This window comes from Dendrobates tinctorius, unplaced genomic scaffold, assembly GCF_039654945.1.
Source record: "Dendrobates tinctorius isolate UK_male_01 unplaced genomic scaffold, ASM3965494v1 ptg000103l, whole genome shotgun sequence".
In the NCBI taxonomy this organism is placed as follows: domain Eukaryota; kingdom Metazoa; phylum Chordata; class Amphibia; order Anura; family Dendrobatidae; genus Dendrobates; species Dendrobates tinctorius.
In genome coordinates, this window is record NW_027361771.1 from 44,093,998 (window position 1) to 44,220,943 (window position 126,946).

The 126,946-nt window shown below is 44.0% G+C and overlaps 2 protein-coding genes across 3 annotated transcripts; both read right to left on the reverse strand.

Moving 5' to 3' along the window:
* Window positions 1-3,051: 3,051 nt before the first annotated feature.
* Window positions 3,052-57,733, reverse strand: LOC141100107 (uncharacterized). The gene is made up of 5 exons (XM_073588342.1): window positions 57,605-57,733; window positions 31,486-31,666; window positions 24,090-24,236; window positions 23,879-24,002; window positions 3,052-4,961 (listed from the first exon to the last, which is right to left on the reverse strand). The coding sequence occupies exons 2-5, from the start codon at window positions 31,570-31,572 to the stop codon at window positions 3,493-3,495; spliced, it is 1,827 nt and encodes a 608-aa protein (XP_073444443.1). The 5' UTR covers window positions 31,573-31,666; window positions 57,605-57,733; the 3' UTR covers window positions 3,052-3,492.
* An 8,125-nt stretch (window positions 57,734-65,858) lies between these two features.
* LOC141100110 (uncharacterized) lies at window positions 65,859-95,318 on the reverse strand. 2 transcript variants are annotated; one of them, XM_073588350.1, is made up of 5 exons: window positions 95,158-95,318; window positions 88,547-88,642; window positions 74,139-74,294; window positions 73,927-74,050; window positions 65,859-69,250 (listed from the first exon to the last, which is right to left on the reverse strand). In XM_073588350.1, the coding sequence occupies exons 2-5, from the start codon at window positions 88,616-88,618 to the stop codon at window positions 68,049-68,051; spliced, it is 1,554 nt and encodes a 517-aa protein (XP_073444451.1). In that variant the 5' UTR covers window positions 88,619-88,642; window positions 95,158-95,318; the 3' UTR covers window positions 65,859-68,048. The 2 variants fall into 2 exon arrangements, with proteins under 2 accessions (XP_073444451.1, XP_073444452.1); XM_073588351.1 differs by having other exon boundaries at window positions 95,115-95,318.
* Window positions 95,319-126,946: the final 31,628 nt, after the last annotated feature.

The following is a 126,946-nucleotide window of genomic DNA, read 5'->3' on the forward strand; positions in this document are numbered from 1 at the left end:
ACTATTATGTCTGACGTCGGAAAGGGGTTAAAGTGAACCTGTCATGTCCTTTTTAGCATGTAAACTGTCCCAGTGCGTTGTTAGTTTCTGTGACCATCAGATAATTTGACTCTTCACCATCATGTACTGTTGGTACCAGAGTACAGGAGTTTAAACTGAAGATCGTGGGAATGGCAATGGGTAGGAGAAGTTCTCCATTTTTATCACACAAGAGAAAATTACTGCTGAAACACGGATGGTAAAAGTGACACACTGACCAAACACTGATGAAAATTGTACTATGGTATTTTTTTCATACAAAGAAAATCATGAGTAATAGGCTCTATGCCGAAACGCGTATGCGGCTAATTAATGTTAGCTCTGGCCGTCTGCACACTTGAATTTTTTAAAATGTGTTCAAAATAAAAAAAAATTCTGAAATTTTAAAATAAAGAAACACTTGCTTTTTCAAGTGTTGGATCCATCCATTTTTTATTCCACATTCCTGCCTGGGTAGCTCCATGCGCTGGGTGTGGACCCATAGGTTTTCCGCTGGAAAAAGTTGCATGGAGCATTTCCTTACATCTCTCAGGAATAAGGTAATCCCACTGGGTTACAGTCCAATCAGGAGACCTTCTCCACACTGAGGGGACAACTCCGGGCTCTGCAGTATAACTGGTTTCCCTACCGAGGATTGCACAGAAGAGAGTTTTACAAGGATTAAGCACGCTGTGATGCCCATGCCTACCATCTGGTTTTCCAGCCAACTTCTTTGAAATATACAAGTTGCCATAGAGGATCCTCTGAATGGGTGAGCTTAAAAAATTTTTTTTTTTCTTCTCTTTTGCTACAAAGAAAATCACTGACATCTGAATGAAGCCTTAGGCCGGGGTCACACTAACCAACGCAAAATACGGTCAGTATTTTACATGCGTAATACGGATGAATGGCCCCTAAACAGTGCTCCGTATGTCATCCGTAATCAAGGTGTGGTCGCGTATTTTGCGCATGTAAGCATCCGTATGTAATCCGTATGGCATTCGTATGCCGAGATTTTCTCGCAGGCTTGCAAAATGGACATATAATGGAGCCCTATGACAGGGTTTCTAACAGAAACCAAAGAATAGATATAGACATATAGAATGCATATATATATATATAATATATATGTATTCTATGTGTCTATATCCTTTCGTTTCTTTATTAAACCTGTCAGTGTGAGATTACTGTATCGCGCACTGAATTGCCGGCTTTGCTAAAAGACACCGGGTGCGTATTTCTCGCAAGTCACATGTGTGGTCCGTGTGTAATCCGTATTTTTTGCGCACCCATAGACTTGCATTGGCGTATTACGGGCGTAGTACGCTGACAATCGCAGCATGCTGCGATTGGCACGGAGCGTAGAATACGGATGAGAAATATACGGCTGGTGCGAGGGACCCCATAGAGAATCATTGGTCCGTGTCTAATGCGTGTCCGTGTCTTTTAGCGCCTCTCACTCGGCCGTATTCCTCGCCAGTGTGACCCCGGCCTTACTGTTCATATCATGTAGCTACTTACGTATTCAATATTCTGACGGTTTTGTTTGGAATCGCAGGATAATCATGAAATAAAAGTGATCATATTAACCAGCTACATAATAATGCTCATTTTAATCCAGGGTAGTAAGGGTTCCCCAGTAAGGACCCACATATACAAACAATTGCCTTGTGACATTGTGCAAAAAGTGTTTCCCATTAACCCGTTCCCTCCCAAAACCCCAGCTGCCATGGCAATTGATCCGCACCCCAAGCTCCTGTTTCGCTGATTCTGAGGAAAAAGAAGGGACCCCACTCAGTTTGCCTAAAAATGTAGATGCCAAGGTCACATTTGAGGGATAAAGTAAATAGCTCACCAATCTTCTGTATCACAACCATTGCAATGAGTTGTCAGCGAGGAGCGATTTGACAGGTGGTGGCATAAGGCTGCTTCTCCCCATCTCATGCTGAGACTCTGCACATGGGTTAGAAGCGGCAAGTTGCATTGTCTCAGACAGGGGCATGACAATCATGGGGTTTGGGCACAGGGGGCCCGCCTGTGACAGCACTTTAGGTAGATATATGTCCTTGGATGAACATCCAGTTGAAATCTACACAAAGCGGAAAGGCACTGGCTCCGTGCCCTGCAATACCACCTATACATGACACTTCAACGTCAAGCGTCCCACCCTGGGCAGCGCAATTATGTTACCGCATTGTGCCCCTGCACTGAGCAATAGAAGAAGGAACTGCTTATCATGGGACAGGTGAGTGAAAGGGATGTTTATTTAATTGCTATGTAAAATGCCACGTTGGAATTATTCCTATATTGGAGCCAAAATGGGGAACATTATTACGCTATATAGGGCCACAGATGGGGACATTAAACTCTATAAGAGGCAGAATGGGGACATTATTACTGTTGCAGGACCAGAATGGGGAACACTATTACTATATGGGGACTAGAGTGGGGGGGGGTAATACTGAATGGGATCAGAATGGGGAAATGATTACTATATGAGGGCTGGAATGTATGATATCATATTGTATGGTGACCAGAATAAGGGACCTTATTCTGAATGGGGGCCAAAATGGGGGACGTTATACTGAATGGAGGGCTTTATTGCTCTGAGGTCCCGAATGGGGAGATTATGATATTAGGGACAAAATAAAGGAAATTAATACTGTATGGGGGCCAGAATGGGAGACCTTAATACTGTATGGGGGACATTACTACTGTTTAGAGGCTACAATATGGAAAATTATTCCTGTGTAGGGGCCACATCATCATTATTTGGGCTTTAGGGGACTAATTACTAGACTGGGAGAAAATAATTTTCAAAATCTGTGTGATTTACTACAGTTTCACAGCATGTCTCGGGCGGTAAAGCATATAAAAAGGAAAAATTACTGTGTGTAACTGCATATGATTTTCTATGCCTCACGTGGACTTACTGTGAAACTGTGGCAAATCTCAGGTAGTTCTGAGATCCAATTCTCAGCACATCACAATGTAAAATCGGAGCCTTAATCATTTACACCTGTAACACCTGAGTCAAATGGATTGCTTAAGTTTAATGTCCGCCTTCTCAACATAATGACATTTATCAAATACAGTTCCAATAAAGTTGCCATCTGCTGTATGTTTGGAATTTGGTCCCTTGTTTTGTTAATGTATATGAATGAGGTTTCCATTTTATTGCCATTTAGTTGTTAACATTCTTAAAAAAAAAAACATATAAAGACGCAATAAAAAAACAATGTAAGAAAACAGTTAATAAGACAAGTCAGCTTTCAGCCAGATTAAAAAAAAAATAATCATCTACGCTATTTTTCGTTTTATAACTTCGTTAGAAATTGATTACAAATCTTTTTTTTTTTTGCTCAAATAATTTAATATAAACTAGCTAATGTACCAAATGTTAACATTAATGCGCCGCTCGAACTCGCCTCACATGATCTCGACACAAGAAAACTGGAGCTTTTTATGTAAGTCTTAAAAAAGGCTTGTTTCCTTCTTGTGAATTTTAATGTGTCTATTAAAATGACTCTTGCTTCCAAAGCTTTTCCCGCATCTGGTGCAGGCATAAGGCCTTTCTCCTGTGTGAATGCGGTTGTGAGTTGTTAAATTTGATTTTTTTGTAAAACATTTGCCACACTGGAAGCAACCGTATGGTCGTTCTCCTGTGTGTATCCGCTGATGAGTGATAAGAGTCGAGTTATGCGCAAAACGCTTCCCGCAGACAGAACACGCATATGGCCTCTCTCCTGTGTGGATTCTCTGGTGGGTCACAAGATGAGTGTAATACACAAAGCTTTTTCCACAGTACGAACATTCAAAAGGTAAGTCTGAATTACTAATCCGATGATGGGTAAACAGATTTGAAGGTTCTGAAAAACATTTTCCATATTTGTATAATGGGTACTGTTCTACTGGGATTTTTTCCGACTTAACTCGCTTAGAATTGAAAAATAACTGGTTGCTGTAATCACCATAGTCATGAGTCTGTCCGTTGTGTATACTTATATATTCGATAAATTCTGCATCATTCATATCCTGAGGAGAGGTATAATCAGATTGTGCATTGCTAGAGGGGATTGTAAGACTTTCTTCTTCCCAGAAGACTGGTTCCTCCTTAATATGAAGGGCTGAATATTGCTGTGTATGGTTTCTGGGTGTATAAAAGTTGGAATTTGTGAGGTTTCTGCCATCATATGAGACTGGTTCCTCCTTAATACGAGGTCCAGGATATTGTTGTCTAGGATCTGTGAGTGTATAAACAGTAGTACGGTTTCCTCCTTCACGTGTGTCTGCTTCTTCCTCAATAAGAATAGAAGGGTAACGATGACCATGATCCACAGGTAAATAACCGCCTGTATCTGTGATTTTTCCGTCGTATGAGACTGGTTCCTCCTCAATATGAATAGAAGCATAAAGTTGTGTACGAGCAGTAGGTGTAATGAACTCAAGGTCTGCGATACTACCACGAGAGACTATTGCTTCCCTAAAATGAGGTGATAGATACTGTTGTCTATGATCAGTCTGCATATAAATCTCAGCATCTGCGTTATCTCCTTCATCACAAGAGACTGGCTCCTCCTTAATATGGATCGATGGAAATTGTTGAGTACATTCTGTGGGGTTAAAGGTGTTGTGGTCTGGGATGTTTTCTCTACTACATGAGTTTGTTTCTTCCGCAATATCAATGGATGGACATTGTGGATAAGACGACTGACTGGTAGATGTACATTTTGCATTTCTATTTATGTCATATACAATATTTTCTTCACTCCTTGATTCTTCATGTTTAGTTTTCTCCAAAGTGCTTTTCTTGCTTTTTTCAATAAGGGATAAGTGTCCGGCTTCCGACTCCTTGCCAGTCTTACTGTCGTGACCGGTTTTATTAGTCGGTGAACTAGCAGCTATGTAAGGTATTCCGGCTGTTTGTTTGTGGACAGATCCACCTGATGGACAAAGAGAAATTTCATTAGATATCAGTTTTATCAATATAAATGGTCATTTCAGGCCATAAAAAAAATCAATTGCTAAGTATAAAAACACATGGACACTGCACAGCATGCATACCGCTAAGAGACTAATAAAAAAATGTTTAGCAACAAAATGGTAGCTCATAAGTTGGCTCACAATTCTATGCTGGAAGGTGATGGCTGTGTTATTCAGTCATCATCTGTCTCTAATAGCTGTGAGTGAAGCAGAACTCAACCTGCGACTGTTGACCTGTTATATGTCACTATCAATCAGTGGGCGTTTTGCTCTAAGGCTATGTGCACACGTTGCGGATTCCGCTGCGGTTTTTTCCGCGCGGAAACGCAGGTAAAACCGCAGGTAAAGTGACCTGCGGTTTTCCTGCGTTTTGGTCTGCGGTTTTGCCCTGCGGTTTCACACCTCTACTATGGTAGAGGTATGAAACCGCTGCGGAAACCGCACAAACAATTGACATGCTGCGGTTTGTAAACCGCAGCAAAACCGCGCGGAAAAAAACGCACCGTCAGCACAGCGTTTTTGAAACCCCATAGGGTTTCATTGTACTGTACTTGGTCAGCGGAACTGCTGCGTTTCCGCAGGGGCAAAACCGCTGCGGAAACGCAGCAGAAACCGCACCGTGTGCACACAGCCTTACTGCCCCTGTGACGTGATTGCAGGGTGATGGGTTTGTCATCATAGCCAGGGATCTCCTGAAGAAACCTGTACCTGTCATGATGGTACTCCTATAAAAGCCTGTAATGGGAGGTCATAGGAGGGAGTCATTTTTGCTATACAAAGCAATACTATAGTCAAGCGATCAGACAATCACAGGTTCAAGTCATCTAAAGAGACTAAAAACAGTTAACTGTATGTTTTCAAAAATATGAAAAAATAAAAACACAAAAAAAACCTTCTTTACCACCATATGAAAAACCAAAAAAATACACATGTGGTATTGCTATGTCCATAAAAGTCCGACCTATCAAAATAGAAAATTATTTAACCTGATAGGTAAACAGTAAACGAGAAAGAGCATCAAAATGCCAGAATTATAGATTGCAAAAAGATGCCAATCAATGGGGTTATACACAGTTCTGCATTCAGAGAACTGGTACATCTGTCACAGATAAAATACTGATTTTATCATAATTGCAGCAATTAGCCCAGTAAATGACAAATTTCTGAATTCAGGGACTCTGCCCTTACATTATGTTGCTTTTAGGCCATGTTACATAGTTACATAGGTTGAAAAAAGACCTAGGTCCATCAGGTTCAACTTTCCTCTACCAGTAGTACATTTGTCACTAACGTAACTATGGTATATTTTGCAATGTTATGTGGATCAAAGAAATCTTCCAGCCCTTTTTTAAAAGCTGTTATAATGTTTGCCATTACTACCTCATGTGGTTGGCATTCCACATTCTGACTGATATAACTGTAAAAACCCTTTCCTATTTAGCTGTCGGAATCACCTTTCTTCTATCCGTAATCAGCGTCCCTTAGTCCTTAGTATGGTCTTTAGAAGTAAGTCATGCTCCAGTCCTTTGTACTTACCACATATACAGCTCTGGCAAAAATATAGAGACCACTGCAAAATTTTCAGTTTGTCTGATTTTTCTCTTTATAGGTATATTTTTGAGTAAAATGTAAATTGCTCTTTTATTCGATAAACTGCTGACATGTCTCCCAATTTCCAAGCAATAAATTTTGTATTTATTTTCAGAAAATGAGAAATGGTCAAAAGAACAAAAAAAATGTAGTGCTTGCAGACCTCAAATAATGCTAAGAAAACAAGTTCATAATCATTTAGAAAGAACAATACTAACGTTTTAACTCAGGAAGAGTTCAGAAATCAATATTTTGTAGAATACCCATGATTTTTAATCACAGCTTTCATGTGTCTTGGCATGCTTTCCACCAGTCTTTCACACTGCTGTTGGGTGACCTTATGCCACTCCTGGTAGAAAAAAAGTAAGCAGTTCTTCTTTGTTTGATGGCTTGTGACTATCCATCTTCCTCTTGATTACATTCCAGAGATTTTCAATGGGGTTCAGGTCTGGAGATAGGGCTGGCCATGACAGAGATTTGATGTGGCGGTCCTTCAACCACAGATTGTTTGACCTAGCTGTGTGGCATGGCGCATTGTCCTGCTGGAAAAAACAGTCCTCAGAGTTGGGGAACATTGCCTGAGCAGAATGAATCAACTGTTTTTCCAGGATAACCTTGTATGCGACTTGATTCATACGTCCTTCGCTAAGATTTACCTGCCCAATTCCAGCCTTGCTGAAGCATCCCCAGATCATCACCGATCCTCCACCAAATTTCACAGTGGGTGCAAGACACTGTGGCTTGTATGCCTCTCCAGGTCTCCGTCTAACCATTAGACGACCAGGTGTGTGGCAAAGCTGAAAATTAGACTCATCAGAGAAGATTACCTTACTCCAGTCCTCTATGGTCCAATCCTCATGGTCTTTGGCAAACTTCAGCCTGGCTTTCCTTTGCTTCTCATTGATGAAAGGCTTTTTTATACCTTTACATGACTTGAACCCTGCCTCTAGGAGCCTGTTATGAACGGTTCTTGCCGTGCACTTCACTCCAGCCGCCATTTGCCATTCCTTTCGTAGGTCACTTGATGTCATCCTGCGGTTGCCGAGTGACATTCGAATAAGATGACAGTCATCCCGGTTAGTGGAGAGTCGTTTTCGCCCTCTGCCGGTCTGTAGCTTTGTTGTCCCCAATGTCTGCTGCTTGACTTTGTTGTAATGGACTTCCGTCTTAGGAATTTTAAGGATGGAGGCAACATGACGCTCACTGTATCCCTCTTCTAGTAAAGCCAGAATTGAGCCCTTCTTTTCCTCACTCAAGACTTTTCTTTTCAACTCCTTTGGCATGGTTAAAAGTTATTTTTTCATTCCTATTACTTTGGGATATTAGAAAACCCAAACACAATTGGAGCAGAAATCCATACACAAAAAAGCATAAGGTACAAATCTTGCTTTATTAATACAAAAAGGTCTAAAAGGACATCTTTACATAGTAGTACAAACTAAGACAGACATGTAAGACAAAGGTCAGAGTGCACCACAATTGGAAAAATAACGTGCTGCCAACATACTGATGTTGAACACAGGAAACAAGCCGAAGTCCCCCTCCGGGCTCCACATATAAATCCAAACATTATTTTGAGTATCTCCAACATGGCCGTCACATAATGGCCTAAAGTGTAGGTGTGCATGGGGTCCAAATTCTCACTCTAAACTATTAACCCTATGGCCACCGATCAAAAAAAGATTATAGACATGTCCCACAAATATGTAACCATGAAGGATCAGTTAGCAAAGTGAAGGGGTATAGAGAGAGAAGAGGGCAGTTTTGCCTCTAGCCATTACCCGTGCTGGTGTCCATTGGTCAGTGGGTACCCCTACGCGCGTTTCGCGATAGCTTCCTCGGGGGGGTCCTGGTGTAATGGGCGTCCCTCCAAACCTCCTTATGTACTCCTCCAGTCCACCATCATTGGCGCATGTCGTTGGTATACTTAAAATAATGTTTGGATTTATATGTGGGGCCCGGAGGGGGACTTCGGCTTGTTTCCTGTGCTGAACATCTGTATGTTGGCAGCACGTTATTTTTCCAATTGTGGTGCACTCTGACCTTTGTCTTACATGTCTGTCTTAGTTTGTACTACTATGTAAAGATGTCCTTTTAGACCTTTTTGTATTAAAAAAGCAAGATTTGTACCTTATGCTTGTTTTGTGTATGGATTTCTGCTCCAATTGTGTTTGGGTGTTCTAGTTAATTGGGAGCTCCATAGGGAACTATTCCCCACATATATCCTGGAATGATACCAGGGTCCATTGCCATTAGAATATGTATTCTGTACTTGGGATCAAGTTATTTACTTTGGGATATTACTAGCACTTGTTTTGCCATCCAGCTTGTCCTATTGCAAGAGGATTGTGAACACCACAGCAGGGTTTTTTTTATACTTTCCTTCGTTAAATAAGATTTGGTTCAGGTGATCACCTAATCAGAAGCACATTAAGTAGAATGAGGTGTACTCTGGTTGGAATTCAACTGACACTGGAATGGAATGGCTGTCAGACATGTAGAGAAGCTGATTTTTTTTTTTTACTTTTTTTATTGAATTTTCAAACTCAATCATAAAAAAGTACATGCCATCAATGCATATAGCCCTGACATTAAAGATAAATGAGATACAGATCTAGCAAAGGGTAAAAAGGAAAATACCACACTTTTTATAAACATATAACTTTCAGGATCCTGACTAAACTGCAAGTATAGTAAGACGTATACCATCCATTAAAAACTTGTACCATAAACCAGGGAACCTGCATTCCTGTTTTGAGACATGTCTAAGGCGAATGCAATAATAAAACATCTATCATCCTTAACACTTTAAAGAAAAAACAAAAACTAATATTAAAATTCCCAAAATACTCTCCCCCCCCCCCTCACTCTGTGTGCACCAGTTCTGAAATTATGTTAAGGAATTGGTGTATGTCCACTTATTTGCTGTAGTAGGTACTATTGGGTATTCTCAAATTGAGCACGTAACTTATTTTTTAATACCGAAGGAAGACATGGAATAAATAGAGACCATGTTTTCAAAAATTTCCCCGTCATTCTCTCCTTACTGGTTAATGCATCCAGCCAGTCCATTTTGAAAAGAAACATAACCTTAGTGTGAATAAGGGATTGTGGTGGCACCGTCGGACTCAACCAATGGTGCAATATGCTTTTCCTGGTGGCTGAGGCCCAAATCGTTAGAGTAGCTGTAATATGCTTGGGTAGTTTACCCTGAGCCTCCTCCAGTATATTAAAGACAGCCCACACATCTCCTGCAGTTTCTCATGTATTGTTCTCCAGAGCCCCTGTATTTTTGTACAACTCCACAGATGGTGGTATATGTCTGTGTTTCGTGCTTTGCATTTAGAGCATGAATAAGATGTTGAGGGAGACATTCTAGATTGGATATAAGGGGTGATGTATGCCCTGTGTAGGATCAATAGAGCCATATCAGTATAGCTACTGTACACTAGGATCTTCCTTTGTGCTATCGTGGCCTCCAGGAAGTCACCCACCTCTAAGCCCGGTATATCCTTTAACCATCTCGTTGGTCCCATGTTTCTCCCCTCCCATTACCAACTTTTGCGTAGTAGCGAATATATACTACTTGAGGATGCCCCTTGTAATCTCGCATTCCTGAGACACTTATCCATGCCATTCCCCCCATTACCCCCCCCCCCCTCCATCAGAGACACATTTTTGGACCAAACTTCATGCCTGGAGAAATAGAAAAGGGCTGTTATTAAACCGCGGAAAGCATTGTGATGCTGAGCATGGAGAATCTAAGGTCCATTAAGTCTATTGCCAGAATGCATCCCTGATCTGTGAGAACTCTATAAGATGAAGGTTGAGAGCCCTTTAAGAAACCAGGGTTACCTAAAAAAGGTTGAAATGGGGATAGTCTAGTATTTAATTTGCAAAGCTTCCTACATCGCCTCCACGTCACCACTGTCTGCCATAATGTTGGGTGTTCCGGAACGACAGCTGGAATTTCCTTATTGCTCAGATGCAATAAGGCGGTCAACGAGATATGCAAACTTAATTGTTGGTCTAAACCTACATTAGTAAAATGAGAGACTCCCCTATCCAGTCTATAGTGTACTGAAAATTAGCTGCCAAGTTATATTTGCCTATATCTGAAAAATTGATTCCCCTCACCACTCTCAATGCCTGTAGCTTTGATATTCCTATATGTGTCCTACCCAATTCCCCCTTATACATTTCCAGAAAGCCATATTTAACAGTTTGAGGTCTGCTTTAGATAATAGAATTGGAACCGTTTAAAAAGTGTACATTAGTTTAGGGAAAGCTACCATTTTGATAAGGTGGCAACGACCTGAGAAGGATAGTGTAATATGCTTCCAAGAGTTTAAGAGACTTGTTATTGATGAAATTAGTGGTCTGTAATTAATTCTATATAAAACTGATGGGTCCGCAGGGAGCTGAATACCCAAGTATCTAATAGACTCCTGGCTCCAGTGAAATGGAAACAAAGGGTCAGACAACCTACCAGATCTGAAAAGTGCCAAGGCCTCAGATTTATTGTAATTAACTTTGAAGCCCGAATATCTGCCAAAATCCCCCAGGACCTCCATAATAACTGGAACTGCTTGGGTTGGATTGGCGATGAACAAAAGTATGTCATCAGCAAAAGCTGAAATTTTGACTGAGGTATTTCCAACCCCTATGCCTTCAAACTCTAACAGATTCTGGAGGGCCTTCAGTAGTGGGTCTAGTGCCACATTAAACAACAGAGGAGACAGCAGGCAACCCTGGCGTGTACCCCGCTGAATCTCGAAGGGCTTCGACAGAGTTATTTATGGACAGCCTGGACACCGGATCTCTGTAAATCGCTTTAATGGCATCACAAAACCATGGGTCAAACCCCCTGAACGCCAGTATGTCATGCAGATAGTCCCAGGCCACCCTATTGAATGCCTTATCGGCATAGAGGCTGACCACAATGCTCCGCTAACATTTATGTGCTCTACTGAAAGATATGGCTCCCAATGCCGTTCTAATGTTATATGTAATGGATTTACCGTGAACAAATCCTGTTTGTTGGAGTGTAATCAATTTTGGAATTATTTTCTGGAGTCTGTGAGCCAAAATCTTAGTAAATATCTTGAAGTCAGAGTTAAGTAATGAAATTGGTCTATACCCCTCGACCTGCATGTGATTTTTGCCTGGTTTGGGAAAAACAATGATAACAGCCTCATTAAATCAGGGAGACGACCCTTCCCCACTATATTATTGTATACGTGACAAAGATGAGGTGCCACGGAAGCTCCCAAAATGTTATAATGTTCATTGCTGAACCCGTCTGGACCAGGGGCTTTAGCTATTTTTAGCGTATTGGTAACCTGAAGAACTTTGGCAGTAGTAATAGGAGAGTTAAGAATTTTTATTTGATCTTCAGTGAGTTTTGGTGCCACGTTATTTTGTAGAAATTTTGTGCACCTGCCCCCCACCCCCTGGTTCTGATTTATATAGGTCCCCAAAGAAAGATCTGAACTCATTTACTATCTTCTCATTTTTTATTACAATAGGGCCATTATGTTGTTGTATTTTGTGTATCCTCGTAACCGTTCTGTATGGCCTCATGAGGGAGGCGAGTACCTTCCTTGGTTTGTTACACCACTTAAAATATTTATGTTTTTGGTAATCTAGATTGTATAGGGCTATCTCGTGCGCCAAAGCATCTGCTTCCTCTTTGGTCTCTAGAAAATTCTGTTTTGTTAGTGATGTAGTGTTGGATTTAAATTCTTTGTATGCTGTGCTACCAACGTTCATTCTAATAATCTTTTCTTTTTGTGTCTGACATAGGATATAATTTGGCCCCTTAAAACAGCCTTAGAGGCTGCCCAAAATAAATCTGCCTCGTCACAATGATCCCGATTGTCATTCTTGTAGACGTCCCAGGAGAGCTGAAGGTATTTTTTTATGTCATCTGACTGATAGAGATACGAGGGAAACCACCACCTTCTCTTACAGTATATTGGGTTCATTAGACTAGATGTGAATGTTATAGGAACATGGTCTGATATGTGGATATTCAGTATATCCGACTGCAGAACTGATGATAATGATGAGTATAATAGCCATTAATCTATCCTAGTGTATGATTCATGTACATGGGAGTAGTGAGAAAAATCTCGCTCTAATGGGTGCTGTACTCTCCAAATGTTAATCAGGCCTAAATGTTCCACCAGTGACTGTATACAGCAACCCTGTGTTGTTTGTTGCTGTGTTTGAGCATTAGCCTGTCCATAGAAGCGTCGTGAGCCTCGTTGAAGTCACCACCCACAATAATCTGAGATGAGTCCCAGCCTGCCACACTCTCCAATATTTTTGCTTTAAATTGTGAGTCCGGGGTATTAGGGGCATATATGTTAACCAGACTAAAGATCGTTCCTTCTTTTGTAATTTTAGCACCTCTAAGATGTCATAGTTAATGCATTTATTGATCAGTATGGCTACTCCCCGCTGATTTTTTGAGTATGATGCCTCAGCACACAAAGCATATTTCCTACTATAAAGAGATGGGTGATTATCCTTTATCCAATGTGTTTCTTGTAGAAAAAATAATATGAAAATTTGCACTGTGTAGATAATTCAAAACTTTTTTCACTTAATCGGTGAATTTAACCCATTAACATTCCATGAGCACCAGTGGAGGGAGCGAATCGTGGACCCCTCCAAAATTGTTTGGTCAGTCATCAACCCATTCCCATGCGCAGCGATAGTTGCCCAGATTCTACCAGATGTAAATGAGGTTCCCGCCCATCCCAGCGAGTAGGTGCAAAACCCCCCCAAACTAATAGTATTATGTATGTACACGCGGAGACCCACCCCCATCACAACCCCCAATAACTTTAACAAATTCAATTTTTCATTTAAAGCTATATTGTTTAAAAGCAGAATGAGCAAAACTTGAAGGGCTAACATGCCCAGAAAAAAAGAAGAAACAAAAGAGTTATAAACAGCGACATCGCCAAAATAGGGTCAAACCGAGTTGGCTCCATTAGTTCAAGTATCTCCATGTTCCGACTGCATCACTTGAAACTCTCCCTGGAGGATCTTTAGGGCCTCTTTCGGGTCATTAAAGACCCAATTTTTTCCCGACAAGCCATAGCGCAGGACCGCAGGATATTGCAGCCCAAAGCGAATATTTTTGTCCACTAAAATTTTGCAAGCAGGATTGAAAGCTCTGCGCCTGGCTGCCAGGGCAGCAGAGTAGTCCTGGAAGAGGAGGATTTTGTTGCTGTTATATGACAAGGATTGTTTCTTTCTATATGCCGACAGTATGCGCACTTTGTCCTGGAAGTCCAGGAGTTTGAAGATGACTGGTCTCGGCCTGTCTTTTTCCCCTCCTCTGGGAGGTCCTAATCTATGGGCTCTTTCAATGGCAACCATTCCAGATGTTGGCTGTATGTTTAACATTTTTGGTAACCATTCCAAAGTTAATTTTATCAAATCAGAATGAGGAATTGACTCCAGAAGGCTCACCAGTATCAAGTTGTTGCGCTGAGACCTGTTTTCAAGATCATCCACCTTATCCATTAAACTAGAGATGTCTTTTTTCTTATTATCTAACTTTTCTTTAAGATCCTAAGTGACATCGTCTAAGACCGAGATTCTCTGCTCAGCCTCATCAAGACGTGATCCCTCAGCATTGACCTGTGAGACAATCATGTCCAAGGAAGATGGATAATAGACTTGCTGCTTTTCAATTTCGGTCATTAATCGGTCTAAGATGGCTTTTGCGATGGATTGCGAGTCCTCGCCATTAGTGTCAGTGGCTGTAATTGTTGGAGGAGTGCCAGACTGATTGCGTGTGGAACCCCTGCCACTTTTAGTATTTTTGCCCACAAATTTATCCATGGTATTCTGAGTGCCAATATTTGTAAGCAAAGAGGTTGGCAATATCACTATTCACCAAACGATTACATCGGTGCCTGGGTGGGTTAATGTTATCAAGTTCGGAACAAACTCAAACAATTAGAGTTAGTGGTATTTGTAACCAAAATCGGTGGGTTTGTAGTTAGGAAATATGAAGTGTGATAGGCACTGCCCCTGCAAAGAAGTGCCGGTGGTGCTGCTGCTCACAAACAAATGTCTTATGGGAAAAGAAATAGAAGGCACCTTATGTGGGACAGCTTTACGTCACTGTCCCCTGCAGGTATGTGCCAGCAGTGCTACTGTTCACAAACAAATGACTTGTGGCAAGAGGAACAGGAGGCACCTTTTGTGGGACAATTTTACAGTCTCTTTCACCTAGCACAGAAGTCGGTAATGTCGCTTATAGATGTTTGGTTACATCAGTGTCTAGGTTACCATGGATACCCACAGAACAGTCTCAAGTAATTAAAAAGTATCATGAAGCACATTAGAGGTCCAAGTGGTTATAAGAAAAGTGTCTGCTGCCACCTGCAGCGAAGAGCTGGTATTGCTGCCTTGCTGCTCCTTTATAACTGTCTCATAGGGAAGATGGCATGCATGGGGTTAGCTCCGCCCCCCAATCTCCTTCACCTCACTGTGCCTCTTTATATCCCGATACTGTCGGCCCACTTCTCTCTTGTTCTCCCGGTCTCTGCCCTGGACTATCTATAGCCTAGGGACACTAAAAGGTGGCCTGGCCCAAGCTGTATCCACTTCAGCTGTGCCTCTGTGTCTCCCAGTAAAGATGGCGCCATTTGATGTGTGCCTTCCTCCCAGCACTCACCGCTAGTGGCCGGGGTCTGCACCAAGGTCCGGTCTCCTGCAGCCTTGACTCGTCTCTCTCCAGCTGTCAGGTATGTGACCCCGGGGAACGCTTCTTTTGTGTGCCGCCACGAGGTTTGTAGAACTGCGCAGTGTGCTCTCCTGTCTCTGCATCCCACTCCCTGGGTCGCTTATACCATGCAGCACTGCCTGCGCCCTGTGACTCCGGGTTCGCCGGAGAGCAGTATCCTCCAATGAGGATCCTAGTCCAGACCTTGTCCGGGCCGTCTGATACCCCCCGAAGGTCTGGGAGCTCTGCTAAAATGCGACCATTACCAGGTTCCACCTCCCGGAAGTCTGAAGCTGATTTTTATAAAACTGTGCAGTGGCATCTTAGTTTCTCCAGAGCTGTATATCTCTTCATATTTCACAGCCTTTCTTCCAAAAAACTGAAGCATGTGTGATACAACGTTAGTTGAGACACAGGTTTCAGGAGCCATATGTCTTTGATCTGCAGGCCATCCTGACATTGACTAGTATGGGATTGTCATTTGAAATGCATCATGGAGAAGCCCTTTGATGATCTCCAGTGATTGGGGATTATCAGTTATGGTGCTAGATCATCTCTCATTATATAATTATATTAATTATTAGCGATAGTTGCTAATAAAATATTTGCGTCTTACACAGTTAAATATGGGCTGAAGGTTACAATCCTCAGTTGAGAAAGTTTTCACTTTTTGAAAACATTGTTAAAGGGATTCTGTCACCCGGTTTTTGCTACTCCATCTCAGGCCATGTTCATACGTTGAGTATTTGGTGACTTTTTTACCTCAGTATTTGTAAGCCTAAACCAGGGCTGGAGCAATCAGAGGAAAAGTATAATAGAAACATGTCACTACTTCTGTGTTTATCACCCTGGTTTGAGCTACAAATACTGAGGGAACAAACTGACCGAATACTGAATGATTCTTTTTAATTTCTTTCACTCAGCAACCGCAAGATGACATCAAGTGACCTACAAAAGGAATGGCAAATGGCAGCTGGGGTGAAGTGCACAGCAATAACAGGTCGTAAGAAGCTCCTAGAGTCAGGGTTCAAGTCATGTAAAGGTAGAAAAAAGCCTTTCATCAATGAGAAGCAAAGGAGAGCCAGGCTGAAGTTTGCCAAAGACCATAAGGATTAGACCATAGAGGACTAGAGTAAAGTAATCTTCTCTGATAAGTCTAATTTTCAGCTTTGCCCAACACCTGGTCGTCTAATGGTTAGACGGAGACCTGGAGAGGCGTACAGGCCACAGTGTCTTGCACCCACTGTGAAACTTGGTGGAGGATCGGTGATGATCTGGGGATGTTTCAGCAAGGCTGGAATTGAGCAGGTTAATCTTTGCGAAGGACGTATGAATCAAGCTGCATACAAGGTTATCCTGGAAAAACAGTTGATTCCTTCTGCTGAAGCAATGTTCCTCAACTCTGAGGACTGTTTTTTCCAGCAGGACAATGCGCCATGCCACACAGCTAGGTCATGCAAAACACAAGCTTGCGTTGAGAAACATGTGATGGTGTCTCCGCGGCTTGTGTTTTGCATGTTTTACATATTTCCCATAAGGGATGGGAGCATTGCTCTAGAATCACTGAGTTGAGAAACATGTGATGGTGTCTCCGCAGTGTTGGATGTTGATCTACATGAGTTCATTCATCCTCATTTTTCACAGTCTTTTACTAGGCATTGCTCCTACTGGCCAGTTTCCTACTCCACACTGATGAGGGGCAATACCCCGAAACAGCTGTCTGTGGATGGATACCATGTTTTGGCATAGGTGGTTTCCTTCATTGGAGTCTGCCCTTCCCGTGGTTGTTCCTTCCCGGGGAAAGACCTGGCTAGTCATTGCTTGCGTTGAGAAACATGTGATGGTGTCTCCGCGGCTTGTGTTTTGCATGTTTTACATATTTCCCATAAAGGATGGGAGCATTGCTCTAGAATCACTGTGTTGAGAAACGTGATGGTGTCTACGCAGTGTTGGATGTTGATCTCCATGAATTCATTCATCTTCATTTTTCACACAGCTAGGTCAATCAATGTGTGGATGAAAGACCACCACATCAAATCCCTGTCATGGCCAGCCCAATCTCCAGACCTGAACCTCATTGAAAACCTCTGGAACGTAATCAAGAGAAAGATGGATAGTCACAAGCCATCAAACAAAGAAGAACTGCTTAAATTTTTCTACCAGAAGTGGCATAAGGTCACCCAAAAGCAGTGTGAAAGACTGGTGGAAAGCATGCCAAGACACATGAAAGCTGTGATTAAAAATCATGGTTATTCCACGAAATATTGATTTCTGAACTCTTCCTGAGTTAAAACATTAGTATTGTTGTTCCTAAATGATTATGAACTTGTGTTCTTTGCATTATTTGAGGTCTGCAAGCACTGCATTTTTTTGTTGTTTTGACCATTTCTCATTTTCTGAAAATAAATACAAAATTTAGTGCTTGGAAATTCGAAGACATGTTGTCAGTAGTTTATATAAAATAGGGATTTTTGGTACTTACCGCAAAATCTCTTTCTTGGAGCCTTCATTGGGGGACACAGGTAACAATGGGTGTATGCTGCTGTCACTAGGAGGCGGACACTATGCAAAAAAAGGAAAATAGCCCCTCCTCAGCAGTATACACCCACCGACAGGCACAAAGCAACTGAGTCGGTGTTAAAGCAGTGGGAGAAGCAACTAGAAGGACAACCTATGTACCAACCCAAAACAAGGGCACGTAGGCCAACAATGGAACAAACATTACGGAGGGTGCTGTGTTCCCCAATGAAGGCTTCAAGAAAGAGATTTTACGTTAAGTACCAAAAATCCCTCTTTCCTTATCGCTTCATTGGGGGACACATATAACCATGGGACGTCCAAAAGCAGTCCCAAGGGTGGGAAAAAGAGAGCGATATGTAAAGAAAAAAACTGGACTTAGGTCGGCTGGTGGGAAACCGCCGCCTGCAGTACCTTCCTACCCAGGCTTGCGTTGGCCGAAGCGTGGGTATTAACCCTGTAAAACCTTGCAAAGGTGTGTTAGGACGACCAGGTTGCAGCCTTGCAGATCTGCAAAGCTGAAGCCTGGTGACGAGCAGCCCAGGAAGCCCCCAAGGCCCGGGTGGAGTGAGCCCTCACTTCTGGAGGAGGCTGTCCTGAACGCGTTATGCCTCCAATATCGCCGAACGAATCCAAGGAGCAATAGTGGATTTAGAAGCTGGGAGCACCTTTAAACGACCTTCAGAGACGACAAATAGGGAATCGGACTGACGAAAAGAAGCAGTCCTAGAAAGGTAGACTCGAATAGCTCTGACCAAGTCCAGCATGTGGAGGGACTTTTCCAGGGGATGAACGGAGAAGGACATAGAGAAGTAAGGACAATGTCGTCATTGATGTGAAAGGTGGAAACTACCTTGGGCAGAAAGGAACGGGTCGAAGGACTATTTTATCTTGGTGTAGGATCAGAAAAGGAGAACAGCTGGACAATGTTGCCAGCTCGGAAACCCTTCTAACAGACGTAATGGCGACAAGAAAGGCCACTTTCCATGACAAGAGAGAAAAGGAGTTATCCTGAATTGGCTCAAAAGGCGCACACTGAAGGGTGACAAGAACAGGATTGAGATCCCACGGATCCACTGGAGGACGGTAAGGTGGCGCCAGTGGGCGACACGCTGAAGAAAAGTCTTCACCTGAGGACGGGAAGACAGCTCCCTCTGGAAGATGATACACAGAGTGGACACCTGACCCTTTAGGGTACTGAGCGATAGACCTGAGTCGAGACCCGTCTGTAGAAAACCAAGGACGGAAGGAAGGGAAAATGACATTGGAAACAAACTGACTTCCAACATCTGTGGTAGATGCGTGAGGATGCTGGCTTTCTCGCCCTAATCATGGTCTGAATGACCTTGTGAGAAAAACCAGCTTCCTTCAGGACTGCGGCCTCAACGGCCATACCCTTAAACTCGGAGACTGAGAACTCGGGTGGAAGAGGAGGCCTTGTGAGAGAAGATCCGGACAGTCTGGAAGCCTCCAGGGGACGTCCATGAGCAAGTTCACCAGCTCTGCATACCAGGCCCGTCTTGGCCAGTCTGGAGCTATGAAAAGAACAGGAATACCTTTTGCCTTTATCTTTTTTATGACTCTCGGAATTAAGGGAAGAGGCGGAACAAAATAGGGCAGCTGAAACTGGGACCATGGGATAACTAGGGCTTCACAACCGATGGCCATCGGACCCCGGGACCTGGCTACATACCGAGGAACCTTGTGGTTCATCTGAGATGCCATTAGATCGACATCCAGAGTGCCCCATTTCTGCATATTTGGTTGAAGACGGCGGGGTTGAGAGACCACTCGCCTGATGCGAGCCCCTGACGACTCAAAAAAATCGGCTGCCCAATTTTCCACTCCCGGAATGTGAACGGTGGATATGGCAGGGACGTTCCGCCCATCGCAGAATCTTTGTCATCTCTGCCATGGCCTGCTTGCTGCGAGTCCCGCCTTGGTGGTTAATGTAAGCCACGGCCGTGGCGTTGTCAGACTGATTGCGGACCAGCTTGCCTGCGAGGAGGGACTGCCAGCGGAGAAGGGCAAGAAAGATTGCCATGATCTCCAAGAGATTGATGGGGAGGAGGGCTTCTGGAGCGGCCCTTCTGCCCCCAGTGAGGTGACGGCTTGAAGGAAGGTTTTCTTCTTTCCCTTGGGGTGGACAAGCAGACTTTCTGTCAGGAAGATCCTGAAGAGGAGAAGGGCCGAAAGAAACGAAAGGGCAGGAGCCTTTTCCTATCGAAAGGACGTTAAGGCCTGGACTGAGGGAGAGAAGTACTCTTCCCCCCGGTAGCGTCAGAAATTATCTGGTCCAGTCTGGACCCAAAGAGCCTGGAACCCTGAAAGGCCAGGTTGGTGAGTGACTTCTCAGAGGTTGGATCTGCATTCCACACCTTCAACCAAAGGATGCGGCGTATAGCAATGATGTTGCTGCTTGCTCTGGTGGACAAGCGGCAGCATCCAAAGAGGCGGCCAGAAGATATTTGCCGGCGTGCGCAATCTGGTCTGCCAATTCTGCCAGCTCATCCGGGGGAGCTGCTGCTATGATGCCCTGGCGGAGAATTTTGGCCCATGCCAAGATAGACTTTGCCACCCAGGTGGAGGCGAAGCTGGGGCAGGGGGAGGCACCAGTCGCTTCAAAGGCCGATTTGGCCAACGACTGGATCTGCCTGTCCGTGGCGTCCTTAAGAAACGCACCATCTGGTAGACACAGAACTGTGTTAGAGGACAGGCGAGACATCGGCGGGTCCACCGTAGGGGACTCTGCCCATTTTCCGACAATGTCTGAGCTAAAGGGATTCAGGATGTCCAGCTGTTTCCTTCCTGGAAAACCCTTCTGGGGATGCTCCCAGTGCTTGGCCATAGTCGCTTCAAACTCTTTATGATTGGAAAAGGTCCGAGGAGGACGTTTTACCCATTTGAAGGAAACGGAATGCTCTTGAGCGGGAACCTCATCCTCTTTTAATTTAAGGGTTTGAGTAATATCCAGGATAAGGCTATAAACCATGTCCAGAAAATTTGAAGTCTGGTCCAAATCAGACTCAGACCCGGACTGGGAATCCACATCCGACCCAAACGTCTCCTCCTCCGAGGAGGTATGGGGAGAGAGGGGCATCCTGGAAGATGCAGAGGGGCCCGGGGAACTGGAAGAGGAGCTGGGGAGAGCACGCTTCCTAGACTCTTTTCCCGACCTGTCCCTGCAAAGGTCGTGGTCAGGTGCGTGCGAATCACCCTGGAAGGCGTTTGGAGCACTGGTGGTGGCAGATAAGTTTGGAAGGCGTTCCAGAGCCTGGACGAGGGACTGTGATACTTTAGTCAGGCCACAGGGAATCACCCTGAAACACCAGTAAGGGTGACAGGGGATAAGGTCCTGCCTGCGGGTCCGAGAGTGGGTGATATGGGTCACACAACACTGCTCTCTCGGTCGCATAGCTACGGGAAAACAGGGTGAGACATTACACCCTGTGACCCTAGAACGATGAACCTGAAAAACAAAGGGAAAAGATTAAAAGATACAAACAGGTAACCTGTAAAGCAAAAAACTGCAGCTCTGGGATCAGATCCAGGTCCGCCTCCTACAGACACTAAGCTTAAACTGAGGTCCTTTGTGCCAGTCGGTGGGTGTATACTGCTGAGGAGGGGCTATTTTCCTTTTTTTGCATAGTGTCAACCTCTTAGCGACAGCAGTATACACCCATGGTTAACTGTGTCCCCAATGAAGCAATAAAGAAAGAGCAATTTACATTTTACTCAAAAATCTAATATATAAAGCTCAATGTGTGTGTGTATGTATATGTTTGTATGTATGTGTGTATGTCCGGGATTGGCATCTGCACAGTCATAGCTACAGCCACAAAATTTGGCACAGTCACACGTCTGGACCCCGAGAGCGTCATAGGCTATGTTATGTATCTACATAAAGTGGAAAAAGTGAAAGGAAACGTGTTGGAGGAAAATTGACAGCTGCCAGATGAGAACAAGGGGGACTTAAAGAATGCGAGCGATGGCACGAAAGAGTATATACCGTACAGTAGCTAAGGTGGGGCCCTGACATGGGATACTCACCACACACGGGGATATGAACACACACAAAATGCAACACACTACCACGTGCTTCAACACATATACCACCCTCAGCACACATTTCACCACACATACACCAACCTTGCCACATAAAAGTCGAAACACAAAAGTCGCCACTCAAAACTCGCCACGCTGTCCCAGAGCTGTTTAAAAGATGAAAAATGAGCTGTGATTGGTTGCTATCAGCAACAGTTTTCATGGTAGACAGTTGTGGTAACAGAGGCCTATTATTCTTATCATTTCTATGGTGTTATCGTCCTTCTGTAAAGCTGGAAATAACACAATTTATTACTGTGCCAAAACAGACCACCCTCTGACACAGGCTGCAGAGGGAGCCCAGTATCACACAGGATAGGATTAGATACACAGCTCAGCAGTCAGTATCACACAGGAGAAGATTAGACACATGGCTCAGCAGTCAGTATCACACAAGATAGGATTAGATACACGGCTCAGCAGACAGTATCATACAGGATAGGATTAGATACACAGCTCAGCAGACAGTATCACGCAGGATAGGATTAGATACACGGCTCAGCAGTCAGTATCACACAGAATAGGATTAGATACAGGGCTCAGCAGTCCGTATCACACAGGATAGGATTAGATACACAGCTCAGCAGTCAGTATCACACAGGATAGGATTAGATACACAGCTCAGCAGACAGTATCACGCAGGATAGGATTAGATACACGGCTCAGCAGTCAGTATCACACAGAATAGGATTAGATACAGGGCTCAGCAGTCCGTATCACACAGGATAGGATTAGATACACAGCTCAGCAGTCAGTATCACACAGGATAGGATTAGATACACGGCTGAGCAGTCAGTAACACACGATAGGATTAGGTACACGGCTCAGCAGTCAGTATCACACAGGATAGGGTTAGATACACGGCTCAGCAGACGGTGTCACACAGAATAGGATTAGATACACTGTTCAGCAGTCAGTATCACACACGATAGAATTAGATACACAGCTCAGCAGAAAGTATCACACAGGAGAGGATTAGGTACACAGCTCAGCAGACATTATCACACAGGATAGGGTTAGATACACAGCTCAGAAACAGGATGTGCCAAAGGAGAGGACATTTTCATTCCAAGAATTCCACTCATTCCATCTGATTTGTTTTTTGATTTTAAACGCCTCCAGTTTCCAGTTCAACTGCTATTTGCAATGTCCATTAACAATGCTCAGGGACAGTCCTTGAAAGTAGTAGGGATCGATTTGCAATCTCCATGCTTTTCTCATGGTCAACTTTACGTGATCTGTTCAAGAGTCAGAACTGCCAAAAATCTGTTCATCTTTGCACCGAAAGGAAAAACCAAAACTGTTGGTTATCAAAAGGCTCTTGAACGAGTTGAAAATAAAATACCATCAATACTTGGGTAATCGTTTAGTTAATTTGTGTTGCAAATCTGTAGTGTTGAATATATGATGTGAAATGTTCTTATGTGCAATATAATCATTATAATTTGTTATAACTAACCACAGTTGGTTACTATGCCCAGGCAATGCTGGGCTCTTCAGCTAGTATACCTATAAAGAGAAAAATCTGAAAATTTTGCAGTGGTCTCTTAATTTTTGCCAGAGCTGTATATTCTCGTTGCCAAACATAATGCAACAGAGATACCTTCAGCTTCATCATCCTCCTTCAGACTGACAGCTCTATAGCAGTCCACAGAAATTGACTGCTTAGAATGGGAAAACAAACATTGAGAAGGATGAAAAGCTGAAGATAACCCCCATATGACAGCCCTACTGCCAGCCTGCAACTTAGGTATGTGTGATACAGCTCTTCTCAGTTGAGACACAGGTCTTGGCAGCTGTATGAGGTTTCTCTGTAGCCCGTCCTGACACGTGACTAGGAAGTGTTGCCATTTGAAATATGTATTGGATGGCATTTTCTCTCATAGTTGGAGAACCCTTTTAAACATAACTTACCTGGTGATGTGAACAGCCGGTGATTCTTCATCATGACTTCCTTGTACAGATCCTTGTGTCCTTCTATGTAATCCCACTCCTCCATGGAGAAATGGACAGTGACATCCTGACATCTTATTGGAACCTGACACACATTATAATGAGTCATTATCCAAACACATTATTCTCTAGTATTATGGTACAATGTTCCAGTATTTCCAGCAGGACTCACCTCTCCAGTCAGAAGTTCAATGATCTTGTTAGTGAGGTCTAGGATCTTCTGATCATTGTTCTTCTCATGGATCAGTGAATGAGATGACTTTGCGATTGGGCTCTGGGTCCTGCTCCTCCTTTCACCCTCACCAGATGGAACATAATCCTACATACATAGTAAATATCATTTTTAGGACCCAAGAAACCAAATCCTTGCAGTACGAAAATGTTTATCACTAAAATTTCAACACATCTTTCACCTCTTCAGTCGTGACTATGTTATTAACCCATTAAAGGGAGGTTATCATCAGAAAAAAAAGAATGATTAAATCAGGTTTGTGTGTTACATTATTTTTTTTATTTTTAGAAATATTTTGTTTCTTTCACATATCACAATCTATATTAAAAAAAAATAAAGATTTTGCAATTTTCCAGGGAAGATAGGCGAAACGCGCGTCGGGGTGAGAGACACAACTGATACATTAATCTCTATACATGTATTCAGGAAATTTAAACCCATGGAATTACATTTAATCCTATAAACTTTTTTGTGACTAGGATGGTCATATAGCGATATCAGTGATTCAAAACGCTCTGACTGTGTGCACTATACATTGCATGCTTATTAGATTCTGATATATGCACTTTTCAATTATCAGACTTTGCGTATGAGCACTAGGCACTTTAAACTTTCTACTTAAGCTTATATGTACACTGTGTTCCAATTTATTATGCAAAAAATATTTCCTCATATTTTCTCTAAATTACCTATATGAATTGCAGTCATTGCTATTTTCCAGTCATCTACTATTCTAGTATAATTGCAATGTTTTTGAACAAACTGCCTATGAAAACAGTATATTTTTAAAAATAATAAACACTCAAAATGCATGATCCAAATTATTATGCACAGCAGAGTTTTCAACCTTTTTATTTTTATTTTGAACAAAAAAATGGTCAATTGTGAAATTATAAGCATTATCAGCTTATTACAAAATGAAATCAAACAGTTTTCAAGTCAAAACTTGATTCTAGGTGATGTTACATTTGCCCATAGGACCCCTTGTTCGAAAGAAGCTTCTGAACTCTCTCGTCCATTGAATTTGTCAGTTTTTGGATGGTTTGTGCTTCAATTGTTTTGCATGTGGACAGAATACCCTCCCAGAGCTGTTGCTTAGATGTGAACTGCCTCCCGCCATCAGACGCTCCTTTTGATGATGCTCCAGAGGTTCTCAATGGGGTTGAGGTCAGGGGAAGATGGTGGCCACACCATAAATTTGTCCTCTTTTATGCCCATAGCAGCCAGAGATGCAGATGTGTTATTTGCAGCATGAGACGGTGCATTATCATGCATGAAAATTATCTTGCTGCGGAAAGCACGGTTCTTCCTCTTGAACCATGGCAGGAAGTGCTGTTTTAGAAACTCCATATAGATTATGGAGTTCATCTTTACCCCTTCAGGGATCCTAAAGCGGCTGACAATCTCTCTCCCCATGATTCCAGCCCAAAACATTACTCCACCTCCTCCTTGTTGGCGCCTTAGCCGTGTTTTCATGGGGTGTCCATCAACCAGCCATCCTCCACTCCATCCATCTGGACCATCGAGCGTTGCACGGCACTCATCGGTGAACAAAACAGTTTGGAAGTCAGTCTTCATGTATCGTTTGGCCCACTGGAGCCGTTTCTGCTTGTGTGCAGTGGATAGAGGTGGTCGACAGGATGGCTTACGCACAGCTGCAAACCTCTGAAGGACCCTGCATCTTGTTGTTCGGGGGACGTTGGAGGCACCAGCAGCTTCAAAAACTTGTCTGCTGCTATGACAAGGCATTTTTGCAGCTGCTCTTTTAACCTGACACAATTGCCTGTTGGAAAGAGTCCTCAATTTTTCCTTATCAGCACGCACACGTGTGTGCTGGGAATCAGCTACATACTTCTTGATTGTGCGATGATCACGATGAAGTGTCTTGGCAATGTTGATTGTAGTCATGCCTTGACCTAAATACTCCACTATTTGTTGCTTCTCAGCAGCCGACACATCCTTTTTCTTTCCCATTTTGGCAAAAAATGTAGGCTGCTTAATAATGTGGAACAGCCTTCTTAAGTAGTCTTGCCTTTATTTGGACACACCTGCCAAACTAATTTGCACAGGTATCTGCAATTGCTTTCAGTGATATAAAGAGCCCTGACACACATCACCATAAATGAGTTTAAATGGCAAACAAAAAAATTCTAACCTTATCACTCCTAAACTCTTTTTGCATAATAATTTGGAACACAGTTTATGTATACGTGCACATTCTTGTGCGGTGATTATAGAATTTAATCATATGCTTCTATTTGCGTTAATATGCATCTATGCATATATACTGTAAATTGTGTGGTTGATTATTGGGTATTATTCATGGGAATAAAAGTACTATACACTTTGTATTTGTTTTAGAGTACTATATGTATAATAGACACTCATTTATTTATATAAATAACTGATCTATTACTGTCTAAATTGTATGTATAAGGCTAGTTTCACATTTGCGTGTCAGGGCGCAGCGACGGCCTGCGCACGGCCGCCGCTAAGCCCCGCCCCTGCCGCGCCTCCTCCGGTAGCTCCGCCTACCGGCGCATGACGCTGCATGAGTCCTGTGTCCCTTGCAACAGGTTGCGTTTGGCGCCGGTCGGCGCACCGTCAAAAGGACGCATGCGCCGTCAAACGCATACTGCGCAAGGCCTGCGTCCCCAGTGATAAAGATAGGGGACGCAGGACGCATGCAGCGTCATGCGCCGGTAGGCGGAGCTACCGGAGGAGGCGCGGCAGGGGGCGGGGCTTAGCGGTGGCCGTGCGCAGGCCGTCGCTGCGCCCTGACACGCAAATGTGAAACTAGCCTAAGTAACTCGGCAGCGTCCTGTTCATATCATGAGGCACCATGTTTTAATCTTTGATTGTACTCTTAATTATACAAATAAAGAAATGTATTATTGAGTTTTTGAATACACTTCTAGGGCTCCGGATCTGGTGTCTATGTGTTGCTATTTTTGGTGAAGTGCCTGGCAGGCTTATAATAATAAAGACTGCTTTTACACTTGCCGTGTTTTTGAGGGCTCATTTGCAGCCCCAATAGATTCCTATGGGGCCGCAAAATCGACCTGCAAAAAATCCACGGAGCGTAGTACGGCCATATTTACGGCCGTGATAAAAGATCGAGCTTGGCCAGTGAAAAACAGTGGGGCTGCAAAAACGGAAGTTTTTTTGCAGTGCACCGCGACTTCAGGTTTTGCGGAACGCCGTTTTCTTTTTCCAATACTATTTCCATAGTATTGGAAAAATAAAAAATGGCGATCCGCAAGCTTTTTTGCGGCCCGTTATTGCGGCGGACCATAAAAATTGCGGCGATACGGGCCGTAAAAATAGCGGTAAGTATAAAAGTAGCATTAGGAACCTCTTTAAACAGTTGCCATGACAAACCATCAGCACCCCACGATCGTATTGTGGTGCCACTGATGGGGGAGACAGGCGATCTATCTAATCCAATAGACTTCTCTCATGTGAGGAAAAAATGATGCACGGTAAGAATACTTTCAGAAATAAAAGAGTTTATGGTTTATTTTTTATCAGTTAAAAAAAAACACAAAGTGAATGAACAAAACAAAAATCTAAATCAAATCATTATTTGATATAACCACTCTTTGTCTTCAAAACAGCATCAGTTCCTGTTCCTCTTGGTACACTTGTCCACAGTCTTTGAAGGAGTTCGGCAGGGAGGTTGTTCCAAACATCTTGGAGAACTAACCACAGATGTTCAGTGGGTGAAGGCTTGTGCAAATCCTTCATTTTATGCCAGACTGTAGCAAAGCACAGTAGGCTAGGGTTACAGTGGGTACGGAAAATATTCAGACACCCTTAAATTTTTCACTCTTTGTTTCATTGCAGCCATTTGGTAAATTCAAAAAAGTTCATTTTTTTCTCATTAATGTACACTCTGCACCCCATCTTGACTGAATAAAAAACAGAAATGTAGAAATTTGTGCAAATTTGTTAAAAAAGAAAAACAAAAATATCACATGGTCATAAGTATTTAGACCCTTTGCTCAGTTTTGAGAGAAACATCCTTTTGAGCTAGTACAGCCATGAGTCTTCTTGGGAATGATGCCACACGTTTTTTACACCTGGATTTGGGGATCCTCTGCCATTCTTCCTTGCAGATCGTCTCCAGTTCCGTCAGGTTGGATGGTGAACGTTGGTGGACAGCCATTTTCAGGTCTCTCCAGAGATGCTCAATTGGGTTTAAGTCAGGGCTCTGGCTGGGCCAGCCAAGAATGGTCAGAGTTGTTCTGAAGCCACTCCTTTGTTATTTTACCTGTGTGTTTAGGGTCACTGTCTTGTTGGAAGGTGAACCTTTGGCCAAGTCTGAGGTCCAGAGCACTCTGGAAGAGGTTTTCATCCAGGATCTCTCTGTACTTGGCTGCATTCATGTTTCCTTCAATGGCAACCAGTCGTCCTGTCCCTGTAACTAAAAAACACCCAAATAGCCAGATGCTGCCACCACCATGTTTCACTGTTGGGATTGTATTGGGCAGGTGGTGAGCAGTGCCTGGTTTTCCCCACACATACCGCTTAGAATTATCACCAAAAAAGTCTATCTTCATCTCACCAGACCGGAGAATCTTATTTCTCATAGTCTTGGAGTCCTTCATGTGTTTTTTAGCAATCTCTATGCAGGCTTTTGTAAGTCTTGCAGTGAGGAGAGGCTTCCGGCAGGCCACTCTGCCATAAAGGCCCGACTGGTGGCGGGCTGCAGTGAGTTGACTTTGTGGAACTTTCTCTCATTACCCTACTGCATCTCAGGAGCGCAGCCACAGTGATCTTGGGGTTCTTCTTTACCTCTCTCACCAGGGCTCTTCTCCCACGATTACTCAGTGTGGGTGGACGGCCAGGTCTAGGAAGACTTCTGGTGGTCCCATACTTCTTCCATTTAAGGATTATGGAGGCCACTGTGCTCTTAGGAACCTTGAGTACTGCAGAAATTCTTTTGTAACCTCGGTCAGATCTGTGCCTTGCCATAATTTTGTCTCTGAGCTCCTTGGCCAGTTCCTTTGACCTCATGATTCTCATTTGGTCTGACATGCATTGTGAGCTGTGAGGTCTTATATAGACAGGTGTGTGCCTTTCCAAATCAAGTCCTATCAGTTTAATTAAACACAGCTGAACTCCACTGAAGGAGTAGAACCATCTTAAGGAGGATCACAAGGAAATGGACAGCATGTGACTTAAATATGAGTGCCTGAGCAAAGAGTCTGAATACTTATGACCATGTGATATTTTGGTTTTTCTTTTTTAAATTTGAAAAAATTCTACATTTCTGTTTTTTTCTGTCAAGATGGGGTGGAGAGAAAAAAATTAATGTACATTAATGAGAAAAAAATGAACTTTTTTGAATTTGCCAAATGGCTGCAATGTCTGAAAGAGTGAAAATTTTAAAGGGGTCTGAATACTTTCCATACCCACTGTAAATCTTAGCTCTATAGGCTCTGATTATTTCCACCTGGCTAGCTTGGCCTTTAACCAGGCCAAGTGTTCACTTTTGTCAGAGATCTGAGGAAGCTGACCAGAGTGGATTGTATTGGAGCTGCAGAGAGATAAGCCAGAATCTCTATGAGAAGAGACTGCACTGGCCATGTGCACCAAACCAGAAGTGTCATCGGTTACTATGGACAAGTGGTGTGTGAGTAGCCAGGGTCTATTTTGTTTACTTAGCGCCTGGATAAGGCAAGATATTTTGTGTTTATAGTTTTGTTTTGGTGCTGTGCAACCAGTGGAAATAAACATCACATTGTTTTGATTCAAGAATCCAGTGCCTGTGTGAACACTACCTACTGCCTACCTGAGAGCGTGATTCCCTACACAGACAGACTCGATAATGTGGAGATCAGACACTACCTACTGCCTACCTGAGAGCGTGATTCCCTACACAGACAGACTCGATAATGTGGATATCAGAGGTTAGTGTGGGTCATATTATCACTTTCAGGTTTCCTTGTTCCTCTTTACGCTGAAAATAGTTCTGAATGACATTGGCTTTATGTTTGGGGTCGTTGTCCTGCTCCAGAATAAATATGGAGCAAATCAGGTACCTCTGTCATGGCATGATGACTAAATTTCTGCCTGGATTTCTCAGCATTGAGGAAACAATTAATCCTGACACAATCCTCAACTCCATTTGGTGGAATTCAGCCTCAAACTTGCAAGGACCCTCCACCATGCTTCACTGTTACCTGTAGACACTCATTGTTGTTTTGCTCTCCAGCGCATTGGATAGCAAACGGTCTTCTGTTAAAGCCAAATGTATCAAATATTGACCCATCAGTCCAGACAGAGTACCTGCTACCATGCTTCTGCCCCCTGTTCCTATGATTTCATGCATCGAATGTATGGTTGTTTTTGGCCATAAAAATCACTTCTGGCTTGACTCTCTGAACAACAGATGTGCGTAGCGCTAGTTGTTCCTAGTTATGAGCTGATGGCACTACTGGACGTATTTGGATTTTTAATGGAAGTAAGAATGATGAGGCTTTCATCTGCTGCATCAAGTTTCCTTGGCCGACTACTGTGCCTATGGTCCTCAATGCAGCAGATTTTTTGGTGTCCTCAATGCTGAGAAATACAGGCAGATACTTATAAATCATGAGATACCATCAGGGATTCATTTGATTGGCTCCAAATATATCTGCAGCAGGACAACCCCAAACATACAGCCAATGTCATAAAGGACTATCTTCATATAAGCCCCACAGAGCGCTTGTCTGCTGCACTTGCTGGCTTTATTTTTCATCCCAGTTCCTATGTTTTCCTGCATAGTTGAGTAACATGGTTTTGTTTTCATGTTGCAGGTATAGTTTTGGATACAATTCTTCTATGAAGATCACTTCTGGCCAGACTTCACCTCTCAATAGATGGGTATAGCTGGATCTCAAGAATTGCTGACGGTTCTAAGCCGATAGCATTGCTGGACATCTTCTAGACCGAAAGATTTGCACAAACCTACATCCAAAGAAGAACCTGTGGTTAGTTCTCCAAAATGATTTGAGCAATCTTCCTCCTGAGATACTACAAAAACCATGTACAAGTGTATCTAGAAGAATTGGTGCTTTCATGCAGTTCAGAATGCAAAGGGAGATCAGACCAAATAGGTTTTGATTTGAGATTTCTATTTTATTGGTTCACTTTGCATTTTGCTAATTGATAAAAAATAAACTATTAACATTTCTGTTTTTGAGAGCATTCTTACCGTGCAACCTTTTTCCCACATCGGCCTAAAACTTTAGCACAGTAGTTGTGTGTGTATATTCGGTGGTATATACACACACTTGTTAAAAAAGATTTAAAAAAACCTAAATAAAAACTATTTCGCAGAATTCCTCACCTCTCCTGTCAGCAGGTAGATGATCTCCAGGGTAAGGTTTAATATTCTTTCATTATCCATCTTCAGTCCGGTTCCTGGTGTGGACATTAATAATTTTACAGTAGTTGATTACATCTAGGTTAAAATATTTTTCTGACATTATCAGTTTCTACACCGGGCCCCATCTTTAGTTCATTACAACCTGAAAAACAGAAAGACGACAGAGACTGTCCATGCTGTAATTACTGTGATGAGAATTATATCACGCTACTGGGACTACAATTAAAAAAGTTATAGTGATGGCCTATTCTTAGGCTAGGTCATCAATATCTGATCAACACTTTAAGATCCCCGCCGAACAGGTTCCGACGGTGGCCGACTGTGCTCAGTTGTGGAGCTGCACAGCACAGTTCCATCAACAATATAGTGGCTGTGGCCCGGGTACTGAACATCTGCCCCTATTCAAATCAATAGGGGGCAGACATACAGCACCTGAACAAGGCCATTATACCATTGAGGGAGTTGTGTAGCTTCGCAACTGAGCACATCCGGCCAGCTGATCGGTGGAGGTCCCAGGAGTTGCACCACCACCGAACAGATATTGATGACCAATCCTAAAAACAGTAAAGGAAGTCCCAGACAACCCCTTTAGAAAACTCCATAAAAATCACACCTACTCCACTGATTGCACATTAAGACATTTCGCCCCAGGGAGTTCCCAATAAGCAACTTCTCAGAGAGTGGAGTAAATGGCAACACTTTAGAGGTGGGAATCATATGCATATAGATAATCATCATTAGACCATCATATGAGCTTGTTGGATATTAATATCCCATAAGAACAGTATAATAGTAGGATTATACACCATATATTAGGAGAATGTAGATAATATTAGGATCATGCCTGTACAGTATAAGGATAGTACACATGATGCTGAGATCATACATGGTGTATAGATATAAGTAATATAAACATCATATACTGTATATAAGGATGGTAGAAGTAATACTGATATTATACATGGTATACAGAATAGTATATGTAGTATTAGGTGTGCCCCTTTCTCCCTCCAATCAGGGGTGCCAGGTTACTCACTGCCCTGACCCTTGGCGCAGTCCCCTGTGTGCGCGCCGCAGTCCCGGTGGCACACGCGCTTCCACGTTCTTAAAGGGGTAGTGCGCACATTTTGCTAAATGCCCTCAGCTTGTTGATGCGAGGCATTTAGCATAAGTAGTACACCTGCAAGATGGCTCCCAGCCAATAGCTGGAAGGCATCTTGTATAAAAGACTCCCTCCCCCTAGGAAGTTGCCAAACAATGAGTAGAATCCTTAGTCAGTAAGGTGTAATACTATTGAGCTATGAGGTCCCCTGGTCCCGATGCGGTTAGTGTCCTGAACCTGTATCCCTTGTCCCTGGAGTAGCCAGTCCTGTATTTGTAGTCACCTGGTCCCAGAGTGGCCAGTCCTGTGGCCGTAGTCCCCTGGTCCCGAAGCACCCAGTGCCTGAACCTCGTCCCGAAGCAGCCAGTGTCTGAGCCTCGTCTCCTGGTCCCGGAGTGGCCTGTGCCTAAACCTTGTTCCCTGGTCTCGGAGAGACCAGTACCTAAACCTTATCCCTATGTGCCTAAACCTTGTCCCCCGGTCCCAGAGCGGCTAGTATCTGAACCTCTTCCTCTGGTCCCAGGGTGGCCAGAGTTTGAACATTGTCTCCTGGTCCTAGTGTGGCCAGTCCTGTACCCAGAATTCCCTCGTCCCTGTACAAGTCCTGTTCCCAAAGCCCCCTGGTCCCAGTGCAGCCAGTACATGAACATGATACTGGCCAAACCTTGATCCAGTACTTTAGATCGGCATGTCTAAACTAATTCCTAAATCAGTGTCACCGTACCTGACCCCTGAGGATTAGCAGCTGCAGAACCGGGTTCTGCCAGGAGTGGTACCTGGAGGCTACCAGCCGCACAAGCCTGACCTCACTACTAGAGGCTCCAGTGAACACCGAGACAGCTGCTTAGTTATGCCCCGCCCTGTGGCACAGTGGCTTCACAATCCACATGCGCCACGGTTGGGTGTAACATTAGGATCATACAATGTATGATGTGCAATAAGGAAAATCCAGAAAACATGATGTGTTAGTGGCTCTTAAGGACTGAAATTGGGTGACACTGGTATAAGTAATAATGAGATTATATATGGTATGCAGATCATATATGGTACAGTGCCTTGCAAAAGTATTCGGCCCTCTGGAACTTTTTAACCTTTTCCCACATATCATGCTTCAAACAAAGATAAATCAGCAATAGAGAAATAACATAAAACATAACTTTTAATAATTAATGTAAAAGCTACCAAAGATAGTAGTGCAAGTAAATCACTAGATCAAATGCCACAGATCATAATGGGGGTAACTGTATAAGTCTCTGTAACAGATTACTACCAATATATACATATGGCTATTCTAAGTCCAAAAATTTGAAGAGATTGGACAAAAAGATACTTGGACTAAATAAATGGAAAAAAAGGCCAAGTAAAAAATGAACAGTTTCCTTATCAGAGGAACTAAAAAGACCTCTACCCTGTAAAGGTTATCAAGGAATATGCCTATTCATGTATATAACAAAGACATCAAAATAATAAGGCCATCAACATAATGTGAAAAGGAAAGATCTCACCACATGAAGATGGAGGATGTCCAGGATCAGATGTCCCATCAGAGTCATATCAGGTCAGGAAGAAAAGGGGGTTCACCCTATACAAGCCCTGTTTGAGCTACAAATTCTGACACCCATGATTCCCGCCCTAACAAGGGCAGTCCACATCTAATCCCTATAAACCATAGCCCTACAAAGTCCCTGTGCAACCCGACGCGTTTCGTCACTTAATGACTCTTCAGGGGACCTATTAGCACAAATTGGGCATCATCACAGAGTATACAGGCTGCCTCCTAATTGTCATCTTAGGAGGCAGCCTGTATACTCTGTGATGATGCCCAATTTGTGCTAATAGGTCCCCTGAAGAGTCATTAAGTGACGAAACGCGTCGGGATGCACAGGGACTTTGTAGGGCTATGGTTTATAGGGATTAGATGTGGACTGCCCTTGTTAGGGCGGGAGTCATGGGTGTCAGAATTTGTAGCTCAAACAGGGCCTGTATAGGGTGAACCCCCTTTTCTTCCTGACCTGATATGACTCTGATGGGACATCTGATCCTGGGCATCCTCCATCTTCATGTGGTGAGATCTTTCCTTTTCACATTATGTTGATGGCCTTATACTTTTGATGTCTTTGTTATATACATGAATAGGCATATTCCTTGATAACCTTTACAGGGTAGAGGTCTTTTTAGTTCCTCTGATAAGGAAACTGTTCATTTTTTACTTTGCCTTTTTTTCATTTATTTAGTCCAAGTATCTTTTTGTCCAATCTCTTCAAATTTTTGGACTTAGAATAGCCATATGTATATATTGGTAGTAATCTGTTACAGAGACTTATACAGTTACCCCCATTATGATCTGTGGCATTTGATCTAGTGATTTACTTGCACTACTATCTTTGGTAGCTTTTACATTAATTATTAAAAGTTATGTTTTATGTTATTTCTCTATTGCTGATTTGCTACTCTGTATCGTGAGAATTCGTGGGTATTGAATCCACTTTTTTGCTGTATTTCAAACAAAGATACCAAATGTAAATTTTTGGTGAAGAATCAACAACAAGTGGGACACAATTGTGAAGTTGAACGAAATTTATTGGATATTTTAAATTCTTGTTGAAATTCAAAAACTGAAAAGTGGGGCATGCAATATTATTCGGCCCCTTTAACTTAATACTTTGTTGCGCCACCTTTTGCTGCGATTACAGCTGCAAGTCGCTTGGGGTATGTCTCTATCAGTTTTGTACATTGAGAGACTGAAATTCTTGCCCATTCTTCCTTGGCAAACAGCTCGAGCTCAGTGAGGTTTGATGGAGATCGTTTGTGAACAGCAGTTTTCAGCTCTTTCCACAGATTCTCGATTGGATTCAGGTCTGGACTTTGACTTGGCCATTCAAACATCTGGATACGTTTATTTGTGAACCATTCAATTGTAGATTTTGCTTTATGTTTGGGATCATTGTCTTGTTGGAAGACAAATCTCCGTCCCAATCTCAAGTCTTTTGCAGACTCCAACAAGTTTTCTTCAAGAACGGTCCTGTATTTGGCTCCATCCATCTTCCCATCAATTTTAACCATTTTCCCTGTCCCTTTTGAAGAAAAGCAGGCCCAAACCATGATGCTGCCACCACGTGTGACAGTGGGGGTGGTGTATTCAGGGTGATGAGCTGTGTTGCCTTTATGCCAAACATATCATTTGGCATTGTTGCCAAAAAATTCAATTTTGGTTTCATCTGATCAGAGCACCTTCTTCCAAATGTTTGGTGTGTCTCCCAGGTGGCTTGTTGCAAACTTTAAATGACACTTTTTATGGATATCTTTGAGAAATGGCTTTCTTCTTGCCACTCTTCCATAAAGGACAGATTTGTGTAGTGTTCGACTGATTGTTGTCCTATGGACAGACTGTCCCACCTCAGCTGTAGATCTCTGCATTTCATCCAGAGTGATCATGGGCCTCTAGGCTGCATCTCTGATCAGTCTTCTCCTTGTTAGAGATGAAAGTTTAGAGGGACGGAGGGGTCTTGGTAGATATGCAGTGGTATGATACTCCTTCCATTTCAATATGATTGCTTTCACAGTACTCTTTGGGATGTTTAAAGTTTTGGAAATCATTTTATATCCAAATCCAGCTTTAAACTTCTCCACAACAGTATCACGGACCTGCCTGTTGTGTTCCTTGGTCTTCATGATGCTCACTGTGCTTCAAACAGAACCCTGAGACTATCACAGAGCAGGTGCATTTATACGGAGACTTGATTACACACAGGTGGATTATATTTATCATCATTAGTCATTTAGGACAACATTGGCTCATTCAGAGATCCACAATGAACTTCTGGAGTGAGTTTGCTGCACTGAAAGTAAAGGGGCCGAATAATATTGCACGCCCCACTTTTCAGTTTTTGAATTTCCACAAAAATTTAAAATAACCAATACATTTCGTTCAACTTCACAATTGTGTCCCACTTGTTGTTGATTCTTCACCAAAAATTTACATTTGGCATCTTTATGTTTGAAGCATAATATTTGGGAAAAGGTTGAAAAGTTCCAGGGGGCCGAATACTTTAGCAAGGCACTGTAATTAGAGTAGTATATGTAATATTAGGAATATAAACTGTACATATTGATTGTATAGATTATACGGAGATCATACATGGTATACAGAGAGAATATCAGCATCATACACTGTATATAAGGACAGTATAGATAATATCAGGATCATACACTGTATATAAGGATAATATCAGGATTAGCTCCCAACCGTCCCGGATCTGGTGGGACAGTCCCGTTTTTGTTTGTATGTCCGGGGTGGGAGCTTATTTTTCCCGCATTGCACTGAGCCGCCACGCTCCCCCATGCACCGACCCCCCCATCCTCGCCCTCCCAGACTGACCCACTGGCCACTGCAGCCTCTCACTGATAAATCCCAGTTCTGTGCGCACAGGACCTGTGATGAGGTCACAGGAGGGGAGGAGTCAGGGGGTCACATGATCAGGGGCCTCGGTCCAAGGCCCCTGATCATGTGACCCCTGACTCCTCCCCTCATGTGACCTCATCACAGGTCCTGTGCGCACAGCCCTCGGTGTATGCAGGACTCTGCTGTGCTGGTTGTCATCGTGCTGGATGAGGGAAGTATGTGTGGGGTGGATGTAGCAGAGCTGGGTGTGTACGAGGCATACGGAGGGGAGCCGTGCGCGTGTGTACGAGGCGTACGGAGCGGAGCCGCGCGTGTGTGTACGAGGCGTACGGAGCGGAGCCGCGCGTGTGTGTACGAGGCGTACGGAGCGGAGCCGCGCGTGTTGTGAGCTCATTTTCTTGTTCACCTTTGATGTCCGATGAACTCCCTCTGCTGGTGAAAGGAGGTGGTGAAACTGATTTGGATGGGAGAGATCTGTCACCTGAACAGGTGGATTGCGATTGGACATCAGGAATCTCTGAGTGGATATAAGGCAGCCGACGCCCTGTAGGGTTGCTGGTTATTTCTCTGCTCTGAGCTCTGGTCTCCAGTTCAGTTCCTGTCTTCTAAAGCTAAGTTTTGCTCTGTTATTGTTACATGAGATTTTGTCTGATTTGCTTAGTTTTGTGTTCAGCTGCCCCGGCTGAGGCTTTGCTGAATTTCCATTTTTGTCCCTGATCGGTTTAATCTCTTTTGCTCTGTCTTCAGAATATATCGGAGTGCTGATATAGGGATTTTGAAGTCTAGTGACTTCAGGGCCGTTTTTCCTATCAGACGTTTTGGAACATTTTTGGTAGGGTTTTTGCGGATTGCAGCCAGCATCTTTTCTGTCCTGTCCTATCTAGCTAGTTGGGCCCCATCGTTTGCTCTGTCTGTCTTTCTGTCTGTGTTTTCATCTGTTTTCACCGACAATACATGTTGGGGGCTGTCTATTGCTTTGAGGTCTGCTCTGGGGCAGTTTAGATTTCCCCTGTCTTTCTTTAGGCTTATGTAGTTCTCCGGCTGTGACGAGGCGTCTAGGAACACCGTACGAATGCTCCACGGCTACTGTTAGTTGTTGTGAATAGGTTCAGGGGTCTGCAATCCGCTAGCTACCAACCTCTCCGGTTTTCTGGACTTAGCTTGCATTTTTGTTTTTTCCTCCGGTGACTCATTCATAACACGCGCGTGTGTGTACGAGGCGTACGGAGCGGAGCCGTGCGTTTGTGTACGAGGCATACGGAGCGGAGCCGCGCGTGTACGAGGCGTACGGAGCGGAGCCGCGCGTGTACGAGGCGTACAGAGCGGAGCCGCGCGTGTACGAGGCGTACAGAGCGGAGCCGCGCGTGTACGAGGCGTACAGAGCGGAGCCGCGCGTGTACGAGGCGTGCTGAGCCGCGCATGTACGAGGCGCACGGAGAGAAGTCGCACGTGAATGAGGCGTACGGAGCGGACCTGTGCGTGTACGAGGCGTACGGCCTGGAGCCGTGTGTGTACGGAGCAGACATTTGTATGGAGCGGAGCTGCATGTGTATGAGGTGTACGGAGCTGAGCCGTGTGTTTGCGGAGCAGAGCAGTGTGGTTACAGAGCAGAGCTGTGTGTGTATGGCGTGTACGAGGCGTACGGAGTGGAGCCGTGTGTGTACGGAGAGGAGATGTGTATGGAGCGGAGCTGCGTGTGTACGAGGTGTACGGAGTGGAGCCGTGTGTGTACGGAGCGGAGATGTGTATGGAGCGGAGCTGCGTGTGTACGAGGTGTACGGAGCTGAGCCGTGTGTTTGCGGAGGAGAGCCGTGTGTTTTCAGAGCAGAGCCGTGTGTGTATGGGGTGTACGGAGCGGAGCCGCGTGTGTACGAGGTGTATGGAGAGCAAAGCCGCATGTGTACAAGGTTTACGGAGTGGAGCCGTGTGTGTGCGAGGTGTACGGAACGGAGCTGTGTGTGTATGAGGCATACAAAGCGGAACCGTCTGTGTATGAGGTGTGCAGATCCATGCATGTACAAGGTGTATGGTGGGGAGCATTCATACCTCCCAACCGTCCCAGATCCAGCGGGACAGTCCCGATTTTGAGAGTCTGCCCCACTGCCCCGGCCGGGAGCTTACATTTCCCGTGGACACAGGAGTACACGGCGGAGCCCCGAGGAGCACTTTAAAACTCGAACGTGACATGTACGAGGCGTACGGAGAGGAGCCGCGCGTGTAGGAGGTGCACGGAGAGGAGCCGCGCATGTACGAGGTGTACGGAGTGGAGCCGCACGTGTACGAGGGGTACGGAGCAGAGCCACACGTCTACAAGGTGTACGGAGCGGAGCCACGTGTGTATGAGGCGTATGGAGCGAAGCAGTGTGTGTACGGAGCTGAGCCGTGTGTTTGCGGAGCAGAGCCGAGTGTTTACGGAGCGGACCAGACCCGTGTGTGTACAGGGTGTACGGCGCGGAGCTGCGTGTGCACAAGGTTTACGGAGTGGAGCCATGTGTGTACAAGGTGTACAGAGCGGAGCCGCGTGTGTACGAGGTATATGGAGCAAAGCCGCATGTGTACAAGGTTTACGGAGTGGAGCTATGTGTGTACTGAGTGGAGCCGTTTGTGTGCGAGGTGTACAGAACGGAGCCGTATGTGTATGAGGCATACAAAGCAGAACCGTGTGTGTATGAGGTGTGCAGAGCCATGCATGTACAAGGTGTATGGTGGGGAGCATTCATACCTCGCAACCGTCCCAGGTCCAGTCCCGAAATGAGAGTCTGCCCCACTGCCCCGGCCGGGAGCTTATTTTTCCCGTGGACACAGGAGTACACGGCGGAGCCCCAAGGAGCACTTTAAAACTCACACGTGACGTGTACGAGGTGTATGGAGGAGCCGCGCGTGTAGGAGGTGCACGGAGAGGAGCCGCACATGTACGAGGTGTACGGAGCGGAGCCGCACGTGTACGAGGTGTACGGAGCGGAGCCACGTGTGTATGAGGTGTACGGAGCGAAGCAGTGTGTGTATGAGGTGTACGAAGCTGAGCCATGTGTTTGCGGAGCAGAGCCGTGTGTTTACGAAGCGAAGCAGGGACGTGTGTGTACGGGGGTGTACGGAGCGCGTGTGTACAAGTTTTACGGAGTGGAGCTATGTGTGTACAAGGTGTACAGAGTGTAGCCGCGTGTGTACAAGGTGTACGGAGCGGAGCCGCATGTGTACGAGGTTTACAGAGTGGAGCCATGTGTGTACTGAGTGGAGCCGTGTGTGGGAGGTGTACGGAGCGGAGCCGTGTGTGTACGAGGCATATAAAGCGGAACCGTGTGTGCATGAGGTGTGCGGAGCCATGCGTGTACAAGGTGTATAGTGGGGAGCAGTCATACCTCCCAACCGTCCCAGATCCAGCGGGACAGTCGCGATTTTGAGAGTTGTCCCACTGCCCCGGCCGGGAGCTTATTTTTCCCGCGGACACAGGAGTACACGGCGAAGCCCTTTAAAACTCGCAAGTGACGTTCCATCGGAAGTGACGTGGAGGAAGCTGATGAGGTAATTTCGGGAGGAGATTGTGTCGGAACCATGGAGGCACTTCAGGGAATGCTTCAGATCCATCACCGCGTCCTCCTCCGACAGCGGGATCGCCTTGGACTCAGGGATGTCGGCCATGTGAGTGGATCATGATACAGTTAGGTCCATATATATTTCGACAGAGACAACATTTTTCTAATTTTGGTTCTAGACATTGCCACAATGAATTTTAAACAAAACAATTCAGATGCAGATGAAGTTCAGACTTTCAGCTTTCATTTGAGGGTATCCACATTAAAATTGGATGAAGGGTTTAGGAGTTTCAGCTCCTTAACATGTGCCACCCTGTTTTTAAAGGGACCAAAAGTAATTAGACAATTGACTCCAAGGCTATTTCATGGACAGGTGTGGGCAATCCCTTCATTATGTCATTCTCAATTAAGCAGATAAAAGGCCTGGAGTTGATTTGAGGTGTGATGCTTGCATTTGGAATGTTTTGCTGTGAAGGAAACAGTCGGTCAAAGGAGCTCTCCATGCAGGTGAAACAAGCCCATCCTTAAGCTGCAAAAACAGAAAAAACTCATCCGAGAAATTGCTACAACATTAGGAGTGGCAAAATCTACAGATTCTTTCTCAGGATGTACCAAAGAAAGCACTGGTGAACTCATCAATGCAAAAAGACCTGGGCGCCCACGGAAGACAACAGTGGTGGATGATCGCAGAATAATCTCCATGGTGAAGAGAAACCCCTTCACAACAGCCAACCAAGTGAACAACACTCTCCAGGAGGTAGGCGTATCAATATCCATATCTACCATAAAGAGAAGACTGCATGAAAGTAAATACAGAGGGTTCACTGCACGGTGCAAGCCACTCATAAGCATCAAGAATCAAAGGGCTAGACTGGACTTTGCTAAAAAAAAACATATAAAAAAGCCAGCACAGTTCTGGAAGAACATTCTTTGGACAGATGAAAGCAAGATCAACCTCTACCAGAATGATGGAAAGAGAAAAGTATGGCGAAGGCGTGGGACAGCTCATGATCCAAAGCATACCACATCATCTGTAAAACACGGCGGAGGCAGTGTGATGGCTTGGGCATGCACGGCTGCCAGTGGCACTGGGTCACTAGTGTTTATTGATGATGTGACACAGGACAGAAGCAGCCGAATGAATCCTGTTCCTGCCTGCCCTGTGTCTCTCCTGTGCCAGCCTGCCCTGTCTCTCTCCTGTGCCAGCCTGCCCGTGTCTCATAGCCGTGCTCGCTTGCCAGTGTTTTAAAGCCGTGCCCGCTTGCCAGTGTTTTAAAGCCGTGCCCGCTTGCCAGTGTTTTAAAGCCGTGCCCGCTTGCCAGTGTTTCAAAGCCATGCTAGCGTGCCCTGTGTCTCAAGCCGTGCCAGCCTGGGTACCAGCCATGGTTGCCGTGCCTACCTGCCTGCCTGTCAGTCGCACCTGTCCAAGTGCCTTGTCCCCGAGTGGGATCAGCAGCCACAGCCAGACACCACCCTGGAGTGGCACCCAGCAGCTACCTGCCGCACAAGCCTGACCTCACCATCAGAAGCTCCAGCGAAGACCGAGGTAGCTGTCGTAGTCACGCCCCTTCCAGGGTAGTCTGGTATGTGTCACAGTGGGGCCACAACCCCCTGGCTCGCCCCAATCAGCTAAGGCGCGAGCGCGACACTTTCTCTTTCTTCCCCTCTTTCATTCTCTCTCTAATCTTTCTCTTTTTCTCTCTCTGTTTCTTTTTTTCGCTCTCTCTCTGTTCTTTCTTTCCCCATTCTTTCGCTCTCTGTTCTTTCTTTCCCCTCTTTCTTTCTCTCTCTGTTCTTTCTTTCTCTCTCTGTTCTTTCTTTCCCTTTTCTCTTTTTCTCTCTGTTCTTTTTTTCTGTCCCCTCTTTCTTTCCACTATGCCCATAATGCCAGCCGCTGTGCCTTCAGTACCAGTCAGTGTGATCAGCAGTGCTAAATGGGTGTGGTTGGGGCGTGGACACGGGTTTGACTAGTTGTGAAATGGGTGTGGTCGGGATGTGGCCTAAAATTTGCCCCGATGAGCTTTGCGTGCCGCAGCCTTTGTCCCTCTTTCCCTTCTTCAAAAGTTGGGAGGTATGCACTGTATATAAGGACAGTATAGATAATATCAGGATCATACACTGCATAGAAGGATAATATCAGGATCATACACTGCATATAAGGATATCAGGATCATACACTGCATATAAGGACAGTATAGATAATATCAGGATCATACACTGTATATAAGGACAGTATAAATATCAGGCTCATCTAGACTGTCCTTATATACAGTGGTATATAAGGACAGTCTAGATATCAGGATCATAGACTGTATATAAGGGCAGTATAGATAATATCAGGATCATACACTGTATATAAGGGCAGTATATATAATATCAGGATCCTACACTGCATATAAGGATATCAGGATCATACACTGTATATAAGGGCAGTATAGATAATATCAGAATCATACACTGTATATAAGGACAGTATAGATAATATCAGGATCACACACTGTATATAAGGGCAGTATAGATAATATCAGGATCATACACTGTATATAAGGACAGTATAGATATCAGGATCATACACTGCATATAAGGATAATATCAGGATCATACACTGTATATAAGGGCAGTATAGATAATATCAGGATCATACACTGTATATAAGGCCAGGATAATATCAGGATCATACACTGTATATAAGGGCAGTAAAGATAATATCAGGATCATACACTGTATACAAGGACAGTATAGATAATATCAGGATCACACACTGCATATAAGGATAATATCAGGATCATACACTGCATATAAGGACAGTCTAGATATCAGGATCATACACTGTATAGAAGGGCAGTATAGATAATATCAGGATCATACACTGTATAAAAGGACAGTATAGATAATATCAAGATCATACACTGTATATAAGGGCAGTATAGATAATATCAGGATCATACACTGTATATAAGGACAGTATAGATAATATCAGGATCATACACTGCATAGAAGGATAATATCAGGATCATACACTGTATATAAGGACAGTATAGGTAATATCAGGATCACACACTGTATATAAGTACAGTATAGATAATATCAGGATCATACACTGTATATAAGGACAGTATAGATAATATCAGGATCATACACTGTATATAAGGACAGTATAGATAATATCAGGATCATACACTGTATATAAGGGCAGTATAGATAATATCAGGATCATACACTGTATATAAGGACAGTATAAATATCAGGCTCATCTAGACTGTCCATATATACAATGGTATATAAGGACAGTCTAGATATCAGGATTATACACTGTATATAAGGGCAGTATACAGTTGTGGCCAAAAGTATTGACACCCCTGCAATTCTGTCAGACAATACTCAGTTTCTTCCAGAAAATGATTGCAATCACAAATTCTTTGGTATTATTATCTTCATTTAATTTGTCTTAAATGAAAAAACACAAAAGAGAATGAAGCAAAAAGCAAAACATTGATCATTCCACATAAAACTCCAAAAATGGGCCAGACAAAAGTATTGGCACCCTCAGCCTAATACTTGGTTGCACAACTTTTAGCCAAAATAACTGCCACCAACCGCTTCCGGTAACCATCACTGAGTTTCTTACAATGCTCTGCTGGAATTTTAGACCATTCTTCTTTGGCAAACTGCTCCAGGTCCCTGATATTTGAAGGGTGCCTTCTCAAAACTGCCATTTTTAGATCTCTCCACAGGTGTACTATGGGATTCAGGTCTGGACTCATTGCTGGCCACCTTAGAAGTCTCCAGTGCTTTCTCTCAAACCATTTTCTAGTGCTTTTTGAAGTGTGTTTTGGGTCATTGTCCTGCTGGAAGACCCATGACCTCTGAGGGAGACCCAGCTTTCTCACACTGGGCCCTACATTATGCTGAAAAATTTGTTGGTAGTCTTCAGACTTCATAATGCCATGCACACGGTCAAGCAGTCCAGTGCCAGAGGCAGCAAAGCAACCCCAAAACATCAGGGAACCTCCGCCATGTTTGACTGTAGGGACCGTGTTCTTTTCTTTGAATGCCTCTTTTTTTCTCCTGTAAACTCTATGTTGATGCCTTTGCCCAAAAAGCTCTACTTTTGTCTCATCTGACCAGAGAACATTCTTCCAAAACGTTTTAGGCTTTTTCCGGTAAGTTTTGGCAAACTCCAGCCTGGCTTTTTTATATCTCGGGGTAAGAAGTGGGGTCTTCCTGGGTCTCCTACCATACAGTCCCTTTTCATTCAGACGCCGACGGATAGTACGGGTTGACAATGTTGTACCCTCGGACTGCAGGGCAGCTTGAACTTGTTTGGATATTAGTCGAGGTTCTTTATCCAACATCCGCACAATCTTGCGTTGAAATCTCTTGTCAATTTTTCTTTTCCCTCCACATCTAGGGAGGTTAGCCACAGTGCCATGGGCTTTAAACTTCTTGATGACACTGCGCACGGTAGACACAGGAATATTCTGGTCTTTGGAGATGGACTTGTAGCCTTGAGATTGCTCATGCTTCCTCACAATTTGGTTTTTCAAGTCCTCAGACAGTTCTTTGGTCTTCTTTCTTTTCTCCATGCTCAATGTGGTACACACAAGGACACAGGACAGAGGTTGAGTCAACTTTAATCCATGTCAACTGGCTGCAAGTGTGATTTAGTTATTGCCAACACCTGTTAGGTGCCACAGGTAAGTTACAGGTGCTGTTAATTACACAAATTAGAGAAGCATCACATGATTTTTCGAACAGTGCCAATACTTTTGTCCACCCTCTTTTTTAAGTTTGGTGTGGAATTATATCCAATTTGGCTTTAGGACAATACTTTTTGTGTTTTTTCATTTAAGACAAATTAAATGAAGATAATAATACCAAAGAATTTGTGTTTGCAATCATTTTCAGGAAGAAACTGAGTATTACCTGACAGAATCGCAGGGGTGTCAATACTTTTGGCCACAACTGTAGATAATATCAAAATCATACACTGTATATAAGGAGAGTATAGATAATATCAGGATCATACACTGCATATAAGGACAGTATAGATAATATCAGGATCATACACTGTATATAAGCACAGTATAGATAATATCAGGTTCATACACTGCATAGAAGGATAATATCAGGATCATACACTGCATATAAGGATATCAGGATCACACACTGCATATAAGGACAGTATAGATAATATCAGGATCATACACTGTATATAAGGACAGTATAAATATCAGGCTCATCTAGACTGTCCTTATATACAGTGGTATATAAGGACAGTCTAGATATCAGGATCATACACTGTATATAAGGGCAGTATAGATAATATCAGGATCGTACACTGTATATAAGGACAGTATAGAAGAAGGTGGACCCAGGCAACTATAGGCCGGTGAGTCTGACTTCTATACCAGGAAAGATCTTTGAACAAGTTATTAAACAACATGTATGTCAATACCTGGATAAGAATGAAGTGATTAAACAGAGTCAGCATGGGTTTGTAACTAATAAGTCATGTCAGACTAACTTAATTTCCTTCTATGACGGTATCACTGATTGGGTGGATCAAGGAAATGCTGTAGATATAGTATATCTTGACTTCAGCAAAGCATTTGACAAAGTCTCTCATACAATCCTTATTGAAAAAATGACTAAGTATGGAATGGACAAGGCAACTGTTAGGTGGATTCATAACTGGCTTAGTGATCGGACCCAAAGAGTGGTTGTAAATGGCTGCACATCCAGTTGGAAGAATGTCTCAAGTGGGGTACCACAGGGCTCTGTCCTGGGCCCTGTATTGTTCAACATCTTTATCAACGATTTAGATGAAGGAATTGAGGGTAAACTGATTAAATTTGCTGATGACACAAAGCTAGGAGGGATAGCTAATACTAGAGAAGAGAGAGAGAGGATTCAAAAAGATTTAAATAAACTGGAGAAGTGGGCAGCAACTAACAGAATGGTTTTTAACAGGGAGAAGTGCAAAGTACTACATCTGGGCAATAAAAATGAAAAAAGCATATACAGAATGGGAGGAATAGGGCTAAGTGACAGCACATGTGAAAGAGACTTGGGTATACTAATAGATCACAGACTGAATATGAGTCAACAGTGTGATGCAGCAGCAAAAAAGCCAAATGCAATTCTAGGATGTATTAACAGAAGCATACAGTCTAGATCACGTGAAGTCATTATTTCCCTCTACTCCTCTTTGGTCAGACCTCATCTGGAATATTGTGTCCAGTTTTGGGCACCACATTTTAAAAAAGACATCAACAAACTGGAGCAAGTTCAGAAAAGAGCGACCAGAATGGTGTCCGGTCTGCAAACCCTGTCTTATGAGGAAAGGTTGCAGGATTTGGGAATGTTTAGTTTGCAAAAGAGAAGACTGAGAGGAGACTTAATAGCTGTCTACAAATATCTAAAGGGCTGTCACATTGTAGAAGGATCAACTTTATTCTCATTTGCACAAGGAAAGACTAGAAGCAATGGGATGAAACTGAATGGGAGGAGACACAGATTAGATATTAGAAAAAACTTTTTGACAGTTAGAGTGATCAATGAGTGGAACAGGCTGCCACGAGAAGTGGTGAGTTCTCCTTCAATGGAAGTCTTCAAACAGAGGTTGGACAGACATCTGACTGGGATGATTTAGCGAATCCTGCTTTGAGCAGGGGGTTGGACCAGATGGCCCAGGAGGTCCCTTCCAACTCTACGATTCTATGATTCTAGATAATATCAGGATCACACACTGTATATAAGGGCAGTATATATAATATCAGGATTACACACACTGTATATAAGTACAGTATAGATAATATCAGAATCATACACTGTATATAAGGACAGTATAGATAATTTCAGGATCATACACTGTATATAAGGGCAGTATAGATAATATCAGGATCATACACTGCATATAAGGATATCAGGATCATACACTGTATATAAGGGCAGTATAGATAATATCAGAATCATACACTGTATATAAGGACAGTATAGATATCAGAATCATACACTACATATAAGGATAATATCAGGATCATACACTGCATATAAGGACAGTATAGATAATATCAGAATCATACACTATATATAAGGAAAGTATAAATAATATCAGGATCATACACTGCATATCAGGATCATACACTGTATATAAGGGCAGTATAGATAATATCAGGATCATAAACTGTATATAAGGACAGTATATATAATCAGGATCATACACTATATATAAGGATAGTATAGATAATATCAGGATCATACACTGGATATAAGGATAGTACAAATAATATCAGGATCATGCACTGTATATAAGGACAGTATAATCAGGATCATACACTATATATAAGGATAGTATAGATATTAGGATCACACACTGCATATAAGGACAGTATAGATAATATCAGGATCATACACTGCATATAAGGATAATATCAGGATCATACACTGTATAAAAGGGCAGGATAATATCAGGATCATACACTGTATATAAGGGCAGTATAGATAATATCAGGATCATACACTGCATATAAGGATATCAGGATCATACACTGTATATAAGGACAGTATAGATAATATCAGGATCATACACTGTATAAAAGGGCAGGATAATATCAGGATCATACACTGTACATAAGGACAGTATAGATAATATCAGGATCATACACTGTATAAAAGGGCAGGATAATATCAGGATCATACACTGTATATAAGGGCAGTATAGATAATATCAGGATCATACACTGCATATAAGGATATCAGGATCATACACTGTATATAAGGACAGTATAGATAATATCAGGATCATACACTGTATAAAAGGACAGTATAGATAATAGCAGGATCATACACTGTATATAAGGGCAGTATAGATAATATCAGGATCATACACTGTATATAAGGACAGTATAGATAATATCAGGATCATACACTGTATATAAGGACAGTATAGATAATATCAGGATCATCCACTGCATATAAGGATAATATCAGGATCAATCACTGTATATAAAGGCAGTATAGATAATATCAGGATCATACACTGTATAAAAGGGCAGGATAATATCAGGATCATACACTGTATATAAGGGCAGTATAGATAATATCAGGATCATACACTGTATATAAGGACAGTATAGATAATATCAGGATCATACACTGCATATAAGGATAATATCAGGATCATACACTGCATATAAGGACAGTCTAGATATCAGGATCATACACTGTATAGAAGGGCAGTATAGATAATATCAGGATCATACACTGTATAAAAGGACAGTATAGATAATATCAGGATCATACACTGCATAGAAGGATAATATCAGGATCATACACTGCATATAAGGACAGTATAGATAATATCAGGATCATACACTGTATAAAAGGACAGTATAGATAATATCAGGATCATACACTGTATATAAGGACAGTATAGATAATATCAGGATCATACACCGTATATAAGGACAGTATAGATAATATCAGGATCATACACTGTATATAAGGGCAGTATAGATAATATCAGGATTATACACTGTATATAAGGTCAGTATAGATAATATCAGGATCATACACTGTATATAAGGGCAGTATAGATAATATCAGGATCATACACTGTATAAAAGGTCAGGATAATATCAGGATCATACACTGTATATAAGGACAGTATAGATAATATCAGGATCATACACAGTATATAAGGACAGTATAGATAATATCAGGATCATACACTGCATAAAAGGGCAGTATAGATAGTATCAGGATCATACACTGTATATAAGGACAGTATAGATAATATCAGGATCATAGACTGTATAAAAGGGCAGTATAGATATCAGGATTATACACTGTATATAAGGGCAGTATAGATAATATCAGGATCATACACTGTATATAAGGACAGTATAGATAATATAAGGATCATACACTGCATATAAGGACAGTATAGATAATATCAGGATCATACACTGTATATAAGGACAGTATAGATAATATCAGGATCATACACCGTATATAAGGACAGTATAGATAATATCAGGATCATACACCGCATATAAGGGCAGTATAGATAATATCAGTATCAGGATCATACACTGTATATAAGGGCAGTATAGATAATATCAGGATTATACACTGTATATAAGGGCAGTATAGATAATATCAGGATCATACACTGTATATAAGGACAGTATAGATAATATCAGGCAGGGCTGTGGAGTCGGAGTCGGAGTTAGTTTTGGTTGGAGTCGGAGTCGGAAGAAATGTACCGACTCCGACTCCAGCTTTAAAAAAAATGTATTAATATTTCATAATTGAACTTTCATATGAATTTTATAAATGTTACTCAAATATATATGTTCTATCAAACTATGAACAACAGTGATAAGCAGTTCTGCTGGAGATAGAGACATTTCTTACTTCTTGTGTGTCACTGTTCTCCACTGCCCTTATCTAATCTTATACTTGGTTAACCTCATGCTGCCCCAACCCCCCTACTTCCAATGTATGAAACTGAAAGTGAAAATGTGTTGCAAATTCTTAGTAGTAAAGCTCCTCCTCTAGACTAGATCATACTAGGTGTGCGTCTTCCAAGCATCTCACAGCTGCCTGCTACTCAGAAGAGGAAGACTGTAAGAAGTATTATCCTTTCAACAAACTTTGCATCAGTTAACTGTGAGTACATGAGGAATAATAACAGTATTACTGACCACTATATCAGTTGTACGACCTGGCAATAATTTTGTACAATTGTTTTTAGGAAAAACAATTGTCATTTGGATTGTGAATGCAGAATTAAAAACCTGAGAATGTCAAAGAAGCATCACATTAAATCAGCTGTATTTGAACATTTCACCATCACTCAAGATAGAAAACATTATGTCTGTCAGTGTATGACAAATGATCCAGACGAAAACAAATGCTGTGAAGCCAAGATGAGTGCATATCAGGGCTGTGGAGTCGGAGTCGTGGAGTCGGAGTTAGTTTTGGTTGGAGTCGGAGTCGGTAGAAATGTACCGACTCCGACTCCAGCTTTAAAAAAAATGTATTAATATTTCATAACTGATCTTTCATATGAATTTTATAAATGTTACTCAAATATATATGTTCTATCAAACTATGAACAACAGTGATAAGCAGTTCTGCTGGAGCTAGAGACATTTCTTACTTCTTGTGTGTCACTGTTCTCCACTGCCCTTATCTAATCTTATACTTGGTTAACCTCATGCTGCCCCAACCCCCCTACTTACAATGTATGAAACTGAAAGTGAAAATGTGTTGCAAATTCTTAGTAGTAAAGCTCCTCCTCTAGACTAGATCATACTAGGTGTGCATCTTCCAAGCATCTCACAGCTGCCTGCTACTCAGAAGAGGAAGACTGTAAGAAGTATTATCCTTTCAACAAACTTTGCATCAGTTAACTGTGAGTACATGAGGAATAATAACAGTATTACTGACCACTATATCAGTTGTACGACCTGGCAATAATTTTGTACAACTGTTTTTAGGAAAAACAATTGTCATTTAGATTGTGAATGCAGAATTAAAAACCTGATAATGTCAAAGAAGCATCACATTAAATCAGCTGTATTTGAACATTTCACCATCACTCAAGATAGAAAACATTATGTCTGTCAGTGTATGACAAATGATCCAGACGAAAACAAATGCTGTGAAGCCAAGATGAGTGCATATTCAGGCAAAGATAAAAATGCTCCTACCAGAGCTTCTAATCTAAAGAGACATTTACAGCGCTTTCATCCAGAAGTACAGAAAGCAGTGGATGAGAAAGACTGCATCCAAACCAATGAACTAGTGCCCAGCTCTTCCAGCCAAACAAAGGAGCAGAGAACTTTGCAGCTATCAGTTGCAAGATATTTTGTCAGTGACAAAGTTACTGTGACAATGACAGTAGATACATTTAAAAAACAGATCATAGAGCTTGTTGTAAAGGATAGTGTGCTTATTATAGTGTGATAGTGTGACTCAGATAGTGTGCTTATTATGAAACTGAATGGGAGGAGACACAGATTAGATATTAGAAAAAACTTTTTGACAGTTAGAGTGATCAATGAGTGGAACAGGCTGCCACGAGAAGTTGTGAGTTCTCCTTCAATGGAAGTCTTCAAACAGAGGCTGGACAGACATCTGACTGGGATGATTTAGCGAATCCTGCTTTGAGCAGGGGGTTGGACCAGATGGCCCAGGAGGTCCCTTCCAACTCTACGATTCTATGATTCTATGATTCTATTTCATTATTTTCACGACCAGCTTTTATGTGTCTGAATGGGGAAATGGCCCGCAAGCTTGGTGTTGCTCTGGAGAGAGAGAGTATTAGAAAATTAGTAATCGAAGAAGCATTTAAACAAAAGGAAGAACTTAAAAAAACTCTCAAGGGACGCTTTCTGTTTCTTAAAATGGATGCCTGCACACGTCACAGAGTGAACTATTTTGCCATCAATGTCCGATTTGTTTGTGACAAAAATGAAATAGTTACCAAGACATTGGCAGTAAAAGACACCAAAGCTCATCACACCAGTGAGTTTCTCCAGGTCTTGGTGGAAAAGGTTCTGCAAGACTATGAACTTAAAAAAGAGCAAGTTTTTTCTGTCGTAACTGACAATGCTTCAAATATGATAAGTACTATTAAGCTAATGAATGAGAGTAATGATGGTGACCAGCAGCTAGAAGAACATTCTGGGTCCACAGACACAGAAATGTTTGAAATAGAGGAACACAGTATTGTAACTGAGGAGCAAACTGAAGTTGCTTCAGATGAACAGCAACATGATAGTTTAGATGATCTTGTTGAAACTGTGTCAATATGTTCTTTCATTCATCACATGCGCTGTGTTGTACATACGCTACAGCTGGCTATAAGAGACAGTCTGCAAGAAGGACATGCTGCTGCACCGATTGGCAAGGTGAGAAAATTGGCTACTGTTGCCAGAACCCCTAAAGTTGACTCAATTTTGTAGAGACGTGCTGGAAAAGGGGCAATTATTGATCAAGCCACACGATGGGGCAGTACTTAGTTAATGATTCAGCGCTTGGTTGAACTGAAAACCTTTCTTGTAGACATGGCTAACCCTCAACTGACGCTAAATGAAAGTCAGTGGAATCAGGTGACTGAGCTGGAAAAATTGCTAGAGCACCCATTTACAGTGACTAAAAAATTACAAGCAGAGGACTTAACTCCAGGTATTTTCTTAAAGGAGTGGAAGAACCTGATGTTTCGCCTGTCCCAAAGAGGAGGGTTAATTGCAAGTGGCATTGCTACATCAATGAAACGGAGAGAGGAGCTACTATTACAAAATAACATTCTTTTGGCAGCTGTTTATGTAGACCCAATGCATCGGAATCTTCTAGATGATCAACAGCTAAGTAAAGGAAAAGAAGCTCTGTTTGAAATAGCAGTAAGGATGAAAGGGTTGCAGAACAGTCAGGAGGAACAAGAAGAATTTGGACGTCCTGCCACATCTTCACCCTCATCATCAACTGATGAAGAATTTAATTTCGAAAAATATTTGGATCACAAGGACCGTGCAAAGCGTTCCCGCATAGAAGAAGAGTCATCCCCATCAAGGAACACAGCCAGTACATTTCAGCAGAATTTTTCATGTGCACTAAAAGAAATTGAGAAATTTGACCGTTCATCAAAAATAACAGTGCAACAAGCGATTCCTCTGTATCCTGACATTGTCAGAGATGTTGCCCGAGTGGTTACTGCTTTGCCACCAACACAAGTTAGTGTAGAGAGGTTGTTCTCTGCTCTCAAAATAATTAGATCAGATTTGAGGGCATCCATGAAGGAGGATCTGACAGAGGCAATACTTTTTCTGAGGACAAATTTATAGATTTCTTCTTATTAACTGCATAAAAGTGTTTATTGCATATTTACTTACAGTTTAGAAAAGTTTATAAAAGTTATTTGCTATATTCTAATTGTATTCTAATAAATGTAGTTTTTGCTCTAAGTGGTCTGATTACTTATATGATGGTGAGAAACTGAATAAGCACGATGTTTAATATTTTACAACAGTAAATTTGTTGTTATGAATTGGCCATTTATGAAGGAGTCGGAGCCGGAGCCTGATAAAATCCAGGAGTCGGAGTCGCAACTGTGGCTTACCGACTCCACAGCCCTGATATCAGGATCATACACTGCATATAAGGACAGTATAGATAATATCTGGATCATACACTGCATATAAGGACAGAATAGATAATATCTGGATCATACACTGCATATAAGGACAGTATAGATAATATCAGGATCATACACTGCATATAAGGACAGTATAGATAATATCTTGATCATACACTGCACATAAGGACAGATTAGATAATATCAGGATCATACACTGTATATAAGGACAATATAGATAATATCAGGATCATACACTGTATATAAGGACAGTATAGATAATATCAGGATCATACACTGTATATAAGGGCAGTATAGATAATATCAGGATCACACACTGTATATAAGGATAGTATAGATAATATCAGGATCATAAACTGTATATAAGGACAGTATAGATAATATCAGGATCATACACGGCATATAAGGACAGTATAGATAATATCAGGATCATACACTGTATATAAGGACAGTATAGATAATATCAGGATCACACACTGTATATAAGTACAGTATAGATAATATCAGGATCATACACTGCATATAAGGACAGTATAGATAATATCAGGATCATACACTGCATATAAGGACAGTATAGATAATATCAGGATCATACACTGCATATAAGGACAGTATATATAATATCAGGATCATACACTGCATATAAGTACAGTATAGATAATATCAGGATCATACACTGCATATAAGGACAGTATAGATAATATCAGGATCACACACTGTATATAAGTACAGTATAGATAATATCAGGATCATACACTGTATATAAGGACAGTATAGATAATATCAGGATCATACACTGCATATAAGGACAGTATATATAATATCAGGATCATACACTGCATATAAGGACAGTATAGATAATATCAGGATCATACACTGTATATAAGGACAGTATAGATAATATCAGGATCATACACTGCATATAAGGACAGTATAGATAATATCAGGCTCATACACTGTATATAAGGACAGTATAGATAATATCAGGATCATACACTGCATATAAGTATAAGTACAGTATAGATAATATCAAGATCATACACTGTATATAAGGACAGTATAGATAATATCAGGATCATACACTGTATATAAGGACAGTATAGATAATATCAGGATTATACACTGCATATAAGGACAGTATAGATAATATCAGGCTCATACACTGTATATAAGGACAGTATAGATAATATCAGGATCATACACTGCATATAAGTACAGTATAGATAATATCAGGATCATACACTGTATATAAGGACAGTATAGATAATATCAGGATCATACACTGCATATAAGGACAGTATAGATAATATCAGGCTCATACACTGCATATAAGGATAATATCAGGATCATACACTGTATATAAGGACAGTATAGATAATATCAGGATCATACACTATATAAGGACAGTATAGATAATATCAGGATCATACACTGTATACAAGGACAGTATAGATAATATCAGGATCATACACTGCATATAAGGATAATATCAGGATCATACACTGTATATAAGGACAGTATAGATATCAGGATCATACACTGTATATAAGGACAGTATAGATAATATCAGGATCATACACTGCATATAAGGATAATATCAGGATCATACACTGCATATAAGGACAGTATAGATAATATCAGGATCATACACTGCATATAAGGACAGTATAGATAATATCAGGATCATACACTGTATACAAGGACAGTATAGATAATATCAGGATCATACACTGTATATAAGGACAGTATAGATAATATCAGGATCATACACTGTATACAAGGACAGTATAGATAATATCAGGATCATACACTGCATATAAGGATAATGTCAGGATCATACACTGTATATAAGGACAGTATAGATAATATCAGGATCATACACTGTATATAAGGACAGTATAGATAATATCAGGATCATACACTGTATACAAGGCCAGTATAGATAATATCAGGATCATACACTGCATATAAGGATAATATCAGGATCATACACTGCATATAAGGGCAGTATAGATAATATCAGGATCATACACTGTATACAAGGACAGTATAGATAATATCAGGATCATACACTGTATATAAGGACAGTATAGATAATATCAGGATCATACACTGCATATAAGGACAGTATAGATAATATCAGGATCATACACTGTATACAAGGCCAGTATAGATAATATCAGGATCATACACTGTATATAAGGACAGTATAGATAATATCAGGATCATACACTGCATATAAGGACAGTATAGATAATATCAGGATCATACACTGTATATAAGGACAGTATAGATAATATCAGGATCATACACTGTATACAAGGACAGTATAGATAATATCAGGATCATACACTGCATATAAGGATAATATCAGGATCATACACTGTATATAAGGACAGTATAGATTATATCAGGATCATACACTGCATATAAGGATAATATCAGGATCATACACTGCATATAAGGGCAGTATAGATAATATCAGGATCATACACTGCATATAAGGATAATATCAGGATCATACACTGCATATAAGGATAATATCAGGATCATACACTGTATATAAGGACAGTATAGATTATATCAGGATCATACACTGTATACAAGGACAGTATAGATAATAGCAGGGTCATACACTGTATATAAGGACAGTATAGATAATATCAGGATCATACACTGTATATAAGGACAGTATAGATAATATCAGGATCATACACTGCATATAAGGACAGTATAGATATTATCAGGATCATACACTGTATACAAGGACAGTATAGATAATATCAGGATCATACACTGTATATAAGGACAGTATAGATAATATCAGGATCATACACTGCATATAAGGACAGTATAGATAATATCAGGATCATACACTGTATATAAGGACAGTATAGATAATATCAGGATCATACACTGTATACAAGGACAGTATAGATAATATCAGGATCATACACTGCATATAAGGATAATATCAGGATCATACACTATATATAAGGACAGTATAGATTATATCAGGATCATACACTGCATATAAGGATAATATCAGGATCATACACTGCATATAAGGGCAGTATAGATAATATCAGGATCATACACTGCATATAAGGATAATATCAGGATCATACACTGCATATAAGGATAATATCAGGATCATACACTGTATATAAGGACAGTATAGATTATATCAGGATCATACACTGTATACAAGGACAGTATAGATAATAGCAGGGTCATACACTGTATATAAGGACAGTATAGATAATATCAGGATCATACACTGTATATAAGGGCAGTATAGATAATATCAGGATCATACACTGCATATAAGGGCAGTATAGATAATAGCAGGATCATACACTGTATATAAGGGCAGTATAGATATCAGGATCATACACTGCATATAAGGATAATATCAGGATCATACACTGTATACAAGGACAGTATAGATAATATCAGGATCATACACTGCATATAAGGACAGTATAGATAATATCAGGATCATACACTGCATATAAGGACAGTATAGATAATATCAGGATCATACACTGTATATAAGGACAGTATAGATAATATCAGGATCATACACTGTATATAAGTACAGTATAGATAATATCAGGATCATACACTGTATAGAAGCTCATACTGAAATTATATATAGTATATACAGTAGTATATATAATAGGCTCATACAGTAAATATAATAAGAGCACAGGTTATTGGGGGTGTCATAACGTGTATATGAGGACAGAAAAGATTTTTGGGGTTACACAATGTAGTTAAGGCCAGTGTAGATGATATAGACAATGCACAACGACTAAAAGGACAGTGTGTGCCCTGCAAAATCATCGGGTCTGATAAACGAAACTCACCATAGACTCCCCTGCCCTCTGCTTCTTATAAGCCTGAACCGGAAGCTGTTTGCCGGAAACACCCTGCTTGCGTTCCACGGCACTTCCTAGCTCAGCGCCCGCAGAGCTTGGGCTCCTAGATGTGACGTCGTGCTGTCACGTGCCACTGGCCTCACGTGACCGCTACAGTGCCCTTAACTGATGAAGGCGCACAGTACAGTAGTAGTGAGCTGTAGGACTAGGATGAGGGGCGGGCATGATTAGGGAGAGAAATATCTGCAATTGTCATCTGGGGGTCTTGATTAACCCTTCAGTGACGAGTGAATTCAGTGAATTCCCTTCAGGGAATTTTTTGTTTTGTTCGTTTATTTTCTAAGAACTATAACTTTTTTATTCTCTCAACATAATTTTATGAAGGCTTTATTTTTGTGGGACTGTGGGGCCATGTGTCTGTGGGCAAAATACCGACATTTCTGGGTTTTGCCAGCACCACGGTCCCCAAAACGTCCCAAAAAACATGCACACTGCTGACGCACACTACACATAGACGACATCCACATATCAGCAGTGTGACACGTACCGGCGGCTGTCTACTATCTCAGCCTTCTCTGCTCGCTTTCTCAAACTGAACATGGACAAAACAGAATTCATCATCTTTCCCCCATCTCACTCTACCCCTCCACCAGACCTATCCATCACTGTCAATGGCTGCTCTCTTTCCCTAGTCCCGCACGCTCGGTGCCTTGGGGTGATCCTCGACTCTGCGCTCTCTTTCAAACCACATATCCAAACCCTCGCCTCCTCCTGCCACCTCAATCTCAAAAATATTTCCCGTATCCACTCATTCCTCAACCACGAAACCACAAAAACACTAGTGCATGCTCTTATCATCTCCCGCCTCGACTACTGCAACCTCCTACTCTCTGGCCTCCCCTTTAGCACTCTGGCACTGCTCCAGTCCATCCTATTCCCCAGCTCCCCCCCTATGCCAGGCCCTTCACTGGCTTCCTATTGCCCAGAGGCTCCAATTCAAAACCCTAACCATGACATACAAAGCCATCCACAACCTGTCTCCTCCATACATCTGTGACATGGTCTCTAGGTACCTACCCGCACACAACCTTCGATCATCTCAAGATCTCCTTCTCTACTCCCCCCTTATCTCTTCTTCCCACAACCGCATACAAGACTTCTCCCGTGCTTCCCCCATATTTTGGAACTCTCTGGCGCAACACATCAGATTCTCACCATCAACGGAAACCTTCAAGAAGAACCTGAAGACCCACCTGTTCCAACAAGCCTACAGCCTGCAATGATCCTCGGTCTACTGAACCACAGCATGACCTGCTCTACCCTCTCCTACTGTATCCTCACCCATCCCTATAGACTGTGAGCCCTCGCAGGCCGGGTCCACTCTTATGTACTTGTGTGTCCCTTGTCTTACACATGTTTATTATACTTGTCTATATTTCCCCTTTTCACATGTAAAGCGCCATGGAATAAATGGCGCTATATAAATGCATAATAATAATAATAAAAGAGGGTAATCGTCGGGGAGTGCTTTTTTTCTATATTCTGTAAGTGTCTTTATTCATTTTGACTACAGGTATAGTATTGTGGGTGTCTGATACATGCCCCTCCAATTCTAACCCCTGGGCTTGATGTCAGTTGACATTATACAGCTGACATCAACCCCAAAACGATTACCCCACTTGCCAGTGCTCCAGGGCAAGTGGGAAGTACCGAGGCTAAGCGCCGGATTTGGTGCATCTAATGGATGCATTATTTCTGGGGCGGCTGAGGGCTGATGTTCTTGGGGGGGGGGGGGGGGGGATATCCATGGCCACTTACCAGGCTATTAATATCAACCCATAGTTGTCTGTTTAGCCTTTGCTGCATGGTAAAATTAGGGTGGGACCACTTTTTAATAACCAGCAAGGGCTAAGTAGACAGCTGTGAGCTGTCATTAATAGACTGGGGACCTTTATGGCTAATGGCCCCTTCCTAGAATAAAAACAATATCATCCACCTGTCAGCTTTCCCTCAGCTGCTTAGGAAAATTAAGTGGGACCCCATGCTTTGTTTTTAATTTATTTAATACTCGCAATACACAGATGGGAGGTGCTGTCTACAAGTGTAATCAGCATGGCGCTGAGCACAGGAAGACCAGGCGATGATGAGGAGACTTGTAGTTAGCACTATTCCCAGGAGGCGTGTGCTGACTTCAAGTGTCATTGACATCGCCTGGTCTCGCTGATCGCAGGGAGACCAGGCGACAATGATTAGCATTTGATTCAGCACCTGGTGCCTGGGAACAGCGCTAACTCTGCTTTTTTCCACAGACGCCGGTACGTCACACTGCTGGTGCACATGGATGTGACACACAGATAGCAACGGTACTGGTTTTACCTGTAGTGGTCATAGCAGGACGTGAACAGAGGCCACACTGATAGGAAATGTAGATTGTGAGCCCCAATAGGGATAGTGATGATATTGTATGTACAGCGCTGCAGAATATGATGTAAGAAATGGATAATTATTAGTAACTCCAATGACTGCATTCATTTTACCATATAATGTCCTAGAACACGAGGAAAAAATTCTGAGAGCGGTGAAATTGCAAAAAAGCATAAAACCTGCAATTTCACAATTTGTTTTTTGGGGTTTTAGTTTAATGACTTCCATTGTATGGAAAAAATTAACCTGAACACCTGATTCTCCAGCTCAGGCCGGGGTCACCCATGCGAGAAACACATCTGAGTCTCGCATGTTAATACCCGTCACTGCCGCCGGCACTCTAGAGCGGAGCGTGTGGCTCCATGTATTGGAAAAGCATGAATAGCTCAAAGGTTCTGGAAAAGCGCTATGGCTCCTCGCCCCCCACCTCACCCCCCAAAAAAATTCAGCAAATTCTCCGCTCCCAAATCCAAATGCCCCCTCCTTTCTGAGCCCGTGTGCCTATACCACATTTAGCATCCACATGTTTGGCATTTCTGTACTGTTGGAAGCCTGCTTAATTTACAGGTGCATGTCTCCAGAAGCATGAGCTGGGCATAATGAAGGACACCTGTAGATAAATTCACAGAGGAGTGTAATTTCCAAAATGGGGTCACATGAGGAGAGGAGTCTGTCTTTTGGCATTTAGGGGCTTTGTAAATGGAGTCCGCAAACTATTCTATGATTTGTTCTCCAAGAGGCAAATAGCGCTCTGTCCCTCCCGAGTCTCGCCATGTGGCTAAGCAATACTGTACAGCCACATATGGGGTATTTCTACATTCAGCAGGAATTGTGGGACAAATTTTGTTGCCAGCTTTACCCATTTCCCCGTGTAAAAATGTAAAATCTGGGGCTAAAATAATGTTTTTTGTGGTACAAATGTAATTTTTTTCTTCACTATCCAATGGTATATAATTCTGTGACACATGCATGGTGTCAATATGATCACTGCACCCTAAGATAAATTCATTGAGAGGTGTAGTTTGTAAAATGGGGTCACTTATCGGGGCTTCTGCTGTTCTGGCACCTCCGGAGATCTTCCAGTGGGTCATGCACCCGCAAACCATAACAGTAAAATCTGCCCTACATTATGGTGCTCCTTCACATCTGAGCTTTCCACTTTTACTGTATTTTCCAATTACATGTAAGTTATTGGCGCACCCGGTCGAAATTGCACAACAAACTGTACTGCCCATTTTTTTCCTATTATCCCTTAGAAAAATGAAAGATTTGTTGCTAAAACAACATTTTAGTGGTAAAAATTTAATTATTTTTTCTTCACGGCCCAATGGTATAAAATTCTGTGAGGCACATGTGGTGTCAATATGCACACTGCACCCCTAGATTAATTGGGGGATGTAGTTTGTAAAATGGGGTCACTTATGGTGGGGATTCTGCTGTTCTGGCACCTCATGAGCTCTGCCAGTGTGACATGGCACCCTCCAATCATTCCAGCAAAATCTGAACTCCAATATGGCGCTTCTTCCCTTCTGAGATTTACACTGCATCTCCAAAGTAGTTTTTGATCACATATGGGGTCTTGGCGTACTTAGGCGAAATTGCATATCTAATTGTACCATCCATTTTCTCCTGTTTCCCTTGTAAAAATGCAAAATTTGTGGCAAAACCCACATTTTTTGGGAAAAAATTTTATTTTTTCATTTTCACACCTCAACATTATAGAATTCTGTGACGCACCTGGGAGTTCAACGTGCTCACCACACCCCTAGATAAGTATCTTGTAGGGTGTAGTTTACAAAGTGGGGTCAGTTGTGGGGGGTTTCCACTGTTTAGGCACATTAGTGGCTCTATAAACACTACATGATGTCCTATTTATTCCAGCAAAATTTGCATTCCAAATGTCAAACGGTGCTCCTTTCCTTCCAAGGCCTGCCATGCACCTAAACAGTAGTTTTCTACCACATATGCGGTATCTGCATACTCAGGAGAAACTGCACAACAAATTGTACGGTCCATTTTCTCCTGTTACCCTTATGAAAATGCAAAATTTGGGGCTAAATCAAAACTTTTGTGAGCACTGGGCCTCTCTGACCTTTCCTGACGCCTGCGCACTGCAGTACTTTGCTCTGCCCTCAACAGGGCAGATCAGTACGCCTGCGCAGGAGCGCGGCACGAAGCAAGCAGGATGACGACATCGCATGAAGATAGGAGGCGCTGGACCTGGGACCTGCGACACCCATTGGACCGGACCGCCCCCCGCCCCCGGGTGAGTATAATAAAACTTCTTTTTCTTCTCTTTCAGGTCAGACCAGGGGCTTATCTACAGCATTACAGAATGCTGTAGATAAGCCCCGAAAGGCAGTGGCTGCATCTTATAGCAGCAAAACGAGGTGACAGGTTCCCTTTAATTCTTGTGAAGCACCTGAAACAATAAACTTTCCCGATCTGGTTTTGAGCACTTTGAGGGGTGCGGTTTCTAAAATGGTGTGACTTGTGTGTATTTTCTGTCATATAGGCCCGTCAAAGTCACTTCAAATGTGATGTGGTTCCTAAAAAAAATTGTTTTTGTAAATTTTGTTGGAAAAAAAGAGAAAATGCTGATCAACTTTTAACCCTTCTAACAAAAAAAATATCTTTCGAAAATGATGCCGATGTAAAGTCGACGTGGGAAATGTTAGTTATATCACACAAGATAGTTAATATCTGGTTTAAGGGCATAAAATGTACCCCTTAGCCCCCCTAGCCATTTTCGAGACAGCTTGCATGTGCCTGGAAAGATGTGGGCTCAGCGCCGGAGCCCACATCAAAGGGAGGGATTCCAACATCAGCGTACTATTACGCCCAATGTCGGAAAGGGGTTAAAGGTTTGAAAATGGCAAAATTTTCAATATTCTGATATTTTCACAAATAAACGCAAAAAAAACATTGGCCTAAATTTATCACTAACTTGAAGTAAAATGTGTCACGAAAAAAATAAATCTGATTCATTGGGACACATTGAAGCGTTCCAGTGTTATTACCATATAAAGTGTGAGAATTTTCAAATTTGGCCTGGTCGGGAAAACCGGCTCGCAGGTGAAGGGGTTAAATTCCTTACCTGTACAGGACCGCTGTTCTACTGTCCTCACCTTTTATATACCCTGCAGCTATGAGATTCATGCCAGTGACTTTTGTAGCCAATCGCTGACTTTGGAGTCTCATGGCAGAGACGCAGACATCACACCTATTGGCTGCTGTGGTCACATGAACGTGGACAGCACAACACTACTCTAGGAATGTAAACAAGAACTGGCAGAGACCACTGAATTAGGCGTACAGCAAAGGATCATGGGTATTTTGTTAATCACATTTGCTGCTGTAGGTGTTCTTTTTAAGAAGCCCTAAGGATCCCAGAGGTGATCAGCTTTTCACACCCTAAAGCCCCAACCCTAGCTGCCCCTTTATAGGGCAATGGAATGCTGACCTGAGCATCAAAAAAAACCTTGACTTGGTCACACCACTGATAAACCATATCCAAATTTCCTCACCATCTTGCACTGACCAAAGCCTATGTCCCGTGCTTACACCACAGACTGTACTGTGCAAAAGTATTAGACAGGTGTGGGGAACGTGTTGCAAAGAATGTTTTCCAAATATATAACTTTTAATAGTTTATTTTTTATCACCAAAATGCAAAGTGAATGATCAAAAGAGAAATGTCAATCTAAATCAATATTTGGTGTGACCTCCCTTTGTCTTCAAAACAGCATCAGTTTTTCCAGGTACACTTCTACAAGGTGAGGGATTTTGTAAGACTACAGTACATTCTGGTGTACAAGGAACCAAATATACAAAAAAGTTTAGAATGATCATTATTTTCATATGTAGGTTGGCGTCACATCGGTCCTACTCCCGGGATTATGCCGGACTCCTCTAGCTTTCATTCCAGGTACACTGGTGAATTTCCATGGTGGAAGTTGCAGAAGAAATGTAAGATTCCATGGCAGTCACTCAGACAGTGACTCTATAGTCCCACTTACTCTCTTTATACTGCCTCTTTAAGGAGGAAGTTCAGACACTCTATATTAACCTATTCTGCCATTATGCTATACATTTATAGCAGGTAGTAGTTCCTGTGCATTTCCAAAAATGTGCAAAGCAGTGATGGGACAGGCTCAGGAGCTGCACCTTTGCCAATAGAAGCAGGTGTCAGCAGTAACGTGTGTGGTGCAGCTATGATACGGGCTCAGGGGATGAACTTGTACCACAAGCAAAGCAGGGCAAGCATTGGGGGAACAACTGGGCAATTGCTTAAGTCAAAAGGACCTATTGTTACATCAAGCTCACATGACCAAAGGTCCTTCATCTTGTGAGAATCTGGAGGAACTGAAGAGGAAAAACTGAGGTGCCTTCTACATACTCTGCATAAACACCGTAGATTGTAATAGTTGTGGCTATAGAAAAGGAGAACCACATCAGTTATGTCTATTTTATTTTGCTATGTCTGGTGTAAACTGCTAGAGGCTTTCCCCTATTCAGACATTAAAGAGATTTTAACCCACATGGTTTCGCCTAATTTTAGGATGAATTCAAATGTCTGATGTAAGGAATGGCCTTGAGTCTCCCCACCCGAGCTCAACAGCCTCATAGACATATATGAGGCTGTTAAGTTCAGGTCAGAAGTATCACGGACTTCTGAAATTAGCCTAAGTCTCCCACACCCGGTTTATAAGTAGTTTTCATCAATGTTGCCAGAGAGGGGATGTAGCATACTGTACAGTTACAGACCAAAAGTTTGGACACACCTTCTCATTCAAAGAGTTTTCTTTATTTTCATGACTAAGAAAATTGTAGATTCACTTTGAAGGCATCAAAACTATGAATTAACACATGTGGAATTATATAATTAACAAAAAAGTGTGAAACAACTGAAAATATATCTTATATTCTAGGTTCTTCAAAGTAGCCACCTTTACCTTTGATTACTGCTTTGCACACTCTTGATGAGCTTCAAGAGGTAGTCACCGGAAATGGTTTTCACTTTACAGGTGTGCCCGGTCAGGTTTAATAAGTGGGATTTCTTGCCTTATAAATGAGGTTGGGACCATCAGTTGTGTTGTGCAGAAGTCTGGTGGATACACAGCTGATAGTCCTACTGAATAGACTGTTAGAATTTGTAGTATGGCAAGAAAAAAGCAGCTATGGCTAGCTTCACACTAGCGTTTTGGGCCGCAGCGCACGGACGCCGCTAAGCCCTGCCTCCTCCGGTCATCTCCGCCTAGTACCGCACACGGCTGCATGCGATCTGCACACCTTATCTTTAGCATAGGGTGCAAGGACCGTGCGCTGACCGTGTGCTAGTAGAATTTTGCGTGCGCATGCAGCCGTATGCGATACTAGGCGGAGATGACTGGAGGGGGGCAGGGCTTAGCGGCGGCCATGCGCTGCAGCCCAAAACGCTAGTGTGAAGCTAGCCTAAGTAAAGAAAAATGAGTGGCCATCATTACTTAGGGCAGCACGGTGGCAGAGTGGTTAGCGCTGCAGCCTTGCAGCGCTGGGGTCCTGGGTTCGAATACCACCACGGACATCATCTGCAAGGAGTTTGTATGTTCTCCCCGTGTTTGCGTGGGTTTCTTCCGGGCACTCTGGTTTCCTCCCACTTTCCAAAGACATACTGATAGGGAATTTTAGATTGTGAGCCCCATCGGGGACAGTGATGAAAATGTGTGCAAACTGTAAAGCGCTGCGGAATATGTTAGCGCTATATAAAAATAAAGATTATTATTATTATTATTACTTTAAGAAATGAAGGTCAGTCAGTCTGAAAAATTGGAAAAACTTTGAAAGTGTCCCCAAGTGCAGTGGCAAAAACCATCAAGCGCAACAAAGAAACTGGCTCACGAGGACCGCCCCAGGAAAGGAAGACCAAGAGTCACCTCTGCTGCGGAGGATAAGTTCATCCGAGGCACCAGCCTCAGAAATCGCAGTGTAACAGCAGCTCAGAATAGAGACCAGGTCAATGCCACACAGAGTTCTAGCAGCAGACACATCTCTACAACAACTGTTAAGAGGAGACTTTGTGCAGCAGGCCTTCATGGTAAAATAGCTGCTAGGAAACCACTGCTAAGGACAGGCAACAAGCAGAAGAGACTTGCTTGGGCTAAAGAACACAAGGAATGGACATTAGACCAGTAGAAATCTGTGCTTTGGTTTGAGGAGTCCAAATTTAAGATCTTTGGTTCCAACCACCGTGTCTTTGTGCAACGCAGAAAAGGTGAACGGACGGACTCAACATGCCTGGTTCCCACCGTGAAGCATGGAGGAGGAGGTGTGGGGGTGCTTTGCTGGTGACACTGTTGGGGATTTATTCAAAATTGAAGGCATACTATCTCAGCATCTTGCAGCGGCATGCTATTCCATCCGGTTTGAGTTTAGTTGGACCATCATTTATTTTTCAACAGGACAATGACCCCAAACACACCTCCAGGCTGTGTAAGGGCTATTTGACCAAGAAGGAGAGTGATGGGGTGCTACGCCAGATGACCTGGCCTCCACAGTCACAAGACCTGAACCCAATCGAGATGGTTTGGGGTGAGCTGGACCGCAGAGTGAAGGCAAAAGGGCCAACAAGTGCTAAGCATCTCTGGGAACGCCTTCAAGGCTGTTGGAAGACCATTTCCGGTGACTACCTCTTGAAGCTCATCAAGAGAATGCCAAGAGTGTGTAAAGCAGTAATCAAAGCAAAAGGTGGCTACTTTGAAGAACCTAGAATATAAGACATATTTTCAGTTGTTTCACGCTTTTTTGTTAATTATATAATTCCACATGTGTTAGTTCATAGTTTTGATGCCTTCAGAGTGAATCTACAATTATCAAAATCATGAAAATAAAGAAAACTCTTTGAATGAGGTGTGCCCAAACTTTTGGTCTGTACTGTACATACATACAGGTGATGACAGGAAAAGTATTCTAGCTCTTTTATTTATAGAAAATATTACCCTGTGCCAGAGGTAATATCCACTCTGCAGTCCTCAGAGTGGCCGGTTAGGCAGTGAGCATGTGCAACGTGCAAACAAGGCAAAGCTGCTCATCTTCAACCAGCAGTGTAACCATGCTTCTGGTCCAAGCTTTCAATTTTCAGTAGTACACATGCCCTGGAGACCAGAAAGCCGGGAGGCTGAGGAATGTTGTGCTCATGAAGAACAGAGGCGGATACTTTAAACCAAAGCACGTCCATCTATTCCTCAATAGATATAGAACATTGCTGTGGTGGAGACAAACAAACAGATCTGCCAAGCACACCCATTCTCTGACCCTGGGTGTGTCCTATATAAGGCGACTTTTCATCTGAAGGCCATGTTTACTCCAGGGACTAGGTATATCATTGTGAACTGTCATCAAAATGCTGTTACCGACAAGTCAATCTGCACCCCACTTATAGGGATCCTGTCCTGTCAAAAACTGCTATTAACCTGCAGATATGGGGTTAATCTGCACGTTAATAGTATTCTAAATCTACACACGGCTGCAGTACTGGAAGGACGGCTGTCGGGAGAAAATGAACTTTATTTATCCCGGTAGCCTCCACCTTCCAGCCATAGAGGTGCGGCCACCATAGCTTCATTCACTGCTTAGTATATAGCGTGCGGCTAACTATGCCCCAGCACTCACTGACCCGCCGGCTGTCAGTGCTGGCGTGTGGTCACAACGGCCGCTCAATTTGTACCGAGCACTGACTGAAGCTGCGCCTCTATAACTGAAAACCGGAGGCTGCCGGGAAGAATACAGTGCATTTCCTCCCTGCAGCTGGGTTCTCAACGCAGTGGGTGCAGGAGTTTAGAATGCTATTAGTGGCAGATTAATCCCATGTAGCAGGATAATATTGTTTTTTTTTTACATGACAGGTTCCCTTTAATGCTTAGGCACATTGCATTATCCAACAATACTTTTTCTAAAGTACATTTTATATTAAATACAAAATATTTTGTTAAATCAGTCATGTGCGATGGAAGAGAAGCACACAAACTCCTTAAAAAAAGGAGAATTTTCTTGTCCTGTGAGTCCTTTGGTGTGCAAATAGGCTGGAGCTTTTCATAAAGGATTTCCCACATTCTGCACAGTAGAATGGCTTATCCCCTCCATGTATCCTCTGATGTGAAACAAGGTTGGAACTCTTTATGAATCTTTTTCCGCAAATGGAACATACAAAAGGTTTTTCTCCCGTGTGGGTCCGCTGGTGCGTCACGAGGATCGATTTCTGGTTGAAACTCTTGCCACATTCCGAACAAGAGAAAGGTCTTTCACCAGTATGGATCCTTTGATGTCGGATGAGATGGGGTTTAGTTGAGAAATATTTTCCACACATGAAACAGAAAAACTGGTTCTCTCTAGGATTAAATCTGGGTTGTCGGGAAAAGTCGGATGCTTTTGGAAACCTTTTTTCTCGTTCATAACTGACGACTGGCCTTGGATTAGGTTGCTCCTTCTGCTGGATAGCCATACTAGAGTTACTAGCAACTGTTTTCCACCAGTCAGAACAAGCTGCCACCTTGTCTCCCACAGAAGGCATTGGATTCAAAGGAAAAGCCGATCTATTGGTAAAGATCTCCCCATGTTCAGTAAAGTTTATCAGTGATGAGTGATGGACATTCTCTGAGCCAATATCCCAGTTATCATAGTCAAGAATCCCCATGTCTGTATATAGCTGGTCTACTGGTGCATACATATTGAGGTTACCCTCTTGATAAATGTCCGCCGGTGCATAAAAGTCACACTCTGGAAAGTTTCCATCATCCCAAGACATTAATTCTTCTTTAATGTGGGTATTTGAGTGCGGTATAGGACTGTAAGGGTTTAAAACACCGGTCTTGGTTGAATTTCCTTCTTCACATGAGACGGGTTCTTGTTTAATACAAATAGATGGATGATGGGTAGTTGAAGTAGGTTTTCCAGCATCCCAAATCACTGATTTGTCCTTATTGGGAGCAGATTGACAGTTCTGTGTATGATCTGTAGAGATGCAACAATCATAACCTTTGAAGTCCTTTTCTCTAGATGGGCCTGATTGTACAAGTGCAGCTATCTCCGGGGTCGTCTCTGTTTCAGTTGCTTCATATTCCGGAAGGCATTTTGTTTCATGGGACACAACAGAACTTATTTGATCACTGCCATGGCTGGAAATAGACCTTAGGTTAGGGATGTCAGATGAACTTTTGTTGTTTATAGGTATACCTGTATAATATAAAAGAAACAAACACAACCATTACACTTGTTGACCTATGAGAGAAAAAGTCAGTTGGATCTGTAATCTTATTCATTTACAATAAGTAACTCAAAAGCATGTTGCACAGCGGAGAGCGCAGGTGATAAGACAAAGATGAGGGAGGAGATGTAGGGTGGTGCAGAACTGTGGAGAGCTTTGTGGGCGAGAGAGGTAAGTTTGTATTATATTTTGTAGCAGAGGGGCAATCAGTGAGTGTAATGACTGGTACAAGAAGGAGGCATCGATGAAACGGCTGAACAAAAATAAGACCCTGGCCTCCGCATTCAGGACGCAGTGTAGAGGAGAAAGTTTGGTTGGAGGGAGACTGAGCAGAAGAGAGTTGCAGTAGTCCAGATGTGAAAGAATAAGAGCATCAGTACGAATTTTTGCAGTTTCAAGGCGGAGAAAAGATTGGATTCTGGAAATGATTTTAAAATGCAGGTGACACGAGCGAGTGATTGGATATGGAGAATAAAGGAAAGCTCTGTGTCAAATATAATTCCAAGACAGCGCGCATGATGCTTGAGAGCTATGGCTGAACCACCCAAGGCAATAGCAATACCGGGTATAAGTCAGGGCCCTGGACAGACGAGGGGCCCTCTCGCCGTCGGCGACACCGGTACACTATGGGGCCAGTGAGTTAGGTACTTTAAACTGTTTCAAATTTTCACCTTTCCCCATTCACCGCTGCTCCAGTTACATCAGTGTCTTCTGACTCTCTAGATGCTCAGTGCGGAAGGTGTGATGACATCAATACAGCGTGCACTCTGTGCCGAGCAGTGCAGAGGGTCAGCACACGCTGAGGAGACTGGAGCAACGGGAAACAGGGAGAGGTGAGTATTTGATTATTCTGTATGAAGCAATATAGGGGCACATTATACTGTATGAAGCACTATGTGAGGTCAATATACTGTATAGAGCATTAGGTGAGGCCATTATACTATATGGAGTAATAAAGGGGGCCCATTGTACTGTTTGGAGCACTATGTAAGGCCTTTATACTGTATGGAGCTTTACGTGAGGCTATTATACTGGAGAGTAATAAAGGGGGCCCATTATACTGTTTGGAGCACTATAGGGGGCTCATTATACTATATGGAGCACTATAGGGGGCTCATTACTGTATGGAATAATATATGGGGCCATTACACTGTATGTAGCATTATATGGCGCCCATTATACTGAATGAAGCACTATACGGAACCCATTATATTGAATATACCGCTATACGGAACCCATTATACTGAATGAAGCACTATATGGGGTCAAATACAGTGAGTGGAGCACTATGTGGTGCCCACCCATTATACTGTATGGAGGACTATGTGATGCCCATTATACTGTATGAAGGACTATATGGTGCCCAGAGTACTGTATGGAGGACTATGTGGCACCCAGAATACTGTATGGAGGACTACGTGGTGCCCATTATACTGTATGGAGGACTATGTGGAGTTCATAATGCTGTTTGGACGACTATGTGTTGCTCATAATACTGCATGAAAGACTATACTGTGCGGTCTAAAATTATAAGTCTACAGTCACTCTGTGTGACTGCAGACTTTTGAATCCCTCCAGCGAACGCACTGTGCTCTACGAGGATTCGCCAGTTTCTAAGCAATTGTAGAATTTACAATAGATATCACTCATGTAATAATAAATAATCTTTATTTTTATATAGCGCTAACATATTCCGCAGCGCTTCACAGTTTGCACACATTATCATCACTGTCCCCGATGAGGCTCACAATCTAAATTCCCTATCAGTATGTCTTTAAAGTGTGGGAGGAAACCGGAGTACCCGGAGGAAACCCACGCAAACACGGGGAGAACATACAAACTCCTTGCAGATGTTGTCCTTGGTGGGATTCGAACCCAGGACCCCAACGCTGCAAGGCTGCAGCGCTAACCACTGAGCCACCGTGCTGCCCTATGTAAGAAGTACAACACCATGTCCGCTCTCTATCTGAAACTCAACCTCTCCAAAACTGAACTTCTTCTGCTCCCGCCGTCTACTAACCTCCTTAAATCTGACATTCCCCTCTCCGTGGGTGGCACCACAATAACACCCCGGCAGCAGGCACGCTGTCTGGGTGTCATGTTTCACGCCAATCTCTCCTTCACATCCCGTATACAATCTCTTGCCCGCTCTTGCCACTTACACCTAAAGAACATCTCTAAAATCTGCCCTTTTCTCACCATGGATACAATAAAAACCCTCACTGTAGCATTGATTCACTCCCGCCTGGATTACAGCAACGATCTATTAATTGGCCTTCCCGTTACTCAACTATCCCCGCTCCAGTTCATACTTAATGCAGCAGCCAGGGTCATCTATCTGGCTAATCGGTACTCGGACACGTCCGCTCTTCGCCAGTCCTTACATTGGCTGCCCATTCACTATAGGATCCAATTTAAAGTACTTGTTCTCACCCACAAAGCTCTCCACACTGCAGCACCCCCCTACATCTCCTCCATCATTTCTGTCTATCGGCCTAACCGACCACTGCGCTCTGCAAACGACTTTCGACTAACCTCTGCACTAATCCGTGCCTCCCACTCCAAGACTTCTCCCGCGCTGCGCCAACCCTCTGGAATGCTCTACCCCAAGAAATTAGGACTATCCACAATTTGCATAGTTTCAGGCACTCCCTCAAAACACATTTGTTCAGAGCAGCCTATCACGTTCACTAATCAAAGTCATTCTATGTGTAAGTGTGCATGTGTAGCCCATTCACTATCTCCATCCATCCCTCGCTCCCTCAAGATGGCTGGACCATCATTGTAAATACACCATTGTAAATACACGCCTGTACTTTGTATCTACCCCACCTCATTGTAGATTGTAAGCTCTCACGAGCAGGGTCGTTTTATTTTGCTTTAATTGTTGTACTGTTAACGTTGTTACTTATGACTTGTGTTTTGAAACTGTTAAACTGTAAAGCGCTGCGGAATATGTTGGCGCTATATAAATAAAGATTATTATTATTATTATTATTATTATAAGAACCATATTTTATGGACTATAAGACGCTCTTCAAATTTGGGGAAAAATGGGGGTGCGTCTTGTAGTCCGAATGCAGCTTACAAGGGGGCGGCGGCGGCAGGAGTCTAGCGATGCTGCAGGCCCTGGGCTGGGAGGAGGAGGTTTTCAGTAGTGAGACACTGCGAGTATAAGGCTAGTAGGTGGGGGTGTACGGTGGTGTTCGGGCTCTGCCGACATTTTGTGAAGGCTCAGAGCCCCCACACTTCCATGGTTTCAATGCAGTGGACTCTGGGAAAATGGCCACCTGAGACGGCGCATGCGCAGATTGAGATTCCGGTACCGGGATCTTGTCTCGCGAGATCTCAATCTGCACATACGCCGCTTACAACGGCCATTTTCCCGGAGTCCACCGCATTTAAACCATGGAAGTGCGGGGGCTCCAGGCTTTCACAAAATAACATCGGAGCCCCCGCATCGCCAACACCCTCAGCATCACCCTGCAGCATCGAACCTCCAAACAACCTCCTGTGACCCCACTCCACCACTGCCCCCTCAACATCCTTTGTAAGCTGAATTCGGACTGTATGATGGACCTTTGTTTGGCAGAGTACATATTTTTCTTATCTTCCTCCTGAAAATTTGGGGTGCATCTTATGGTCCTGTGTGTCTTATAGTCTGAAAAATATGGGAAGTGAAATCTTTGGCATTGTACTACATCTATATTTCTTTGTTGTATCTGTGCATTATGAATTGTGGTAAGTGTTAAAGGGGACCCACTGAAACTCTTGAGGGGGCAGAGCTGCCTTTATATGAGTGACAGGGTGTCTGAGCATTGAGCATGCAAGCTTACACAACAAGCTCATTGTCCTCTGCACTGAGCCTGACGATGCCTTGGAGTGCTGGCCCATTAGAAAGTATATAGCAGCACTTGTCAACTGAAGGAGCTGGCACTTCTACTCCAAAGCATTGGCAGGACTGTGATGTCTATCATCTGAGCTTGCAGATGCTTTCTAGGTGCCGAACCCTTCAACTGACATGTGCTATGAGGAGCTTTCTAATGATAAGCACATCACAGCGCTTATCAACTGAGGAGGTCAGCTCTTCAAAGCAGTGGCAGGATCCATGAAGACTGATCCGAAATTGTTCTCAGATATGCTATCAATCATTTAAAAGTTAGCTATGCCCCCCATGAGGAGAAAAGTAATATGCTCCCCTCATTCAGTCTGAATCCCGTGTCCAGATGAAGGGTGGATTGGATGGAAGCATTAAATGCATGTCAAAAACTGATTACGTGACCAATACCGAGATTCGCTCATAGAAGTGCAAGTAATGACAGGATATTCGTATTATGAAAAGTGAGGACATATGAAAGGTGGTCAAATAGAGGTGGGAAACCCCTTTCAAGACAATAATGCAACCATTTTTATTGCCTCAATGCATCTAAAATTAAGAAACTTTGCGGACATTCATGAATAAAAACTTTTTCCTGTTTTGTCTACAGCTCCAGTGCATCCGTCTAGGTTTGTTTCAAAGTGACAAAGTACAAAAAAAACCTGTGAAATCTTATCTGTAGTCATAACGCATCAATCTGTCCCTAACAACTTAAATATTAATACTGTAATACAATGAAATACAGGGACAACGAAGATCATTACTGACCTGATAACATGAAGTTCTGGTGGTCCTTCATCATGACGTCTTTGTACAGATCCTTGTGTCCTTCTATATATTCCCACTCTTCCATGGAGAAATGGACGGTGACATCCTGACACCTTATAGGAACCTGACGCACATAATGATACAGTCATCATCCAGACACATTATTCCCAAGTATTATGGTACAATGACCAATTATACCCAGCAGCGCTCACCTCTCCAGTTATCAGCTCAATAATCTTGTTGGTGAGGTCTAACATCTGATTATTTTTTACCCCCTGTACCAGTGACTGAGATGACCTTATGATAGGGCTCTGGGTCCGACTCCATTTTTTACACTCAGTAGTTGTCTTCTTCTCTGGAACATAATCCTAGGAATTAAAAATAATAGCAGATTTATATAACACTGTTTTTGTAGACTCAAGATTATCCACTAAGTGGTCAAAATCTTTGATACTTTTCAACCGGAAGTAGCGGCAGCTACAGTGGAGACGTGTGATCCTCCAGCTCCCGGAATATGTAGATCATTACAGAGGGATTCTTTTCACCGGCGGCAAAACGGGAAGGGGTGAGTTCTCATTATACTAATGAATTATCATCTGCATATATAACAACCCCTTATCGCGGGAGTTTCGCTCTTCAGAACAGGACAGGGAATGGAGGGACCCATGTTTGTTATGCACCTAGCACTTTATTAACTAAAAACTCTAGACAAGTCAGTCCCTGAGGAGTTACTTGGATGAAACACACCGGGACACCCAAGAAGGGAGAGTGCAGGGCCTCAAACAAAGGGTTAGCTGTGAACTGCCCTTGTCAGGGCAGAAGTTTTGTGGGGCAGGTACATTTTGAGCCGTCATTGGGATCTATAGGGCTAATTGATACCACTTGAACTCACCACCTGATGGATCATATCCGGCACACAGCAATCCCCTATCGACATTAAGGACTTCAGAATGGGTGAGAGAATTCCATTTTTTTGGCTTCAACCGTTAATATTTTGTGTCTTGATCATGTCACTTTTATTATATGTATGTTATCAACAAAATGAACATGCCCTCTTATTATTGAGGTGGCCCTTTCTAACCACTGTCAGACCGCTAATTGATACAGACCACATTGAACCAATAGGACCTGTTACATATTATCTCATCTACTCACTTATAGGGATAATTGTTTTGTCCACTGTTTGTGGCTCCTATACTGTAGGGGTAGTCACATCATTCACTTAAACCTTTTATCAACAGGGAAGACAAACTTTCAGACTTCAAGTAGTTACATTCTACACCACTGAACGTTTTGCCTTTTCTTTTTAATGGTGGCACTATTTTTATGTTTTATACTATTATAATGTACAGTATGTTTTAGTTTACTTCTCACATATTGCTATTTTCTCATTCTGGAAGTGGAAAGTGGGGTAATCCTATTGGGGTTGATGTCAGCTGACATCAAGTTCAGGGGTTAGTAATGGAGAGGCATTTAAGAGAAAATTTTCACAATGCGAGCGTTGATGTCAGTAAGATGACCAAGGTTCATCAGCTATGCACGCTGGTGACCTTAAGTCACCACTAGACACTGCAGGAGCGTTCCCACAATGCTGTCTCAGTGTATTCAGGCTGGCTTGCTGAGCGGTCGCATCAAGTTACCACTCAACAAACTATCTGGATATAGCAGAGCTGCAGTTCTTTGTGGAACAGCATCCCATATGGATTATCTTCAGATAGGTGATGATTACTTTGTGTTTTTATTTTTATTTGGAAATTAGTAAAGGGTAAAAGCGCTTCGGGGAGTTTTTATTTCAAATAAAGGACTTTGTTTGTCTTGATTACATTTGACTATGGCGTAAGCAATGGGGGTCGCCTCTCCATTACTAACCCCTGGGCTTGATGTTAGCTGACATCAACCTGACATCAATACTATTACCCCACTTGCCACCATACAGGGAAAGTGGGAAAAGTGGAGGATAAGCACCATAATTGGCGCATCTAATGGATGCACCATTTCTGAGGCGGCTGAGGCCTGATGTTCTTAGTCTGGGAGGGGGCCAATATCCATGGCCTCTTCCTAGGCTATGTACTAATAGGGGGATATCACATTATTTTTTTGAGGGTCACCCCTTGTTAATAACCAGTAAAGGCTAAAGTAGACAGCTTTGAGCTGATATTAATAGTTTGGGAAGCTCTATGTTCATTACTCCCTTCCCACATTATAAACATCAGCCCCTAGCTGTCAGCTTTCCCTCAGCTGGCTAAGAAAAATATGAGGGACCCCACTCTATTTTTTTTCTTTTATTCTATCAGCTTTCCCTCAGCTGGTTAAGAAAAATATGAGGGACCCCACGCTATTATTTTCTAGCTATATATCTATTCTATTCTATTGTGGTGGTTCAGGCTATGAATTTACTGTGCTCAGCTGATGAAATGTTGAGTTTCCTATCAGATGGATGTGTAAAAATCGCCTGGCCCACCCAGATCTTTCAAGTTTCGGAGAGGTCACCCTCCCATGTAGTTCTGGGCTGATTCCTGACCTTTTTCAGAATCATCCTGGCCCATGAGGCGGGATCTTGGCATGGAGCCGCAGAACGAAAAAGATTGACCGTCATCTTGTGTTTCTTCTATTTTCTAATAATTGTGCCAACACTTGTTACCTTCTCACCAAGCTGCTTGCCTATTGTCTTGCAGCCCATCCCAGTATTGTGCTGGTCTACAATTTTGTCACTGGTGTCTTTGGACAGCTCTTTGGTCTTGGCCATGGTGGAATGTTTGGAGTGTGATTGACTGAGTGTGTGGACAGGTGTATTTTACACAGGTAACAAGTTCAAACAGGCGCAATTAATACAGGTAATGAGTGCAGAGAAGGAGGGATTCTTAAAGAAAAACGTACAGGTCTGCGAGAGAGCCAGATTTCTTGCTGGTTAGTTGGTGATCAAATACTTATTTCATGCAATAAAATTCTAATTATGTAAAAATCATTTTTTTAGTTTTAGATTCTGTCTCTCACAGTTGAACTGTACCTACGATAAAAATTACAGACCTCTCCATTCTTTGTGGGTGGGAAAACGTGCAAAATCTTCCATGTATCAAATACTTACCGTATTTTTCGCTTTATAAGACGCACTTTTGTTCCCCCAAATTTTGGGGGAAAGTAGGGGGTGCGTCTTATAATCCGAATATACGGGGGAGGGGGTGTATATATATATATGTACTGCAGGGTCCAGGGGAGGTGGGGGCAGCTTTGGAGCGGTGCTGTGAGCTGGTAAAAGCTGCCGAAGGGAGCCTTTGATCTCCTGCTCCCGCTCATATAATATGCACTGCCGCTGTCCATCACCATGGTGCTGAAACCGCACCACGGTGACTGGCTGGGGGAGCGGTGCATATTATAGCTGCCTGCGCCCTCCTTTGATCGCACATGATCCCCTGTGTTAGATATCGCCCCCATGCTGCTGCCCATAGTAAAATAAAAAACTCTTTCCTTACCTCCTCCAGCGCTGATCTCCCGGTGTCTCTGCTGCTGCTGTCATCAGCACTCTGCTGTGCTGATCACATGACCGGCTCTGAGAACCAGGAAGTGGAGGAGGAGCTCAACCACACTGAGGGAGACACGAGGAGGGACAGCGCTGAGAAGGTAAGGAAAGAGTTTATTTTACTAAAAGCAGCAGCATGGAGGCGATATCTAACACAGGGTGATGTGTGCCAGCCACAGGGGGGCCAGTGTGCCAGCCACAGGGTGATGTGTGCCAGCCACAGGGGGGCCAGTGTGCCAGCCACAGGGGGGCCAGTGTGCCAGCCACAGGGTGATGTGTGCCAGCCACAGGGGGCCAGTGTGCCAGCCACAGGGTGATGTGTGCCAGCCACAGGGGGGCCAGTGTGCCAGCCACAGGGGGCCAGTGTGCCAGCCACAGGGTGATGTGTGCCAGCCACAGGGGCCAGTGTGCCAGCCACAGGGTGATGTGTGCCAGCCACAGGGGCCAGTGTGCCAGCCACAGGGTGATGTGTGCCAGCCACAGGGTGATGTGTGCCAGCCACAGGGGGCCCGTGTGCCAGCACAAGGGGGCTATATTCAATATAAGGTGGCCATATCCAGATTAAGGGGGCTAATTTTAGGGTGGGGGGGCTATGAGGGACATATACCCTATATGATTTGTTAGACGGACACTGGCATTATAAGACGGACCCCATTTATTAAAAAATTCTCTATTCCTTCACCACATTTGGGGGTGCGTCTTATAATCAGGTGCGTCTTATAAAGCGAAAAATACGGTATTTCCCCTACTGTATACATTTATCAGATTTAATGCAAGTCTATTGAGAAAATCTGCACATAAAACTCATGGTACCCGCAAGAGAAATTAACATGTGAAAAATGCACCGCAGGTCAGCTTATGTAGAGTAAAAAATGCACAGTGGGCATGGGATTTCTAACAATCCTATCAACTTTGCTGAAACTGTAAGACAAAAATCGCCAAATACTCATCGTGGGCACACAGCCCAATAGGTCAGTCTTGTTTCCATGTATTGAACACAAAAATCAGTTTTCTGCACTTTTTTTTAAATTTTTTCATCATTGAAAATCACTCAAACATTAAAGAGGTTGTCCACTACTAGGACAACCCCTTCTCATTTCCCATGTTTGGCCTTAATAAAAATAAAATAATAAAGCTTATACTCACCACCCATGCCAGCACCATTCCTGCGGTGTCAGCACTCGTGTTCCCGGGACTCAAGTTGCGATTGTTATGAAACGTGAGCCCTGCGCCCAATTACGACTGGCGTCACTGCCTCTTCCTTCAGACATGTAAGTAATCAAGAGGAGGTGAGACAGCAGCCGCAGCTACCACTTCCTCCTGATGGAGGAGACAGTGACGCCAGCACTGATTGAGCATCAGACGCATGTGTCATAACAACTGCATGTGAGTCCCAGGAATGTACAAATCACTACTGAGCATGTACACACCCCGACCCCACAGCACTGCCTCACTACTGAGCATGTACATACCCCGACCCCACAGCACTGCCTCACTACTAAGCATGTACATACCCCGACCCCACAGCACTGCCTCACTACTGAGCATGTACATACCCCGACCCCATAGCACTGCCTCACTACTGAGCATGTACATACCCCGACCCCACAGCACTGCCTCACTACTGAGCATGTACATACCCCGACCCCACAGCACTGCCTCACTACTGAGCATGTACATACCCCGACCCCACAGCACTGCCTCACTACTGAGCATGTACATTCTCCGACCCCACAGCACTGCATCACTACTGAGCATGTACATACCCCGACCCCACAGCACTGCCTCACTACTGAGCATGTACATACCCCGACTCCACAGCACTGCCTCACTACTGAGCATGTACATACCCCGACCCCACAGCACTGCCTCACTACTGAGCATGTACATACCCCGACCCCACAGCACTGCCTCACTACTGAGCATGTACATTCCCGACCCCACAGCACTACCTCACTACTGAGCATGTACATTCTCCGACCCCACAGCACTGCATCACTACTGAGCATGTACATACCCCGACCCCACAGCACTGCCTCACTACTGAGCATGTACATTCTCCGACCCCACAGCACTGCCTCACTACTGAGCATGTACATTCTCCGACCCCACAGCACTGCCTCACTACTGAACATGTACATACCCCGACCCCACAGCACTGCCTCACTACTGAGCATGTACATGCCCCGACCCCACAGTACTGCCTCACTACTGAGCATGTACATACCCCGACCCCACAGCACTGCCTCACTACTGAGCATGTACATACCCCGACCCCACAGCACTGGTCACTACTGAGCATGTACATACCCTGACCACACAGTACTGCCTCACTACTGAGCATGTACGTACCCTGACCCCACAGCACTGCCTCACTACTGAGCATGTACATACCCCGACCCCACAGCACTGCCTCACTACTGAGCATGTACATACCCCGACCCCAGAGCACTGCCTCACTACTGAGCATGTACATACCCCGACTCCACAGCACTGCCTCACTACTGAGCATGTACATACCCTGACCCCACAGCACTGAATTACTACTGAGCATGTACATACCCTGACCCCACAGCACTGAATTATTACTGAGCATGTACATTCTCCGACTCCACAGCACTGCCTCACTACTGAGCATGTACGTACCCCGACCCCACAGCACTGGTCACTACTGAGCATGTACGTACCCTGACCCCACAGCACTGCCTCACTACTGAGCATGTACATACCCCGACCCCACAGTACTGCCTCACTACTGAGCATGTACATACCCCGACCCCACAGCACTGCCTCACTACTGAGCATGTACATGCCCCGACCCCACAGTACTGCCTCACTACTGAGCATGTACATACCCCGATCCAACAGTACTGCCTCACTACTGAGCATGTACATACCCCGACCCCACAGCACTGGTCACTACTGAGCATGTACATTCCCCGACCCCACAGCACTGCCTCACTACTGAGTATGTACATACCCCGACTCCACAGCACTGCCTCACTACTGAGCATGTACATACCCCGACTCCACAGCACTGCCTCACTACTGAGCATGTACATACCCCGACCCCACAGCACTGGTCACTACTGAGCATGTACATACCCTGACCACACAGTACTGCCTCACTACTGAGCATGTACGTACCCTGACCCCACAGCACTGCCTCACTACTGAGCATGTACATACCCCGACCCCACAGCACTGCCTCACTACTGAGCATGTACATACCCCGACCCCAGAGCACTGCCTCACTACTGAGCATGTACATACCCCGACTCCACAGCACTGCCTCACTACTGAGCATGTACATACCCTGACCCCACAGCACTGAATTACTACTGAGCATGTACATACCCCGACTCCACAGCACTGCCTCACTACTGAGCATGTACGTACCCCGACCCCACAGCACTGGTCACTACTGAGCATGTACATTCCCCGACCCCACAGCACTGCCTCACTACTGAGTATGTACATACCCCGACTCCACAGCACTGCCTCACTACTGAGCATGTACATACCCCGACTCCACAGCACTGCCTCACTACTGAGCATGTACATACCCCGACCCCACAGCACTGGTCACTACTGAGCATGTACATACCCTGACCACACAGTACTGCCTCACTACTGAGCATGTACGTACCCTGACCCCACAGCACTGCCTCACTACTGAGCATGTACATACCCCGACCCCACAGCACTGCCTCACTACTGAGCATGTACATACCCCGACCCCAGAGCACTGCCTCACTACTGAGCATGTACATACCCCGACTCCACAGCACTGCCTCACTACTGAGCATGTACATACCCTGACCCCACAGCACTGAATTACTACTGAGCATGTACATACCCTGACCCCACAGCACTGAATTATTACTGAGCATGTACATTCTCCGACTCCACAGCACTGCCTCACTACTGAGCATGTACGTACCCCGACCCCACAGCACTGGTCACTACTGAGCATGTACGTACCCTGACCCCACAGCACTGCCTCACTACTGAGCATGTACATACCCCGACCCCACAGCACTGCCTCACTACTGAGCATGTACATGCCCCGACCCCACAGCACTGCCTCACTACTGAGCATGTACATACCCCGACCCCACAGCACTGCCTCACTACTGAGCATGTACATACCCCAACCCCACAGCACTGCCTCACTACTGAGCATGTACATACCCCGACCCCACAGCACTGCCTCACTACTGAGCATGTACATTCTCCGACCCCACAGCACTGCATCACTACTAAGCATGTACATACCCCGACCCCACAGCACTGCCTCACTACTGAGCATGTACATTCCCGACCCCACAGCACTGCCTCTCTACTGAGCATGTACATACCCCGACCCCACAGCACTGCCTCACTACTGAGCATGTACATACCCCGACCCCACAGCACTGCCTCACTACTGAGCATGTACATACCCCGACCCCACAGCACTGGTCACTACTGAGCATGTACATTCCCCGACCCCACAGCACTGGTCACTACTGAGCAAGTAGATAAAGTGCAGCACAGAATCATCTCAACTAAAAGCAGAGATCCTTAGATCAGGAACAGAACAGACATTTATAGAAATTTTATAACTTTCCAAAATTATTATGAAAAGATTTACAGCACATCCTGCATTGTACTACTGGACCCAATTTATTATATATTTTAGGAGTTGGAGTCGGACCATTTTATACCGACTCCACCAAAAAGGACACCGAGTCTGCAGTCCTGCTGCACTGTGTCGCTCCTCCTTCAGATATGACTGCCTACACTTAGTTTTTGGGAACAACTGACATGTTATCCAGTTTTGGTCAGCCTGGTTTTGTTTTCACTGATATCAAGTAACAAGAAAAGGAAGAATGGTTCACATAGGCCTGGATGGTGGCCATTGTAACAAATCTAATGATTGCCCCTAAACAAGATGAGTGTATATACAGTTATTTGTGACTTAATTTATAGCAATGTAATTTTTCAATATGTTTTTCTTTGTTTCCCCATAAGGACCTGGGAATTTTTGGTTTTGCATTTTTGTATTTTTCCCTCCATCGTTCCTAGTGCCATGACTTTTCTCTATTTTTCAATCTACATGGCCATACAAATGCTTGTTTTGAAAAACAACATTAGTTTTACCATAAAATGTGGTGAAAATTTTCAAGTGAGACAAAACTCGAAAAGAAAAAAATAAAATTCTGCCATTGTTTTTTTGGGCTTTCTTTTTACAGCGTTTACTGTACGGTTAAAATGACCCAGCGATTCTTCACATGCCTTCTAGTCTCACAGTGAAGAGGGACAGTGCGCACATTGCCCACAGTCACGACTAGAGACTGTAGTTACAGAAGAGACTGCAAGTATAAAAATGGCATATGTGAGGGTCAGATGACCACCCACTTTAAACCGGATCAGTGACTGACAACTTTTCTTTTTGGATGGAAAAATGATAATTACTTACCGGTAATTTGATTTTCCAGAGCCATGACAGCACTACAGACATGAGAGAGAAGGTATCCACCCCCAGGAAACAGGAAACTTGTAGCAGAGACATAAGAAGGGGGCAGCACCTCTCTTCCTCAGTTAGTTTCAGAGTATGCAAAGGTAACCGCCTTATTAGTTTACATACATGTTATATAACAGTGTCACTAAGATTCACCTTCTTTTTCCTTTATTATTTTTATTTTTTTTTATTTTTTCACATAGATTTACATATCCAGATACAACTTTAAATTTTCTGGTGCACCACACAACCATCACCAAGTTAGGGCAGGAACAATGCGGTGCTGTCATGGCTCTGGAAAATCAAATTACCGGTAAGTAATTATCATTTTTTCCCTTCCCCATGACAGCACCGCACATGAGAGGAAAGATAGAATAGACTCCTAGGGTGGGACAACAGCAGACAACACTTTCCTCCCAAAGGCCAGATTTGAGGGCCCTAGGTCTAGTCTATAGTGTCGGAAGAAAGTGGATGGTGAGGACCATACTGCTGCTTTACAGATCTGCTCACCGAAGCATTTCAGCCCAGGACGTGGCTATGGCTCTCGTAGAGTGAGCTGTTACACCCAGTGGGGGAGTCTGATCTAAAGAAGAATAAGACAGTGCAATACCCATACGTAGCCATCGTGCAATTGTTGATTTTGAAGCTTTCTTACCCCTGTTTGTCCCCTGAAAGGAGACAAAAAGGGCTGAAGACTGTCGCCATGATTTTGAGACTTCTATATATTGAAGCAGGCAACTTCTGACATCTAAGCAATGGAAGGTTTTCTCTCCCTGGGATTTGGACAAAATGAGGGCAAAATTATCTCCTGCTCCCTGTGGAATTTACCTTTGGTAGGAAGGCTGGATCAGTTTTTATGATCACTCTATCATCCAAAAAGGTGGTATATGGTGGATTTACAGATATTGCCTGCAGCTCGCAGACACGACGAGCTGAGGTTAGGGCCACCAGGAGTACTGTTTTTAGCGTTAGCGCCTTTATTGAGATGGAAGCAATAGCTCAAATGGAGACGCTGTCAGTGCCCTTAATACTAAATTTAGATCCCAGGGAGCTACCTTAGATGATAATTTTGTGGGCCTGGATGTAAAGGAGGCCCGAATGAATCTATAGAACCATGGGTGATCAGCCAGTTTTTGATAAAGGCACCCAGGGCTGATACCTGCACTTTTAGGGTGCTTGTGGACAGTCCTTTTTCCAGTCCTTTCTGGAGGAACTCTAGGATCTCTTTTATTGGTATTTTCTGGGCTGTCCCAGTCCATTGTCGGCCCGTGAACTGCAAGAATTTTTCCCAAATTTTTTGGCATTTACGTGAAGTTACCTCCTTTCTGCTAGCGAGCAGGGCGGTTACTAACGGGACTGAGAACCCTTTTGCTAGGAGTCCCCTCTCAAGTTCCATGCAGTGAGGTGCAGCCTGTGAACCCTGGGGTGTTCTACTGGGCCCTGGTATAGCAGATTCGGGGTATCTGGGAGGATCCATGGGTCCGAGATAGACATGCGTCTGAGCCATGTGAACCATGCCCTTTTCGGCCAGAAGGGCGCAACCAGGATTATTCGAGCTTTGTCCTGTCGGATCTTTTTCAAGACTACTGGAATCAATGGAAACGGGGGGCCGGGGGACGCATAGGCCAGACGAAATTTTCACCGGTGTAGTAGCGAATCCACCCCCTCTGGTTGCTCTCTTGGATTTAGGGAGTAGAACCTGTCCACTTTTCGATTTTCCCCGGTAGCAAACAGGTCTACTTCTGGTGTGCCCCAGGCAGCGCAGATTTCCCCAAATATTTTTTGACTTAGGAACCATTCTCCCTGATGTAGTACATGACGGCTTAAATAATTGGCCAGATAATTGTCTGCCCCCTTTAAATGTGTACCCGATAAGGACAGAAGATTGTTTTCCGCCCATGCGAATAATTCCCTGGCTTCTGCCATAAGGGTTGCCGACCTTGTGCCCCCTTGTCTGTTTATGTATGCTATGACCGTGTTGTTGTCGGATAATATGGTGACATGTCTCCCTTGCACTTCTTGCTTTACTAGGGGAAGGGCTCGCCTCACAGCCGCCAGTTCTTTTAGATTTGAGGATGCATCCCTCATTCCGGGTTCCCACTGGCCCTGCAGGGTTCGTTTCTCTATGTGTGCCCCCCAACCACTCGGACTTGCGTCCGTGGTCAGTACCACAGAGTTTTGAGTAGTTCAGGGCACTGATCTGTTTAAGTTTTCGGTGCTTAGCCACCATTTTAATGACTCCTGCACTTGAGGTGAGAGAATGATCTCCCGATTTAAATTGGAAGGACCCTTCTCCTGTTCAGATAGGATCTGCCACTGTAGTTCTCTCGTATGGGCTTGTGCCCACCGGACCGCTGCGATTGTTGCCGTTAACGTGCCCAGGACATTGCCTCTCTTACTGATATGGCTCGACCGGATTGTATCCGTTGTATTTTTTGTTGGATAGCCCCAACTTTCCTTTCTGGAAGAATGCACTGATGTTTTAATGAGTCCAATTGAATTCCAAGGAATTCTTGTGACTGCACTGCAGTTAATTTGGATTTTTTTTAGATTGATCATCCAGCCTAACCTGGTTAATATTTCCAGGACCTTTGTAACTGCATTTTCGCAATTTTGCTTGTCGTTTGCTATGACGAGGAAATCGTCTAGATAGGGTACCAACAGGATATTTTCCCTTCTTATAAAGGACGCTACTTCCCCGATGATTTTTGTAAATATACGAGGGGCCACTGATACTCCGAAGGGTAGGCACTGGTACTGTAGATGAGTGGTGACTTGAGCAATCTCTACTACCAATCTTAGATATTGTTGGTGTTCCCCCCATATTGGGACATGGTAATAGGCGTCGGTAAGATCTATTACTGCCATGTAGCAACCCGGGTCGAGTAGCTTCACTGCTGACCCCAAGGTCTCCATTTTGAATTTCTCTGTTCTGATGTATTGATTCAGGGCTTTGAGATTGAATATTGTTCTTAGTGACCCATCTGGTTTTGGCGTGAGGAACAGAGTGCTGTAAAATCCTTTCCCTACTTGATGACACGGTACTTTTATTAGTACCTCTTTTTGCATGAGGAGTTGAATCTCCTTTTCTAGCGTGGCCTGATTCTTTTTGGCTACCCGGGTCACTTTTACTCTTTGAGGTGGAAGGCTTAGAAAACTTAGTCATAGGCCCTCGGCTAACAGGTCGGTTACCCACTTTGAGGCGGGCAATGCTACCCATTGATGGACAAAGAACCGAAGCCTTCCCCCAACCGCTCTGGCGTCATTGCTTAGTATCGGGTCTCGGGGTGGTTTTACTAAAGAGGAATCCTTTCTCTTTTCCCCTCCAGGGTCTGCCCCGCGTGGTTCTATCGTCTGGCCACCCTCAGCTCCCTTTGTTCTCTGCTCCACGAAAGGACGAGCGAGCTTCAGTCCACCGACGCCCAGGGAAGGGGGGTGGAACCCGTTTTTTCTTATCTGACGCTTTTTCTAAAATTTCGTCTAATGCTTTCCCAAACAGGTATTGACCCTCACACGGGATGGCGCAGAGTTTAACCTTTGACTGGAAGTCTGCCAACCAGTTCTTTACCCAAAGTGCTCTGCGGCCTGAATTTGAAAGGGCGCATGCACGGGCGGCACCTCGGACGGAATCTACTGCGGCATCAGCCAGGAATCCCGCTGCCTTCTGTAGGGAAGGTATTGCCTCCAGCAGTGTCTCCCTTGGGCATTTATTCTTAATTTGGTCACTTAATTCGTCTAACCACTTGACCATAGCACGTGCTGTACAAGTGGCGGCCACCCCCGGCTTAAATGACCAAGCCGATGCTTCCCAAGCAGATTTTAGAAAAGCGTCTGCTTTCTTGTCAAGGGGATCTTTTAAGGCGCCCATGTCTTTGGCAATGCTATTCCCCTGGATGTAGTAGCAATGGCGGCATCTAGTCTGGGAGCTTTTTCCCATTTATCGCATACCTCGTCAAACGGGTATTTACGTTTGAACGCCTGCGGTATGAACATGTTTGTTGGGTTTCTTCCATTCCCTCTTGATCAAATTTAACAGGTTATCATGGAAGGGAAAAACCCTTCGTTTTTTCCCCTCAAGATTGCTAAACATAGCATCTTAAATTGACTTTGGCTCTTTGGTGTTTCAAGTCCCATTGTGGACCTTACAAGCTTTAGTAATTTCCCAATGTCCTCAGATAGGAAATATGGACGACCCTTTTCCTCGTTCGAGGAGTCCAGGTCCGAGGTCCCTATCTCCCCTTGTTCTTCCTCAGACTCTATGTCTGTAGTTATTTCTGTGGGAGGGAGAGGAGGAGGTGGGGGCGGGGGGTGAAGCAGGAGTTATATCGGAGCCAAGTGTAGTCTGCTCCTTTAATTCATCTTTTACCGTCGACTTTACTTGATCCCGGACCATAGTTTTAATGCTCTGGACCAGGGATGGTGACTCTTCGGCCACTGTTTTTTAATGCACGAGCGACAAAGTCGCTTCTCATAAGATTTAGCTAGGGCCTTTTTTGCATAGTGCACATTCCTTGTTCTTTTGCTTTGATGTGGCCTTTCCCTACAGAAGACATACATAGGGCAGTTGTTAATATATTGTGCTGCCTTACAAAGGCACTCACCCAGCCCTCTGGGTACCCCGGTAGCCGGTGGCTCTTCCTCCTGCGCGCGCATCTCGCCTTCAGGATCCATCTGCGCTCCGCTGCTGATCTGGCTCAGTCCGGAGCCTATGTGCAGCCTCTCGGGGACCAGTGGCACCTGCCTTGCCTCCCTTTTTATGGAGGAGCGGTGCGCGCTACTGGGACTGCTCCCGACCGGAAGTGCCCAGTACACCGCTCCCCCGGCGTGTGACGTCACTTCCGGTGCGACCCCGGAAGCCGTCGCCACTCAGTCGACGCCAGCGTCGTGGTGGCCACACCTCCCCCGGCCCAGCCTCCCACTGGAGCGGCCGCCGGGGAGTCTCACGAGGAGGACACCGCTCACAGCGCCCACCGAGCTGGGCTGACAGGCGCGCGCCACCGCGCCTCGCTGCCATCCTCTCCCCGCGGACCTCGGCCTCCTGACCGGACGACATCAGAGGGGGATCCCTCCGGAGGTACGGACTCTGCCCCCGGCATCCGCCTGCGGGAAACAGGAAACAAAACTGAGGAAGAGAGGTGCCGCCCCCTTCTTATGTCTCTGCTACAGGTTTCCTGTTTTCTGGGGGCGGATACCATCTCTCTCATGTCTGCGGTGCTGTCATGGGGAAGGGAAACACCCCTTTTAGAGGCATCATGTTTGGGGTACATTAAATATATTGGGTGGAACTGGTTTAATACAAAAAGATGAAAGTGAGGTCAGGTGACCCATTTCCCCTCATCGCCACTTGTCTGGCCGTGTCCCTGAATTATTACAGGGCTGGTCTCCCAGTAGACACTCATCTCCAGAGCGGAGGTCATGAGCTGCACGACCATGTCTATATACTGGATAAAACTGAACAAGAGCATCCACGTCGCCTGTCACATGGGCGGGGAAGCACGGGGCCCCATTCTGGAGAGGTGGGACTTGGGGATAAGCCAGAAATGTCCACCCTATGACCCCTTTTATAGGTAAGTGAAGTACTGCCCTGAAGCCCTCACCTCTCCGGTCAGCAGGTAGATGATCTCCAGGGTGAGGCTGAGAATGGCGTCGGTGACGTTGCCTTTGGTCATGGTTACTGTATGATGGGCATAATACTGCAGAACAGTAGAAGAGGTTAGGTTATAGAGGAAGGGTCATTATTACAGTAGAAGAGGCTAGGTTATAGAGGAAGGGGCATAATTATAGTATAAGAGGTTAGGTTATAGAGGAAGGGGCATTATTACAGTAGAAAGAGGTTAAGTTATAGAGGAAGGGTCATTATTACAGTAGAAAAGGATAGGTTATAGAGGAAGGGCATAATTACAGAACAAGGGGTTAGGTTATAGAGGAAGGGGCATAATTACAGTAGAAGAGGCTATGTTATAGAGGAAGGGGCATTAACACAGTAGAAGAGGTTAGGTTATAGAGGAAGGGGCATTATTACATTAGAATAGCTTAGATTATAGAGGAAGGGTATTATTATAGAGGAAGGGACATAAATACAGTAGAAGAGGTTAGGTTATAGAGGAAGGGGTATTATTACAGTAGAAGAGGTTAGATCATAGAGGAGGAGACATTATTACAGTAGAAGATGTTAGGTTATAGAGGAAGGGGTATTACAATAGAAAAGGCTAGGTTATAGAGGAAGGGGCATTATTACAGTAGAAAAGGTTAGGTTATAGAGGAAGGGGTATTAATACAGTAGAAGAGGTTAGGTTACAGAGGAAGGGGCATTATTCCAGTGGAAGAGGCTAGGTTATAGACAAAGGGGCATTATTACAGTAGAAATAAGTTAGGTTATGAAGACAGGGGAATTATTACAGTAGAAGAGGTTACGTTATAGAGGAAGGGGCATTATTGCAGTAGAAATAGGTTAGGTTATGAAGACGGGGCATTATTACAGTAGAGAGGTTAGGTTATAGAGCAAGGGGCATTATTACAGTAGAAGAGGTTAGATTATAGAGGAAGGGACATTATTACAGTAGAAGAGGTTAGGTTATACAGGAAGGGGCATTATTACAGTAGAAGAGGTTAGATTATAGAGGATGGGGCATTATTACAGTAGAAAGAGGTTAGGTTATGAAGACAGGGGCATTATTACAGTAGAAGAGGTTACGTTATAGAGGAAGGGACATTATTACAGTAGAAGAGGTTAGATTATAGAGGAAGGGGCATTATTACAGTAGAGAGAGGTTAGGTTATGAAGACAGGGGCATTATTACAGTAGAAGAGGTTATGTTATAGAGGAAGGGGCATTATTACAGTAGAAGAGGTTACGTTATAAAGGAAGGGGCATTATTACAGTAGAAGAGGTTAGATTATAGAGGAAGGGGCATTATTACAGTAGAGAGAGGTTAGGTTATGAAGACAGGGGCATTATTACAGTAGAAGAGGTTACGTTATAGAGGAAGGGGCATTATTACAGTAGAAGAGGTTACGTTATAAAGGAAGGGGCATTATTACAGTAGAAGAGGTTAGATTATAGAGGAAGGGGCATTATTACAGTAGAAAGAGGTTAGGTTATGAAGACCGGGGCATTATTACAGTAGAAGACGTTACGTTATAGAGGAAGGGGCATTATTACAGTAGAAAGAGGTTAGGTTATGAAGACAGGGGCATTATTACAGTAGAAGAGGTTACGTTATTGAGGAAGGGGCATTATTACAGTAGAAGAGGTTAGATTATAGCGGAAGGGGCATTATTACAGTAAAAGAGGTTAGATTATAGAGGAAGGGGCATTATTACAGTAGAGAGGTTAGGTTATGAAGACAGGAGTATTATTACAGTAGAAGAGGTTAGGTTATAGAGGAAGGGGCATTATTACAGTAGAAGAGGTTAGATTATAGAGGAAGGGGCATTATTACAGTAGAAGAGGTTAGGTTATAGAGGAAGGGGCATTATTACAGTAGAGGAGGTTAGATTATAGAGGAAGGGGCATTATTACAGTAGAAGAGGTTAGGTTATAGAGGAAGGGGCGTTATTACAGTAGAAGAGGTTAGATTATAGAGGAAGGGGCATTATTACAGTAGAAGAGGTTAGGTTATAGAAGGGGCATTATTACAGTAGAAGAGGTTAGATTATAGAGGAAGGGGCATTATTACAGTAGAAGAGGTTAGGTTATAGAGGAAGGGGCATTATTACAGTAGAAGAGGTTACGTTATAGAGGAAGAGGCATTATTACAGCAGAAGAGGTTACGTTATAGAGGAAGGGGCATTATTACAGTAGAAGAGGTTAGATTATAGAGGAAGAGGCATTATTACAGTAGAAGAGGTTAGGTTATAGCGGAAGGGGCATTATTACAGTAGAAGAGGTTAGGTTATAGAGGAAGGGGCATTATTACAGTAGAAGAGGTTAGATTACAGAGGAAGAGGTATTATTACAGTAGAAGAGGTTACGTTATAGAGGAAGGGGCATTATTACAGTAGAAGTTAGATTATAGAGGAAGAGGCATTATTACAGCAGAAGAGGTTACGTTATAGAGGAAGGGGCATTATTACAGTAGAAGAGGTTAGATTATAGAGGAAGAGGCATTATTACAGTAGAAGAGGTTAGATTATAGAGGAAGAGGCATTATTACAGCAGAAGAGGTTACGTTATAGAGGAAGGGGCATTATTACAGTAGAAGAGGTTAGATTATAGAGGAAGAGGCATTATTACAGTAGAAGAGGTTAGGTTATAGAGGAAGGGGCATTATTACAGTAGAAGAGGTTAGGTTATAGAGGAAGGGGCATTATTACAGTAGAAGAGGTTAGATTATAGAGGAAGAGGCATTATTACAGTAGAAGAGGTTACGTTATAGAGGAAGGGGCATTATTACAGTAGAAGTTAGATTATAGAGGAAGAGGCATTATTACAGTAGAAGAGGTTACGTTATAGAGGAAGGGGCATTATTACAGTAGAAGAGGTTAGGTTATAGAGGAAGAGGCATTATTACAGAAGAGGTTACGTTATAGAGGAAGGGGCATTATTACAGTAGAAGAGGTTAGATTATAGAGGAAGAGGCATTATTACAGTAGAAGAGGTTAGGTTATAGAGGAAGGGGCATTATTACAGTAGAAGAGGTTAGGTTATAGAGGAAGGGGCATTATTACAGTAGAAGAGGTTAGATTATAGAGGAAGAGGCATTATTACAGTAGAAGAGGTTACGTTATAGAGGAAGAGGCATTATTACAGCAGAAGAGGTTACGTTATAGAGGAAGAGGCATTATTACAGCAGAAGAGGTTACGTTATAGAGGAAGAGGCATTATTACAGTAGAAGAGGTTAGATTATAGAGGAAGAGGCATTATTACAGCAGAAGAGGTTACGTTATAGAGGAAGGGGCATTATTACAGTAGAAGAGGTTAGATTATAGAGGAAGGGGCATTATTACAGTAGAAGGTTAGGTTATAGAGGAAGGGGCATTATTACAGTAGAAGAGGTTAGGTTATAGAGGAAGAGGCATTATTACAGCAGAAGAGGTTACGTTATAGAGGAAGGGTCATTATTACAGTAGAAGAGGTTAGATTATAGAGGAAGAGGCATTATTACAGTAGAAGAGGTTAGGTTATAGAGGAAGGGGCATTATTACAGTAGAAGAGGTTAGGTTATAGAGGAAGAGGCATTATTACAGAAGAGGTTACGTTATAGAGGAAGGGTCATTATTACAGTAGAAGAGGTTAGATTATAGAGGAAGAGGCATTATTACAGTAGAAGAGGTTAGGTTATAGAGGAAGGGGCATTATTACAGTAGAAGAGGTTAGGTTATAGAGGAAGGGGCATTATTACAGTAGAAGAGGTTAGATTATAGAGGAAGAGGCATTATTACAGTAGAAGAGGTTACGTTATAGAGGAAGGGGCATTATTACAGTAGAAGAGGTTAGATTATAGAGGAAGAGGCATTATTACAGTAGAAGAGGTTAGGTTATAGAGGAAGAGGCATTATTACAGCAGAAGAGGTTACGTTATAGAGGAAGGGGCATTATTACAGTAGAAGAGGTTAGATTATAGAGGAAGAGGCATTATTACAGAAGAGGTTACGTTATAGAGGAAGGGGCATTATTACAGTAGAAGAGGTTAGATTATAGAGGAAGGGGCATTATTACAGTAGAAGGTTAGGTTATAGAGGAAGGGGCATTATTACAGTAGAAGAGGTTAGGTTATAGAGGAAGAGGCATTATTACAGCAGAAGAGGTTACGTTATAGAGGAAGGGTCATTATTACAGTAGAAGAGGTTAGATTATAGAGGAAGAGGCATTATTACAGTAGAAGGTTATGTTATAGAGGAAGGGGCATTATTACAGTAGAAGAGGTTAGGTTATAGAGGAAGGGGCATTATTACAGTAGAAGAGGTTAGATTATAGAGGAAGAGGCATTATTACAGTAGAAGAGGTTACGTTATAGAGGAAGGGGCATTATTACAGTAGAAGAGGTTAGATTATAGAGGAAGAGGCATTATTACAGTAGAAGAGGTTACGTTATAGAGGAAGAGGCATTATTACAGCAGAAGAGGTTACGTTATAGAGGAAGAGGCATTATTACAGCAGAAGAGGTTACGTTATAGAGGAAGAGGCATTATTACAGTAGAAGAGGTTAGGTTATAGAGGAAGAGGCATTATTACAGCAGAAGAGGTTACGTTATAGAGGAAGGGGCATTATTACAGTAGAAGAGATTAGATTATAGAGGAAGGGGCATTAACACAGTAGAAGAGGTTAGTTATAGAGGAAGAGGCATTATTACAGTATTACAGTAGAAGAGGTTAGATTATAGAGGAAGAGGCATTATTACAGTAGAAGAGGTTAGATTATAGAGGAAGAGGCATTATTACAGTAGAAGAGGTTAGGTTATAGAGGAAGGGGCATTATTACAGTAGAAGAGGTTAGATTATAGAGGAAGAGGCATTATTACACTAGAAGAGGTTACGTTATAGAGGAAGGGGCATTATTACAGTAGAAGAGGTTAGGTTATAGAGGAACGGGCATTATTACAGTAGAAGAGGTTAGGTTATAGAGGAAGAGGCATTATTACAGTAGAAGAGGTTACGTTATAGAGGAAGAGGCATTATTACAGCAGAAGAGGTTAGATTATAGAGGAAGAGGCATTATTACAGTAGAAGAGGTTAGGTTATAGAGGAAGGGGCATTATTACAGTAGAAGAGGTTAGGTTATAGAGGAAGGGGCATTATTACAGTAGAAGAGGTTAGGTTATAGAGGAAGGGGCATTATTACAGTAGAAGAGGTTAGGTTATAGAGGAAGGGGCATTATTACAGTAGAAGAGGTTAGGTTATAGAGGAAGGGGCATTATTACAGTAGAAGAGGTTAGGTTATAGAGGAAGGGGCATTATTACAGTAGAAGAGGTTAGGTTATAGAGGAAGGGGCATTATTACAGTAGAAGAGGTTAGGTTATAGAGGAAGGGGCATTATTACAGTAGAAGAGGTTAGGTTATAGAGGAAGGGGCATTATTACAGTAGAAGAGGTTAGGTTATAGAGGAAGAGGCATTATTACAGCAGAAGAGGTTACGTTATAGAGGAAGAGGCATTATTACAGTAGAGAGAGGTTAGGTTATAGAGGAAGGGGCATTATTACAGTAGAGAGAGGTTAGGTTATAGAGGAAGGGGCATTATTACAGTAGAGAGAGGTTAGGTTATAGAGGAAGGGGCATTATTACAGTAGAAGAGGTTAGGTTATAGAGGAAGGGGCATTATTACAGTAGAAGAGGTTAGGTTATAGAGGAAGAGGCATTATTACAGTAGAAGAGGTTAGATTATAGAGAAAGAGGCATTATTACAGTAGAAGAGGTTAGGTTATAGAGGAAGGGGCATTATTACAGTAGAAGTTAGATTATAGAGGAAGAGGCATTATTACAGCAGAAGAGGTTACGTTATAGAGGAAGGGGCATTATTACAGTAGAAGAGGTTAGGTTATAGAGGAAGGGGCATTATTACAGTAGAAGAGGTTAGGTTATAGAGGAAGGGGCATTATTACAGTAGAAGAGGTTAGGTTATAGAGGAAGGGGCATTATTACAGTAGAAGAGGTTAGGTTATAGAGGAAGAGGCATTATTACAGCAGAAGAGGTTACGTTATAGAGGAAGAGGCATTATTACAGTAGAGAGAGGTTAGGTTATAGAGGAAAGGGCATTATTACAGTAGAGAGAGGTTAGGTTATAGAGGAAGGGGAATTATTACAGTAGAGAGAGGTTAGGTTATAGAGGAAGGGGCATTATTACAGTAGAAGAGGTTAGGTTATAGAGGAAGGGGCATTATTACAGTAGAAGAGGTTAGGTTATAGAGGAAGAGGCATTATTACAGTAGAGAGAGGTTAGGTTATAGAGGAAGGGGCATTATTACAGTAGAAGAGGTTAGGTTATAGAGGAAGGGGCATTATTACAGTAGAAGAGGTTAGATTATAGAGGAAGAGGCATTATTACAGTAGAAGAGGTTAGGTTATAGAGGAAGGGGCATTATTACAGTAGAGAGAGGTTAGGTTATAGAGGAAGGGGCATTATTACAGTAGAAGAGGTTAGGTTATAGAGGAAGAGGCATTATTACAGTAGAGAGAGGTTAGGTTATAGAGGAAGGGGCTTTGTTACTCTGCATCTCTCACCTTTACCCTATGACATCAGTTACTTCTAGGTCACATGACTAACCTGAGTCACATCAGGGCCGGTCACACCTGGGGGAACCGCGCACACCGAATTGGTCAGTCATTACGTACACGTAACCACGGTGCTGAGAGATAACCAGCAGTAATTAATTGCTCCCTTAGCAACACACCGCATTCATAGTTATAGGATAGGCGGAAGTCATGGCGAAACACCACGCCCATAGAACGTCTTCCTGATCATATGACCATGACGTGCCAATCGCAAAGCAGCAGTCACAGCCGAAAGAGGACGCAATGTCAGACAGAAGTGTCACCAGAGCAGCTGCTCTCAGTCTCTGGAGCCGCCATCTTCTGGTGGACTAGATATGCCCGGACTCCCGGAGGAGATATCAGAGACGTCGGACCGGCACTGACGACCTCTTCTCCTCACTATGTAAAAGGCAGAATGTGTGTTCTTACATGAATAATACATCATGCTCATGTATTTCATGGCGAGGGATGGCGTTTAGGCTCCTTTATATTTGCTACATAACGATATGACGTGTTCATGGTTTCATACATGATGTTTTGACGTGAGGTGGATTAGGGGTTTGTGAGTATTCCTGGTGAGAGTTATGGTGGTCTAGCCAGGGGAAGGGGTTAATAACAGGGTCCCTGTGGCGTGTGAACACTGCGGCTCTATTCACACACCATGGGACCACTGGAGACAGATGACCCAATGCAGCGCTGGGGGTCCCATAGAGAATGAATGGCGCGGCAATGTGCAGTAGTGACCAGCACTCCTTTCACACAGCCTAGTTTTCTGTATAAGTCACACTAGAGAGAAATACGGACGAGTGCTATGCGAGGAAACATCACATAGCACTCGGACCAATGTTAATCTATGGGGCAGCTCCCATCATCCGTTTTATATGTGCGAGAGAAATCGCATCATGCTGCTATTGTCAGCGTATTACGCCCGAGACTCGCCAGTACAAGTCTATGGGGGCGAGAAAACTACGCATTACACACGGACCATGCGTGTGACTTGCGAGAAATACGCACCGGTGTCCTTTAGAAAAGCCGGCAATTCAGTGCTCGATACTGTAAAATCACACTGACAGCTTACAATAGAATACATGCATACACAGAGTATAGGTATATATATGTCAGTGAGACACACACACATATATATATCTTTATATTTCATAGATACATAGTAGAATAGGTGATAATTCAATTGTCAACATCTGTAAAATCATTACAGAACCCGACAGGATGTAAGACATGGTTTACATATAGTAAACCGTTGCATATCCGTTAGCTTTATATATGTCCCTCACTAATAATGTTAGTAGTGTGTGTGTAAAATTTTGGAGCTGTAGGTGTTAAATTAAAGGATTAATTCACGGAAAAAACTGACGTGGTCTCCCGCCCAATTTTCTCCGCCAGTGAGTGAGGGCAGATATAAATAGCCTAGAAAGAAACCATGGTTATTGCCCCCTCCCCGGCTAAAAAAAAGTCTACCCCCAGCCACCCCAGAAAAGTCGCATCCGTAAGATGCACCAATTCCGGCACTTACCCTCTCTCTTTCCATTGCCCTGTAGAGGGTGGCATATGGGGTAATAAGGGGTTAATTATTATTATTTATTTATTAATGTCACTTTGCTTATTGTAAGGTGACATTAAGCTTAGTTAATGGAGAGGTGTTAATAAGACACTTATCCATTATTAATCCACTAGTCTGAAAGGGTTAAAAAAAAACACACACATTAAGAATGAAGAGTTTTAATGAAATAATTAAACACAAATTTTTTCCATCTTTATTTCACTCCCAATCCAAGCAAAGCCATTGCTCTCCTGTAAAAAATCCAAAATAAAAAAGCAACAATTTCCCATACCAGTCCGCCGTACAGTCAAGTCCCATGCTGCAATCCATCTGAAGGGGTTAAATAGTTTACAACTGGGAGCGGCGCTAATGCAACCGGCCTGGCTGTAAACCACGAAGGAATGAAGGAAAAGCTGCCTGCGCAGCCTCCCCGCCTGACTGCAGATGTACTGATTAGCGTGGGAAAGTTTCTGAACATTTTCCCATGCTGTCAGTTCACCGCGGGTCGGGCGGGGAGACAGCACAGCCTCAACGACTACCGCAAAGTGACATTACCCCTTATTGCCTCATATGCCACCCACTACAGGGCAATGGGATGAGAGGGTAAGTGCTGGAATTGGCTCATCTTACAGATGTACCTTTTCTGGGGTGGCTGGGGGCATATTTTTTTAGCCGGTGGGGCCAATAACCATGGTCCCTCTCTAGGCTATTTATATCTGCCCTCTGTGGCGGAGAAAATTGTGCAGGAGCCCATGCAAGTTTTTCCGTGAATTAATCCTTTAATTTAACACCTACAGCTTCAAAATTTTACACACACTACTAACCTTATTAGTGAGGGACATAACGGATATGCAATGGTTTACTGTATGTAAACCATGTCTCATATCCTGTTGGGTTCTGTAATGATTTTACCGAAGCCGACAATTGAATTATCGGCTATTCTGCTATCTACATCTGTATGAAATATAAATATATATATATATATATATATATATATATGTGTCTCACTGATATATATATATATATATATATATATATATACACATACACAGTGCCTTTGTACGGCCATGTACAGTGCCTTGCGAAAGTATTCACCCCCTGGAACTTTTCAACCTTTTCCCACATATCATGCTTCAAACATAAAGATACCAAATGTAAATTTTTGGTGAAGAATCAACAACAAGTGGGACACATTTGTGAAGTTGAACGAAATTTATTGGTTATTTTAAATTTTTGTGCAAATTCAAAAACTGAAAAGTGGGGCGTGCAATATTATTCGGCCCCTTTAACTTAATGCTTTGTTGCGCTACCCTTTGCTGCGATTACAGCTGCAAGTCGCTTGGGGTATGTCTCTAACAGGACCCTAAAAGTTATTGTGCAATTTGTCCTGAGTACGATGATACCCCATATGTGGGTGTAAACGACTATTTGGGCGCATGGCAGAGCTCGAAAGGGAAGCAGCGCCATTTGACTTTTTTGGCTGGAATTGAGATCGGACACCATGTCGTGTTTGGAAAGCCCCTTATGTGCCAAAACAGTGGAAACCCCCACAAATGACACCATTTTGGAAACTAGACCCCCTAAGGACTTATCTAGATGTGTGGTGAGAACTTTGAACCCCCAAGGGCTTCACAGAAGTTTATAACATAAAGCCGTACAATTAAAAAATCATATTTTTTCCACAAAAATGATCTTTTCACACCCAATTTTTATTTTCCAAGGGTAACAGAACCCTAAAAGTTATTGTGCAATTTGTCCTGAGTACGCTGATACCCCATATGTGGGTGTAAATGACTATTTGGGCGCATGGCAGAGCTCGGAAGGGAAGGAGCACCATTTGACTTTTTTGGCTGGAATTGAGATCAGACACCATGTCGCGTTTGGAAAGCCCCTGATGTGCCAAAACAGTGAAAACCCCCACAAATGACACCATTTTGGAAACTAGACCCCCCAAGGAAATAATCTAGATGTGTGGTGAGCACTTTGAACCCCCCAGTGCTTCACAGAAGTTTATAACGCCCGGGCGTGAAAATAAAAAAATCATATTTTTTCCACAAACATGATCTTTTAGTCCCCAATTTTTTTATTTTCCCAAGAGTAACAGGAGAAATTGGACCCCAAAAGTTGTCCAATTTGTCCTGAGTACACTGATACCCCATATGTGGGAGAAAACTACTGTATGGGCACACGTCAGGGCTCGGAAGGAAAGTAGTGACGTTTTGGAATGCAGACTTTGATGGAATGGTCTGAGGGTGTCATGTCGCGTTTGGAGAGCCCCTGATGTGCCTAAACTGTTGAAACTCCCCACAAGTGACCCCATTTTGGAAACTAGACCCCCCACAGAACTTATCTAGATGTATGGTGAGCACTTTGAACCCCCAAGTGCTTCACAGAAGTTTATAACACCCGGGCGTGAAAATAAAAAAATCATATTTTTTCCACAAAAATGATATTTTTGACCCCAATTTTTTATTTTCCAAGGGTAACAGGACCCTAAAAGTTATTGTGCAATTTGTCCTGAGTATGCTGATACCCCACATGTGGGGGTAAACCACTATTTGGGCGCATGGCAGAGCTTGGAAGGGAAGGAGCACCATTTGACTTTTTCAACGCAGAATTGGCTGGAATTGAGATCAGACGCCATGTTGCGTTTGGAGAGCACCTGATGTTCCCAAACAGTGGAAACCCCCAATTCTAACTCCAACCCTAACCCAACACACCCTTAACCTTAATCTCAGCCCTAACCCTAGCCCTAACCCTAACCCTAGGCCTATCCCTAACCCTAATGGGAAAATGTAAATCAATACATTTTTTTAATTTTATTATTTTTCCCTAGCTAAGGGGGTGATAACGGGGGGTTTGATTTACTATTTATGGTGGGTTTTTATATTTGCCAGCTGTCGCACGCTAAAAGACGCTTTTTATTGTAAAAATAGTTTTTGCATCACCACATATTGAGAGCTATAATTTTTCCGTATTTTGACCCACTGAGTCATGTGAGGTCTTATTTTTTGCGGGACGAGTTGATGTTTTTATTGGTACCATTTTTTGGCACGTGACATTTTTTGATCGCTTTTTATTCCGATTTTTGGGACGCAGAATGAACAAAAACCAGCATTTCAAGAATTTCTTTTGGGGGGTGCGTTTACACCGTTCCGCGTGCGGTAAAATTGATAAAGCAGTTTTATTCTTTGGGTCAGTACGATTACAGTGATACCTCATTTATGTCTTTTTTTATGTTTTGGCGCTTTTATGCACTGAAAACAATTTTATATAAAAAAATAATTATTTTTGCATCGCTAAATTCTGCAAGCTATAACTTTTTTATTTTTTCGCTGATGATGCTGTGTGTTGGCTCGTTTTTTGCGGGACAAGATGTCGTTTTCAGTGGTACCATGATTGTTTATATCCGTCTTTTTGATTGCGCGTTATTGCACTTTTTGTTCAGCGGTATGATAATAAAGTATTATTTTTTGCTTTGTTTTTTATTTTTATTTTTTAAGACGTTCGCTAAAGGGGTTAACTAATGGGACAGTTTTATAGGGCAGATCGTTACGGATGCGGCGATACCAAATATGTGTACTTTTATTTTTATTTATTTTTTTATTTCCAAAAAATGAATTTATTAGGGAATATTTTTTTTTTTTTATTTATTTAACGATTTTTTATAAATGATTTTTATACTTTTTTTTAACTTTATTATACTGTCCCAGGGGTGACATCACTGTCATGTGACAGATCGCTGATCTGTCACATCACAGATCGCTGTGACAGATCAGCGATCTGTCACAGGCAGTGCTACAGGGTTCCTCATGCCGGCGCTTTGCAGGCATGAGGAAGCCGCCTCCCTGCAGGCCCCCGAAGGTCCCCGCCACCATTTTGGATCCGGGGACCTGCAGGGAAGGAGGCCCCCGCAGCAGCGCTGCACATCACCCTGCTCCGGGGGGGCTCAGGGAAGCACGGAGGGAGCCCCCTCCCTGCCGATGCTTCCCTAAACCCCCGGTACACTGCGATCGTGTTTGATCGCAGTGTGCCAGGGGTTAACGTGTCCAGGGCGGTCCGTGACACGTGTCACCCTGTGAGCGCCGCTGATCGCGCTAGACGTACTATCCCGTCCATGGGCATAGGGTCCCATGGACGGGATAGTACGTTTCATGTCAGAAAGGGGTTAATGCTCCAAACATATATAAAACATGAGAATTAGTCAGTTTCACAAATAATTTTTACATCCAGGTACCTTATAGATGATGTCTCTGGAGTTGTTCTTCTTTTCTTCATCCATGATTAGTTTTCTCATCCACAGTCATCTCTGCAGACTTCCATCTTCTCCAGTCTTCTGCAGCAAATCTCCACATGATGCTCTTAAAGATAGAAGTGTCATTATAATGCTCCTGAATTGAAATATCTGCTCTACGCTTAGCACTTGAATAAATAATTGCCCCTCACTACATTGTCTGTACAGTGTCTGTACCCCGCCACCAGCAGCCGCCCCGCTCTCACCAGTGGCCGCGGCAAGTACAGTGTCGTTGGCGGCCACCACTGTCCCGCTCCGATCCGCAGCAGGGGCTGAGCCTTGGCTTGCCGCGGATTCCCTGTCGCAACCGTTAGCTGCGCAGGTGCCCGTCATTCGGCACCCGACATCGCTGCCGCTTGCCCCAGTCCAGGGGCTGCGGCCTATCCGTCCAAGGACTCCGCCGGGGCCCGTGGGGCTCCAGGGTCAACAGCGCGCCAAAGCACGCAAAGAATCCGCCAACGCCTCATCAACTGGGCCCAACAACTAATACGCCGAAGGACCACCATCCCGAACGGCGTGGGACGTCTGGACAGCTAAGTGACTGTTTCATTACGGACCCGTAGTCGGCCATACCGCGGCCCTATAGTGACCGGCTATTGCCGGGAGTAGTCGTGTTCTAACTTTTTGTGTTTGCTTGTATCGAGCCCCTGCGAGGGCAACCCGTGTTGCCCCTTTGTTGTTGATCAAGCCTTGACTGAGGTAAGTTCCCTCTAGTGGTATAAACGTTATTCTAGTAAGCACCAAATTGTCTCGCGACTCGTCACTGCATCCTGCATACCTGCAAACACCACTTTTGGTGTAGTCGGCAAGATGCAGTCTCCGAGCGCGGACAACGAGGGCCCCCGGCCCAGCATTTCTTTGGGGGCCATGCTGAGCAATCTGCCCAGGTTCTCCGGCAGCAGTACTATGCTGTGGAATTGGACGGAGCGAATGCGTGGGTTATTCAGGATGCATCCGCTTACCCCTGACCTAGAGGCAGAAGTGGCCCTGATGGCGTTGGATGGGGAAGCCCGGGATACTGTAATTTTGAGGCCCCGGGGGCAGCGAAACACCTTCGTCAGGGTGTTACAGATTTTAGAAGAGGCCTATGGGGACCCGACCGATGGGGAACTGAGAACCCAGATGTTTAGACGCATGCAGAAAGAGGGGGAAACAGTGACCCAGTATATGAATGTTTTGCAGGAACTGTTTTTAGCCATTGAAAGGAAGGATGGCGTCGGCATGGGGACTGTGGACGTAACATTATGTGACCTGTTAGTGACCAGATTACAAGACACCCTGACAAGACAGGCTTTGCGAGAGTGGGTGCGAGTGGACCCACATCTGACCTTTTCAGAGATAGGGAAGGAGGCACGGGTTCGGGAGCAGGAGGTGACGGTCCTCGTGGAGATGGCTCGGAGTATCGAAGCATCTGTAAGTGCCCTGAGCGAACCCCACTGGGTACAAGAGGTGAAGCAAGAGATACAGAGCATTAAAGGTGAACTGGCCGAAGCCAAGAAAGCAGCCACAAGGAGTCGGCCAGCGCCGGGTAAAGGAGGCATGAACCAACGCGGCCCCCACCCAAGTCGGTCCCCACGACCATTTACCTCTTATGATTGTGGAGAATTGGGACGCCGCCCGGAGCTGGAGCCCATCACACAAGGTGGAGGAAGTCGCGAAGACCTGGTTGTGCGATGTCCAGTGGTATGGGCAGCGATCGAAGGCCATGCCGTGCGATGCCTAGTAGATACGGGATCGCAAGTTACGACCATGCCAGAGACTTATTTTCGGCAGCATTTTCCCAAAGCAGTGAAACCTCAGTGGGGGACTGTGATAAAGTTGGTAGCCGCCAACCAGCTACCAGTTCCTGTCGTCGGAGTAGCCTGGATGCAGATTTCGATAAGCGGCAAATCACTCGGCCGCCGGGGAGTGGTCCTGACCCAGGGAGACACAAACCGCAAACATCCGGTTATTCTGGGTATGAACATACTGTGAAAGTTCGCCACCTCCTCAATGAACCCACACAGGAGACTCTGAGCCACTGGGGTTCTTGCACGGCACAAGTGCAGGTCTTCCAGCGGTTGGTGCGGGAGGCGCGAGTGCTCCAGGAGTGCCAGGAGGGTGAGGCGTTGGGCAAGGTCATCGCACCGGCGGCCCCCCCGCTCATGCTTCCTCCAGGGCAGACGGTGGTAGCTCTGCCGATCCGCGCCCCGATGCCACTGGAGGGCGTGGACGTGCAGGTGGAACCATGTTACTCGGAGCGCCTGCACCCTGGCATACTGGTAGCCCACTCCCTGGCCACAGTGCGGGAGGGGACCGTCCTGGTGCGTTGTGTCAACCTGGAAGACCAAGAAATCACCCTGAAGCCCCGGGCCGAAGTGGCCAAACTAGTGAAGTCTTTGGAGGAGATGCTGCCGGACCCCGCGGTCCAGTTGAAGGTGCAGCCCGAAGATCCTTGGGCAGTAACGGTACGAATCCAACAGGCTGTCGCACCCTCGGCCCAAGAAAAAGGTCGAGTCATCCTGGAGAGAATGCGGGCCGAACTCTCCGGCCTAGCGCCAGCCCAGGTTCTCCAAGTAGAGACACTTCTTGGACAATTTTACAGTGTCTTCGCCAGCCACGAGGACGACTTCGGATGTACCACAGCCATCACGCATGGGATCCCCACAGCAGGAGCCGATATCCGGGAGCGATATCGGCAAATACCACCGCAGCTATACCAGGAAGTGAAGACGCTGTTAGTCCAAATGCTCCGGAAGGGGGTCATACGGGAAGGCCAAAGCCCCTGGGCGGCCCCTATTGTCCTGGTTCAGAAAAAAGATGGCATCCTGCGTTTTTGCGTGGACTATCGGAAGTTGAATGCCTGCACCATCAAGGATTCGTATCCACTGCCCCGCATAGAAGAGTCTCTGTCCACCCTGGGGAACGCGACATACTTTTCAACCCTTGACCTGGCCAGTGGGTACTGGCAGGTGCCGATGTCGGAGGAAGACAGGGCCAAGAAGGCATTCATCCTTCCCATGGGACTATTCCAGTTCAATCGGATGCCGTTTGGGCTGGCCAACGCCCCAGGAACTTTCCAGCGGCTGATGGAGCGGTGTCTAGGAGACCTCAACTTTGAAGCCACGTTGATATACTTGGACGACATTATCATGTATTCCGCCACGTTCGAGGACCACCTGAAGCGGTTGGGGCAGGTGCTCGGCCGGCTGCAGAAGTACGGGTTAAAGGTAAAGCCCCCAGAAATGCCACCTGTTCCGCACCCAAATCGAGTACCTGGGGCATACCGTCTCGGCAGAGGGCGTCCGACCATCACTGGAAAAGGTCACTGCCATCCAGGGGTGGCCCACCCCCGAGACGGTGAAGGACATGCGGGCCTTCTTGGGGTTGGCCGGCTACTACCGTCGGTTCATGAAGAACTTTACACGCCGAGCTCGAGCCCTGCAAGACCTGCTGAAGGGGGCTCCTGCCGGGGCGAATGGACGGAAGATCCAGTGGCAGCAACCGCAGGAGGATGCGTTTCAAGATCTCAAGGCTGCTCTCTCGGATGCCCCGGTATTGGCATATGCGGATTTCTCGCAACTGTTCATCCTGCATACCGACGGGAGCCTCTAGGGACTAGGAGCTGTGTTGTCACAGGTGCAGAACGGCCGGGAGGGAGTGATCGCCTACGGTAGCCGATCGCTGCATGATTCAGAACGCAACCCGGACAATCACAGCTCCTTTAAGCTCGAGCTCCTCGCGGTAGTGTGGGCAATGACGGAGCGATTCGCAGAGTACCTGGCGGGCTCCGAGGTAGTGGTGCGGACCGATAACAACCCATTAGCCCATCTGGTGAATGCCAAACTGGGGGCCCTCAAGCAGCGGTGGGTAGCTCGGATGGCCAAATTCAATTACAGTTGTGGCCAAAAGTATTGACACCCCTGCAATTCTGTCAGATAATACTCAGTTTCTTCCTGAAAAATGATTGCAAACACAAATTCTTTGGTATTATTATCTTCATTTAATTTGTCTTAAATGAAAAAACACAAAAGAGAATGAAGCAAGAAGCAAAACATTGATCATTTCACACAAAACTCCAAAAATGGGCCAGACAAAAGTATTGGCACCCTCAGCCTAATACTTGGTTGCACAACCTTTAGCCAAAATAACTGCGACCAACCGCTTCCGGTAACCATCAATGAGTTTCTTACAATGCTCTGCTGGAATTTTAGACCATTCTTCATTGGCAAACTGCTCCAGGTCCCTGATATTTGAAGGGTGCCTTCTCCAAATTGCCATTTTTAGATCTCTCCACAGGTGTTCTATGGGATTCAGGTCTGGACTCATTGCTGGCCACCTTAGAAGTCTCCAGTGCTTTCTCTCAAACCATTTTCTAGTGCTTTTTGAAGTGTGTTTTGGGTCATTGTCCTGCTGGAAGACCCATGACCTCTGAGGGAGACCCAGCTTTCTCACACTGGGCCCTACATTATGCTGCAAAATTTGTTGGTAGTCTTCTGACTTCATAATGCCATGCACACGGTCAAGCAGTCCAGTGCCAGAGGCAGCAAAGCAACCCCAAAACATCAGGGAACCTCCGCCATGTTTGACTGTAGGGACCATGTTCTTTTCTTTGAATGCCTCTTTTTTTCTCCTGTAAACTCTATGTTGATGCCTTTGCCCAAAAAGCTCTACTTTTGTCTCATCTGACCAGAGAACATTCTTCCAAAACGTTTTAGGCTTTTTCAGGTAAGTTTTGGAAAACTCCAGCCTGGCTTTTTTATGTCTCGGGGTAAGAAGTGGGGTCTTCCTGCGTCTCCTACCATACAGTCCCTTTTCATTCAGATGCCGACGGATAGTGCGGGTTGACACTGTCGTACCCTCGGACTGCAGGGCAGCTTGAACTTGTTTGGATGTTAGTCAAGGTTCTTTATCCAACATCCGCACAATCTTGCGTTGAAATCTCTTGTCAATTTTTCTTTACCATCCACATCTAGGGAGGTTAGCCACAGTGCCATGGGCTTTACACTTCTTGATGACACTGCACACGGTAGACAAAGGAATATTCAGGTCTTTGGAGATGGACTTGTAGCCTTGAGATTGCTCATGCTTCCTCACAATTTGGTTTCTCAAGTCCTCAGACAGTTCTTTGGTCTTCTTTCTTTTCTCCATGCTCAATGTGGTACACACAAGGACACAGAACAGAGGTTGAGTCAACTTTAATCCATGTCAACTGGCTGCAAGTGTGATTTAGTTATTGCCAACACCTGTTTGGTGCCACAGGTAACTTACAGGTGCTGTTAATTACACAAATTAGAGAAGCATCACATGATTTTTCGAACAGTGCCAATACTTTTGTCCACCCTCTTTTTTATGTTTGGTGTGGAATTATATCCAATTTGGCTTTAGGACAATTCTTTTTGTGTTTTTTCATTTAAGACAAGTGAAATGAAGATAATAATACCAAAGAATTTGTGTTTGCAATCATTTTCAGGAAGAAACTGAGTATTATCTGGCAGAATTGCAGGGGTGTCAATACTTTTAGCCACAACTGTATAAGATGATCTACAAACGGGGAGCTGAAAATGTGCATGCTGACGCGCTCTCCAGAATCCGACACACCACCCCAGGACGAAGTCGAGATGACGAAGACGAATTGGAAGCAGACGAGACGCCGTTCGCCCTTACCACCGCCGCGCTTACAGCCACCGCACAAGAAGCGCCTCAACCGGGACCCTTAGGGGGAATGCTGAAACAGCCACACGACAAGTGGATCCAGCAGCAGCAGGAAGATGGAGAAATTGGACTCCTGCGCCGATGGGTGGCCACCGGCAAATTGCCCACTGGCTCTCAGAGACACGAAAAGGAGGCTCACTTTGGTGCTCAAAAGACGTTGCAATGGCTGCAGCAGATAGTGTACCATCCACGCTTGCACGCTGCTGTGGAAGAAGTTTGTCGAACCTGCCGCCCGTGCGAGCTCGCTAAACCTCCCGTGCAATGAGCCCCGGTGCAGACAGTTGTAACATCAGCTCCCCTCTAGCTTTTCACGGTGGACTATCTGACCATAGGTCCTGCCTAACAGGGGTATGAGCACTGTCTCGTTATGGTGGATCATTTCACCAAGTTCGCCGTGGTCACCCCCACCCGAGACCAGACATCGGAGTCGGCCGCCTATGCGATTTGTAAAAACGTTATCCAAGTGTACGGCTGCCTGCAACGAATACATTCGGACCAAGGAGCGTGCTTCCTAGGAAGAGTCATGGAAGAACTACGTCATCTCTACGGTATCGATAAGTCTCGAACTACACCATACCACCAGCAGGGAAACGGAGCCTGCGAACGATTCAATTGGATACTAATCCAAATGCTGTGTACCCTGGAGAGCGACCGAAAGGCCCGCTGGCCTGAATACGTCCCTGAGCTGGTGTGGGTATATAATAATCGGGTGCACAGGGTAACTGGTTACACCCCCTACTCATTGCTGTTTGGACGGGAAGGCAAAGGAATCACGGAAGTGGAGTTAAACCCGGAGGAACCTCGAACCTGGACCGGAGTATCCTCGTTGGTCCGAAACCACCGGCATCGGCTGCAGACCCACCACCGAATCGTCCATACAAAGCTCCAGGATCTAGAACACCCGGGGGGAGCGCTGCCCCCACCAATTGACTTCCAGACTGGGGATTGGGTACTTGTACTTTTAGATCAGCGCCCCCAAAACAAGTTAGAACCACGGTGGGAGGAGAACCCGTACCGAGTGTTGCGCCGGATAAGCCCCGACGGGTCTGTGTATGAAATACAATCGGAAAGAGACGGTGCACCCCTCACTCGTACTGTGCACCGAAATATGTTGCGCCCCTGTGCGTCCACTGATCCCATACGACCCGAGCCGATCACTCAGGTCCCCGACCCCCCGTCAACGGTCTGGGACCTGGATGACGAAGAGGACTGCCCAGCCACATCCGCAGGCCCCCCAAGTAATGACATTACAGCAGACCCAGTCAGCCTGCCAGAATCGACCAATCCACCACCCCAGAAAGCTCCACCCCGGTCGATCTTAGACGCTCCAAGCGGTCAACAGCTAGCAAACCCCCTGAACGTTACAAACAGGACCAGTTCGTATGGCGACAAGGACTGTCGTCCCAAAAAGCTGAACCGAGTCTACAAAAACCCTCGCCCGAGGACTGGCGAGCCTACAGGGCGGGGGAGTGTGGGAGGAACGGCCCCCCCGTCGAGTGTCCCGGCCGGAACCAAAGGAGCCGTCATCCAGGTTCCGGGGAAAACTGTTCCCGAGGGACAGAGTTCAGGGACGGACCGTTGTGACAGACAGGAGAGCTAGGGGAGGGGCCAGTATAAAGATGGCGGGGAATTCCCCGGGCGATGAGTCGGCGGACCGGGACAGAGGCAACTGGAGACGAAGGGAGCAACTGTAAGCGAGAGTAACTTACCAGGGCCAGGCAAGACACTCACTGAGGGCCCCAGAGAGACTGCACCAAGACGAACAGCTGAGACTCGTCACCCCGCTACAGCCCGCGGCCACTGCAGCCCCGGTCCAACCCGCAGCTGCCTCTCAGCTCGCGGCTGCGGCCTGCCCGTGGTCGCCCGCGGCCGCTGCCGCCTCTCCTCAGCCCGCGGCTGCGGCCTGTCCCCCGCCACCAGCAGTCGCCCCGCTCTCACCAGCGGCCACGGCAAGTACAGTGTCGTTGGCGGCCACCACTGTCCCGCTCCGATCCACCGTTAGCTGTGCAGGTGGCCCGTCATTTGGCACCCGACATCGCTGCTGCTTGCCCCAGTCCAGGGGCTGCGGCCTATCCGTCCAAGGACTCCGCCGGGGCCCGTGGGGCTCCAGGGTCAACAGCGCGCCAGAGCTCGCAAAGATTACGCCAACGCCTCAGCAACTGGGCCCAGCAACTACTACGCCGAAGGACCACCATCCCGAACAGCGTGGGACGTCTGGACAGCTAAGTGACTGTATCATTACGGACCCGTAGTTGGCCATACCGCGGCCCTATAGTGAACGGCTATTGCCGGGAGTAGTCATGTTCTAAGGTTTTGTGTTTGCTTGTATCGAGCCCCTGCGAGGGCAACCCGTGTTACCCCTTTTCTTGATGATCAAGCCTTGAGTGAGGAAAGTTCCCTCTAGTCGTATAAACGTTATTCTAGTAAGCACCAAATTGTCTTGCGACTCGTCACTGCATCCTGCGTACCTGCAAACACCACACTGTACCATTTCATCACACTCCCCCCTCCTTGGTATCCTGTCCCATGCTATGCCCCCACTACTCATTCACTATTCTGTACCCACTCACTTTTCTCCCCCCCATACTGTCACCTCACGCTATTCCTTTCCATCCTCATACGGGCTCCTCTCTCATCCCCCTTTTCACCACACTGTACTCCCCGTACTATGTCTGCACACATTCCATCACCCTCACTCTCCATACTGTGTCCACATACATTTTTCCCATCACTACTCATACTGTGTCCACATACATTCCCCCATTCGCTTCCCATACTATCTGCACCCATCCCCCCACTCACCATACTGTCTGCACCCATAACCCATACTGTTTCCTCATACATGCCCTCCATTCCTCCATACTGTTTCCTCATACATGGCCCCATTCCCCGTACTGTTTCCTCATACATGCCCTGCATCTCCCCCTTTGCTCCTCATTTTGTGTCCTCAATTCCCTCCCACACATTAAATCCTTCATCCCCACTCCAAATCTCCCCATGCAGTAAATCCCCCATCCCCACTTATAATCTCCCACACATTAAATCCCCCATCCCAACTTCAGCTCTCCCCACATGCATTAAATGTCCCCGTCCCCCTGTCCAAATCTGCACACGTACATTAAATGCCCCATCCCCACTCCAAATCTCCACACACATTAAATGCCCCCATCCCCACTCCAAATCTCCAAACACGCATTAAATGCCCGCATCCCCACACACATTTACATGCCCGCATCCCCACTCCAAATCCCCTCCATGTACTGAATCTTCGGTGTCTTCAGCCTCACTGGAGCACTTACAACCAATGTGCACCTCTGCAGGGCGGCAAGTGATGTCAGGAGCATGATCACATGATCTGATCACGCTGCTGGCTTAGGTTAGAGCATCAATTGTACTCGCACAATTGAGCACTGGGAGATGGCGCGCTGCAGCTGCTCTGTGTCAGCTGTCAGCTTGACAGCTAACACAGAGAACGGCCGACTCACAGTCCTGGGGGGCGGCAGAATGCAGCTGCCGGGGGAGACACCCCCCCCTGCTGGTTGCGCCCGGGGCACATGTCCCGGCTGCTTCCCCCCAGATACGCCTCTGCCTCTACTGAGACTAAAACAAACTGCAGTATCCTTAGGAGAGGTCATCAGTATAAGATTTTTGGGGTTCTGACACCGCTACCAATCAACAGTTATCAGCTACACCAGATGTAAAGCTTCAGAGGAGGACCAAGATATCAGCGACATCAATGTGAGTTGGTACATGCAAGCACTGATATTCATTACATTTAAATACCACTGCCATAGTGTGATAGTGGTGTTTATTAACTGGTTAGCAGCTACGGCTGTTAGATTTTAGATGTTGGCTATGTAAAGGGAACCTGTCAGCAGGATTGTGCACAGTAACCTACAGACACTGTCAGGTTGGCCTTGTTATACTGATTAATGATACCTTGGCTGATGAAATCCATCTTGTGATTGTTGTTTAATCTTTATTTTCAGTTTTAATTAATGATATGCTCATGCTCCGGGGCGGCCTGTGGGGGGGTCTTCATGTGGTGCTCTGATTAGCTATTCAACAGTATGGCTACTGACACGCTGCTTAGTGCCTGCTGGATGACAGGCTGTATGGTCACATCATGCAACCATTCAGCCTGCAATCTAAATGTAGCAGAGCTAGACCCATCGTGGGACAAATGGATTATTATCTACTCTGCAGAAAGGTGAGGAATATTGTTCTTTGTTAGTTTAACTCTTTTGCAGGAAACAATGGTGTCTGTGAAATGGGCGTTGCGGTGAGTATGCGAAAAAAGTCATATACAGATTCTGGAATAATAATTGTGTGTGAACATATAAACCCTTAAAAAACAATTTTATTCTATAAATATTAAAAAAACACTTACCCAGTGTAACCTACAATGGTTAAAAAACCACGACAATGTAAGCATGGATCAAAAAAATGTCTAAAGGAGACATATCATAGAGAATGCTGCGTTGTTGTGAGTATGGTTTAATTAAGATTTATTAAAGGAGTCTAAAACGAAAAAAGTGGTTTGGTACCGTGTTAGCCAGTAGAAAAAAATATATATTATATTATATTATATTAGATTCCTATTTTGTTTCTCTCACTGAGAGCACTTTATATATTTTTAAAGGAGTCTGTTTCTTTCTTTCAATTAAAGGACTTTATTCTGGGTATCTGTGGTTTTATACAATATGATATGACTATGGAATTGGTAACGGGGGTGTTTTATTGATGCCTCTCCATTACTAACCTCCGTGCTTGATGTCACCTGACAATACCAAATGACATCAACCCCCCAACTATTACCTCACTTTCCACTTCTACAGGGCACATGAGAAGAGCAAGTAAGTGCCAGAATTACAGCTGAGAGATGATGTTTTTAGCTGGGGGGCCAGTATCCATGGCCTTTTCCTAGGCTATTAATATCAGCCTGCAGCTGTCTGACTAGCCTATGCTGGTTAATAATTATAGGGGGACCTTACATCATTTTTTTTGGGGGGTCCCCCATTTTAATAGCCAGTAAAGGCTAAGTATACAGCTGTGAACTGGTATTAATAGCCTGGGAAGCTCCATGGGTATTACTCCTTCCCAGGCTATAAACATTGGCCCCCAGCCGTTGGCTTTTCCTCTGCTGGTTAAAAAATTTATGTAAGAGCCCATGTCATTTTTTTTTCAGAAACATAATCTGTCCTTTGAAAACGATGTGTAAATGACAGAATTTCTCTGTTAAAACTCATGTTAAAATCGCATTGCAATTGAATAGCAATCGCACTGCATTTGGATGTAAATCTGATGCTAGGTGTGAAAAATCGGATTGTACTCATATGAAAATCGCCTGACACTTGCATTACACTCGTCCAACTTTGCAGGAACAAAATCGGACCGATTTTAAAATCGATAATGTGACTTCAACCTTACTGCGATCTTTGGGAGGCACAATGAACAAATCAACAGCAGATAGTGAAGAATTTATTTTTAAAGCCGTTCCTCGTGTGGTAAAAGTGATTAGATGATACCAGATTTATATCGGTTTTGTATGTTTGGCTGCGTTCACACTAAAAGACACTTTTTTCTTTACAAAGAAAACGTATTGTATTGCCATATTTTGAGAGGTATAATATTTCTATATTTCTGTAGACAGAGTCAGGTGAGGGCTTCTTTTTTGTAGGATGGTTTGATGTTTTCATTGGTACTTTTTTCCAGCACATAAGATTTTTTGATTGCTTTCTATTATGAGGCAGAATGAACAAAAAACAGTAATTTAGGAATTGATTTTTATTTATGACGTTCCACATGCGGTAAAAGTGATAAGACAGCTTTATTCTTCTGGTCAGTACGATTACAACGATACGACAATTTATATCTTTTTTTATGTTTTGCCAATTTAACTCAATAAAAACTATTTTATAGAAAAAGTATTGATTTTCATCGCTGTATTCTGAGAGCTGTAGCCTTTTCATTTTTTCCACTGATGGAGCTGAGTGGTGGCTTGTTTTTGCTGGACAAGATGGCTTTTTGGCGATGCTATTTTTATTTACATTTGTCTTTTTGATTATGTTTTATTTAACTTTTTTTACGGTGTTCACTGAGATCGGATCGTTCTGGATGCAGTGATAACAAATATGTGTATTTTTTGTTTATTTTTAGTTTTACATAAATATACGGATTTATTGGTATTAGATTTTTTTCTATCATTTTTGTTCTTTATTTTGAGATTTTTTTATTTATCTTTATGATTTTTTTTTAAACTTAGTTTTTTCACTTAGTCTTTAGTACTTTACTCATGGTGCGCATGAGCACTGGTGCATCACTAACCATGTCAATTACTATGTGACACCTCAGCCATGTGACTTAACTCTTGCTCAGGTGATCCTATGTGAGCAGTGATTCGGGTTATGTGATTTACAAGTTGCCCATGACGCACTCGGCGTTGTGCTTACCCTTGGTCTACGCCAGCACAGCATGCGCCAATGAACGTCAGTTTTACATTCCTACTTAAAGGGAATTTGTCACCCTTTTTTTGACTATCAGCTGCCGGCATTGACATCAGGAGCTTATCTACAGCATTCTGTAATGCTGTAGATAAGCCCCCGATGTAACCTGAAAGATAAGAAAAACACGTTATACTCACCGGAGGGGGCAGTCCGATCCGATGGATGTCACAATCCGGTCTGACGCCTCCCATCTTCAATGCCGTCCTTTTCTTCCCTTCCTGTAGAGGCACCGGCGCAGGCGCACTGCTCTGCCATGTTGAGAGCAGTGTCCTGCAGTGCCCAGACGTCGGGAGAGGTCTGGCACCTGCGCACTTCAGTATCACGGACACCCATCGGACCGGACCGCCCCCTCCGGTGAGTATGACCGCCCCCTCCGGTGAGTAGTATCCAATTTGGCTTTAGGACAATTCTTTTTGTGTTTTTTCATTTAAGACAAATTAAATGAAGATAATAATGCCAAAGAATTTGTGTTTGCAATCATTTTCAGGAAGAAACTGAGTATTATCTGACAGAATTGCAGGGTTGTCAATACTTTTGGCCACAACTGTATCATTGGTGCAATTTGTGCAGTTTCACAGGGACCCAAGAGGTAAGGTGGCCCTTTGCCACATGCAAAGCAGGTGAAAATTTGAATTATGATGAGCTATTGTACTGTAAAGGGTCCATGTACTGTTCTTGTACATGGGCCCTTTGTGGTCAATGTCCGCCAGTGATTTAGCCCATCTTATCAGTGGAGTACGCCTAACCAGAAATGTTACTTCAGGCGGGGACTAGAGTAACATTTCTGACGTAAGAAATGCTGACACTTTCCATTAAGGTGATGAGCAGTCACAGCCTTTTTGTGCAAAAGTTTTACAACTAATAAAAATGTTTTATGACTGTTTTCTGGCGTAAACACTTTGAGCTTGCCGCTATATATTTTATACAGTAAAACAGGGCATTATGGAGGACATAAATCATCTGCAGTATCAGGTTTATTGTTCTACGATTACCTGTACCTACCAACGATATATGGAGATGGCACTACATATTTATCTTGGTTTAGATGAAGTTGGTACTTGGGTCAAGGTTGAAGGAAGAATTCCTTGGTCTTGCATTCACCAGTATCCCCATTTATTTCATTATGGCTACAACTTATATATAGATCTGTTAAAAAGTCCATAATGGTCAACACCAGATGATTAGTTATGAGCGAATTTGTTCGGAAAATGATCACCAAACATAAATTCGGTATGAATATGACACTCTCGGATTCATGATCGGAAACACGAGCAAAATTTATAAAATCAGGAAAAATTGGAAACATTTGGTAGAAAGTGTGGGAAAATATTTGTGTTGCCATAAAAGTATTTTCAGCACTTCAGCAACAATAATGGTGATTTATCATGAGTGTTTGGCACGTCTTTGATGAGAGGAGGGCGTTGCAGAGCTCAGAGACGCGGCGTTCTTGTAAACAGTCATTTTTTTTTCTAACTTTCTAACATCATGTGTGCACATTGCGGCTAGCCAATCAGGGTGCAGGAAACACCCACAATGTCCTGACACAATGGCTTGTGTCATTGGCTGCTGAAATCACATGTCCCTCACCATATAAATAGCGGACATCTTGTTTTAACACCATTTTAACACTGTAACATCGCAGAGAGGCTGCTCCTGACACTGGAACTGTTAGCAGCAAGATTTTAGCTAGTTAGCTAGGTGATTGTATATCAATCAGACAGTTTAGCTAGGTAGTGTCCAGTGTGGCTGTGAAAACAACCTTCCAGCAAAATAGGATGGCACATTTCATACAAGTGTGTTATGCATTGCTTCTATTGTGCTCCATGCACAAGTATACCGTTCTAAATCTTATTTTTTCACTTGCTAAATGGGAAACAGCAAGGCATATCCCACCTTGTCCTTTAGTGCTCTGTTGACATTGTTCTCTGATTTGAGCTGTTGTGAATGAATAATTATTTTTGGGGGGGCAGTTGCTACCGTGATTCACCGTGCTTTATCTCACCTTGTTATTTAGTGGTGGAGAAATTCCACAGTCTGCATAGCTCATGCACATGAAAAAAAAAGTATACATTTTTTTCTGTTGGTAAACGTGATACATCCCACCATATCCCATGTTGTAATTTTGTGCTTGTGATATGAAGCTGTCTGCAGACCTCACACACATTAAAAAAAATTCTGTTTCTAAACGTGATGCAACCCGTGATTTCCCACATTGTAATTTTGTGGCTGTAAAATTGTGTGTGCAGAGCTGTTGCACATTAAAAAAAAATTGAGGGTTTTGCAAACGTGATACAGCAGGCTAAATCAGATTTTTATATTGTTTGGAGCATATTTTCTAAGTTATACAGGCGTCACCCACAATAAAAAAAAATTGGTCGGTTACTAACATTGTATGTAGGGAACATCTCACTTTGAAATTGTTTGTAGCATCTAGTATATGTTATAGAGGCCTCATCAACAGGCCTCCAAAAAATTCTTCTGCTACTAACATCAAACAGTAGGGGACATCTCACTTTCAAATTGTTCATAGCATCTAATATATGTTATAGAGACTTCATCTACAGCGTCAAAAATGTTTCTTGTGTTACTAACGTCATACAGTAAGGGACATCTCACTTTCAAATTGTTTGCAGCATCTACTCTATGTTACACAGGCCTCATCCACAGGGCCAAAAATATTTCTTGTGCTACTAACGTCATAGAGTAGGAGGCATCTCACTTTCAAATTGTTTGTAGCATCTAGTCTATGTTAAACAGGCCTCAAACACATGCCCCCCCAAAATTCTTCTGTTACTAATATCATACAGTAGAGGACATCTCATTTTCAAATTGTTTGTAGCATCTAGTCTATGTTATACAGGCTTCAGCCACAGGCCCAAAACAAATTCTTCTGTTACTAATGTCATACAGTAGGGGACATCTCACTTTCAAATGGTTTGTAGCATCTAATCTATGTTATTCTACGTTATCCAGTTCAAAACCCTAACTATGACATACAAAGCCATCCGCAACCTGTCTCCTCCATGCATCTATGACATGGTCTCCCGGTATTTACTGTACTTACACGCAACCTTCGATTCTCTCAAGATCTCCTTCTCTACTCCCCTCTTATCTCTTCCCACAACCGTCTCCCGTGCTTTCCCCATACTCTGTAACTCTACCCCAACACATCAGACTTTCGCCTACCATGGAAATCTTCAAAAGGAACCTGAAGACCCACCTCTTCCAGAAAGCCTACAACCTGCAGTGATTCTCAGTCTACTGAACCGTTGCATGACCAGCCCTGTAAGCCCTCATGGGCAAGGTCCTCTCTTCTTTTGTACTTGTGTGTGCCTTTTAATGCTCATGTTTATTGCGCTGGTCTTTGTATTACCCTTTTTCACATGTAAAGCACCATGGAATAAATGGCACTATAAAAATGAATAATAATAATGAATAATAGAGGCCTCATCCACAGGCCCAAAACAAATTCTTCTGTTACTCATGTTATACAGTAGGGGACATCTCACTTTCAAATTATTTGCAGCATCTAGTCTATGATATAGAGGCCTCATCCACAGGTCCCAAGAAAATTCTTCTGTTACTAACGTCATGCAGTAGGGAACATTTCACTTTCAAATTGCAGTCTGCAGTGTGTATCCTGTCTGCAGTGTGTATCCTAGAAGTGTGTATCTTAAAAGTGTGAGATGATATGAAAATATGAATTAATCCAGAATTGGAACAGAAGGTAACTGGAAAGAGTCACTGTAAACAATGTTTCTGTTTGTTTCCTCTCAAACCCCTATAATCCTTCACTTTCTGATAACCCCACTAATCCCTACACCTAGTAAGGAAATGTTCATCTCTTCAGTCCTTCCAATCCATCTCGCCTCTTCCTCAGATCTGTTCCTCAACATACAATCCTCTGTCTCCAAACACAGACAGCCCCCTCATGCCCTCTCCTACTCCGACCTGCTAACACTCTCTGCTCCTTCTCACTGCTGGCGATATCTCTCTAAATCCTGGTCCTCCTCACCACATTCCCACAGTCATTTTTACTTCCCATCCACTCCCAATCACAACTTTCCGTAACCACTCCAACCTTATACACATTCGCCCAGCCCCAGCTTCCCCAGTCCCACTAACAGGAGCTCTGGAACGCTCGCTCTGTCTGCAACAAACTTTCTTTCATCCACGATCTTTTTATTACTAACAAACTTTCCTTCCTTGCCATCACTGAAACCTGGCTCACCTCTGACACAGCCTCTCCTGCAGCACTCTCATATGGTGGATTCCACCTTTCCCACACCCCCCGCCCCAGCTGCAAACATGGTGGAGGAGTTGGTTTTCTCCTGTCAGATAACTGCTCCTTCACCCCAATCCCACTGCCGCCCTATGTTACCCTCCCTTCCTTCGAGGTGCACTCTGTGCACATCTACTCCCCCTCCAACCTCCAACTAGCTGTCATATACCGCCCTCCAGGGTCAGCCACCACCTTCTTTGACCACTTCACCACCTGGCTACTTCATTTCCTTTCCACTGATATCCCCACTATGATCTTGGGCGACTTCAACATCCCAATTGACTCTTTCCTCTCAGCTGCCACTAAACTTCTATCTCTCACTTCCTCCTTCGGCCTCACTCAATGGTCTTCTGCAGCCACTCAAAAAGATGGCCACACACTAGACCTCATCTTCACCCGCCTCTGCTCCCTATCTAGCCTCTCTAACTCACCTCTTCCTCTCTCTGACCTCAACCTACTTACATTCTCTTCCCTCTCCTCAGGTCCACAATCCCCACCTCAAAAACTCGCACATCCTCGCAGAAATCTTCAACACCTTGATCTACACTCACTGTCTGAATCCCTCCTCCCTCTTACAGACATAAGTTCCCTACACAATGCGGATGCCGCTGCCACTCTATATAACAGCACAATAGCTGTAGCTTTGGAATCAGTTGCCCCTCTCAAACATACCAAAACTCGCAATATCAACAGACAGCCCTGGCACACCAGTCTGACCAAAGAACAGAGGCGGGCTTCCAGGGCTACTGAGCGGAGATGGAAAAAATCCCACTCCATTGAGGACTTCATCACATTCAAACAGTCCCTCACTACTTTCAAGGTCACTCACTGCAGCAAAACAAACCTACTTCTCATCTCTCATATCCTCCCTGTCTCACAACCCTAAACAGTTATTCAACACCTTCAATTCTCTCCTCCACCCCCCAGCATCTCCTCCCTCTCCACTCATCTCAGCTGAAGACTTTGCCTCATTTTTCAAGGAGAAGATTGATAACATCAGAGACAGTTTTGGTCAACAACCCCCAGTGCCCTTCCTCCTACCTGCCCTGCCTGCCTCCCCCAAAACCAACTTCTCCACCATTACAGAAGATCGACTCTCCACTCTACTCTCAAGATCACATCTCACTACCTGTGCACTTGACCCGATCCCATCTGACTTCATCCCAAACCTCACCACAGTGTTCATCCCAACCCTAACCCATCTCTTCAACCTATCACTAACAACTGGTGTTTTCCCCTCAAGCTTTAAACATGCCTCAATCACACCTATCCTCAAAAAGCCCTCTCTTTACCCATCCTCTGTATCTACCTATCGCCCTATATCACTTCTCCCCTATGCCACAAAACTACTGGAACAACACGTCCATCTTGAACTATCCTCCCACCTCTCTTCTTGCTCCCTCCTTTACCACTTGCAATCCGGCTTCCGGCCACACCACTCCACTGAAACTGCCCTAACTAAGGTCACCAATGACCTACTAGATGCCAAGGCCAAGCGACACTACTCTGTCCTCCTCCTCCTGGACCTGTCCTCTGCCTTTGACACAGTGGACCATTCCCTATTACTACAGACCCTCTCATCTCTTGGTATCACAGACTTGGCCCTATCTTGGATTGTGTCATACCTAGCAGACCGGACATTCAGCGTCTCTCATTTGCACACCACCTCCTCACCGCGCACCCTATCCGTCGGAGTCCCGCAAGGTTCAGTCCTAGGGCCCCTGCTCTTCTCCGTTTACACCTTCGGCCTCGGACAGCTCATAGAATCTCATGGCTTTCAGTATCATCTCTATGCTGATGACACACAGATCTACATCTCTGGACCAGATATCACCTCCCTACTAAACAGAATCCCTCAATGTGTGTCTGCTATTTCATCCTTCTTCTCCGCTAGATTTCTAAAACTTAATATGGACAAAACAGAATTAATCATCTTTCGCCCATCTCACGTGACCCCCCCAACAGACCTATCCATTAAATTAAACGGCTGCCCACTCTCTCCAGTCCCACAAGCTCGCTGCCTTGGGGTTATCCTTGACACTGATCTCTCTTTCAAACCACATATCCAAGCCCTTTCCACTTCCTGCCGACTTCAACTCAAAAATATCTCACGGATCCCTACATTCCTCAACCAAGAATCTGCAAAAACCCTAGTCCATGCCCTCATCATCTCCCGCCTTGATTGCTGCAACCTCCTGCTCTGTGGCCTCCCCTCTAACACGCTCGTACCCCTCCAATCTATTCTTAACTCTGCTGCCCGACTAATCCACCTAACCCCCCGCTATTCCCCGGCCTCTCCCCTCTGTCAATCTCCATTACCCAAAGACTCCAGTTCAAAACCCTAACCATGACATACAAAGCCATCCACAACCTGAGTCCTCCGTACATCTGTGACCTAGTCTCCCGGTACTTACCTGCACGAAACCTCCGATCCTCACAAGATCTCCTTCTGTACTCCCCTCTTATCTCCTCTTCCCACAATCACATACAAGATTTCTCCTGCGCATCCCCTCTACTCTGGAACTCTCCACCACAACATATCAGACTCTCGCCTACAATGGAAACCTTCAAAAAGAACTTGAAGACCTACCTCTTCCGACAAGCCTACAACTTGCAGTAACCACCGATCCACCAAACCGCTGCACGACCAGCTCTACCCTCGCCTACTGTATCCTCACCCATCCCGTTGTAGATTGTGAGCCCTCACGGGCAGGGTCCTCTCTCATCCTGTACCAGTTGTGACTTGTATTGTTTAAGATTACTGTACTTGTAAGTATTATGTATACCCCTCCTCACATAAAGCGCCATGGAATAAATGGCGCTATAATAATAAATAATAATAATAAATTGTTTATAACATCTAGTCTGTTATAGAGGCTTCATCCACAGGCCCCCCAAAAAATTATTATGTTACTGATGTCATACAGTAAAGGACATCTCACTTTCAAATTGTTTGTAGCATCTAGTCTATGTTATAAAGACCTCATCCACAGGCCCCCCCAAAAAATTCTTCTACTACTAACATCATACAGTAGACCATAAGAGGAAGAAAAGAGCCAAAGGTGTCTTAAAGATAAAAGTCAAATTTTTATTTAACAAATATTCATAGTATAAGTTATTATAACAATACATAGATCCCAGTGAAAAGGCAGAAAAGGGAAAACTAGCCCCAAGTGCCGCAATGCCTTAAAGGTAAGCAACATGATACATAATTATTGTGAACCTAATGAGCCGTAGTAACAAGTATTACCCAGTAGGAGAGCAACAGCCATGGCGCAATGCGCATCAGGCGTTATATGGCGACAGATAAAGGCTCAATGTGCGGTGATGAAAATAGTCTGGCTTACCAGGGAAGGACAGAGGGCACAAGGTAGGAGGGTAGCTACACACCCTCCTACCTTGTGCCCTCTGTCCTTCCCTGGTAAGCCGGACTATTTTCATCACCGCACATTGAGCCTTTATCTGTCGCCATATAACGCCTGATGCGCATTGCGCCATGGCTGTTGTTCTCCTACTGGGTAATACTTGTTACTACGGCTCATTAGGTTCACAATAATTATGTGTCATGTTGCTTACCTTTAAGGCATTGCGGCACTTGGGGCTAGTTTTCCCTTTTCTGCCTTTTCACTGGGATCTATGTATTGTTATAATAACTTATACTATGAATATTTGTTAAATAAAAATTTGACTTTTATCTTTAAGACACCTTTGGCTCTTTTCTTCCTCTTAAGGTCTTGGTATACTTTGAGCTGGTGCATTTTTTCTCTCCTGGACTGGCAAATGAGATCTAAACTGTCCGGAATATGTTTTGGGAACTTGGTGTGCTAATAACATCATACAGTAGTACATCATTCAAATTGTTTGTAGCATAGCATCTAGTCTATGTTATAGAGGCCTCATCCACAGGCCCAAAAATGTTTCTTGTGTTACTAGCGTCATACAGTAGGGGACATCTCACTTTCAAATTGTTTGTAGCATAGCAGCTAGTCTATGTTATACAGGCCTCATCCACAGGTCCAAAAATATTTCATGTGTTACTATCGTCATACAGTAGGGGACACCTCACTTTCAAATTGTAGCATCTAGTCTAAGCTATGGAGGCCTCATCCACAGGTCTAAAAATATTTCTTGTGTTACTAACGTCATACAGTAGGGGACATCTTACTTTCAAATTGTATGTAGCATCTAGTCTGTGTTATAGAGGCCTCATCTACAGGGCCCAAAAATTCTTCTGTTACTGATGTCATACAGTAAGGGACATCTCATTTTCAAATTGTTTGTAGCATCTAGTCTATGGTATAGAGGCCTCATCCACAGGCCCAAAACAAATTCTTGTGTTACTAACGTCATACAGTAGGGGACATCACACTTTTACTTTGTTTGTAGCATCTAGTCTATGTTATAGAGGCCTCATCCACAGGCCCAAAACAAATTTTTGTGTTATTAATGTTATACAGTAGGTGACATCTCACTTTCAAATTGTTTGTAGCATCTAGTCTGTGGTATAGAGGCTTCATCCACAGGGCCACGTCCTATACAAAGACAACTGACAATTTCTGTTACTGGATGGGCTACTCTACTACCTTTCTTTGGAAGACGCACAGCGGTACACCTTGTTGATGAGGCCCAGAAAGCATGTGCTTGAGTGGATGGCAAGTGCAACTTCAAGTGGCCTCTCCTCCTCTTCCTCCACTTCAACATCACACCCCGGTACAGTCCAGAGAGTTGGCACCCAAATTACCCTTACTTCCCCCCCCGCGTCACAACTCTCCATCTGTACAATTAACTGTAGGGAACCATAGTTGGTTGAGTTTGAAGAGCTGTTCAGACATTATATGCCATGGGCATCAAAAGTATACTCAAAAACTTCACAGAGTCAAGAGGAGGAAATCTGCACCGATGGCGAAATTTTTTAGCTTGGATCCAGGGCAGGACGAAGTAGTAGGGTCCTAGCAGCATGCTGACCCTCGTGACAAGACGTTAACCCCTGAGGTGGGAGGAAATCCTGATGAGACTCATATTTCTGAGGCTGATGCGGATTGTACTGTGCTGTCAGGGCAGAAAGAGGAGGAGGGCAACTCTAAGGGCGAGAAATGTGATAACACAGAGGATGATGATGAAGTGGTAGATCCCAGTTGGCATGAACACAGAGGCACACAGCTGAGTAGGTCATCTGAGGAGGAATACGAGGAGGTTACTGTGGAGACACAGTATTGTATCTTAATTAACTAGACATTTTTAGCAAACCATAAAGAGTAGGCTGTTATCTGTATGTTGTCTTTTGAATTTAAGCATTTCTTTTTGGCTGGTCAAGAAAACAGACTTTTGTTTGTGTAAGCCTGTAATATTGACTTGTACTGTGTCATTAACCTTGATGACTAGTCATATGGAGAAGTGGGCAGCAACTAACAGAATGGTTTTTAACAGGGAGAAATGCAAAGTACTACATCTGGGCAATAAAAATGAAAAAAGCATATATAGAATGGGAGGAATAGGGCTAAGTGACAGCACATGTGAAAAAGACTTGGGTATACTAATAGATCACAGACTGAATATGAGTCAACAGTGTGATGCAGCAGCAAAAAAGGCAAATGCAATTCTAGGATGTATTAACAGAAGCATACAGTCTAGATCACGTGAAGTAATTATTTCCCTCTACTCCTCTTTGGTCAGACCTCATCTGGAATATTGTGTCCAATTTTGGGCACCACATTTTAAAAAAGACATCAACAAACTGGAGCAAGTTCAGAAAAGAGCGACCAGAATGGTGACCGGTCTGCAAACCCTGTCTTATGAGGAAAGGTTGCAGGATTTGGGAATGTTTAGTTTGCAAAAGAGAAGACTGAGAGGAGACTTAATAGCTGTCTACAAATATCTAAAGGGCTGTCACATTGTAGAAGGATCAACTTTATTCTCATTTGCACAAGGAAAGACTAGAAGCAATGGGATGAAGCTGAATGGGAGGAGACACAGATTAGATATTAGAAAAAACTTTTTGACAGTTAGAGTGATCAATGAGTGGAACAGGCTGCCACGAGAAGTGGTGAGTTCTCCTTCAATGGAAGTCTTCAAACAGAGGCTGGACAGACATCTAACTGGGATGATTTAGCGAATCCTGCTTTGAGCAGGGGGTTGGACCAGATGGCCCAGGAGGTCCCTTCCAACTCTACGATTCTATGATTCTATGATTCTATGATTCTATATTTACTGATATGCTAATTAATCATTCTCTAGGCCAGGTAGTTTGTTGATTTTTAAAACAGAGGAGGAAAAACTATGCAAATAGATTAAATAATCAAGTGATGCTACTTGGTCTCATCTTCATTCATACCCTTTATGTAAATACTGAATGAAGGTTACACACCTCAGTATAGTCTGACAGAGACAGAGAGTGAGAGACACGCAGAGGTTCTGTCAAGACATCCAAATATCCAGGGGATCCTACAGGACTGCTGCCAATTCATCATGGCTCCATCACGAGGGACACGGAGTTATAATTCTACAGGAAACAATGTAGGGATTTTCAGCCCTGGTTGAAAGAATGCAGATCTGCTCCATTTACCATTGCTGAACCATGGATATGTTTGGAGAAAGCCAGGATTGAAACCTGCCAGTCGTTTGGCTCCATAGAGATGTTCTGAGAAGCTTGGTTGTGACTCTTGGGTCAAATGAACTTTTTACTCAATGGACTGTCATCTTCCTAAGCTTGTCATTACCTCCTCTATGTGCATGCCACAGGTAGGGTAGCCTACCCTGGGAGCTCTGAAGTGACAGCTGCCAGTATCCCGCCGAGTCAGCAGAAGGATGAGACTATAATGTGCACCGTCTTGGGGTATTTTGCTGGGTCTGTTCTACGTGTTATCTGTTTTTTTGTGGTTCAATGAAGCATTGCCACACTGTTTTACCCTGACCCTGTGTTGTCTGAGTAGCATTTTGCTCACGTTAAAGGGAGAGCGGGCATTCGGCGGGATGATCCCTGGTCCATGCGGGTTGTCCAACTAGTGGACAACCCACCGTGTCCCACAGTTACGTTGAGCCATACGTTGCAGACACGTAGTGATGCAGCCACGACGTGCAATGCATCCTCAGCCCAGACTATGGCTGTGGCCAGAAGCATCTGTGGGTCTGCAGCTCGCAGGGGTAGCAAGGGTTGCCTAGCCTGGGCCTTTCTTGACACCGCAAAGGATGAGCCAACTCATGTAATTTGCCAGCTTTGCAGAAAAAAATGAGTAGAGGGAAAAAAGTGCAATAATTTGACTACTACATGGATGAACCTTCACATGCGCAATCAACATGCATTACTCTGGGAAACCCACTGCACTAAAATGCGGACAAGCGGACCTCAACAACCATCAACCGCCCAATCAATCGCATCTGCTGCTTCTTCCTCCTCCTCTTTTACCGTGCCAAATATTGTGATGCAAATCTCCGAACAAAGAACCTCGGGTTCTTTACCTGCTCCAGTCACGCTTTTTTTTTACCAATCTAAGAGAACGAGCACAACACAACTTTCTCAATCCACCGTAACATCTCCGCCTGCACCTCCCTCACGGTCCAGCAGTTTATCCGGTTCATCATCCGCCACCCTCTCTCAGCACTGCAGCCAGTCCATGGTCCCGCAGTTGTCACCTAAGATTGCTTCCACCTACACATGACAAAGCTAAGAGGTTGAACTTCACCCAGCATGTCGCAGACAACATCACCTATTCCTTGACTAAATCTATGTCTACCAGGGTGCATTTCATCAAATATGAGTAAGGGCCAAGGGTTTTACATCTCGCTAACTGGGCACTGGGTGACTCTGGTGGCTGTGGGGGCAGGCGCTGCTCCACAAGTCTTGGAATCCCCAAGACTTGCAGGATAAACCTCTATATTTCACACTTGCCCCACTGCTTCTGCCTCCTCCACCTCCTCTAGGGCCTCCACCTGCTCCCTCAACCTCTGCCTTAATGAGAAAAACATTCCAACAGTGCAGAGCGAATCCCAACCACCTCTGTACTGTGCAGTCAGGGCTCACCGCAATCAGGCAGTGTTGAAATTGATATGCCTTGGAGATCGTAGTCATACAGCTGAAGAGTTATGGACAGCTCTCCAGGCCGAGTTTGAGCAATGGCCTTCCCTGCTGAGCCTGCATCCAGGGAAGGCCATGTCTGATAACAGTGTGACCTTGTGGCAGCCCTACGGCGAGGCAAGCTCACACACGTGCCTTGCATGGCTCACGTCCACAGCCTGGTGGTGCAGCGTTTTCTCTGCTACTATCCTGGCCTCGGTAAGCTGCTGCAGAAAGCATGGAAGCTGTGTGCTCACTTCCACCATTCACACTCTTCAGGTAATTGACTTGCATCGATACAGAGGTCTTTGATCATGACAGTTAACAGGTTGATATGCGATGTGCCGACACGGTGGAATTCCACTCTGCACATGTTGCAGCGACTGTGGCAGCAGCAATGAGCACTGACGCAGTATGTCATGTCGTATAACCTGGGCCAACGCAGTACAGACGTGGCGCATATCATGTTTATGGAATGGGCACAGATTAAGGACAACAACACCCTTCTGCAGTATTGAAATGGCTAACGCTGAAGACACCATCATCAGCATCACTATTCTCCTGCGGGAGAAGGTTGTGGTCACAGAGGAAAAAGAGGAAGCAGAGGAGGATGCGGAAGGGATAACATTGCCTCAAAGTTCCAGACTATCGTCACACTGGCGAGTGCCAAGGGAAGGTGGATTACTGTGATCGAGGGGGTTCTGGTGAAAACAGATAAACTGTTAGTGAAGGTGCAAGATCCGAGAGACAAATGGAGGAGGAAGAGATGATGGGCAGGCAACTGTCAGGAGATGAAGAAGATAATCATCCCCTCTCTGGGGGACCTCATAGAAGAGCCAGAAATATGAGTGCCTTCTTGCTGCACTATCTGCAACATGATCCCCATATAGTTATGATTCGAAATAGTGGTGAATACTGAGTTGACACTCTGTTAGATCCACGTTATAAGACCAAATTTTGCCAGATGCTTCCCGCCCTGGAAAGGGACCCGCGAATGCTGGAGTATTGATACAATCTTTTACACAACCTTATGAGAGGTTTTCCCCAAGACAGCAATGAGGCACAGAGTGCACATCGCAGCTTCAGACTTCCAACCTCTGGCACGTCAATTCGTCAGCTTCAGTAGTGTAAGTGGAAGAAGCAATTTCTGTGAGTCCCTTGACACTTTTTTTAAACCAGCTCGTGCACCAGCACAACAGAGTCCAAGTCTGACATGTGGTCAGCAAATGGAGAGGATGGTGCTAGAGTCTCTAGAATTTAATATCAATACCATCAGGGAGGGTTTGGACTCTTTCACATTTTGGTCTTCAAAAATGGATGAGTGGCCTGAGCTCGTCTCACACGCCTTGGAGGTTTTATCATGCCCGACAGCCAGCGTTCTCTCAGAACTTGTCTTCTGCGTTGCTGATGGTTTCCTG

What these genes read in the sequence shown, in the direction of transcription:
- LOC141100107 (XM_073588342.1), bottom strand. Translation starts at nt 31,572, where the DNA reads ATGTCCACACCAGGAACCGGACTGAAGATGGATAATGAAAGAATATTA. An exon ending in TCTACCTGCTGACAGGAGAG is followed by an intron (nt 24,237 to 31,485) that starts GTGAGGAATTCT and finishes CTATGTATGTAG; the next exon opens with GATTATGTTCCATCTGGTGA. An exon ending in CCGGCTGTTCACATCACCAG is followed by an intron (nt 4,962 to 23,878) that starts GTAAGTTATGTT and finishes TTTGTCCATCAG; the next exon opens with GTGGATCTGTCCACAAACAA.
- LOC141100110 (XM_073588350.1), bottom strand. Translation starts at nt 88,618, where the DNA reads ATGACCAAAGGCAACGTCACCGACGCCATTCTCAGCCTCACCCTGGAG. An exon ending in TCTACCTGCTGACCGGAGAG is followed by an intron (nt 74,295 to 88,546) that starts GTGAGGGCTTCA and finishes TTTAATTCCTAG; the next exon opens with GATTATGTTCCAGAGAAGAA. An exon ending in TTGAGCTGATAACTGGAGAG is followed by an intron (nt 74,051 to 74,138) that starts GTGAGCGCTGCT and finishes TATGTGCGTCAG; the next exon opens with GTTCCTATAAGGTGTCAGGA.